General features: G+C 40.9%; 2 protein-coding genes and 1 pseudogene across 4 annotated transcripts; 2 read left to right on the forward strand and 1 right to left on the reverse strand.

Annotated features, from left to right (window-relative positions):
* Nucleotides 1-16,959: 16,959 nt before the first annotated feature.
* On the reverse strand, nucleotides 16,960-71,517 carry BLOC1S6 (biogenesis of lysosomal organelles complex 1 subunit 6). Of its 2 annotated transcripts, XM_036842566.1 has the most exons (8): nucleotides 71,433-71,517; nucleotides 69,548-69,815; nucleotides 67,840-67,998; nucleotides 59,448-59,646; nucleotides 27,188-27,329; nucleotides 22,813-22,900; nucleotides 20,468-20,554; nucleotides 16,974-19,713 (listed from the first exon to the last, which is right to left on the reverse strand). In XM_036842566.1, exons 4-8 carry the CDS (start codon nucleotides 59,521-59,523, stop codon nucleotides 19,594-19,596), a joined length of 513 nt encoding a protein of 170 aa, XP_036698461.1. In that variant the 5' UTR covers nucleotides 59,524-59,646; nucleotides 67,840-67,998; nucleotides 69,548-69,815; nucleotides 71,433-71,517; the 3' UTR covers nucleotides 16,974-19,593. The 2 variants fall into 2 exon arrangements, with proteins under 2 accessions (XP_036698460.1, XP_036698461.1); XM_036842565.1 differs by lacking the exons at nucleotides 59,448-59,646; nucleotides 67,840-67,998; nucleotides 69,548-69,815; nucleotides 71,433-71,517 and adding an exon at nucleotides 32,570-32,760 and having other exon boundaries at nucleotides 16,960-19,713.
* Nucleotides 53,701-54,699, forward strand: LOC118890163 (annotated as a pseudogene).
* SLC30A4 (solute carrier family 30 member 4) lies at nucleotides 71,419-101,861 on the forward strand. 2 transcript variants are annotated; one of them, XM_036842564.1, is made up of 8 exons: nucleotides 71,419-71,517; nucleotides 72,008-72,512; nucleotides 80,366-80,512; nucleotides 93,409-93,562; nucleotides 95,029-95,230; nucleotides 95,943-96,048; nucleotides 96,830-96,964; nucleotides 97,590-101,861. In XM_036842564.1, exons 2-8 carry the CDS (start codon nucleotides 72,122-72,124, stop codon nucleotides 97,742-97,744), a joined length of 1,290 nt encoding a protein of 429 aa, XP_036698459.1. In that variant the 5' UTR covers nucleotides 71,419-71,517; nucleotides 72,008-72,121; the 3' UTR covers nucleotides 97,745-101,861. The 2 variants fall into 2 exon arrangements, with proteins under 2 accessions (XP_036698459.1, XP_036698458.1); XM_036842563.1 differs by lacking the exon at nucleotides 71,419-71,517 and adding an exon at nucleotides 71,732-71,897.
* The last annotated feature ends 42,318 nt before the right edge of the window (nucleotides 101,862-144,179 follow it).

Below are 144,179 nucleotides of genomic sequence, written 5' to 3' on the forward strand. Positions count from 1 at the left end.
GCTCAGAGAAGCCCCAAAACTTGCCTTGGTAAGCGCCGGAGCAGCGCTCTTCCCTCAGGGTGGAGGTCAGGGTCAGCTGGCTTTCAGACACTGGTCTCCACACCACGTTGCGTCCTACTTTCGTGACTGGACGTTTTCAGCTGGCTGCTCTAAGTAGGTGCGAAGTGTAGGTGACTGGTCGTCGACCACATCAGATCTAGAGCACCTTTTTATAACATATATAGGGTGTCCAGAGTCTTACTGCAATTTTAAGCTTTTATAACTTCAGATGTGAGTTACAAACTTTCCTTTAAAGTCCCTTGAAAGTATAATTATTTACTTTTCTTTTTTTTTTTCACACACACACACTGTATTTTATTTTTACAAGAGATAAATAGACTGACACCAAGCATTGTACGTGGATGACCACAATATTTACTTTTCTTTTACATTTATTTCGTTCTGTGAATTTTGAATAATTCTTTTTGAATTTTTTGTTTCAGTCAACTTTTTTTTTTTCTTTTTTTTTTTACTTTTTAAAGAGGAACCCTAGCAAACTTAAAATTGAGGCAATCACAGAGGTAAGAGCTCGGAAAAGCAACCTAATAAAGTTGTCCCCCTGCTTTGGGCGCACAGAGTCTTAACCACTGGACTGCCAGGGAAGTCCCTATGTACTGTCTGTTTTTGTCACTTGTTATCTTTTTTGGCTTGAAGTCTATTTTGTCTGATACGAGTACGGCTACATCCACTTTTGTCTGCCATTTGCTTGGAGTATCATCTACCACCCCTTCATTTTTAGCTTATGCTTGTCCTTGGAGCTGAGGTGTGTCTCCTAGAGGCAGCATATAGTTGGGTCTTGTTTTTTAATCCATCCAGGCACTCTGTGTCTTTTGATTTGTGAATTCAATCCATTTACATTTAGGGTGATTATTAATAGATGAGGACTTAGTACTGCCATTTTACCTTTTGTTTTCTGGTTGCTCTATATCTCCATTGTTTCTTTGTCCTTGTGTTTCTGTCTGCTATTTTAGTTTGGGGGTTTTCGATATTTTTCTGTTTACTCTTTTTTCATGTTTCATGTCTCTGCTCTAGATTTTTGTTTTGTGGTCCCCATGAGATTTGTATAGAATGTCTTGTAGGTAAAATAATCCTTTTTCTGCTGATAGCATCTTATCTTCATTGACCTATATGGGTTTCTTCCTTTCCCCCCTTTTTGTTTTTGTTGTCTCAAATTATCTCTTTATGTTGTGAGCTTGTTACAAAGTTGAAGTAGCTATAGTTATTTTTTTCTGCTCCCCCCTTTAACCTTTATGCTATAATAAAGTGTTTAAAACCTATTCTGATTGAGAGTTGCAATTTTCTGGTTCTATTTATCACCTTGCTCAAAGTTTTATGTACTTTTGCCTTTTTGTTTCTGGTAAAGAGCTCTTTTCAACACTTCTTATAAGGAAGGTCTAGTGATGATGAACTCTCTCAGCTTTTGTTTGTCTGGGAAAGTGTTTATTTCTCCTTTATATACGAACTATAATTTTGCTGGATAGAGTATTCTTGGACAACAGTTTTTATCTCTCAATATTTTAAGAATGTCATTCCACTTCCTCCTGACCTGTAGGGTTTCTGCTAAGAAATCTGCTGAAAGCCTAATGGGGGTTCCTTTGTAGGTTACCATCCTTTTTTCCCCAGTTGCCTTTAAAATTCATTTTTTTGTCACTGACTTCTGACAATCTTAATATAATGTGTCTTGAAGAAGGTCTTTTTGCATTGAGGTAATTAGATGTTCTCTTAGCTTCATGGACTTCTATAACCAGTTCCTTCCCCAGGTTTGGGAAATTCTCAGATATTATTTAAATAAATTCTCTGCTCCCTTCTCACTCTCTTCCTTCTGGGATACCCATTACCCTAATGTCACCCTTCCTAAAAGAGATAACTCTCATAGAATTTCCTCACTTTTTTAAATATCTCATTTCTCTTTCCTCTTCTAGTTGTATCATTTCTAGATTTCTATCTTCAAGCTAATTCTCTCTTCCATACGGTCTGCTCTATTTTCAATGCTTTCTAATGCATTCTTCATCTCATTTATTGAGTTATTCAGCTCCAGAATTTGTTTGGTTCTTTTTTAGAGTTTCAACATCTTTGGTAAAGTATTCCTTCTGTTCACTAATTTTATTCCTGAGCTCACTGAACTGCCTTTCTGAGTTTTCTTGTAGCTCATTGAGTTTCTTCATGAGAGCTATTTTGAATTCTCTACCAGTGAGATCGCAATATTCTGTGACTTTAAGTTTGGTTCCTGGAGAATTGTCATTTTCTTTTTGTGGTATGGTGTTACTGTGGTTCTTCATAGTGCTTGATGAATTGTTCCTCTGCCGGTGCATCTGAAGTAGCCAACAACTTTCTGCATGATTCTAACAATTCAACAGTTTAGAAATTAGAGGCTTTTCTTTTGTTTTTCCAGTAGGTGGCACTATAGCACAAGTTTTGAGTTTCTCTTACCTGCACTGCCTCTGATAAATTATGTTTGAGAATCAGTACTCTCCACCCTCTACCACCTCTGTCACAGGTGTGGCCCCATGCCCTCCTTATCATTTCTGTTCCTCTGGGGTCAGTGTTGCTGATGTGGCTACTTTGTGCACCAGGATGGTGGGCTCTTCGGTTGCGTCCAAGATCCCCTGAGTCACAGGCTCCATTACCACTGGGAGGGAGGGTGGAAGCCGGCTGGGGTCATGCAGGTGCCTCTGCCATGTCCAGTGTTGTCAGGTTCGCAGGGTCCACCACTGCAGGTGGTAGACCACGGGGCTAGAGTCACAGGCACCTCAGCAGCTGGTGGGCCGGTATCCTAGGTACCACTGCTGCCCAGCTACTTGTGGCTGCAGGCACTGCCGTGGCCAGGAAGCCAGAGTCATGTGTACTGCCTCCCCTGCTACTCCTGGGTTCTCTGGGGCTGCAGGCTCAGCTGCCATGGTGGGGAAGGCCGGGATTACAGGCACCACCTCCACCGTTCCCTTGGTTCTGCCTCTTCTCTGTGTTCCAATCAACCCACCTGTTTTTCTTTTTTTTTTTTTTTTCATACTTAAATGTTGGGGCAAGAGGGGGCACCAGAAATCATGCAGGACTCAGGACAATTAATTGTGTATGGCACTATCCACAGAGTACAGGATGTTGGTATTCCCGGCTCCCACCCTCTAAGTGCCAATAGATCGTGTCCTAATCACCTTGACAAATAAAAATGCCCCTGTGTATTTCCAAAATGCCCCACCTCACCTCCCAGTTCTACCACCTGAATGAAATTACAACATTTTCTAACACCATACACAAAAATAAAATGTATTAAAGACCTAAATGTAAGGCCGGATACTATAAAACTCTTAGAGGAAAACATAGGCAGAACACTCTCTGACATAAATCGCAGCAATATCTTTTTGTATCCACCTCCTAGAGTAATGAAAATAAAAACAAACAAATGGGACCTAATGAAACTTAAAAGCTTTTGCACAGCAAAGGAAACCATAAACAAAACAAAAAGACAACCCATAAAATGGGAGAAAATATTTGCAAATGAAGTGACCAAGGGATTAATCTCCAAAATATACAAACAGCTCATGAAGCTCGATATCAAAAAAACGAACAACCCAATAAAAAACTGGGCAGAAGAGCTAAATAGACATTTCTCCAAAGAAGACATACAGATGGCCAAAAAGCACATGAAAAGATGTTCAACATCACTAATTATTAGAGAAATGCAAATCAAAACTACAATGAGGTATCACCTCACACTGGTCAGAATGGCCATCATCAAAAAATTCTATAAACAATAAATGCTGGAGAGGGTGTGGAGAAAACAGAACCCTCCCACACTGTTGGTGGGAATGTAAATTGGTACAACCACTATGCATAAGAGTATGGAGGTTCCTTAAAAAACTAAAAATAGAACTACCAAATGATCCAGCAATCCCACTCCTGGACATATATCCAGAGAAAATCCTAATTCAAAAAGATACGTGCACCCCAATGTTCATTACAGCACTATTTACAATAGCCAAGGCATGGAAGTAACCTAAATGTCCACTGACAGAGGGATGGATAAAGAAGATGTGGTACATACACACAATGGAATATTACTCAGCCGTAAGAAAGAATGGCTTATGTTGTTTGCAGCAACGTGGATGGACCTAGAGATTATTATACTAAGTGAAGTAAGTCAGACAGAGAAAGACAAATATCATATGATATCACTTATATGTAAAATCTAAAAAAAATCATACAGATGAAATTATTTATAAAACAGAAACAGACTCACAGACTTTGAAAACAAACTTATGGTTACCAAAGGGGGGGAGGGATAAATTAGGAGTTTGGGATTGGTATATACACACTACTATATATAAGATAGTCAACAAGGACCTACTGTATAGCACAGGGAACTCTACTCAATATTCTGTAATGAGCTATATGGGAAGGGAATCTGAAAAAAAAATGGATATATGTATATGTAAGACTGAATCACTTAGCTGTATACCTGAAACTAACACAACATTGTAAATCAACTGTACTCCAATATAAAAATAAAAATTAAAAAAAAAGAAAAAGCATCAGCAGTCCTGGTTTTAACAACAACAACAACAAAAGCAGCAGCAGCAGCCCTGGTTTAGATGGGAAGGGTGCAGGCAGGGAAGAATCACAAGAGATGTGCTGCTTGCTGGGTGGTTTGAGGTTGGTGGTGTGGCATCAGATTCAGAGTTAAGAAAGGTGTCCTGAGCAGATCCCACATGCTGGGGGCTTCTACTTGTATTCATCCTATTATCTCACCGAAGCCCTCTCTTTAGCCTTTGAAGAAGAGCTGGGACTGTAACATGAGACAGCCAGGAAGGGGGGCTGAGAGTTCATTCACTCGCTCGCTCACTCACACAGTCATTCTTCCATATGATGGATGATCCCTGGGTCCCTGCCTGCTACGCATCAAGCAAGCCCTGTGCCCACTGCCTGGCCATACACTGTTGAAAAACTCAGACTCGGTTCCTACCCATGTGGGGCCTGCCAAGTAGTGCAAGTGCAGCTGGGGAGATGGGAAACTAGGAGACGCACTGTTAAGGAGTGGGAAGAGGAAGTGATAGGCGGGGCGGACACGAAGAGGAACACACCCCAATTCAAGAACATCCAAGAGACGGAGTAGTAAACTGACAGGGCTCTGGGAAGACACGCAGGCTAGGGAGCAGGAAGGGCTGGCAACAGGAATGGGTGGGCGTGGGGAACGGAACAGAGGAAAGTGCTCTCTGGAGAACAGGAAAAGGAAGGCGCAGGAGGAAGCATTGTGAAGAGGCTGCTCCTGCAGGCATGCAGCTTTAAATAGTACCCCCTGCTTTAGCCAGATCAGCACGCCCGCCCCACCCTCGTCCCTTCCCCGTAGCCAATTCTCCCCTCCCTGAGCAGCTAGAGAAGCAGCCTCAGCCCCTGGCCCCAGCAAACCCTCCCTAGCTGAGAGAGCAGCGCAGCTGACAAGAAGATTCTGAGGAGCTGCAGCGAGATGTGTGTGAGCTGGGGTGAGTTCCTAGTGCAGGACCCGCCAGCACACAGGGTTCATCCTGCCAGACCATCAGGCACCCTCAGAAGCGGAAGGGGGTGGGCAGACAGAGCAGAATGATGGTGTGTATCATGCCAGGTGTTTTTTAAAGGCAGCCCCAGCACCTCCTGAATGTACTGTTTTCATCACAGTCATTCTGCATGTCAAATAAAAACTAGAATCGCTATCAGGCTACAGGGTGGCTGGAGTTTTCTCATCTGTTACATAGAAGATGAAGTTGTTTTTCAGACCAGAGGCACTAATGCATATGGAGGTGCTTCACAAACTACACAGAGCTCTAACTCAGTCAGCACTCTTGGTTGAAGGCAAGAAAGCAGCTCTGGATAACATACAGAAAAGGAATGTATTAAGGCTTTCAGGGGTTCACAGTACCATCAAAATGACAAAGTAATGATGGCAGGAAAAGTGCACAGGAATCAGCAGCTCTGCAAAATCAAAAAGCAGAAAACGCGACACCATCTTTCAGCAGAACAGCCTGGCAGCCCTCAGAATACTCCCCCTGCCTTGGCAAATGACTCCAGAGTAAGTGACACAAATATAAAGGGAACGAGAATTCAAGTCCTCATGGAAGTGTCCACTGACCAAATTGATGTCAAAGGCCAGCGCCACAGCTGTCAGAGGAAGGAGAGAGTGTACATGGCCCCTCTGACTTCCACCAGGATTCTTATGATGAGTATTTCCCCCAAATTGGGAAAGGGACTGAATACTAGGCGGCCAAGAGAAAAAAAGAAAAAAGAAAAAAGGAAGATGTCAACTATAGGCTCCGTAAACATTAGATCTTATTTATATTGTTTTCTACTTATATAAGCAAGGTGGTATGATAGTGAAAACCCTCAGCCCTAGAACAAAGACTTCTGCTAAATACACGTGCAGTAGAGGGACTTCCCTGGTGGTCCAGTGGTTAAGAATCCGCCTTCCAATGCAGGGGATGCAGGTTCGACCCCTGGTCAGGGAACTAAGATCACCCATGCTGCAGGGCAACTAAGCCCTTGCACTGCAACTACTGAGCACTCGAGCCACAACTAGAGAGCCCGTGTGCCACAACTACAGAGCCCACACGCTCTAGAGCCCGTGCACCACAACTAGAGAGAAGCCCATGCGCCTAAAGGAAGAGCCTGCGTGCCGCAACCAAGACCCGATGCAGTCAAAAATTTAAGAAAAAAAAAACAAAACATGTACATTACAGGGCTGGAGAATGACGGTGTGGCTCAGGCAGACTCAGACTCTCCATCCAAAGGGGTCTCTGAGGACATAAGACTGGAATCAAGTCTTTCTCAGAAATTTAACTTCATAAACTCAGTTTTGGGAAATTCCTTTTGCCTGAATTTCCTCATCTATATGATAGGAAAAAATATGTCCTCCTACCTCAAGGATATGCTGGAGGAATAAACACTATGACTTTTGGGCCACAAATACCTCAGAGTATGTGAGACTATGAAGACCAAAGGTTACCTTTGTGTTCATACACCACCACTCTCAGAATGAACTGACGTGCCTCGGTTAACTGTATCGGTAAAATGGGTATTTTTATGAGTACCTACCTCATAGTATCCTTATGAAAATTAAATGAGTTAATATATATAAAGTGATTGGTACCATATCTGGCATAGAATAAGTATTCAGTAAATTGTAGTTACTAAAGTAACTGTAGTATTATAGGAATTATTGTTATCCAGTGTTCAGGCAGGCGTTATACGAGGTACTGAAGAGAAAGAAGTTCTACAGGTCTGCCCTAAGGCAAATGAAACAGTATAGTATTGAGTCTAATATAAGAATATTAGACCTCATTTCTCAAAGATGGGAGTAATCGGAAATGTACAAAGCTAACTATTTACAGTACAGACAGATATACTGCACTGCAAAGTGCCCCTTAGACATAAAATTGAACCTGAGAGTGGAACTGATATTCCCAAGAGATGAAGCAAAAAGTGGGGGAGGTCTCAATGTATCCTCCAGGGCAAATAAATGCTTGTGGGTGTTCCTTTTGCCTCAAGATCAAGAGCTGGTGTGTAGGAGGGGCTCCATGGCAGCTGAGGGCTGGCTCCCTGTCAGCATCGGTTCCTTCAAGATGCTTCTTCCCAAACCTGCCTTCGTGCCAGCAGTGAGTCCCATCATTACCCGTTTCTGTTCCTTCGGTACTTTGTGTCATGGTTACTTATTACCCCCTTTAATAAAGTTATGCATAATGTGACAAACTGCGTCCCTCCATGATAAACATAAAGCCACTGAGGGCAGGAACTGTGTCTTCTACATCTTCTTGTCCCCAGGACTTAGCAGTGTCTTTTTCCCAACAAAAGTGTGTTGGGTTCCATGGAATGGTTCCCAGGTAGGAGTATAAGTGTCAAAAGAAGCTAAAACAGGCTGCCTCAAAGGGCTGTTAAAGGCCCAGTAAACTTGTGACTCGCATTTGATAAGTACCTGAAGAATAGTAGTCAACGAACAACTCAGGAGTTGCGGAGAGTATTAGGATCTAAGGCCTTCCTGACCCCTGGAGCAGGTAGCAAATCTTCTACTAGTTCATCTATCTCTTTTCTATGCACGTTTGAACACCACAGGAAAAGTCCATCTGTAAGGGAGTAGCGGGAGGCTCTCAAGTTGCGCAGCTGAGGTTCTGGGCAGCAAGCATTTCCCTGGAGGGGTTGGGAACCATGCCTCCTGTCCCCGCCGTCACCCCTTGTGTCCTATAGATCTGCTTCTCCACGCAGGTGCAGGGAGCGGCTCCTCATGGGCCTGTGGGCCTTCCCTCCTGAGGGGCAACTCAGAAGAGGGAGAAACTGGGTAAATTACTGTCCCCTGAGATCACTAGAGTTGATCCCAAGGCCACATTTTTACTCACCGTCTCCCCTTTCCCCCCCTCCCCTATCCATTCTACATCCCCTTTACCCTCAGCTCTGATGTAGGCAGGTCCTGGTGGCTTACCTGGTGGTGTGACCCAAACCTTTATTCCTGAGGGGTCTGAACACTTGATAATCAAACCCTCCTCAGGCTGGGTTGCTGCATGTGTCTATTCACAGTTATAACGGAGCAAAGGAGTCCAGGAGATGCCCACCTGAACCACCTGCGTCTCACACATACTCCTCCTTGCTCCCCTTGTGTAAAAACAGCCTTCCTCCTCCCGATGACCAGGGTCAGTTACGCCTGCTACCATGGCAACTCCTCTCTTGCCTGCTGGTCCCTGGACACAGAAAGTTCAAAGTGCCCTTTGAACTTTTTACCCCATAGCAGCAGCTTTACCATATAGTTCAATGGGCCCTTTATTGTGCCCCTGTCAAGAGTGTGTTCTCTTTGGGGGCCAGAAACTCCAACCATGCAGAGCCCAAAGTTGCAGGGAAAGGAAGCACAAAATCCCGCAGTGGGTCATTAGGAATGACAGTAAACAAGGCCATCCCTGCTTCCACCGCTTGGTTTCCAGACCCTTATAGCCTTCCTACTGAGGACACAGCACCATATACAGGTCTCCAATCTAATAAAGACACCTTGTTCTGAATGACGGCACTCCATCCTTTCAGAGTGCTTTCTCAGAGCTGGCGCTTCAGTTGTGAGTCGAGAAGGCCCTCCCAATCCATTGGGCCGGTTACCTCTGAGTGGTGCAGTACACAACACAACCAGAGGACCCCTGGTCATGACCCTCTCCCGCACCCCCTCCATTTGAAAGTATATCCTCTGGTTGGATGCTCTGCTATAGGAGATTCCATACCTGTGGATCAGGCATTCCTTAAGCCTCCAGACAGAAATGCTGGTTGAGGCTCTGTAGGCAGGAAAAACAGACAATATTCATTTACAGTTTGCCTCAGGGTTATGTTAACTCTCCCACCTCCTATCATATTATAGTCTGAGAACTCTGGACCTCTTAAATATCCAAGAGAACATCACACTGATCCATTACACTGATGACTTCCCTGATTGGACAGGACAAGCAAGAAGAGGCTAGAATGCTACAGTCAGTAAGATCCTTGTGCTTCAGAGGATGGGAAATAAACCCTATGGAGAGTCAGAAACAGGCCATTTCAATGACGTTTTTAGAAGTCTACTGGTCAAGGGTATTCTGGGATAGCCCTTTCTAAAGCAGAAGACAAATTGCTACATCTTACAACCATGTCACAAAGAAGGAAGCACATTGTCTTATAGACCTCTTTGTGTTCCCCAGGGATATTTCTCTGGCCCACATACTGAGTGACACAGCGTTGAGCGGGGCCGGAGCAGGAAAGGGTGTTGCAACAGGTCCAAGCCCAGTGCAGGTAGCCCTGCCAGCTGACGCCCACGGTGTTGGAGGGGTCAGTGGTGGGAAAAGATACAGTGTGGCCACTACATGGATCTGTGGATCCAGTGGGCCCACTGTAAGCTGGACTTTATCCAGGACCTCACTTTTCACCTGGTCCTCATAGGCCCCCAATCCAACAGGAGGGCCAGGATGCTCCTTTGGGTCTCTAGGTTATCAGTGTCAGCTCAGAACCTTTGTCCAATAGTCCTAGTGTACAGTCACCCAAGTAAATGGCCATAGGTAGATTCTTTTGAGGAAAGACTGGAGGAATCGCCACAGTATATACTTGCCACAGTGTTGCAGGGTCCCTTCTCCAGCCACTTCTTCAGTCATTGGGTTCCAGATCTGAAAACTGATTCAAGTCTGAGGACTGAGCAAGAGATCATGACTTTTTCTTAAAGTGACTGCTCTCAGCCTCTCGCTCCAATTTTGTTTTTGTTTTTTTTGTTTTGGTTTTTGGTTTTTTTGCGGGGGGCACACCACACGGCTTGTGGAATCTCAGTTCCCCAACCAGGGATTGAACCTAGGCCACAGCAGTGAAAGCACCAAATCCTAACCAGTAGACCACCAGGGAACTCCCGCGTTTTGGGGCTTTTTTTTAATAGATAAAAGATCAGCAAACGTGGCCCCATGGGCCAAATCCAGAGAACCACCTGTTCTTGTAAACAAAGTTTTATTGAAGGACAGCTACATACATTTGTTTACATATTATTTATGGCTGCTTTTGTGCTATATAACAGCTGAGTGGAGCAGCTGTGACACAGACCATGTGACCTTCAAAGCCTAAAATATTTACTCTCTGGCCCTTTACCTAAAAAGTTTGCTGACCCTGTTATAGATGCTAAGCAGCAGCCTTGTCAACTGTCTGCCTATTTTGCCCCTAGGTGCAAAATCGACACCGTGTCCCATTAGCCATCTCCACAACCCCCTGCTGGCAAAGCCCACTGACTGCCCTCCAAACTTGCCTTTTGGTGAGCGAGGTAATTATGCCCTCCTGACTTCTGGCAGGTTAAGTGCCACCTCTTGGCCTCTATGAACCCCGTAGATGCTAACAAGCTCAGTTTGTAACCGTCTGTCCTTCCATCATCCCCAGCCTCCAAAACTTCTTAAGTGATGTTGGTGCCCCTCTCATCAGTACATTTTGATGGCTTGGTGACTGGTGTTTCCTCTCATGGGATGCATCCTCCGGTGGGTCTTTTGGCTTACATAATAGAGCCCTTCCAGCATGTCCACTTTCCTCAGCCTCTTTATTCCTTCCTGGACTGTCTGAAGGAGAGAAGGAGAGGTTGGGGAGAAGCATCCTAAACTGCTAAGCAGAATTTCATCAAAGCCAATGGGGAGTCCCTGAGCCAAAGCTGACATCATAGAAGTCCCATGTCTCCCGGGGAGCAGACCATTGGCTGGAGGCAGCCTGGAGAAAGCGTGCCTCAGTACAAATGCAGGGGGGTCTCAGAGCACTGTGGCCAGAGCCCTTGGTCAGCTATGGTCCCTCTAGTTAGAGGTGTGTGAGACATAGTCTCACGGTGACGACAGGAGCACAGGATGAAGATTAGGGTGGGTGTGTCAAAGCCTGATTTACATGCCAGTCTGCATCCCTAATAACAGGTCTAACTTCTAAGGGGGCACAAGCTGCTGCTCAGAACGACACCTCTCTTGGGAAAGGAGGGTGAATCAGTAGAATAAGAGGCTCCAGGATGGACTGCAGAGAGGCAAGGTGTCTCATGTGTGCCTCTCCGCCTCTCTCCTCGCCATTATTCTTTCAATCCAGACAGGAAAGGTGCATCTGCCCTCATTCAGAAGCCATCTCTTCCCAGCTCCCTCATTGCGCGAGGGTAAATTCACGGACCTTAGGATTCTTCTGAGGCCCAGGCTGTGAGGTAGTTAAAGGCTACAAAAATCTCATCTGAGATGAGGGCTTTTGTCTAGATGCTGCCACTGCACCAAGCAGATGGGCTGGTGAAGCAACAGCCCATAAGCCAACACTCCTTGAGAGCCATGGGACACAAGGTGTCTCATACTGTTAATGCCGGAAGAGTCTTAGGGATCACCTCCTGTCTGCATGTTTACCCCTGAGGGAAACTGAACTGCTCAGGGGCCTCCAGTGAGGAAATCTGGCTTCTCCTCCTGTGTTCTTCCCCCAAAGCCATAAAAGTGCAGAAAGAGATGGAGCTGAGTGGTCAGCTGAAGACCCAGAAATGCAGGCCGAGCAAGGCAACATCCATGATAGCTTTCTCGAGGCGGTGGTGGTGGTGAAGGTCTCAAAACAGCTGTAATGGGAATGTCCTGGCCCTTCTGGAGTCGCTCACTTCTCCCAGCAGCTTTGCCCTTCTTCCGTGTACTCCAGCAGTAGGTAGCATCTCAAGGGAAGGCTCCTGAGCCGCATCTCACCCAGGTGCAGTCTCACTGTTGCTTGTTTCTATTGCAGAAATGTGGAGCTTCAGAGTCAGTCTAAAATTAAAACAGCCTTGCAGGAAAATCAAAGAAGAGTTCTGTGCATTCTTCCTACTAGGCTCTCTCCTAACAGGGAAACACATGCTTCCTCCACTTCTTCCAATATTATCAGACTGGATTAAACGAATTAGCAGATGGTTCGTCCACATAATTCCCTATCATTGGTATAGCTTTAGAGAAAGATTTAAAGTAAAACTCCCAAACCTATTTCTATCTCTGGTCCTAGGGTCTCTAGCCCAAGAAAATTCCCCAGCAACGTGGTAGTTTTGGGTTTCTCCCAGAATCAAATTCAGCTCCACCACTTGCAGCTGTGTGATCTGGGCAGTTACTCAGACTCAATGTGTCTCAGCTGTCCTCATCTGTAAAATGTCCTCATCTATAAAATGCTGATAAGGATATGGTGTTAGGGTGGTAACTCCTAAAGTTGCTGTTATGAGGTGATGTGTATAAAGCACCTGGCATATAACAGGTGCTCAACAGAGCTATAGGGCTCTGAACTTTAGGCTTGGGAATGAGCTGGAAGTAGATGTGGGATAAGAAATCCAGCCAGAGATGAGAACACTCTAAGAAAACTGGATAAAACAGGAGAAAAACCGCAGCAAGCAATGAGAGTACGTGTTTGGCTGGCTGCAGCACTGCTCCTACCCGGGTGCTGGTCAGTGTTATCTTCTTCCTTGAACTCCTGGATTAGCAGGCGTGGAAACACATAATCTCCTAAATAGCATCCTTATTATTAAATTAGATAGTGCACACTAAAACACTTTGAAAGATATAACATGCTAGGGAAACTAAAAGACAATGACAATGCTAGATGCCTAACGTTGCAATAAATAAAGAATTGTTAAGGTTATCTCATAAATAAGGGGAGTAGGGGACGGGAGGGTGGTACTGTGGAAAACGGGAATCTTAGCCCAGTAATTAAATCCCATAGGGACCTAAGAAAAGCCCAGCACCCAGGTCACACAGAGCCTTATACAGGAAAATAGCTCGGGATCCCAGATATTTTGAGGGGTCTATGACCTTGTCCCCTTTCAGAAGTAGAAGTTCATGGATTCCCTACTCCTCCCCACATAACACTCAGCTGTTCTGTCTGCTTCTGTGTGTCTTCTCATTTCTCCTTCAATTACTGAAGGGCTGATTCTCTCCGAGTATTCTAATACATATTCCCAAGACAGTAACCGACTAGGCCAATGAGATACTCTATGTCCCCATCTAGGCAGAGTTTTTCCTGCTAGGCTAATTTTTCCACCACTGAGCCCATGGGTTGGCTGCCCTTGGGCCAGGTGTTCACCCCAGATCCTATCAGCAAAGGCCCAATGGGGACAGTCAGGTGAATAAAAGCACAGAACTCCTGAGACCTTTGCCCACAGCAAGATCTTTGGCCTGGAATGTTTTTCTTAGAACAGTATTCTGAGCATGGTGGATGATGATAGATGATTGGAGAAGGGCGGGGGGAGGGAGGGGGGACCCTCAAGCCTAACATCAAACTAAAAGATTCAAAAAGTTAGAAAAATGTAGTTTTAAACCTGATGTTTCACAGATCACTTTCAAACATCTCACTGTTTAAACAAAAGTTCAGACCATACAGAAAACCCTGACTTACCAAAAACACTATAGTTGAAAACGCTTAAGCCAAACTTCATCAAACTAGTTGAGACAATACAGAATTTGTAGACTAGGGGAGCAGAGTACCACAAGATGGCAGCATTGTCCCTTCTGTGCTTCATCAGGTTTTAATCTTAAGATGTGCTCATCTGTCGAGCCTGATCTAAAACTGCCCACCTCTTCCTAGAAGCCATTTTTAAGAAAACTGAACAGCCCCTAGTTAATAGAGAAGGTATAAAGCTACAACTGATGTAGCATCTATTTTTCTACAGTCCCGTACACATATTATCTCTGAGCTCATTTTATTCCCAAGATCTTGGGACTTGCTATCATTTATTTTTTTTTTCTTTTTAGTCTAATTGAGTATGTAATCAGGGATGGAAGCAGTGGCTCAGATTATCCAAGGATTACAGACTCCCAAGACATGTTTCAATTTCAGGAACTTAATCTTTTTATTGTAATAGTCCCTATTTGGCATTTATGTAATCCAGGTTTTTATTATAGCTATTTTTAATATCTGTTTATTTCTCTTACTAGATTCAATTCAGTCTCAATCATGATGGCTAATTTTATGTGACAACTTGGCTAGACCATGGTACCTAGATATTTGGGCAAATATCAGGCAAATATCAGTCTAGATGTTGCTGTGAAGGCATTTTTTGGATGAGACTAACATTTAAATCAGCAGACTTTAAGATTACCCTCCATAATGTGAGTGGACCTCAACCAATGAGTTGAAAGTCTTAAGAGAAAAAGACTAAGAAAATTCCCCCTGAGAAAGAGCGAATTCTGCCTCCATACTGCCTTTGAACTCAAGCTGCAACATCAACTCTTCCCTGCGTCCCCAGCCTGCTCGCCTGCCCTGCAGATTTTGCAATTGCCAGCTCCCACGATCATATAAGCCATTTCCTTAAAATAAATATCTCTATCTCTACCTCTACCTCTCTCTCTCTCTCTCTCTCTCCACACACAGACACACACACACACACACACACACACACACACAGATTCATTCTGTTTCTCTGGAGAACCCTGATTAATAACTATAGGCCAGGCACTACTGCACCATGGAACAGAAATGACTAAGAAATATCCTTGATCTTGAGAGACATGTGAACACATAACAATACTGTAAATGCTAAGGCAAATATATTAAGTACTACAGAACACAAGAAAAAAAATTCTTTGGGAAGTGGTTTGAAAAACCATAAAGAAGAGACATTTGAGTTGCAAAGAACGAATAGGTGTCTAACAGGAAGACATTGAAGAACCAAGGATCCCAGTGGAAATCCTGTGAACAAAAACAAGCATGCACAAAGGGGCAAAATAAGCACCATCCCCACATGTGTATATGTGACTTCAAGATACCATGATATAACACCCAACATTTCTTCAGCTCTTCCTATTTTTTTACGGGCCTTTATATGGATATCACAAAACCTCATAACCTTATGAAGCCAGAAACACTTATCCCAACTTTACAGTTTAGGAAACTGAAAGGTACACAGGGTTTAAGCAAGTCCAAGGCCCTAAATCAAGCAGGAATATAAACCACAGCAGTCTGACTTCAGGTCCACAATCCTAACCACTATATTATGAAGGTTCTATATTCTTTAAAATTTAAAGGTTTATGATCAAAGCAGAGGCCAGGAAACTTCAGGTCTATATACATGTGTTTATTTCTTAGTATTTATTCTCTTGTACTAAGTGTTCAATATACTTTTTGACTCTCTTTTCCAAAGTCCTAATAAACGTCAAACCTGGAATAGGAGTGAGCAGCACCCACACACGCTTATCCAAATTTGAGCACGGCAGGCCTCCTGAAGCACTTTAGGAATATACATCATCTAAACCAGAACGAACTGCAGGCTACAACCTTTTCTTCAGTTTACGATGAAGTGACAGTAGGGGGCGACCTCATCTTAAAACAGGCGGATATTATTAATTTATTATTCTTCACAAGCCTATAAGCCTCCTTTATTCAAGGTACACAAAAGACACATCACCTTTCCCTTCTACCTCGGACGTGGCCTTTCCTTTTCTTTTCCTCTATTACCATCCCCAATCCACCCCAAATTTCACCGATCTTCTCTTTGACTGCCCTTCCTTCACATTGTATTTCTTTGGAATTTCTGCTTTAAGTGCTTTTTAAACTAGTCATTAGAACCATCACCCTTGACTACTCCCCTTTACTCTCTTGATGGCTTTGAAAATAAACCTAGTTTCACCCAAATGTTAACCTGAAGACTAGATGGCACCTGGCCTCATACATGCAAGCAGAGCTAAAACAGTGTGAATAAGCTATCAATAGAACAAATCTTAAATATCTGATTCATCTGTACAAGCATAATATCTGAACAAATATGTAAAATAGGAACTATCTTGATCCAAAAGGAAAGCCTAGAAACTAAGTAACTTTTAAAAATATGTGCACAGTGAGGTCTGAAGGTTTAATGATTAAGAATCATTGCTTTAGGGACTTCCCTGGTGGCGCAGTGGTTAAAAATCCGCCTGCCTATGCAGGGGACACGGGTTCAAGCCCTGGTCTGGGAAGATCCCACATGCTGCAGGGCATCTGGGCCCATGCACCACAGCTACTGAGCCTGCACTCTAGAGCCCGGGAGCCACAACTACTGAAGCCCACGTGCCTAGAGCCCGTGCTCCACAACAAGAGAAGCCACCGCAATGAGAAGCCCAAGCACCGCAACAAAGAGTAGCCCCTGCTCGCCACAACTAGAGAAAAGCCCGTGCGTAGTAACAAAGACCTAACACAGCCAAAAATAAAATAAATAAAATATAAATAAATTAAAAAAACAAAAGTAGTAGCTATATTCTTATTCTCAAATAGTGAAGAACTTTATGAAGTTGGGTTATTTCAGGCAGAATCTTTTCATAACACTTTCTATCACCTTTCCGAAAAGGATTTCATGAGCCGACCAGTCATTTTGTGACACAACCTACAGAGAACATTAAGAGGAAGATGACAGGAGAGGAAAGCAAAGGAAAGGAATGTCTGAAGTAAAGTACATAAAGGGAAGTATACCGTGCTGTGTGCACACCAGTGCTTGATAAATGATACTGGATAATTCATAGACCTTTCTTTTCTTTATTAAATGTGTAAAAAGGAGTCCTCATTTTACAAACTCAAAATCAGACAAGTATATGAGGGTATATAATTGGCATATTTATAAACTGTATCCACCCAAAAATTCACTGCGGACACAATCCATACCACATTCAACGTCTGCATATTTACATGATACCTCCTACAAAGTAAATAGAAAATTAACTCCCATCACTTTAGTTCAGTCCATATATGATATAGTTTCAAAACAAAGGCAATTTTTTTCAACCAAAACACCATAGGCAATTTTTTTCAGCTCAAGTACCAATTCATAATTTTGTGCAAAAATACAGCAAGACTAATTATAAGGGTTCTGTTCAGTTTTAGTCAGTAAGATATGCTTGTACGCTACTGAAATACAGCTAAAGTTTTAGATTTTAATTGCCAAAGTAACAGTACTTCTGATTTACAATTGACCTAAAAATAGTGGATCCTAATATATATTCTTGACATTTTAAGAAATCTTCAAAATGTAAATAATACATTTCTAAAAGTACATGTGCCTTGCCATTCACTCAATAAACATGATTTATTTAAGTACAGGTCACAAAAGTTCAATTAACCAGAATTCTATACCTATTTCCGGCCTGCTATTTATTTCAGTCTTAAATCTGACTTTATATCAAAAGCAGCAGTTTAAGAATTTATTTCATAAGATTAATCCCAAGAGTTACTGGGTAGCTTTCAAACTATTTCACTCCTTATAAATATAAATCACTAGACAGTCTAGACCAGTGGTTCCTTGCATTGGACTTATCTGGGGGGGCTCTTTAAAATGTGCATGGGCCCTACCTAAGAACTAATGAGTAAAAATCTTCAAGAGTATATTTTTTTAAAGTTTCCAGGTGCTAATATGCAGCCCAGTGTGGAAACCTCTGACCTAGATCACTAGACCAGCGGTTCTCAACTTATAAGGTACATCGGAATCACTTGAGGAAACTTTTTGAAAAGGAAAAAAAGAGAAAAACAAACAGATTTGCTTCAGTAGATTGAGAGTGGTGTCCAGGAACCAGCATTTTAAACAATCATTGCGGCTGGCCACCACAAATCACTCTAAGAAACAATGCACAGCCTCTGTCAGGTTATAAACGAGCACATTCAGCAGTTTAGGTGACACTGTCCTGCCAGTGCTAACGATCCTGCCCTAGGAGTTTTAGCCAGTGTTTGAGGGCAACACGTAGCCTTTAAAAATAAAATATATTTATACTCTTAAACATAAGGTCAAAACCAAGTGAACTGTGAGATCATAATCCATTCACTAAAGAAGGGAAAGGTTTTCAAACAAATTTTTTAAACCTTTAAACAGACCAGTTCTTAGCACTCGACGTAAATCTAATGCCTTCTCCATCATTGGTTAGCCTGATATGTGATCAGAGGTAGTGAGTGATTCCAGCTTACCAAATGTAACGTAGATTATAAAAGATACACATTCTAATCATAATCTGTAATCTAATCTGTACAGTCTCTTATGTAATAGAGATTGGACATCATGGATATTAAATACTACTAAAACAGTGAATAATACACTCTCAATTTAAAACAATGAAACTTCATAATATTTCCCTCACATAATAAATTTCTACATGTAATATTGGGGGAGGGGGGATCTAGAAAACACTAAAGGTATCATGCTGCCTCTTTTGTGAAGAAGCTATAATGGGTAGTTGGTATGTATCATTCTACTTTAAGAATTTTTTTTAAAAGCACAGAAAAAGTAACCACATGTAAGACCACACAGCAAATGAGAGGATAGCTAGAACTAGCAGTGAGACTTTCCACTTGGAAAGTTGGGTCCATTATCTTATCAGCTTGACAACTGTACCTCACAGTGTGTGATGACTGTTACTAAGAATTATAAATATTTAAACACATTTGAGTGTGTGAAAGCTACACCACCCCCGCCAAACTTTAGGAACAGATATAATCTACTTTGAACCCAGAAGCAGAATAAGGAAAAAACAGCAACAACAAAGCTAGGAAGCAGATATAGTATATGGTTAGTGGAATCTACATGGCATCTTGCTCACCTATGCTATGTCTAAGATGCTACTATTTCCTGTGTACACACTTTTCTATCATGTTCTTCACAAAGGCTTATACCACCTCTTTTCCAGTGGCATATGTGATTAAACAGCTGGCAATTCTTCTTAACCAATGAAAAGGCAACTGCCAAAACCCAGCGCTGTATTGCCAGAAAGGCAATTCATTTCATAAAATAAGAAACTGAAACTTTTAAATCCACACTTATTAAGAAGCTAAACAATTCATACTAATTTTTAACCACTTATAGTCTAGACTATTAAAACAAACCATTTTCCAGTTTATAAATGAGTTAACGCCAAAATAATGAATTTTAAAAAGCAAAACAAAGTTGAAAAATTACATATAAAATATCCAAACCACGTGATATTATGCCTTCTACTTAGGAAAAAAAGCTTCTTGAATGGCTGAAATGAAAATAGAGAGACAGCACTCGTGGGAAAAGGATTTCAAAACATAACACAATGGTATAAGGCACTACCTTAACTTCAGTCTACACTGGGTCATCTCAAATCCAGAACATGAACAGGGGAAGGAAGGACACAAACATCCAACTTCTCACGTCCTTTTAGCTGGTTTGGCAGTTAACTGCTTTTCTCTTTCAAATTCCTTCTCTCGTTGCTGCTCCCTTTCCAGCTCTTCTTTTTGCCTCTTCTGCTGCAGTTTAAGTGCTCTTTTCTAAGTCAAAAAAATTTAAAAACCAAGAGAGCAAAAGGCTTATAGGTTATGGCCTAATTTAAAAGTAGTAGTGTTTTTAGAGAACAAACTAGTGGTTTATGGGGGAGTGCAATATAGGGGTGGGGGAGTGCAATATAGGGGTGGGGGAGTGCAATATAGGGGTGGGGGAGTGGGAGGTTCAAACTACTGGGTGTAAGACAGGCTCAAGGATGTATTGTACAACATGGGGAATATAGCCAATATTTTGTAATAACTGTAACTGGAAAGTAACCTTTATATTAAATTAAAAATAAAAAATTTTAAACAATTTTAAGTAATAGTGCTTTGATTTAAGGTAATCAATACATAATAATAAATTTCACGTTTAACTTTTAAATTTCTTCAGAGTAACTTTTTTTTATTGAAGTATAGTTGCTGTATAGTATAAGTTACAGGTGTACAATATAGTGATTCACAATTTTTAAATGTTCTGGGTAATTTAAGGTCTCCTTGATAAAAAAATTCTGTTACTCAAAACTCTTATTAAATGAGAAATATAGTGACATATTCAGAGAATGTGAGCCCACCAGCCCAGCTATTAGTAGAAAAGCCCGGAGTGGGGTTAATAAGAATGTGTTTTAAAAGAAAACAATGTACCATGAATTAAGTATCCTATTATATATGAATATATAAGAAGTCAGAAAATGAATACTGAAGAAAAACAGACAATTAAACCTCTACTTCTATAAAGACTGTGAAAGAATTTTCGACTCACTTTTAACTTTGATGTCTTTTCATGAAGCATCAGCATCTCTTTTCTTATATTCACCAACTTGGCATGATAGTGTTTAGCTTCAGTGAACTTAAGATGGAAAAGTAAATTTAAAAGTCAATTTAAAACAGACTGAAATATCAAAATGGGTAAATAAATCAATACCTAAATTACAGTTCATTCTGCCTAAATTTGTCAAAATTTTTGAAGATCTAATTATCTCCATATTTTAATTCCAAGATTCAAATTTAATTTAAACCACTAGTAGGCTTTTGAGAATACTTGATTCAGTTCAGATTGATTAAAAGTTACTAAACATAAAATAGACATTTATATTCTGTAAGATAACATTTTGCCTTAAAAACATGCAATATAATTGGGAGATTGGGATTGACATATATACACTGATACGTATAAAACAGATAACTAATAAGAACCTGCTGTATAAAAAAATAAATAAAATAAAACTCAAAAACTCAAAAAAATAAAAACCATGCAATATAATTCTAAAATTTTAGTAAGACTATCCAACAATGCTATCAGTTTCATTTAAGAAAAGTAAAACACTCTCTACTGCCTTTACAAGGGAGAGACTGAGCCAGGGTACACAGGACAGTTTAAGTGAAGTGTCTGCCCATCAGGAAAAACCAAGCTGTGGCCAGAGAGCCCTGAGAAGGCTGTGGACAAGTCTGATCATATTCTTTGGGCTTCTGAAGTCAGACCAAGGAGAACAATCTCTGTAAGGACACTTTTCTTCCCAAGGAGTGATAAGTATAGACTTTCCATCTGAGCCAGAGATGGACGAGAAGGAAAAAAAAACACCTCATTCTCAGGAAGGAAGGTAACAGAAAGAGAAGATCAGGTAAAAAAAAGGAAAGAGGTGTCAGTACAGAGATTAGCAGCCTTAATGTAGCTACAAGTAAAGTCAGAGTCTGATGAGCTCTAGAGCTTACAGACCCTCTTTCTCTCTCTCTGGGCTTCTATTTTTCAGTTCCTGAATGACAATCAAAACCACTCTTGGGGGGCTTCCCTGGTGGCGCAGTGGTTAAGAATCCGCCTGCCAATGCAGGGGACACCGGTTCGAGCCCTGGTCCAGGAAGATCCCACATGCCGTGGAGCAACTAAGCCCATGCGCCACAATTACTGAGCTTGTGCTCTAGAGCCCGCAAGCCACAACTACTGAGCCTGAGTGCTGCAACTAGTGAAGCCCGCGTGCCTAGAGCCCATGCTCCGCAACAAGAGGAGCCACCACAATGAGAAGCCTGCGCACCGCAATGAAAAGTAGCCCCAGCTTGCCGCAACTAGAGAAAGCCCACGCACAGGAACAAAGACCTAATGCAGCCAAAAATAAAAAAATAAAATTAAACAAACAAACAAACAAACAAAAAAACACCACTCATGGGCTGAGAGAAGGAAGGAGAGCAAGACTTAGTTTCTGCCCTTTCAGATGGAAGCGACAGTATTACATATGCTTGGTTCATTCATTCAACAAATATGTAGTTCTGCTGCAACATGAACTCAATGGAGAAGACAAAGACCACCTCCTTCACAAATCAAGAACTACTGAGTAGAAGACTTTGTATTTACTACCACAGGCCTCTGCCTAATACTAGAGAAGGTGGACCTGGTTTTTGATTGTTATAAAAGGAAAACATTAATAAGCCACATTTTTCCAATGAAAAGTCCATTCTTTGACGTATATATATGAAAGTCCACAAAATCATGCAAATGAAGCTATTTCTAATGTTCCGGGTAAAGAGAAAGGTAACCACAAGTTCCTTATTTCTGTTAATTCTCCATCTCCTAAAATAAAGAGTATTAGTTCCTCTCATCAAAAAGCTATAAAGTTTCTGATGAAATTCAACTACTGTCACTTACATTGAAAGATATAAAGGGGACGTAAAGGACCCTCAAACAGTCTGTTTCAGCGTTAATTTGTTATGGCATTATGAAAATGCCATACAATTAAATAAATGCTAATTTTAAAAACCATGTACTTGATAAAGAGAGATGTGCTTTCCTTAAGGGGAAAAATAGTACCTCCAAAGTTCCTTACTTTTACTTCTCTTTTATTAGTCTTTAATTATGAGCAGATCTATTCCAGACTTTCATATATAAGCTCAATTTCCTATCACAAGTTCAACATTTGAAAGCTAACAATTCAAGACAATAGAAGGTCTAATAAAGTAAATCAAGGTTTCCTGTTAAACAACAAATTCTAAACTTTAAAAATTAGAGGAAAACATACGTAGGTATCTCAAACATACATAAGTACAAAGTTGGGAGGATAAACCTAGTTATTTCTAAAACAAGATGTCATTAAGCTATGTCAACTAAATCATACTTACCAAAGCATTAATATCCAACATAGAATGACATTCTTTAAATTTTGAAATCTCTTGTTCCAGTGTGTCTAATAATACAACTTGGTTCTGTCTGAAACAAAAGCACACAGCCAAAATAAACTTTACATACTTTAAGTGATGGTTCATTAAAAGCAATCACATTCATCTTGGTTAATGTTAAAAGTAGAAATTAAGTTGGAAATTTATTGACTCTCCAAGGCTTATTTAGTTTATCATAATCTTTTTCAAAATAATATTCCAATATTCTGATAATTAAATACATCTTTTATTCTTGCCTCAATTTCAGATTTGAATAACATCAAACCATTTTAAATTATTTTATTACTTATTTCTAACAACCCTCTGTATTAGCCCCAAAAAAGTTTTTTTTATACTATCTTGCCCAAGAAACTTGATGTTTTATATATATTAAAATTGTAACATTACCATAAAGGAAGAGGAGCAGTGACTTTTTAGATTAGAGTTGGAAAAAAAGCAGTATCAAGGGATAATAATCAGTTGGTGTGATCTTGGAAATTTAGTTTCTCTGGACCTAAATTTCTTCATTTACAAAGTAAGAAGGTCAGACCAAGTAATTTCTAAGACTCCTCAATAAAATCTGATTCAAAACTTTCTATTGAGGAAGAGAAGCCAACTTCTCTGATATTCTTCTCCAGATCAACCAATGCTAGGATCACAGGAATAAGTGACACTGTGGGGGGTCACTTAATTAAATATTTTAAAGAATACTATAGACAAAGAAAAATATGATATGATGTGCTTGCAGAAGTATGCTAAACAGAGAACAACAATGAAAAAAAGAAATAGCAATGAAGAGACTGAAGGGCAGTTAAAACATCTCCACCACCCAGCACTGAGTATGGCATATCCTACAGGTCATAAGTGTCCCTTCGGCTCTGACTGGAGACCACAGAAGGTGAAACCAGAATGGATGAGAGGAGAACCCAGCAAGCCAATGATCCAAGACAAGCAGGACAGCAAAAACAGGCTGTTACAACTGGAAAACAATAAAAAATAAACAAAACCAAAAGTCGGTTCTTCCAAAATATTGATAAAATTGATAAACTTCTAGCTAGACTAACAAAGAAAAAGAGAGAGGAGATACAAATTACTAACATAATTTATGGAAGAGGGGTCGTCACTACTTATCTCATGGACATTAAAAGGATAATAAAGGAATACTACAGGTAGCTCTATGCTCACCAATTTGATAACTTAGATGGAAATGACTAACTCCTTGAAAGACACAAACTACCAAAACTCACACAAGGAGAAACATAATCTAAGTAAGCCTATATCTATAAGTAGTAACCTTCCAGAAATCAAAGTACCAGGAACAGATGGCTTCATGGCGATTTCTACCAAACATTTAAGGAAGAAATTATACCAATTCTCCACAATCTCTTTCAGAAAACAGAAGTAAAGGGAGCACTTCCTAACTCATTCTATGAGGCCAGCATTACCCTAAAATCAAAACCAGATAAAGACATTATAAGAGGGACTTCCCTGGTGGCACAGTGGTTAAGAATCCACCTGCCAATGCATGGGACACGGGTTTGAGCCCTGGTCCGGGAAGATCCCACATACCACGGAGCAACTGGGCCCGTGCGCCACAACTACTGAGCCTGTGCTCTAGAGCCCATGAGCCACAACTACTGAAGCCCGTGTGCCTAGAACCCATGCTCCGCAACAAAGAAAAGCCACCGCAAGGAGAAGCCCACACACCACAACAAAGAGCAGCCCCTGCTCACTGCAAGGAGAGAAAGCCCGTGAGCATCAACGAAGACCCAACACAGCCAAAAATAAATAAATAAATAAGTTTATTTTTTTAAAAAAAGACATTACAAGAAAGGAAAACTATAGATCATTATCTTTCAAGAACATAGATGCAAAACTCCTCCACAAAATATCAACAAATCAAATCCAACAATGTATAAAAAGAATTATACACCACAACCAAGTGGGATTTATTCCAAGTACGCAAAGCTGGTTCAACATTTGAAAATCAATCAATGTAACCCACAACATCAACTGGTTAAAGAAGAAAAATCATATATGGTCTTATCAGCAGATGAAGAAAAAGCATTTGATGAAGTCCAACACCATTCATGATTAAAAACACTCTCATCAAACTAGGAGGAGAGAGGAACTTCCCCAACTTGATAAAGAATATCTTTTAAAAAATCGTACAGCTAATATTGCACTTGTGGTAAGAAACTAGATGCTTTCCTCCTAAAGATCTGGAGCAAGGAAAGGATGTCCGCTCTTACTACTCCTATTCAACATTTTACTGGAAGTCCTAGCTAATGCAATAAGACAAGAAAAGGAAATAAAAGGTATACAGATTAGAAAGGAAGAAATAAAACTGTCTTTGTTCACAGATAACATGATTGCCTATGTGGAAAATCCCAAAGAATCAACAACAACAAAAACCCAGGAACGAATATGTGAATATAGCAAAGTTTCAGGATACAAGGTTAATATACAAAAGTCAGTTGCTTTCCTATATACCAGCAATGAACAATCAGAATTTTTAAAAATACCATTTACAATAACCCCTGTCAGATGAAATAATCTGGTATAGACCTAACAAAATATGTATAGGATCTACATGCAAAAACTATTAAACTCAAATGAAAGAAATAAGAGAGATCTAAGTAATGAAGAGATATTCCAAGTACATGGAATAAAAAACTCAATAGTGCTAAGATATCAATTCTTCCCAACTTGATCTATAGGTTCAATACAATCTCAATTTAAATCCCAGAAAGTTATTTTGTAGATATCAACAAACTGATTCTAAAATTCACATGGAAAGGCAAAGACCTATAATAACCAAGACATACTGAAGAAGAACAAAGTTGGAAGATGTACATTACCAAATTTCAAGACTTACAGAAACTACAGAAATCAAGACAGCAGGATATTGGTGAAAGAACAGATACATTGATCAATGAGACAGTGTAGAAAGCTCTTAACTAGACCCATATATTTCTCTTTGTTCTTTCTCTGAAGTTTGCTTATCTTTCCTTAACACTCAAGAAGTTTAATAACTGCTTATTCATCATATTCAGCTGTTATAAACAGTAGTTGATTTTACTATCATCATCATCATCATCATCATCACTGTCTAGACGCCTAGGAAGATAAATGGGGTTATTGAAACACTAAATTTTAGCCAATGTCCTCATCAATTAAACTTTCCAATTAAACCTTGATTCCTAACTTCCTATAAATAAAGTGTTACCAGATATGTTTTGTTTGCAGAGTTTCTTACCTTCCTTCAGTCTATCATATATCATCCAAACTCACCCACAAAATCTTTGACTTTTCTGCCACAAGGATTGGCTGGTGTTAAAATACAAGACATACCACACACCGGGGAATAAAAAAAATCTTACTTGGAACTAGCAGAAAACTAAGAATGTTACCAGCTCCCTTAACTACAGTAGGGTACCACATGTAGTAGAACACAGTACCACTTTTATATTCATTTATCATCTTCAAACCCAAGGATTATAACATTAGTTACTAATATTTAAAAAATGGACATAGTTGTTGATTATTCCTCTCCTTTTGCCCTAATAAAGGCCTCTGAGATCAGTTTTCAAAGAGTAAGTCTTAGAGCAGCAGTGGTTCATAGCCAGTTTAAAGGTGACCACCACAGAAAAGAAATAATAGGCCAGCTTGGGCAATCCAGAGAGGTCCTGACCCAAAAGGAAGAAGAAGCTCAGACTGCTGTTTCTGGGTGACAGCTGATAAAATCAGAGTGTATATTTTTGCATATTGATTACACTTTATGGATTCCATTCTTCCTTATCCTGTTCCTCTCTTAGCTTATTCTCCAATCCTTTATTTAGCTAGTAGAGTTATAAACTAAGAATGAAATGGGTCATTTCCAAAAAAGATAATTAGGGATTTCTGGCAACTCATGTGAACCAGCAACTGAAAACAAATGTGACTCCTATGGAGGCAATTTTGCAGCTCTACTCAGAAACAGGTGTATACCCATTTGCAACATCCCCAAGAGGCGATTCTTTTCTAAAATAGTGGAGAGACACCAAAACTAATCAAAGAGTCTAGATAAGATTTACGGGTACTTCTCAGAAGAGACCAAACACTCTAGGAGCATTCATTTCACTTTTTACATTTAGATTACTGTGTAATCTAAATTACACGTATACTATGTAATTTAGATTACTCCACTCCCATTTGCTAACACAAAAGATACAGAAATACTCCATTGTATTAAATGTTACAAAATATTATCCCTAATACAGTATATACTTTACTTATACAGTAGATTATGACTATGCCAGAGAAGAAATGCGTGCATCTATGGTCTTTTTCAGCTCACGTGAGTTCCTGGAGAGCTTGTTTTGATCTCTGCAGATCTGGCAAGTAGTGAGAAAGCAAGCCTTCTGCCAGTTGCTCCACAGCTTTGTCTTCTATGGTCAAGTCCTCTATTAACCCTTCATCTGGAGAAGCGTCACTTAAACCTGTCCCCAAGCAAAAAATCAAACTTAGGAAGCTTTTAAATTGACACAGGGGTAAGAAAGTAGCAGGGAGGGAGGAAAGGAGGCTGGCAGTGGAGTTCAGAGCACACACACAGGATACTATAGGTATCCTTTTTTTTTTTTTTTAACTTTTACTTCCTGAGCATCCTCTAAAAATCAAGTTATGAGCACTCAAAAAATATTTTTAAGCTACTAGTACAACGTAAAGTCTAGCTGAAAAGAACATTAACACACGCAAAATTCCATATGTGTATGTATTTTTCAGGGAAGTGGATTTAGTTTTCAATGAATTATTAAAGGAGTCTGAGGCCTAAAAGGAAGGAACAGTTACTGAATGGAAGCAAGAAATTCTTCTTTCCAAAAGCTTGCAGAATTTTTTTTTAATTAATTTATTTATTTTTGGGTGTGTTAAGTCTTTGTTGCTGTGCGTGGGCTTTATTTAGTTGCGGCAAGCGGGAGCTACTCTTCGTTGCGTTGCACAGGCCTCTCACTGCGGTGGCCTCTCCCGCTGCGGAGGACGGGCTCCGGGCTCACGGGCTTCAGTCATTGTGGCTCGTAGGCTCCAGAGCGCAGGCTCAGTAGCTGTGGCGCAGGGGCCTAGTTGCTCCGCAGCATGTGGTATCTTTCCGGACCAGGGCTCAAACCCGTGTCCCCTGCATTGGCAGGCAGACTCGTAACCACTGCGCCACCAGGGAAGCCCCTAGGGATTATATATTTTTTAAATGCAGGGACTTCCCTGGCAGTCCAGTGGTTAAGACTTCGCCTTCCAATGTAGGGGGTGCAGGTTTGATCCCTGGTCAGTGAGCTAAGATCCCACATGCCTCGCGGCCAAAAAACCAAAAGGTAAAACAGAAACAATATTGTAACAAATTCAATACAGACTTTAAAAAAATGGTCCACATTAAAAAAAAAAAACTTAAAAAAAATTCTTTTTAATAAATGCAATACCTAAAAATATTTTTTTTCAATTCTATGGAAGTAATATGGGTCAACATTTATTTTGCATAGAGCTTGATATATTATTTACAGGTAAAGGGAGGGTCATTTGTTAGCAGGAAAGAAATTTTCTAAGAATTTTTCCTCTCTTGAGATTCAGAACCTTAATTTACCATAGAAAATAGTGTATAATAATTGTCTTCTGTGTAAATCTAGATTTGATGCCAGGAACTATTTTATTCCTACCTTTCCTTTGAATAATAAGTGTAAGCATTGTTCCAGGCATTCAAAAATGTCTAACATGAATACCCATCAATCACTACTCCTACCAAGAAAAGTACAAAACAATTTCTAAACAGGGTTCAATGAATGGTTTGTAAGATTTTAGAATCACTGGTTTAGAATTAAAAAAAAAACAAGTGAAATGGCCACATTACTAAAATGGTACTCCAAAAGCATTTTTAAACTAATATTAAACTCTGAAACACCTCTCTTTAATCATAATCTGGTAATACTCCATAACATCAAATTAGATCATTATACAGAATACGTTCATCACAATATATTGCTTATAGCTCATTTCCAAGTATAGTTTTTACCACAGATCTAAATTTTGGCAAGATTGAGGAAAACAACATGCTGTCATATTCAAAATTAGCTTTTAGAGATCAAAATAAATTAGTATGGTTTTTATTTGGATCCTGAGAAACATAAACAAACTTTGGAATTCTCTAGATTGCAAGGCAATATTCAAACAAGTAAGAGCTAACTAGAAACTGAAGCACTCCACAAGTGAAAGAAAAATATAACGGGAAAAGTGAAGCATTTACAGATATTACCATTGATGTTCCATCAGATGGGAAGTGAATAAAATATATCATTAATGTTATATATTATATATATTATATTTTATTATGATTAATGTCATTGCTAAAGGCTTGATTACAATAACAGTGCAAACAGCAGCAACTCTCTTTAAAAAATATAGAAGGGCTTCCCTGGTGGCGCAGTGGTTAAGAATCCACCAACGTAGGGGACACAGGTTCGAGCCCTGGTCCAAGAAGATACCACATGCCGCGGAGCAACTAAGCCCAGACACCACAACTACTGAACCTGCGCTCTGGAGTCCGCAAGCCACAACTACTGAGCCCGCGCGCCTAGGGCCCATGCTCCGCAACAAAGAAAAGCCACCGCAATGAGAAGCCCACGCACCGCAACAAACAGTAGCCCCTGCTCACCGCAACTAGAGAAAGCCCACACGCAGCAACGAAGACTTGACACAGCCAAAAATAAATTTAAAAAATAAATAAATTTTTAAAAAAAAATATATATATATACATAGAAAACATAAGTATTACAGATAAACAGAAACAACCAAATAATGATATTTCAACTTTAAGGAATAACAACCAATACACCTTCCTTAAACTATATATACATTTTAACTCACACACACAGCAACCCCCTTACCCTGCCCCAGTTTTCTGGTTAAATTATTGGAAGAGTCGAAGTTACTCATGTTTTTACACACATTTATTCACTAAGTTCAAGGTATTTTATTGTGGGAGACAAGAAACATTTGCTGCACATACATTTTATGTACTAGTCTTTGAGGTTACAACAATAAATTAGGCAAGTCCCCTTCCCTGAAAAAGCTCAATACAGAGGAATCAGAGAATGTGAGAAGTGCCATAGATTAGAGAAAGATCACTTTCACCAGGGATATCAGGGAATAATTCCTAAAGGAGGTGTGGGCATCTGAGCTGAAGCTTGAAGAATGGATAGAATTTTCATTCCTTTCTTTTTTCTTTTTAAGTGTTACTCATTGTAAAAACTTAAAATACAAAAGAAGAGGGTATAACCTGAAAAGTAAAAATACTCCTCACTACCTTACTCCACAGAGAGTCACTCTGGAGTTTCTTACATAGCCTTCAAGAAATTGTCTTTGCATACACATGGTTAAACCCTGTTTTTATCACAAATGAAATCTTGCTTATACTGTTCTACAAGTTTTCTCATAAATATATATCTCAGATATGGTCAATATGTTTGAATCTACTCCATTCTTTTTAACAGAATTCTACCACATTTTGTTTAACCAGTTCCCTATTGTTATGGACTAAATGTGTCCTTCCCCCAAAATTCATATGTTGAAGCCCTAACCTCCAATGTAATGGTATCTGGAGGTGGGGGTCTTTGGGAAATAATTAAGTTTAGATGAGGTCTGAGTGTAGGGTCCCCATGATGGGATTACTGACCTTAAAAGAAGAGGAAGAGAGACCAGAACTCTCTCCTTCCACCATGTGAGGACACAGTGGAAGGCAGCCATGTGCAAGATCAGAAGAGGGTCCTCACCAGGAACATAGTTTGCCCACACCTAGACCTTGGGCTTCACAGCCTCCAGAACTTCAAGGAATAAATGTCTGTTGTTTAAGCCACCCGCCTATGTTATTTTATTATAGCAGCCCGAGTAGACTAAGACAAAGAAAATAAGACACCTATTCCGCTTTTTGCTTTTTCAAACAATGTTGCAGTGAGCTTCCTTGCTTGTCTTTGCATATTCATGTCACTGTTTCTATAGAATAAATTCTTATAAATAGATTAATGGAACAAGGTGTTTATGCATTTTTTAACAGACATTGCAAAACTGCTTTCCTAAGAGATGTCACCAATTTACACTTCCATCAGCAACCTATGAGGGCTACTATTTCCAAATGGGTAAGAATTCTAAGGCAGGAGAGGAAGGGATGCAATATGGTAAAGGAAGCAGCATGAAGAAAGGTGGGAATATAGGATGGCTCTGGAAAGACAGGTTAGTTTGGGGTGTCTGGAGCATGAGACATATGCAGTAGTGAGCTCTAAGGCCGTGTGGCCAGCCTATGAGGACCCCTGAATGCGAAGATAATGTGTTTGGCTCTTAGTTTAGTAAGGAGCCATTTAAGGTTTTCAAGCAAGTAAATGACATGATGGGAGTTTTATCTTGGGGCAGTGATGTGACAGTGGGATAGATGGAATGAAAAATAAGAGACTGGAGGTGGACTAGCCTTACAACTGTTGTTGTAAAGGTGAAAATACAAAGAGGAGATGTAAATTGTACAGTAGAATCCCCTGGGCTAAACAGAGGTAGGAGGCAAGTGGGAGGAAAGAGTCAAAAGTAATGTCAAACACTGATGTGTATAAAATTGATGACTGATTAAAAAAAAAAATAGAAGATCGATAATTTCATCAAACTGAGAGAGTAACTGGAACAACTTTAGGATGCTGTGGTGTTTTGTTTCTTGATCTGGATAATAATATTCATCAAGTTATATACCCTTTGATTTGTGAATCTAGATTATACCTCAATAAAATAATTTATTCTTGAAAAAAAAAGAGTAATGTCAAAGTTTCAAGTGATAGTGACTTGGCACCATTAATAGGATCAGACATCTACTTTTATTTATGTACATGCTGTGTGTGAGATTAGTGCACAATAACCATGTCAGAGTACCCAGCAAGCAGAGAGAGACCCAACCTGCACTTATATACAAGGAAGTGATATTTATAGATGCAACTTAGGAAGGTGTGACGAGAGAGAGGTCACTGAGGAAAAGCACCACCAAGAAAGGGCTGAGAGCACTATTTTGGGGTAACCCCTATATTTCTGGAACAGGAAGTACAAGTAAAGGCACATCCAAAGTCCTGAAGCCTTTCTCACCTAGGGTTCCTCATCTGAACCACAGAACACAGAAACTGCTTTGAGTGACTATCTTCTCAGTTCTCCCTAGCATAGTACAAACATAGTATCATTATGGATGCAGAGCAAGTCGATTCATTACATTCAATAGATACTCTAGGCCATTAGGGTTTAAATCTCTCCTCGAACTCGGGTTGAGAAAGACTGCTGGAAGAAGGACGCAGTAAGGTCAAAAAGCAAGATAATCATTTCATGAGTGAGTGTGCAATAATACTGGATACATCAATTCTCTTAATTACAAACCAATCATCCTTCTGGTAAATTCATCCTCAACCACTAACGTGTAACAAATAGCCAACAGTGTGCTGGAGTCAATACACAAACTCAGAATGGCTTCACCATCAACCCCCACCAACAGCACCCCAAACACCGCTTCCCCCCAGATCTCGTTTCCTGCCTCCTCGTCTGGCCAGGAGGGTCGGAAAGGTTCCCTAGCTCCACGCTGGGGCCAGAGCCTCGGGTCGGCAGCTGCCGAAAGCATCTTATTCCCGCGGGGCGGCCCGGAGACCCACCCACTCGGGTCCCGCCCGCCCCGCCCCACAGCACGTACCCGGCGTCGGGCCCCCGGCCTCCAGGCCGTCGGGTGGCCCTGCCAGGACCCCGTCCAGGGACGGCGGCCCAGGGACACTCATGTCCCTCCCGCTGGGAACAGGGAAGGGGCAGTAGTACAGACTGTCAGGTACAGTGAGGAAGCACCGAACGCGTACAGAGCCCACCGGGACAGAAGCGACGGTCGCACCCGGAAGTGACGGAAGCGGAAGACGGGTCGGGGCACGTGACCGCGGGCCCGCCCTCCCGCTTTTTGCCTCCTCCATCCACCCACCCCCGGCGCTTCGGGGGTTCCGGCCGGACGTCCTAATCTGGTCGGTCGGTGTCAGTAGAGTCAGCTGGGCGGGGCTCACGTGCCTGCCTCCGATGGTGGTGGGGGGATGGAAGGGGCGGTGACGGGAAGGCGCAGCTTTTCAGTTTTGTGTCCTTGTTAAGGAAACACCTTAGGAAGAAGGACTGCGTGCTTTCCCTGAGATTTGGACCCATAAAAAATTCAGTGTTTAGCTCTCTTTAGCCTTGCTAATTGGGGGTTTGCCAGGATTCATCTCTCCTCTTGTTGATTGTAGGTGAACGATTTAAGGCCTGCGTTGTAGCATCAATCTACCTGAACAAATTCAGCCAAATAACCGGAAACTGCACTTGCTGAGATCCTGTGGGATGATGTCATGAATTTTGATGAAAAACACTTAGAAATGGGCAGATGCAACCTCAGACCAAATAAAGTGATCAGCTATGCCCTCCTTACCTTAGACCCTCTTAGACTGTAATAGTGGCCTCCTAATGTTGCACCCCAAAATTGCCTGTCCAAACAATTTTTTCTATGTTGCAGGCAAAGCTGTTTTCAAAAAAAATGAGAATTTATCTCAAACCTCAGAAACTTGCACCTGCTCCCCATTGCCCTTATCAGTGCATTCGTACCCCTTCCTCTTTTGGCCTTCTTTCCTCTCAAGATTAGCTGCTCCTTACTACCTGTGGTAAGCAGAATAATGCCCCCACCAAAGATGTCCACAGACTTCACCCCCAGAACCTGTGAATATGCTGTTTCACTGCAAAAGCGTAATTAAGGTTGCTAGTCCCATGACTGTAAAATAGATTACCCGGAGTTACTGAGTGGGACTAACATAATCACAAGGGCCTTCAAGCTGGAAAAGGGAGGCACAAGAAGAGAGTTAGGAGGGAGATGTGACTTTGAAGAATGACTAGAGCAATGCAACATTGCTGGCATCGAAAATAGAGGAAGAGGGTTACCAGTGACCTCTAGAAGCTGGAAAACACAAGGAAATGGATTCACCACTAGAACCTCTAGAATGGAACTCAGCCCTGCCAACACCTCAATTTTATCCCAGTGAGAGCTGTATTGCACTTCTGACCTACAGAACTCTAAGATAACACACAAATTTGTATTGCTTTAAGTTTGTGGTTATTTGTTACTACTTCAATAGGAAAGTAATGTACTACCCTTCAAACATCCTTTGAAAACTATGCCCTTTCATGCCTGGAATATTTTATTCTTTTCAAAGTCCTACTCATCTTTCAAGGCTCGGCCTAAATAATACCTTTACTTTGAAATCATTCACAATCCTGCCTCCCCTTTCAACTCTCAGAAAGTAATAACCTTTTCCCAACTACAAAGCATCCTCCTGCTATTTAGCACTTAATCCATTCTTGTATTCGTTACTTCTCTTCCTCTATCAAATTGCAAACTCCAAACAGAAATTCTTTTTTTTTTTAACAAAACAAAAGACATGTTTATTGCTCTCATCAAAGAAAATTCCAAGGATTTTAAAAGCTCTGTGGAGGATAAAGACCAAATATATATTTCTTATTATGAGTCACAATACTGCACATAAAACACGTGTGTGTGTGCACAGGTATATACACGTGTTCAAATGGCTCCTCAGAGTCCACCAGATGGCCACAAAGGCTCATCTCATCTCATCCTCAAAACCACCCTGTGAGATCAGCATTTTGTTGACCTCCCTTAAATCAGCTGGATCAGCTGGGAAGATAACTGATAAGGGAAATAAACTATCACAAACAGAAATTCTTATTCACAGAAAACCATAATAGGTTCTCAATGAGTATTTGCTGAATGAGGTATTGATTTTCGAGCCCCAAATTCCAAATATCTATAATCTCCAAAGTCTGAATCACACAAGATGGCACCTGATAAATGCCTGGTAACCTTAGCTGATTGTTAGTATTATCTCCTAACTAGATACTAAGACCTTCTGGAATAGACCCTTGTTCTACAGGTGGTCTGTAACCTCTTTATCTCTTAGCACAGTATTAAGCATATTACTTGGATTTTTAAATACTGGTTATTTAAATTTAATGGATGAAATTAATTGAACATTAAAATGTTAAGCAAAAAAGAACATTTAAAAGAGTGAATGTTCTTGTAAAGCATTTTAACTTTACTTAATGTGACAAAAATGAATTGGCCAAATAGACAAGGAGGACTTTCTGCCAGACCCACGTTGCTTTTCTCTTTCTCCTTTTCCTTCTTTACCCCCACAGATTTCAGCTCAGTGCATCAAGTGCTTGTTGAGGGCACTCTGTGTTCCAGCCTCCATTAATCAAATACTGTGCACCTAGCACTGCATGTGACACAAAGCTCAAAATGAAAAGGTTGGAATTTGATGCCAAGGAAGTAAACACAGTTTGTTGAGTTATATATTTCTTTTGAAATGCCTTTCATTTCCCCATTGGTAGTGGCCATTCTCTTTTATGCACCAAAGTTATAACCCACTTCAAACAGCTGAGTACCTAAGACGGGACTAGACACTGTAGGGTGTTTAAAAAAAAAAAAAAAAAGTAAAAATGCTTGTTCCTGACCACCAGGAATTTATATTCTACCAATTACACATAGTAGAATTAGAGAGGATGACAGTAAAGTACTAAATTATGTGGAACAGACCTAGAAGAATATAAAATACATAATGATGTCATACTGGTTTCCTATTGCTGCTGTAACAAATGACCGCAGACTTGTGTAACACTACACAAATGTATTACCTTACAGTTCTGGAGGTCAAATGTCCAAAATCAGTCTCTGTGGGCTAAAATCAAGGTGTTGGCAGGGTTAGTTACTTCTGGAGGCTCTGAGAAAGAATCCTCTGCCTTGCCTTTTTTAGCTTCCAGAGGGCAACCGCATTACTTGGCTCACGGCCTCACATCACATTGCCTTTTCTCCCTCTACTACCATTGTTGCATCATCTCCTCTCCTATCCTGGCCTCTTTCTCGTAAGGACCCTTGTGATTACGCTGAGCTCACCAGCATAACCCAGGATAATCGCCCCATCTCATGGTCCTTAATTTAACCACATCAGCAAAGTTCCTTTTGCCATGTAAGGTAACATTCACAGATTCTGGGGAATTGAAAGTGGACACCTTTGCAGGGGGCATTATTCAACCAGCCACAGATGTGCAGTTGTGTAGTGCATGATTGGGAAGTAACTAGAGAAATTTTAAAAACCTAATAGAGGAAATTAAGCTGTACCTTGAAGGACAGGTCAATGTAATATGCAGACAAAAACTAGTAAAGACTTCCAACAGGAAAAACAAAGACACCATAAGTAGCAAAAGTATACTTCAGACTCAAGGACCTCAAGGTGCTGTCTTTTGGGGAAGACAAGAATAACATAGATTAAATGGTTAGTAAAAGAACCTAATGGAGAAAGGTGTTGTATAATCTTTTAGAGCAAAAGAACTTACAATGACAAAAGATAACACAAAATGTAGTCATATAGCTCTGGAGAAGTTAGTCCAAAGAAATGATAGTCAGAAAGAGCTAAATGCTGTATATATTCATAGCAAAAGGAAACTAAGTCATTGGATTTCAAGAAACTTAAAATCCAAAAGAGGGAGAGCAAATCTTATGCAATAAATACACAAACCCTTTTATCCATTTTTCAGTTTTTTCTGTTTTCCTTAAATTTTCCTACATTATTTTTGCTAACAAAAGGAGAGTAGGTAGGTAGCAGATTCAAGTAAAGAAATAAACATGTTAATACATGAATATTTTCTATTCCTTTTGTTGATCAGCATGTCCTATATTTAGAATGTGCTAAGATTTGATAAAAAATCTATCCCAGTTTGACCTAATTCTCTCACAGGATTTGCTTGTACCTTCCCCTCATCTCTCTCCATCCTTTTCCAAAAACAAAAGAAAGAATGGGGGTAGGGAGACAAAAAGATTTGAGCAAGAAAGATGCAGGGACCAGGGGCTGCAGAGAAAAGGGATGGAAAAGGGGAAAATACACAGGAGAAAGATGTTACAGCCCATGACCTTACCTTATCCTTCTAGTGGATTAAAGTGTTGAAAATTTGAAAACATTCATACAGGGTGATGTGCTTGCAAAATAATAAAAAGGAAAGAAGGAAACTGAAGGTAGAAAACCAGAGAAGTGGGGGTATTAAAAAAAAACAGTTTACCATTTGTCTGTGGTTAACCAACCCGAAAAGGTGTCTCAGCAGTTTTAACCACTTTTCTTACATTTACATGAGAAATATTCTTTCACATTAGCAAAGTACTAAAATTCTTCCACCCAATGCAACTCTACTACATTTCCGTCATTCCTTTCTTGCATTATCTAAAAAACATATTCTTCCATGGATTATTTCACCAACACATTCTCCTAACCTTGCCACCAAAAAGTTTGTAAAATATATGCAGTGGTCAAAAGCAATAGCTTTTGATATTTTAAAATAGACTTTTTTTTTCTTTTTTAGGTGTGTTAGTTTCTGATTTATAACAAAGTGAATCAGCTATACATATACATATAGAGAGAGAGAGACTTTTTTAAGAGCAGTTTTAGGTTCACAGCAAAATTAAAAGGAAGGTACAAAGACACCTTGTACTGTCATGCATTATCACGTCCCCCACCAGAGTGCTACACTTGTTACAATTGATGAACCTACATTAACACATCATTATCCCCCAAAATTGATAGTTTACATCAGGGTTCACTCTTCATGTTGTATATTCTATGAAACTGGACGAGTATAATGACATGTATCCACCACCATAGTATCATGCAGAGTAGATTCACTGCCCTAAAAATCCTCTGTGCACTGCCCATTCAGCTCTCCCTCTGCTCTAATCCCTGGCAATCACTGATCTTTTTACTCTATAGTTTTGCCTTTTCCAGAATGTCATGTATTTGGAATCATATAGTATGTAGCCTTTTCAGACTGCTTTCACTTAGCAATATGCATTTAAGGTTCCTCCATGTCTTTTCGTGGATGGATGGCTCATTTTGTTTTTGGCATAGAGTAATAATCCATTGTCTGGATGTACCACAGTTTATTTATTCTTTCACTACTGAAGGACATCATTGCTGCTTCCAAGTTTTGGCAATTATGAATAAAGCTGCTGTACACATCCAGGTGCAGGTTTTTGTGCATACATAAGTTTTCAACGCCTTCAGGTAAATACCGAGGAGCAGCCTCTGCATCCAGGGGGATATAGAGAGATCTGATGGGCTAGTGTGGGTCATATGTAACAGAAAGAGGCAAAGCCCCTTGATTGACAGTCCTGCTAGGAGTTACCGAAAGGCACAGGTGTAGTTCCTTAAAGGAAAATCAGAGTCATGTTACCAAAATGAGAAAGGAAATTGGCCCAACCAAAGCAATAGATATCAACTATATCAGTTATGAGATTTTAGTCAAGTCACTTAATCTCTCTGTATTCTTTCCCATAAGTAAAAGAGACAGGGAGATGATAATACCAGACCCATTACTTGACATATTTCTTGTGAGAATTAAACACTCAATAAGACATATGAAAAGGATCTGTAAGCTGTGAAGCACTATTGCAAATAATAGCAGTCCCTAAGTACGTATTACGTGCCAGAAGAAACAGTATTATTTCTGTTATTAGTGCCTCGTTTATGTCAAATGACAAAACTAGAACAATTTAGTAACGAGTTTGATGTCCTTTATTTAAAGGAAAACAATCCATGGATTGGGGGAGTACAGAGCCTTTTGTACAGAGGGATTTAGAGCAAGAGTGAGTTTTATAGGACATTAGAAGAGGCAATGTTGCACAGCAAAGGAAACCATAAACAAAACAAAAAGACAACCCACAAAATGGGAGAAAATATTTGCAAATGATGCGACCAACAAGGGCTCAATTTCCAAAATATACAAATAGCTCATATAACTCAATAACAAAAAAAAGACAATCAAAAAATGGGCAGGGACTTCCCTGGTGGTCCAGTGGTTAAGAATTCACCTTCCAATGCAAGGGATGCAGGTTCGATCCCTGGTCGGGGAACTAAGATCCCACGTGCCGCGGGGCAACAAAGCCTATGCACCACAACTACTGAGCCTGCGTGCCGCAACTACAGAGCCAACGCGCTCTGGAGCCTGCATGCCACAACTAGAGAGAAGCCCACATGCCACAACTAGAGAGGAGCCTGTACACCGCAACAAAGAGCCCATGCACCGCAACAAAAGATCCTGCACACTGCAACTAAGACCTGACGCAGCCAAAAATAAATCAATATATTTTTTTTAAAAAGATATTTTTAAAAAATGGGCAGAAGACCTAAATAGACAGATGGATATACAGATGGCCAACAGGCACATGAAAAGCTGCTCAACATCACTAATTATTAGAGAAATGCAAATCAAAACTACAATGAGCTATCACCTCACACCAGTCAGAATGGCCATCAACAAAAAGTCTAGAAATAATAAATGCTAGAGAGGGTGTGGAGAAAAGGGAACCCTCCTACACTGTTGGTGGGAATGTAAACTGGTATAGCCACTATGGAGAACAGTAAGGAGGTTCCTTAAAAAACTAAAAATAGAGCTACCATATGATCCAGCAATCGCACTCCTGGGCATGTATCGGAAGAAAACCATAATTCGAAAAGATACATGCACCCCAGTGTTCATTGCAGCACTATTTACAAGAGCCAGGACATGGAAGCAACCTAAATGTCCATTGACAGAGGAATGGATAAAGAAGGTGTGGTACATATATACAGTGGAATATTACTAAGCCATAAAAAAGAACAAAATAATGCCATCTGCAGCAACATGGATGGACCTAGAGTTTGTCATACTGAGTGAAGTAAGTCAGACAGAGAAAGACAAATATCATATGATATCGCTTATATGTGGAATCTAAAAAAATGGCACAAATGGACTTATTTACAGAACAGAAACAGTCACAGATTGGGGGGAGGGATAAATTGGGAGATTGCAATTGACATAAACACACTACTATATATAAAATAGATAACTAATAAGGACATACTGTATAGCACAGGGAAATCTACTCAATACTCTGTAATAGCCTATATGGGAAAAGAATCTAAAAAAGAGTGGATATATGTATAATTGATTCACTTTGCCACACACCTGAAACTAATACAACATTGTAAATCAACTATACTCCAATAAAATTTTTTTTAAAAAGATACATGCACCCCAATGTTCATAGTGGCACTACTTAACATTAGACAAGACATGGAGGCAACCTAAGTGTCCATCTACAGAGGAATGGATAAAGAAGATGTGGTACATATATACAATGGAATATTACTCAACCACAAAAAAGAATGAAATAATGCCATCTCCAGCAACATGGATGGACCTAGAGACTGTCATACTGAGTGAAGTAAGTCAGACAGAGAAAGACAAATATTATATGATATCACTTATATGTGAAATCTAAAAAATAGTACAAATGAAATTATTTACAAAACAGAAAGAGACTCACAGACATAGAAAACAAACTTATGGTTACCAAAGGGGAAGGGGGAGGAGGGATAAACTGGGAGTATGGGATTAACAGATGTACAATACCATCTATAAAACAGATAAACAAGGATTTACTGTATAGCACAGGGAACTATATTTAATATCTTGTAATAAACTATAATAGAAAGAATCCAAAAAAAGAATATAGATATATATATAAAACCAAATCACTTTGCTGTACACCTGAAACTAATACAATGTTGTAAATCAACTATACTTCAAAACAAAAAAATTTACAAATAAAAAAAATAAAGAAGAGGCAATGTGGAAACAGGGCATGATTGGCTAGAAAGTTGGGACTTCCTTATAAGGCCAGCAGGTCCTATTTTCTAGGGTAAGGTAAGCTAGCTAAAGCTGAGTTGGAGGATTGTGAGTGGTATACGTTAGGATTCCCTGACAGGTGTTTCTGTAAGTGTAGGCTGACTTAGGTTTTGTTATGTGACATGGGCCAGGCCACTGGGGTGGCTTCCATTTTGTGGGTCCCCATATACAAATTAACTTTATCAGTTACATATATTCACCAACCTTAATTTGGTTTCTTAAATAGGTTTTAGGTTTCTTAAGTAACCCTTCGACTGTTATTTGGCTTCTTAAGTAGACTTCCATGGTGAGATAAGAGAGACTAAATGAATTAAGTGAATATCAGAGGGTTTGGCAATTACGTTTTATTACAAACTCACTTCTTTTGTACAAGTCAATGTCATACAATAAGGTAGCTTTTTAGGGGTAAATCTCCACTGGCTAAGCTGGCAACTGAAGTTCCAGGCTTGCAGAGTGAGATGATTGTTTCTTGAAGTATAGAGATCACTACCAACACCAACGGCTTTCTTTACCATGAATACCACTGTCAATATTCTGCCTCTACTGGGGGGGACGGGGGAACGAGGTGTCTTATTTTCTTCTTCTTTTTAGCATTATGATGTCTGACTCATGATGTTATTCATGAGTAAAGGAATATTCATAATATTGAGTGGTAATCATTTTAAATATCATCATTGCTTCTCGACTATTAGTAAAACTAGTGGTGAAAATTTTATTCATTGAAGAACTTTACATCTTTAAATTCTCTTTTAATATGCTTATATTGGTTCAAAAGACAATGATTCTTCCACTTTGGGGTTTTCACAAAATTCATTTATTATCTTAGTGTGTAGATATCAAAGTGGCCACCAACCATTTCTGCTTTATTCTCTTCCTATGTGATGCAGAAAGTGGGATTATCAGTGACTATAGGCAGCATAAATTATTCCAGTACTCAGCTTTCTTTTTAGGATAGATTTATTTAAATTAGCTAGGATATATTAATCATGCTTAATTCAAAATTGCTAAAAGTAGTACATACATTAGCTTTCCAAAATAATCCTTATTTGTTACTATAAATGTTCAAGATCTTCAAAGTATTTCTGTTGCTAAACAAGAATAATTTCCAAAGATTCTTCAGACCAGATGGTGAAATGATATATAAAAATTCAATTTCTTGTAATATGAGGTCAATAATACAGAAAGTTCAGAGTCTCCAATTCCTTTTTCAATTTAAAAATTCCAGTGGATCAACTTATTTTTAAATTATTGCTCTAGTCTTTGGGCTTCCTGTACATTTCTTGTCAACATCTTTTGAATTACTTTATGAAAGTGCTGTCTTTAAAATTAATTATTTACTTATCTTCATCCAAAGTATTCTCTTCTAAACTGCTCACTTAATTTACTAATGAAAGAGCACATTAAAAGCATTAATTTTTATTAACAGCTAAAGATTTCAAAATGTCATTTTTCCTTTTAAGATTTCATAGAAGTCTTTATTATGTGTTTCCAGGAGAAAAATACACTCATTTAATTTACTTAGAGATAAATATAATCCCTCTATATTTCATCATTAACCTAGCACAACTAATTCCTTAATGTCAGGGACTATGCAGGATTTTTCCAGCCCTGGTGGCCCTCAGACCCACTCCTCACCTTCCCCTGTTCTGCTCTGTACTGCAGGCACCCATGTTCTCTGGCCCCTGTGTCAGCTGGCTTCCAGATGGGTTTGGCCAGTGCGGGGCACTGATAGAGACTGGAGGCTGCAATATTGAGAGATTGGAAGGAGAGAGGAAAGAAGAAATCAGGGCCTTTGTCCCTCCTTCCTCTCTGCTTCAGGAGGCAACTGAAGCAGCAACTGGCTCTCCTGTCTGGTCCTAGCTCCCCACTGGAGTGTCCTACCAGTATTCCAGCTTTGTTGGGTATGCCAGTCAGGGTCCAATCAGGAGAGAAAACCCACAAGTAATGTGAATGGAGAAGGTTTAATATAAAGAATTATTCACTATAATAGACACTGGAGTAATGCAGGACTGGCCAGTAGGAAATGAAGAGAAATCTAAAGAACACAATAATAGCAAATATAAGGAGCAGTTACAACTCTGGGGCTCAGAGAGAGCAAGTATGATCCGCCCCCAGCTCACCAAGACTAAGATCCAGATCTTGCTGGAGACAGAATAGCTATGGCTCACTGGATGGTGGAGAAGTTTGCTATGGTACCACACCAGCAGAACTTGCTGAGATACTGAGGGAAGCCAGCTACAGGGAGATGCCCCACCTCGTAACTGCAAAGCCACTCTAGGGGATGCTAGAAGAAACTACCCACAGGGAGGTACTGTGTGCTATTGGCACACAGTAGCAGATACTGCAGAAATTGCGTGCACGGCAGGAGCCGGGAGCTGTAGAAGCAGCATACACTTCAGGAGCACCAGTGAGAGAAGCACATGGGAATCAAGAAGAGAGAGGAAAAAACCCTCCTCTTGCAATGTCTCTCCAGCACCTCCTACTGACAAAGCTTAATATCATGCCAATTGACAAAGGAGAAACACTTGGAGGGAGAAATATTTACAAGGCCTGTATTACTTTGCTACAGCTGCATAACGTATTACCACAAACTCAGTAATTTTAACAGCACAGATGTATTATCTCAGAGCTTCTGTGGGCTAGGGGTCTGGCACATTTTGTCTAGGTTCTCTGCTCAGGGTCTCATAAGGCTGAAATCAAAGTGTCAGCTGGCTGTATCCTCATCTCGAGGCTCAAGGAGGAAGTGATCATTTAGGTTGTTCGAATAATTCAGTCCCTTGCAGGTGTAGGACTTGGAAGTCCTTATTTTTTTGTTGGCTGTCGACTGAGGACCACTCTTAACAAACAGAGGCCGCTCTTGCCATGTCGCCCCCTCAACAGGCTCTCTTAAACAATGGTTTTTCCTTCCAGTGTTATTGAGATATAATTGACATACAGCACTGTATAAGTTTAAGATGTACAGCATGAGTTGACTTACGTGCATCATGAAATGATTATCACAATAAGTTAGTGAGTATCCATCATCTCACATAGATACAACATTAAATAAATAGAAAAAAATTTTTTCCTTCTGAGGGGAACCCCTAGGATTGCTCTCTTAACAACTTTCATACGTAACATACAGCAGTTAATTATATTTATCACATTGTAACTTACATCCCTAGTACTTATTTATCTTATAACTGGAAGTTTGTACCTTTTGACTCCCTTCCTCCAATTTCTCCCACCCCCACCTCTGGTAACCACAAACCTGATCTCTTTTGCTATGAGTTTGCTTTTTGTTTTTGAAGTATAATTAACCAACAATACTGTATTAGTTCCTGTTATACAACATAGTGATTTGATATTACTATACATTTCAAAATTATCACCACGATAAGTCTAGTTACCATCTGTCATCATACAAAGATATTACATAGTTACTGACTATATTCCACACACTATACATCTCATACCGTGACTCATTTATTTTGATCTAAACGTCTGTACCTCTTAGTTCCCCTCACCTATTTCTATCCTGCATCCACCCCCTCCCCTCTGGCAACCACCCTTTTGTTCTCTGTGTCTATAACTCTGTTGCTGTTTTTCATTTCCAATATAGAAATCCTTAATTACTGTCAACCCCTTTTGAATAGTTTTTAGGGATGAAAAACTCATTACTTCACTAAGTGGCCTGTTACTTTTGAGGATTTATAATTGTTAAGAGATTCTTCACTGTGATGAACTAAAATCTGTTTTGTAATTAATTGAGGTATAGTTGATTTAAAATATTATATCAGTTTCAGGTGTGCAACATAGTGACTCAAAATTTTTATAGATTATACTCCATTTAAAATTATTATAAAATATTGGCTGTATTCTCTGTGCTGTATAATATATCCTTGTAGCTTTTTTTTAGTATTTATTTTTTTAATTTATTTATTTTATTTTTGGCTGTGTTGGGTCTTAGTTGCGGCATACGGGATTTTTGTTGTGGCGTGTGGACTTCTCTCTAGTTGTGGCGTGCGGGTTTTCTCTCTCGAGTTGTGGCGCGCGGGCTCCAGAGCACGTGGGCTCTGTAGTTTGCGGCACGCGGGCTCTCTAGTTGAGGCGCACGGGCTTAGATGCCCTGTGGCACATGGGATCTTAGTTCCCCGACCAGGGATCGAACCCATGTCCCCTGCATTAGAAGGCAGATTGTCTACCACTGGACCACCAGGGAAGTCCCAGCTTATTTATTTTATACATAGTACGTTGTACCTCTTAATCCCCTATCCCAATCTTGTCTCTCTCCCCTTCCCTCTCCCCATTTGTAACCACTAGTTTGTTCCCATGTGATATCTTGCATCTCCAGGTGATCCAGGCCCCTTTGTTCTATATTATATCAGAGGATGGAAGGTTAACATAGCCCTAGGACAAGAACATAAATGTATATTGCTGTGTCCATCTGTGTGCAAACTGCTTCTTATTCTCCTTACCAGGACAGAAAAAAATGAATTCATCACATCAACAGTCTGTACCTGAGATCATATTAATCTTCTCTGGCAAGGATACAGCTAATAAAGCAGACTACGCCCTTTGGGCTTTGGATCTGAAAACTGACTCACAGAGACTCGGCATGGAATCACGACTTTCTTTTTTTTTTTTTTTTTAAAGGTAATGGGATAAAGGGGAATCCTGTTTAGAAGGCTTGTCCTGTTCGGAGTTTTAAAGCCTGATTTCCTTTTTTTTTTTTTTTTTTAATTAATTAATTAATTTTATTTTTGGCTGTGTTGGGTCTTCGTTCTGTGCGAGGGCTTTCTCTAGTTGTGGCAAGCGGGGGCCACTCTTCATCGCGGTGCGCGGGCCTCTCACTATCGCGGCCTCTCTTGTTGCGGAGCACAGGCTCCAGACGCGCAGGCTCAGTAGTTGTGGCTCACGGGCCTAGGTGCTCCGCGGCATGTGGGATCTTCCCAGGCCAGGGCTCGAACCCGTGTCCCCTGCATTAGCAGGCAGAGTCTCAACCACTGCGCCACCAGGGAAGCCCCCGTAATCACGACTTTTTATTTGGGTGGCGGCCCTCTGCCTCCTGATCATCCATTCTTGATTTCTTTTTATCTTACAGATTGAGCAATACTCAAAACTCTTTATTGGTTGTCCATTCATCTTGACCCTAGACACACGATCTCTTAACCTCTATAGCTCTCTGTGTCAGACTCCTCTAAGGGCCACTCTACCCTTTCTGCTTATCATTATAATTGCATCCACTTTGCTTCTGATGGGTTTGGTGCTACCTCTTGGCCTATGTTACTTTAGGATCCTACCATCTCCATGGCTATCACTTCTGAAGCCCTGCCTGACCTAGTTACCACTGAGGTAGTTACCATTAAGTTTCTCAGTGATTCTTGTGCCCCGTTTACCAGCACATTCCTTACCACTTTAGTCAATGGAATATCATCTGGATTCTTTTTCAGAACATAGGCAGCAGGAAGGTTTTTCAGACTCATATATCTACTCTAGAATGCACATATCTCTGAGCCTTTTAATCTCTGTCTTCCAAAGCAGTGTGAATTTTCTATTTCACTTTTTCAAATCTTCCTCAAAAACCATCCTTGCAGCAAGTTGACACTATTTTCCAAGGTGTTAAAGCCTGTGTTATAGAAGGATGCTCCCATATTCATAAATTCTTCCTTATCCAATGTTATACCTTATCTCACCCCCAATAAACCAGCATCCTTAGAATCCAATCTCATATATACTCATTCAGCTCCTGCCAATACATGTTGGCTACATCCGGTAGCTCCTTTAGCATATGGTCCATTTCCTCCCTTAGAAGCTAAGGAAAGTGCTAGGATATATTGTTATTTGACCCTACTAATTAGTCTGGTAGCCAGGATGGGAGATGGGGGTTGATTATGGGGAGTGGGTGCATATTATCTTACAAGGGAAGGGTTTCTACATCATCTTCAAGTACAGGAGGATCACTGGCCTTTAAAAGGAAGAAAAGGCCTACTTGTTCAGGCCCAGAGGGTCCAGGGGAATCTGAGGATTCAAGATTTTTAACTTCATCAACCCAGGTGAGATATCCCCATCTCAAGTTTCAGGCTTCCACTCCTACTCATTCGAGACCCTGATTTGTCGTGGCTCAGAATTCATTCTTCGATGGAGTTCTGCTGCTATTAAAAAGTCCTGGCCTTGATCTTAAACTTTTGCTGATGTCTGGCTGCAGGATTTGAGAGTTTGCTTGTATGCTGCCAAGGAGGGCTTTTGGCTTTCACATTTCATCATGAATTGGAGGATAATCGCCCTCAGTATTTCACTATTTTTTCTCCAATGTTTCAATAGCATACAGCAAGAGCCATTTAATTCTGTAGCCCTTATATTTACTACTTCTTTCAAACATCTCAAAGACCTAAGTTATTATACCTTGCAGTACATCCCTTCCACTAGAGTTCTATCCCAGCTCTCCACCAGTGAAAGTTTTAACAACTGCACAGATGCAGCATGCCATGCACCATCAACATTCCATCTACTACCACTGATGGAATCCACATTGCTAGCCAGCCAATGGGCTGTCATTGCTAAGACAGCACAGGCACCAACTTTCCTAGATGGAATTCCTTCAGAAACAGATTCTGAAGCATAGATTTCCATGCAGGAGGCTTACTGGAGGGTACTTTCAGGAACAATACCTGTAAGACAGTGAAGGAAGTAGGATGGGGTGGAAGGGGATGAGTTGAACTGCTTAGGAGTTGCATCAGAGGCTTCAGGTGATCTTGTGGGGAGCTCTGGAACTACAAATGACGCTTTGAGTTGTCTCAAATAGAGGCAAGGGGCTGAACCTTTGTACCCCTGCATCAACTAATCACTGGATGCAGGCATACCCTGAGAACAGGTGTGAATTCGGGCAAATTAGCACCCTTCAGCAAGGAACTCAGATGTGTGAGCCATCAGCAGTCAACATGCCCAACAGCTAGGAGAATTAGCACCTCTGTCCTGAAGGAGGGATCTGGGCAGCACACCATAGCATCCACTATGGTTAGTTTCTGCTCATTCCCTACAGATTCACAAGCCAAGAGAAAAGCAGGATGTATTGAAGCAGTCCAAAAGAATTTAGATAACTACTGTATTCTTGAAGAGATCTGCTTCTAAGTTGGGAATGCTGAGGAAACGATGGGTTAATAATGAAAGTATGATTTTGACACTACAAGGGAGTAAACTGAGGTCATTTACGACTTCCTTGATGTACATGACCATACCTTTCCTTAAGCCTGATCACCTTCCTATCTGATCACCCTCTGGTTTCCTTCACTGACTCCTTTTCTGCCACCTTCCCCTTCCCCACACCTCAAAAGATGTGGCCTATGTTTCCTCCTCACCCTCTTCTCACTCTGCACTTTCTTCCTTGTCTATTTCACTTTGTCCCTTAGATATGGATGACACCCAGATCTACATCTCCAGTTCTCATCTCACTTCTGAGCTCCTCATTTCTGAGTTTCAGAATCTAATTTCCTGCTACCTACTGGACATTCCTTCCATTCCCACCTCAAGTTCAACACATCCAAAACTAGATTCCTTAATATAACATTCAGGGGCCATCACAATCTGGTCCCTATCTAATTGGGCTATTCCTCCTCTGCATTCACTGACATTCTGCCTTTTCTGCTGGTTATTTTCTATACACGTGTGCATTTTTTGTCTTTTTGCCTTTACACATACTATTCTTTCTGCCTGAGATGCCATATTTATCCTCTTCCATTTATCAGAATTCAACTCACTGTCCAAATCCCAGGTTGCATGTCACCTTATTTAAGAAGTCCTTCCTAATACCACAACCAGAATTAATCTCTTCTACCAGGTTTTATTTATATCTCCATCAGACAGTTACCATAGTCTACTCTTTATTATAGTTATTGAGACTTTATTTGTCTCTCTCACTAGGTTGTTAACTTTCTCAAGACTTGCACTGTCGGGCTTCCCTGGTGGCACAGTGGTTAAGAATCCGCCTGCCAATGCAGGGGACACGGGTTCAAGCCCTGGTCGGGGAAGATCGCACATGCCGTGGAACAACTAAGCCCGTGTGCCACAACTACTGAGCCTGCGTTCTAGAGCCCACGAGCCACAACTACTGAGCCTGCGTGCCACAACTACTGAAGCCTGCGTGCCTAGAGCCCATGCTCCACAACAAGAGAAGCCACCACAATGAGAAGCCCGTGCACCGCAATGAAGAGTAGCCCCCGCTCGCCACAACTAGAGAAAGCCCGTGCGCAGCAACGAAGACCCAACGCAGCCGAAAATAAATAAATTAAATAAATAAATAAAGACTTGCACTGTCAAGTTGTTTTACTCATCTTTAGACATTCATTGCCTAGTTCAGTATTTTGCCTATGGTAGGATTTATATTAGTTAGGGTACATATTCAGCTGCTATAACAAAGACCAAGGTAACAGTGGCTCAAACAAGATAGAAGTCTATCTCTCACACACAGGGACACAGACTCCTTGCAGCTTGTTAACTCTGTCATCACTTGAGTGTTGGCCTCATCTGTATGACCCAGAGAACCCCACCATGTCCACATGTCAGGCAGCAGAATGGAAAGGAAGGGTTGGAGAGAGAGGACACACCCTCTCCACGCCATGACCTGAAATTAGGTATATACTTCCACACAAATCCCATTGAACGAACTTTGCCACATGCCACACTTAGTTGTTGAGAGGCCGCAAGTGGTAGTCTTTCCAGAACAACCATGTACACAGATAAACATTGGGAAGAAGGGGAAAGTGGATGTTGGAAAGCAACTAGCAGTCTTGCCACAGAATCAATGGATGCCTGCTTTAAAAATAACATTAAAAAGCATTCGGGGGGGGCTTCCCTGGTGGCGCAGTGGTTGGGAGTCCGCCTGTCAATGCAGGGGACGCGGGTTCGAGCCCTGGTCTGGGAGGATCCCACATGCCGCGGAGCAACTAGGCCCGTGAGCCACAACTACTGAGCCTGCGCGTCTGGAGCCTGTGCTCTGCAACGGGAGAGGCTGAGACAGTGAGAGGCCCGCGCACCGCGATGAAGAGTGGCCCCCACTTGCTGCACCTAGAGAAAGCCCTCGTACAGAAACGAAGACCCAACACAGCCAAAAATAAATAAATAATAATTAAAAAAAAAAAAAAAAAAAAAAGGATTCGGGGACTTCCCTGGTGGTACAGTGGTTAAGAATCCACCTGCCGGGGCTTCCCTGGTGGCGCAGTGGTTGAGACTCTGCCTGCTAATGCAGGGGACACGGGTTCGAGCCCTGGTCTGGGAAGATCCCACATGCCACGGAGCAACTGGGCCCGTGAGCCACAACTACTGAGCCTGCACGTCTGGAGCCTGTGCTCCGCAACAAGAGAGGCCGCGATAATGAGAGGCCCGCGCACCGCGATGAAGAGTGGACCCCACTTGCCGCAACTGGAGAAAGCCCTCGCACAGAAACGAAGACCCAACACAGCCAAAAATAAATAAATAAATAATAAAAAAAAAAAAAAAAAAAAGAATCCACCTGCCAAAAAATAAAAAATAAATAAATAAATAAATAAAAAGAATCCACCTGCCAATGCAGGGGACACAGTTTCGATCCCTGGTCTGGGAAGATCCCAAGTGCCAGAGAGCAACTAAGCCCATGAACCACAACTACTGAGTCTGGGCTCTAGAGCCTGCGAGCCACAACTACTGAGCCCCTGCACTGCAAATACTGAAGCCCACGCACCTAGAGCCCGTGCTCCGCAACAAGAGAAGCCACCGCAATGAGAAGCCCGCGCACCACAATGAAGAGTAGCCCCCGCTCGCCGCAACTAGGGAAAGCCCACGCGCAGCAATGAAGACCCAATACAGCCAAAAATAAATAAAAAATTTAAACATTTAAAAAGCTTTCGTTTCACTCACAGGAGTATGCTAGCAGACTGGGAAAAAGGGAAAAGAAAAAAGTAGGCATGACTGCAACAAGATAGCTGCTGGGTGAGGAAGAGAAGAGAGAATCAGTGTACCCTCCTCCTCAGCCACCATTAACACTAGATACCTTCTGCTGGCTGGGGTCCAGTCCTCTCTCAGTAAGATGGCCTTTCCCCCTTCAGCAAGGACTCCTTTAACATCACTTGGGTCTTGCAATGGGATTCACACAGACATAAGAAACAACTCAGGGTTGTCACAGTCAATAATGATTCCAAGTAACTAGATATTTCATCTACTAAGAGTTCTCTCTCTTTAAATACTATTTGCCCCAAATCTTCTAGAGTAGCAGTGTTTTCCCTTCTACCTGTGGGCAGTCCTGGTCTTTTGAATAGGCAGTGGTTTTCATTCCCATCCCTACTCCACCCCAAATCACACATACCTTAGCTTTTTTTATTATTATTATTGTTTCATTCCTTTGGTTCATAAAGATTTCTTCATAAAATGAAAATATCCCTGAGAGGTATTCAGCTTCCGTCAATTAACATTCTAGTTACCAATTAAGCCAGTATGTAAAAGCCAAATCTTAAAGGAAATGAGGTGTGGTGGTCAGTTCTATACACCAACTTGGCTAGACATAGTCCCCAGTTATTTAATCAAACACTAACTTAGGTGTTACAGTGAAGGTGTTTTGTAGATGTGAATTAAATCCGTCATCAGTTGACTTTAAGGAAGATTCTTTAAGGAAGATAATCTGGTGGGCCTGTTTCAATCAGTTAAAAGGTTTTAAGAGCAGAACTGAGGTTTCTCTGAAGAAGAAATTCCTCTGTGGATAACAGCTTCAGCTGATGCCCAGGAGTCCCAGTCTGCCCTTCCTGATGGTCTACCCTACCAGTGTGCCTTGCCAGCCACCACAATCATGTAAGCCAATTCCAGGCGTAAATTTCTAAATATACCTCCTACTGGTTCTGTTTCTCTGGTTGAACCCTGACTGAGGATTGGGGGCTGTGCAAGAAGAGGGGAGAGGCCTGCACAGAGGAGTAAAGGAAGAGGAGTAGGCAGCCAAGGGAATGCTGACAGGGGAGTTCATTTGACAATTCTGCCCAAGGAAGGCTTTGTTTGAGAAAACAAAAGAAAGGACAGGAAACTCTCAGAGGACACTGAGAGTTCAAAGTAAAGAAAGGTAGAAAAGGTGGGGAGACACACCACAAACTCACTCTTCTTCAGCAGCTTTAGTTATTGGCAGCAGTGGGGTAGAGAGGGGATACTGACTTTCTAATGGAACCTAGTATCTGCAGATTGCATGAAAGCTCTTCCTCAGAACAGCACAAGCTTACTTGAGCTTCTTTGTACATTTCTATTCTCTCATGTAACCAGAGAGGCAAATGCATACCTTTGCAACTAATGCTTCCAGACTCATCTACAAAATCAAATGCACCTGAAAAAAAAAAAAAAAAGAGCAGAGAAGGAATTGGTTTCCTTCTATATCTAGAGGGTTTCCCCAAATATCATGAATAATTCTGGCAAATTTTCCAGAAACTAGTAGGTATTCTAAACTTAGTATGTATTTGAATAACTCAAGAGCAAGAATATAATCTAAGCTGGAAAAAATAAAATGCTTGGATAAATACACACTTAAATAAGCAAGTTAGTAAAAAGACGCCAATATACATGAGCATTGAAAGGAAGAAAAATATGGTGCAACCTTCAAAGGACTCTAAGAAGAAAACTACATGGGCATGATAAAAAACCAGGAATAAGCGAAAAGTTAGAGATCCAAAACTAGACAGAGTTAAAACTGTACCAAAAATTAAAGGAATCAGCAATTGGATGTTGCTACCAAGAATGGTTAGTAAACCTTTTAGAAAAGACAAACTGATATTTATTGAGCACTTAGTATACAACAGGCACTGTGTTACATGGTTAATCTCATTTAGGCTCCACCAGAACCCTAGAAGGAATATAACAGTAATATCGTCTTTATTTTACAAATGGAGTAACTAAAGCTCACAGAGGTTAGCAGCTTGCCCATGGTCACCCAGGTAAATACGTGATTGTACATGCCATGGTTAAAAGAAGTAAGTCTGTCTCTTTTATCTTTGGGTTTCCAATGTCTAAGCACATATTGACTATATAAATTATTATAATGATCATATCAATTGCAGTGAATGGTGTAAGACTTGGCTGTCTGACCTTAGAGAACACACTATCTCTATTCTACACTAACACTAACAGCCCTATTTTCTTAGTTATCACTTTTTTTTTTTTTTTTTTTGGCTGCTTTGGGTCTTTGTTGCTGTGTGTGGGCTTTCTCTAGTTGCGGTGAGCGGGGGCTACTCTTTGTTGCAGTGCGCGGGCTTCTTTACCTTACTTAGTTAGACTGAGTAAGGTAAAAAGAAAAGATTCGAATAAATAAAATCATAAATGGAAGAAAAGACATACAACTGATGCCATGGAAATTAAAAGGATCATAAAAGACTACTATGAACAATTATACACCAACTGGATAAACTAAGAAGAAATTAGAACTCTGGCACACTGTTGTTAGGAATGCACAATTGTACAACTGCTATAGAAAACGGTATGAAGGTTCCTCAAAAAATTCAAAACAGAACTACCATATGATCCAGCAATCCTACTTCTGGGTATTTATCTAAGAGAATTGAAATCAGGATCTCAAAGATATTAGCACTTCTATGTTCATTGCAGCACTATTCACAAGAGCAAAGATGTGGAAACAAATGTCCAATGACAGATAAATGGATAAAGAAAATGTGATATACACATTCAACAGAATACTGTTCCACCTTTAAAAAGAAAGAAATCCTGCAATATGCAATAAGATACATGAATCTGGAGGACATTGTGCTAAGTGAAATAAGCCAGTCATAGAAAGACAAATACTGCATGATTCCACTGATATCAGGTATCTAAAATAGTCAAATTCATATAATCAAAGAGTGGAGTGGTGAGGGGTTGGGGGTGAGGGAAATGGGGAGTTACAACAGGCAGAAAGTTTCAGTTAAGCAAGAGGTGTAAGTTCTAATTCACAGATTGTTGGGTGAATGGCTCCCGGATATCTGACTCACAGCAGGGAAGCCCTGAAAACAGAGTGGTAGGGCGCCCAGAAGTGTCTCAGGAGGACCCCTTCCCAGCCACAGAATGCCTGGCTGGAGACTGCTGACACAAACCAATGCCCAGGTACTGGCCTGAGGCACAGGCAGCCTGGCTGCTTGCTCAGGGCTTGGGGAGGAGAAGAAACATCCGGCTTCCGCTTAGAAGTCTCCACAGCAAGAGCTGTACTTGCTAGGACAGGCACCTTTGCAAAGAAAATGTCCCATTCGTTAAGCAGTTGATCTCCGGTAAAAATAAAGCCCAATTAGTAAGTAAACTGCGTCCTCTGAAAGATGAACCATGGCCTTTATATCCTTGGGAACCAGGTTTCTCTAAAGTTGGCCTTATCACACTGAAGCTGGGCATGATGCCTTTATGGACCAAGGATGTTCAAAAGCATATGCTCACATTACTTCAGATACAAGACTGTCACATCCTAAAATATACTCCAAAGGAAAACCATAATGGGAAAATGGCAGCCCTAACTGTAGGAGGAAAAACTGTAACACATGGCTATAACTCCGCATCTCTATTGGAAATGTACTGAGAACTTGGACTGCTGCCAGTATGGAAAGTTAAAACCTTTCATGCAACAGACAGCGCTGTCATTAAACCAGGCACTCCTCAATATGCTGCTCATTTTCTCCCAGACAGTATATGAATGTCACAACAAAAACGATATTGGTAAAGGTTTTCAAGGCATCATGACAACATGGGGATTTAAAGGCCAGCCTCCTACTCATGGTCAAGCAAAAATCCACAGGAGACCTAGAACAATTTCAACCCGTGATGTTGCCAGAGTCTGGCCTGGAACTAAAATGCCTGGACAAATGGGAAGCACAGATAGGACGGCATATGGACCGCAAGTGTGGACACAAAGCACAATATAAGCTATGTAAATGGCTCTGTACTTGGACATAAAAATTGCTCAGAGATTCTAAACTGCCTGCATATAAGGATTCCTATTAAAATTTATTATTGCCTATATATTGTCCTAATGGAGAAGAAGAGGAACAACCAGACCATTTATATGATAAAAACATATAACAACACAGTATGTAACCCTATTACATTTGCCTAACCTCACTGGACATGACAGAACCTCACGTGTTCTTTGAGTTTTGATGAGCCAGAACAATAAGATAGCCAGGATTTATATTCTCTTTTCTCAACCACAGCAATACCATACTTGTTATCTTTGTCGAAGGCATAAATATATCACTGGTTCTCCAACTGAATTTTGTTAGGAAAATTACTACTTAAACAAATTACTACTTAAACAAAAATTACTACGTAAGTAGATTGGATATGCCAAATTTAGATGGATTGGCAGTTTGCATATTACCAAAATCTTTGTAATTTGAAGGATTTATTCTCTTTTACTGCATATTTCCCAAGTTGTCTTAAAGTGTTCATAAATATAACCTCTTTTATTTAAAAGAAAAATGTGGGAGTGTGGCCAGGATGGTAGAGTAGGAAAACCCTGAGCCAACCTCCTCTCATGGGCACACCAAAATTACAACTACTTACAGAGAAACTATTGATGAGAAAGACCTGGAGGCTAGCAGAAATAATCTCCTACAACTAAAGATATAAAGAAGGAATCACAATGAGAGGGTAGGAGGGGCAGAGACGTGGTGTAGCCAGGACTCATACCCCGGGGGTGGGTGACCCACAAATAATTACAATTGCAGAGGCTCTCCCCAAGGAACACGAGGTCTGAGTCCCATATCAGGCTCCCCAGCCCAGGGGTTCTACACCAGGAAGATGAGTCGCCAAAACGTTTGACTTTGAAGGGCAGTGGGGCTTACTTTCGGGAGACCCAGAGGGCTGTGGGAAACAGAGTCCACTCTTAACAGGCGCACACAAAATCTCACACACACTGGGTCTCAGGACAGAAGGAGTAATTTAAAAGGAGCCTGGGTCAGACCCACCTACTGATCTGGGAGAGCCTCCTGGAGAAGCAGGAGGCAACTGGAGCTCACCCTGGGGACACAGACACTGGCAGCATCCATTTTGGGGAATCATCTACCAGAAGGACATTGGTGCTAGCAAGTGCCACTCTGGAGTCCTCCCTCTAGCTTGTTAGCACCAGGACTGGACCCACCCACCAGCCTGTTGGCACCAGTACTGGGATGCCTCAGGCCAAGCAGCTAGCCAGGCAGGGATTCAGCTCCAACCATGCAGTGGAATACTACTCAGCCATAAAAAAGAATGAAATCTTGCCATTTGCAACAATGTGGATGGACCTAGAGGGTATTATGCTAAGTGAAATAAGTCAGACAGGAGAAAGACAAATACTGTATGATTTCACTTATATGTGGAATCTAAAAAACAAAACAAATGAACAAACATGGTAAAACAGAAACAGAGTTATAGATACAGAGAACAAAAGGGTGGTTGCCAGAGGGGAGGGGGTGGGTGGAGGATAGAAATAGGTGAGGAAGATTAAGAGGTACAAACTTCTAGATGCAAAACAAATGAATCACAGTATGAAATGTACAGTGTGGGGAATACGGTCAATATTTATGTAATATCTTTGTATGGTGACAGATGGTAACTAGACTTATTGTAGTGATAATTTTGAAATGTATAGCAATATACAATCATTACGTTGTATAACAGGAACTAACATAACGTTGTAGGTCAACTATACTTCAAAAACAAACTCATGAAAAAAGAGAACAGATTTGTGGTTCCCAGAGGTGGGGGTGGGAGGAGGGGGAACTGGATGAAGGCAGTCAGAAGGTACAAACTTCCAGTTATAAGATAAATAAGTACTAGGGATGAAATGTACAACATGATAAATATAATTAACACTGCTATATGTTATATATGAAAGTTGTTAAGACAGTAAATCCTAAGAGTTCTCATCACAAGGAAAAACTTATTTTTCTATTTCTTTAAACTATATGAGATGATAAATATTCACTAAACTTATTGTGGTAATCATTTCATGATGTATGTGAGTCAAATCATTATGCCGTATACCTTAAATTTATACAATGTTTATGTCAATTTTACCTCAATAAAACTGGAAGGAAAAAATAAAATTTAAAAGATGAATAAGTTCTAGAGATAGGCTATACAACTATCGTACCTATATTCAACAATGATATACTGAATACTTAAAAATTTGTTAAGAGGGTAAATCTCATGTTAAGTGTTCTTTCCACATAAAATAAAATACAAAAATAACTGAATTGCCAAAGGATTCTAACAAGTATTGAGGTTACTCAAGACCCCCAAGTCCAGAACTCCAAAGTGTGAGACAGATACCTTGCCACGATCATCAGATACTAGACTTGGAGATTTAAATCCCACACACTCTTGGTGACATTTGCTCAAAACCGAGCAGAGGAAGGAAATAGAACTATATAAAAAGAAACACGAATCAGACTTTTGGTTACCTCTGTGGTGACGTTAAGGCATGACAGTGGAGTGATTCAATTCACAAACTTCCCTTTGGCAACAATACTAAGGAGCAGAGAACCAGTGAATTTCCTCCCTAAAGGTCAGTGTAATATCCTGACCCTCATACCTAACACAGTACCGTGATGCTTGGCTCTTCCATAGCAAAAAAGAAAAGGGACACACTCAGAATCACTTTAGCTTTGAACCTGCAGAACGTTCCATACATTCATATTCAATGCATGCTCCTTGAAAAAACAAAGAGTATAACAACATTGTAAATCAACTATACTCCAATATAAAATAAAAATTTTTTAAAAACGGTATACAAAAGTGTAGAATATTTAAAACGTCTTTTCTCTCCTCCCCACTTTGCCATGTATCCCCATACTTGGCTATCACTTTGATATACATCCTCCCAGCTTGGTGTGCAGGTACACTCACATGCATATGCACACACACAATATTCAAAATAAATGATATTATCCTAACCACACCATTCTGCAGTTTGTTTTTCTTACTTAAAATTTGTATAGATGGACCTCGGTTTTTCTACTGGCTGCCTAGTATTACGTATGACTAAACAATCCCTCACTGATGGGATACTTTTTATTTTATTTCATTTTTTTCCTATTTTTAAATTCTTTATTTAAAAGTAATACTCACCGTTAAGTCTTTAATCCATTTGGAGTATTAAGTATTAATAAAGTCTTTATTATTTTAAAGTCTTTATACTTAATACTTAAAGTATTAAGTCTTTAATCTATTTGTGTATGGTGTTAGGGAGTGTTCTAATTTCATTCTTTTACATGTAGCTGTCCAGTTTTCCCAGCACCACTTATTGAAGAGGCTGTCTTTTCTCCATTGTATGTTCTTGCCTGCTTTGTCGTAAATTAGGCGCCCATATGTGCGTGGGTTTATCTCTGGGCATTCTATCCTGTACCATTGATCTATATTTCTGTTTTTGTGCCAGTACCATACTGTATTGATTACTGTAGCTTTGTGGTATAGTTTGAAGTCAGGAAGCCTGATTCCTCCAGCTCCATTTTTCTTTCTCAAGATTGCTTTGGCTATTCGGGGTCTTTTGTGTTTCCATACGAATCGTAAAATTTTTTGTTCTAAGTCTGTGAAGAATGCCATTGGTAGTTTGATAGGGATTGCATTGAATCTGTAGATTGCTTTGGGTAGTATAGTCATTTTCACAATATTGATTCTTCCAATCCAACAGGGAGGGGATATGGGGACATATGTATGCATATGGCTGATTCACTTTGTTGTACAACAGAAACTACACACAGTATTGTGAAACACTTATACTCCAATAAAGATCTATTTAAAAAAAAAAGTAATACTCGCACATGTTCTAAAAACTCAGACTGTACAGAAGTTCCTAAAATGAGAAACAAAAATCTCCCACCACCCATCCCCACCAACCGCACCACTCCCACGCCCATTACTCAAAGGTTTTATTAGTAGTTTCTGACTTAAGTTCTACTGTTGATTACCACTGAAACTGTATGTAATATATTTATACCTCTTTTTCTTGATTTATCAACTATATATATTATCTATTGACTCCTCGTGATGAAAAATTAGGAAAAAATAGTACATTCACCACATGGATGAAAATGAAATATGGCATTTGGCAATTGGAACAATCTCAGCCTGCTACTGATAATGAGTCATCTTCTATGATAATACAACTTGGTTGCTACAAATAATATTTTAATTATAGAAATATAGTGGTTTAGTAATAAATTGGATTTAGATACAGATAAGCTCCCCCAGGAGACAGAATACCTCACTTCACATCATGGTCTTGCTGCCAATTAACTCTGTAACTGTAAACACATTACTTAACTTCATGTTGCCCTAACTTCTTATCTCTTTAAATAGGAATAACTATCTCACAGATCTGAAAGAGGATCAAATTAAATCATGCCTTTGAAAATGCACTGTAAACCATGGGGGTAGCATTAGCGTCTCTTTAGCCACCTCTGTCATTCCTGGAGCTGGTGAAGGGCAAACAAGGCAGAGAGTTGGGCAGACAGGTCAGGCTGCAAGGCCAGGAATCCTCACCTTGCCCTTCGCTTCTCAGGTTTCAGCCCCTAAGACATCTGATGGAAGGGAGCTGCCAGCAGGAACAGGAGCTGAACCAGCAGTTGAGTTAGCGGGGTCTGTCACGTATCCCAAGAATATGAGGTCTTAGAGCAAAACCAGAAGCTGGAAGCAGGAGAAATAGATCCCTGCTGCCACTGGTGGCAGCAATAGAGGCACCCACCCCCTCAGCCTGGAACAGGATTTAAGTGCCTGACATGGGGATGGGGAGTGGGATGGATGTAGACATCAGATGTCTAAGTCTTGAGACAATCCCTGGAACTTACCTTGGGACAGAAGAACAGAAGGGGAGACAGGAGCTCCTGGCCACAGACGGGTCAATGTCATTGCCTGAGTGACCATCACAGTCCCAGGGTACAGGGGTCACACGGGAGAGCTCAGACCCAGAGGCCTCTGGAGCCCTCACCCTATGCTCTTGAAGCGAACTGTCACTCTGTAAAAATGATCTCTCTGGTGCTAATTCATCTGTAGACATGTGAGGAAAGTTCATTCTGTAATTAATCTAAACATCCCATAAGAATATAGCTGCTAACTCACAGATATAGAGAACAAACTAGTGGTTACCAATAGGGAGAGGGAAGGGGGGGGAGGGACAACATAAGGGTAGGGGATAGGAAAAAGAGATTATTATGGGGTTCTATGAAATCACGTGTGAAACTTTTGAAAATTGTAAAGCACTATAGAATTTAAAGAATCTTTCATTCAATTAAAAAAGAAAAGAAAAAGAATGTTACAGTGAAAAAAAAAACAGAATACAGCTGCTAGAGGTCCTTTGTGGAGGGCAGCACGTCACAGCTCTGTAGTGCACCCCCTTGCCGTGAGGCTGATTTTGTCAGACTACAGGCTTGTTCCTGCTGGTCTTGAGCTGATTAGGCTTTAACTGTGATGGATAATGGACAGCTCCATCGGAGACATGGCTGGGATGGGAGGGAACAACCATGAGGTGCCCCTCAAGACTTGAAATGAGAGACTAAGCCATCCTCTAAAAAGTTAAACACAAAGGAGAGGATCAGTTGTCTGTTGGAGTAAAGTAGGAAGCTGTGAATGAGTAAGCAGAGAGTTCGGGGGCACTCAAAGATGCTCTGGTTGTATTCTTAGGGAGATGGGACCATACTGGAGTTGTAATTTACTAAACAGAATTGTTTTTGGAGGAAGATGTGGAAAACAGAAAGGATGGTTCAGTAATCTTATATGGTTAACAGGACAATCGTCTTTTGTGGTACACATTGTCATGTTACAAAAATAACAGAAATTATAGCAATATAGTAGTGAGGTGATGTTCTGGATTTAGACACAGATAGAATCCTACAAGCCAGAAGACTGAGCTTCTATCTGGACTAGGGCAGCTCAGAGAAAGCCAATATCTTTTCAAGCAAGTCTGAGGGATGGGAGTCCTGCCAGGCTCCCCCAGTGGGTGACTCTCCTTGGTGGAAATGACCCCAGAGCATGGAACCATTAGCTTGGATCCTCCAGCTAACGCCCCTTGCTAGGACTGCAGGTGTACCCAGCAGTCTTAAATCAAATTAGCTTTCCATGTTGTATTCCTGGTGAAGGTAACTTGAACATCCAGGTAACTTATTTTACTTCTCTCTGTAAATTATTGTCATTTTCTTTATATTTTTAATTTTTATATTAAGAAAATTTCCAACACAAAGAAGCAGAAAAAGTTGTATAATGAATATGTATAACATTATATAATGTATAATGAATAATGTAGAATACTCATTAACCAAGTTAAATCATTATCGAATCCCATACTTGCTTCACTTTCCTGCACTTTTAAAAACTAAAATATTTTTTTTTTAAAGAGAAAAAAAAAAAAAAGGGACTTCCCTGGCGGTCCAGTGGTTAACACTTCACCTTCCAATGCAGGGGGTGCGGGTTCAATCCCTCGTCAGGGAGCTAAGATCCCACATGACTTGCGGCCAAAATATCAAAACATAAAACAGAAGCAATATTGTAATAAATTCAATAAAGACTTTAAAAATGGTCCACATCAAAAAAAAATCTTAAAAAAAATAAGAAAATATTTTACAGCAAATGCTAGACCAAAGTCATTTCATCCCCACTTACTTCAGTATGGATCTCATAAAGGATTAGTGTTCTTATAAAGGAGAGCCCACTGAGCTCCCTAGCCCCTTCTACTATGTGAGGACACAGCCAGGAAGGGCCAGCCATGAACCAGGAAGAGGGTCCTCACCAGAACACAACCCATGCTGGTACCTTGATCTTGGACTTCTAAGCCTCCAGAAATGTGAGAAATAAATTTCTGTTGTTTATATGCCATTTGATTTGTGGTATTTTGTTATAATAGTCCAAACAGACTAAGCTAACCTGTTAAGAAATATAGGTTGGAGAGACGGATGATGAGTGGTTTAAATCAAAGGGTAATACTTCAAGACCTACGTGAGTTTTGATGGAACTCTAATGTGACACTGAAGGACCATTCGCCAAAATGGGTAACCAGTCATAACAAGGGGCTGCTCCCCCCAAAGATTATATAAGTGAGAATGTTACATACACACCTTCCCACCACCATCACCAACCACCAAGCATAAGAAGGGAGGAAAATGTCAGATTGGAAAGATGATGGACACTTGGCTGGGACAAATCTTGACTCCACCACTTCCTAGTTGTGAGGCTAATAAATTTCATTTATTCCATTATTTCATTTTTTACGTGGAATAAATTTCATTCCACGTACAAAAATGGGGATAATAGTGTCTACTATGTACAGTTGGTATAAGGATTAAATTAAATGATGTATGTAAGGGCCCTAGCACAGTGGTGGACATGTAGTGGGCTCAAGATATTGTAATTTTTTTTTGAATTGTATTTTTTTTTATATTTTTATACAGCAGGTAAAATATTGTAATTTTTATTACATGATAATATTCACTATCATTGGGACTTCCCTGGTGGTCCAGTGGTTAAGACTCCATGATTCCAATGCAGGGGGAGTGAATTTGACCTCTGGTCGGGGCAACTAAGATCCCGCATGCCACGCGGCACGACCAAAAAAAAAAAAAATCATTATCATTAAGAAATCTTGGAGGGAACCTGGGAAGTTATGGTTTCCTTGTGAAATAGGCAGGCTAAACACTTAAAATTAACTTCAGAGAAGAATGGCAAGAAGGGTAAAACTTGACAAATGTAGTTAATTTTTGAGGAGTAAATAGCCTGTGATAAAAGGGAATTGCATAATATCATCCACTTTGAGACCTTAAGAAAACCTTTGACAGGTTTCCAAAGGAGAGGCTGAAATAAAAGTCGCATGAGATTGGAATGTTTTGTGAGGCAATAAGGAACTAGCTCAGCAGCAAAAACAATGGGGGGGGGGAGCCTGTTGATTCCAGTAGGGGGAGGGAACTCGAGGGTCCAAGTGACAGCTCCTGGAAAGGCAGTAGATGTGTGAAGGGTGTGGTAGCCACATTTCTAATTCTGGACTTCTCAGAGGAAACGCCTCCTCAGGAAGGTGGAGTCCTGTGCGCTTGAGGAATCTGGGCAAGAGGTAGTTAGGCGTCAGGCAACCATGGAGTTGACATCCATGAGAGGAAGCGGGGAAGGGGACTAACATTAATCTCACCATGACTGGGGCAAGCCACGTGCCAGGCACATTATCTCTTTAAGTCACCACAACCCGATGATAATAGTTATTACCTCCATTTTACAGAGGAGGAAACAGGCTCAAAGAGATCTTGTAATTCATGCCAATTCGCTCTGCTGGTGGGGGGGGGGCGGGGGCTGTCATAGACAACAATGCCCCAGCCAATAGGCTGAGGTCTACTGGGGTTCTGGCGCCTCTGTTCAACAAATGCTTGTTGAACACCTACTATGTGCCAGGCAGAGGGCCAGGTGCAGGAGATACAGTGGTGAGCAAAGACAGACAGCCCCCCTCTCATAGAGCAGAGCCTAACAAGGGAGTCAGAGGCAGCTCTTAGTCGAATAACACCACTAATGAAAATAAAAGTACAAAATGAGGCATTAGCTCATGTAACAGATGGACTCCTCTAGACCTGGGGTGCCACGTGTGCCATGGGGGAGAGTGGTCCCAGAGTTCACCTAGAATTGATTAGGAAAAGGAGTGGCGCAGCATTCCAAATTAGGCACCTGCACTTACAAGGGCTGTGGTCAAAGCCTCAAACAACACAAGTTCAGTGCGGCTTCCATTTATAGAGTGACTCAGCTGGGGGTGAGACGACGGTGGAGACACAGTCAGATTTCCATTCTGAAAAGTTCAATGCATTTTCACAGGAGTCACTGGGAGGCTTGGGCAGCCACAAGCAGAGCACTCTGGTGGGTTCTGGGACCCCAGCTGCACCCCACCTATATGAGGACAGTTAGGCTGCCTTAATAGAATGTTGGGAAGCAGGGACTGATGGACACAAGTAAACAGCCTGAATCCTCCAGCACATGTGTTAGGAAGGGGCTCACTGATATGTGTATGTGATCAGGTGGAGGGAGTATGCCGTAAAACCCCTAACAACACTTCTAACTAGCGATGGGTCTAGATCAGGGTCAGCAAACTACAGTCCAAGAGCCAAATCCAGCCAGCATCTATTTCTGTGCAGCCCACAAGCTAAGAATGGTTTTTAAATGGTTGGGAAAAATCAAAAGAAGACTAATACTTTGTGACACATAAAAATTATATGAAATTCACATTTCGGTGTCCATAAATAAAGTTTTATGGGAACACAGCCCTGCTCATTCGTTTACTATCCTCCATGGCTGCTTTCACGACACAGCGGCAGAGCTGTGCCACCGACACTGGGGTATTGCTGCAAAGCTAAAATTATTTATTATCTGGCCCTTTACAGAATAAGTTTGCCAGTCCTTGGTCTAGTCAGAAAAGCCTATAAATCTGAGCATGTGTTCAGACAACTGACAAATGATCTTTAGCAGGAACAAGTGCAAAGTAATGTACTTTGGGATAAAAATACCCAAACTATTTATAAAATGAAGACAGGGCTCTGAGCTGTGAGGTCACAACTCAGAACTAAGCACAATGGCAAGGACTGAAGGCAGCTAGAGTAATATTGTGTGAATTTCCTGCCCCAGACTATAAGAATCAGTATACAGTGTATGGAGTTGGTTATCTGACGACTTCCCTGGATGGGGGCCCAGGGAGTGATTTCAGTAAAACTAAACTAAAATTCAACTGAGAAGAAAGGCTATATTATTTTGCACTTTCACTTAACTGTTATATATAGATATCAACAGTCTGCATGTAATCTCGGGAAAAATTAGTGATAAAGATTTAGAATGTGTGGTGTGTATACAGGACTATTGCGGGATGGGTTATCAGCTAGACTTTGTCTTGTTCAACTTTATAGTTTAATTACTGGCATATGATAAGCATTCAAATAGTATTTATTGAATAAGAGGAAAGAAGAAAAGGAAGAAGAGAAGGAGGGAGGGAGGGAGGGAGAGGAGGGAGAGAGAGGAGAAAGGAGGGAAAGAAGTAGGAAACTGGGCAGAACCTACAGGGTTGGAAGGCTGAACAGGAGTTAGCCAGCCGCCGAGGATGAGGAAGAACACCCCAGCGGGAAAACAGGAGCATTTAAGAGGCCAGGAGAGCCCAAGAGGCCTGGAAATAGTATCACATAAAATCCCTGTCACCTTTGCTCTAGCTCTAAGGTAACTTGATTTCTCATATCACTGGTCCTGTGAAGGGGGCATCAGGAGAGGTGTATCCTTCAGGATAATTAAGTTATCAGCCACACAGGAATTTCCTCAGTCTCTCTGGGCAGTAGGGCGTACACCGATTTCTTCAGCCTAATCCTCAGGGGTAGTTTCCACAGCTGCAAAGCTTACCGAACTGACCTGGGACGTTGGAGGCTCTAACAGGGTCACTGGGGGCGCTACCTGGTGTGGCTGGCCTCCCTCTTGGACACCTCTGATCTCCTCCATTTCAGGGTAACAGGAGTCACATCCACAGAGTTCCCTGAGAACACCCAGCCCAGTGTGCTGCGGGCCCAAAAGGAATAAGGTGTCTTTCTCAAGTAAGATACTCTCCCGGCCCAGCAAAGACACAGCCAGCATTCAGGAATCTAAATATTCAGGGTTCCGGAATCTGTTCTCGCTGCGAGGTAAACTCATCCCAGTAAACTGAAAGTCCCATGCCCTGGGAATCCCCTCTGTCCCAAGCAAACCAGGACAGTTGGGCACCTGCCAGACGGGTTCCCCATTTACAATGGGTCTATTGGGGAGGGGGAAATTTCCCTCTCTATCCCTCTTGAATTCGTGTGGTTGGATTAATAATAAAATTAACGGAGAAAAAGAAACAAATTTTAATTCATGCCCATGGAGGACCCATAGAAATGAGACCTAAGAAGTAGCCAAAGCAGGCAGCTTTTATACTTTTTAGACAAACAAATTTGTAAGGAATTGACAGGACAAAGAAACTTAGGTTCTGGGTGCCCAATTAGTGAAGAATCAAAACAGAGTTTGGGCTTAGGGTAGTAAGCTAAAGAAGTAGTAAGATTTGTTTATATAGTCTTCTCAGCCCAAATTCCCTATCTTTGGCGATCAAGGTGTCCTATCTCCAGACGCAGGGAGTGCACCTTTCACATGAGAGATTTATTTTCTGCTTTCAGGAAGACAGAAGATTCAGAGTGTCCCTTCTTCTGTTGGCCATAAATTTAATTCAAAATAAATAATATGCCATTGAGGCGCATTTTGGGGTGGTCTACCCAACAGGTCTTTTTTTTTTTTTTTTGGCCACGCCATGTGGCACGTGGGATCTTAGTTCCCCGACCAGGGATGGAACACGTGCCCCCTGCATTGGGAGCTCGGAGTTTTAACCACTGGACTGCCAGGGAAGTCCCCCAACAGGCCTCTTGTCCTACTGTACCCCAGACCTCATGTGGGCCTGCTCCAGAGAGTCTGCTGCCTCAAGCCCGTCAACCAGAATGTGCAGAGTGGCTCCTTCTGGGTCAGGGGAAGGGACTGCATGGGCCGGCTGGGTCACTAGGGACAAAGGAGACCAAGAAACTGAGGAAAAGGGGTTCCCAAGGAACCTCAACTGTTGGAGAATTGGATCTAGGACTCCTGTCTTTTATCTGGTGTCTGTATGTGTGTCTGTGTAAATAATGAGGATTGAACAGTACCTGGTATCAGGGAAAATTTTCAACATTTGCAATGTTTGAAGATAGGGAGGAACTACTAAAGGGAAGGCTGCCTGAAACCCTATTTGTAAATGAGCAGAATGTGAGTTATTAAAATATAAATAACAAAGAGGAGAGTAAAACTTTGTTGCTCAGTATAAAACAGCTGTAATAATTGCAGTAACTTATATCTAATGACCATGTAGCATAGTGATTACAAGACATTATTGTGTCATGTAAATCATACACCAAGGATCTTTGTGATTAGGGTACTAAATTCTGCTCAGTCATGTGTGCACTGGTAGCCCGCTTAAAACCATTAAAGGTAATTTAGGTTGGCTTAGTCTGGCTTTTTGCTTCAGGGAATACAGAGGGTTAAACAGTAGGTGAACTTGTTTCATTTGATTCTAGGAGGACCAATATAAAGATACTTTTAAAAAAATTAAAGCCATCTTTATTTATAAAAGAATTCTGGGAAAAAGTCAAAGCATTTTGTAGATTTTAATCTAATTAATCCTCACAATAACCCCGGGAGGGAGTTCTTATACAATGGCCTTCATTGTTTAAAGCCACCAGTTGTCAGAGGCCACAAAAGAGTCACTTTGTCTGCAGTTGCTTCTCTGTCCCAGCTTAATTCATAAACGTTAGAATGTTCTTTGAAATAAGTCTAGTATAAACACAAACTGACTACTAGTGTATCAATAATCTCTAATCATTATGAGACACATTGACCTCACCAGTAAGAATTTCTTACAAATGACTTTACACACCAGCTTAAAGAAACAGAAATGTTTGTTAGAGGGGAATTTAAAGTCATGGATGAGCTCTCTATAACCAGAATATTTTCATCTATTAATCCACGTGTATTTACAGGGTTCCTGCTCTGAGCACGACGTTAGGTGCTATGGACACAAACAGAGCCTAGGATAGAAATAAAGGAATTTTAACAGTGAAACGTATGTGGTGGTGACCTAGAGGTCTAAGTGAGTCAAAACATGTTATTAATAAACCAAGGATGGAGTGTAGCAGTCCTCAGAAGGGACAGGCACAAGTGGAAGATATTTGAGGACCAGCATTTGTCTGTACCCCTGCTTTGCAGTTTGGTTCAGATGGCATGGTCTTTAACAGTTCTCACTAGTGAAGTAGGTAAGGGGACGCTTTCACATACAAAATCTCATTGGATTCTTACAGTGTCCCTATGAAATAGGTAGGACAAATATTATTTTCCACTGTTAACACACAAGAAAATAAGCTCAGCAATAGTACACTGCTAGAGATCATAGTGAATGAATGACCAAATTATAAGCTGAACCAGGCTCTACAAGTTCCACCCTCACCTTCAAGCTCCCTCAGCCCAGCCGCCACCTCCAGATTCCAAGACTGGTGTGCTTAGTTCTCAAATTACCGTCCCAGCTGGGACCTCATTATTCCCTCTCATTTCAGCCAGACGTGGTTAGAGAAACCCATGGGAATGTTTAATTTAAACACTAAGCAAAGACAAAAACAAAGATATGAAAACAATGAACTTGACTAAGTGTAGGTTTTGGCTCACAGGTTGGTGACAGGGTAGATGGTCTCCAGGGCCAGAGATCTTCTCCTTTATCTCCTCCCCGTCCAAGAAGGCAACTGCCTGTCCTCAGGCAATCTATTTCTGGTATTTCTTCTTCTTCCCTGGAGGAGGGGTTAAACTGAATCTCCAGCCTCTCTGTTACTAGAGTAACCCACAGAAAGAAGAAATGATTACGTTCACCATTCACCGCAGTGGTGTATCACATCACTAACCCTCGTTCATGCCCACCCAACAGCTTTCATCCCCTCCTGAAAAAGATAAGGGAACACATTCCAAAATCATCCTATGGGAACCTCCTATCGCCACATATTCCAATGGAGAAAGGAGTTCTCATGATGCGGAATATACAGCATTTGAACCTGTCAACTAAGTAGATGAAGCACCTTTTCCACGTTTCAGTTTTAAAAAAATTTTTCCACTTTTTTTCCCTCCATTCCCAAGAGGGATTTCACCGGACAATGCAGAGGTCTCCAGGTGCTGGCAAATCTTTCATATATGAAACAGGGATCTCTCCTGATATACCGCAAGAAGTCTAGATGCTTTTTTGCAGATCATTCCATTTTTATGCAGAAAGAAACCGAGAGGGACAGTGTAGAGTGATGGTTAAGAGCTTGAGCTCTGAAACCAAACTGATCGGGAACTGAGTTCCTGCTCTGTTTGCTAGCTTCACGACTGTGGCCAAGTTACTTAATCTCCCTGAGGTTCCATGTCTCCACCTACTTAAAAAAATAGTAATAGCTGACATTGATTGAGCACTTACTATGTGCTAGGAACTAGGTATGCTAAGTTTTACATGCTTTACATCCATTAACCCTCATCATGGCCCTGTGAAGCAGGTACCATTATCATCCCCACTTCATAGGTATGAAAATTGAAGCACGAAGAGGTTAAATAGTTTGCCAGAAATTATACGACTCTCAGATGTAAAGCCAGGATTCTAACACAAGCAGTCTGACTCCAAGACCCATGCTTTGAATCAATACCTTCTTCATAGTGATGTTGTAAGGATTAAATGAGCTCAGATAAATCAGGTCCCCTGCATAGTGCCTGGCACATAAACAAGCCTTAAGTAAATGTTAGCTGTAGTATTATTTTTAGCACTGTCATTTGTTCTAAGAGATATCTGGGCCAGAAAACAGGTTTTGACATAGGGTATTTTGTATCTATTCCAGTTAACTGCCCCAAGATATGCGTCCTGCAGTTAAAATGACAGGCCTCTGTTATTACCTAAACAATCTGTGTATTATGGGTTACCTGGTTAAGAGATAGCCTAAATCGTTGACAACTTTTTCCATTTGCCCATGCAGAAAAGCTCTTCATACTAAAAAGAAGTATTAAGTCTCTTATAAAAGAATGGCATACTGAACAAGAGCTAGCAGAATTGCAGGCAGTACTCAGCTTATAAATCGGTTGTGTTTCAAAAGTTGGTTTGTCTACTGTTATAAACTCTGAATACATAGACATAAGGTTGAAAATGGTGGTTACATTCCAAGACTATTCATAGAAGTCTATTTATTTAGCCCATTTTAAAGTTCAATGATAGAAACCATGCCACTAGCCCAAGGCAGGCCTAGGAACAAGAGCCCATGTGATAAAAGACTAAGAAAGGTATCTTTCCTGGTACAGAGGAAAGTTGACATAGACTATATTAGCCATCTATTGTTGTGTAACGAAGTACTCCAAAACTTACCATATTAAAACAATAAACATTTATCATCTCAGAGTCTCTGTGGGTCATCTGAGAGTGGATTATCTGGGTGATTCTGCTCAGGACCTCTCATGAGGTTTCAGTCAGCATCACCCAAGCTACAGTCACCTGAAGGCTTTACTGGGGCTGCAGGATTCACTTCCAATATGGCTCACTCATATGGCTGTTGGCAGGAGGCCTCAGTCCCTCATCATGTGAGCCTTTCCACAGGGCTGCTTGAGTTCCTCATGACATGATAGCTCTGGCTTCCCTAGGTACCAGTGATCCAAGAGTGAGAACAAGAAGGTAGCTGCAATGCCTTTTATAACCTAGTCTTGTAAGTCACACACTGTCACTTCACCCATATTCTGTTCATAATGAGCCACAAGTTATACATTAAGAGCAGCCCACACTCAATGGGAAGGGGAATTAAGCTCTACCTATTGATGGGAAGCATATCACAGAATTTGTGGACATAACCTTAAAATACCCTATAGTTTTTGTTGTCCTCCCATTACTCTCTCTAGGTACTCAGTAGACAAAATAGTAAAAATAACCCGGGGTGCAGAGCTGCAGAGTTGACTGTAAATACCCCTCAAAATCCATGCTCTTGCCTCATCTTGCTTTAAAAACATCTATCCCCATTCCTTAAATGGAATGTCATTTGCAAAATGTATACTAAAGAGTGATCACATTCCTGAAATACTTGCTCTATTCATTTGTATCTCTCATTAGTAGAATTTCAGGCAATATAACAAACTAAAAGTAAAAACAACAAATAAACTACTCCCAATCTGGGTGGATTAAGATATTTGGAATTAAGAAAGCAACATTCAGGAAACTTTCTCCCTTCTGTCGAAAATGACCTGGGTCCCCTGGTTATTGATCTCTGACCCCCAGTTCCCTAGACCTGACCCCCATGGCTGCAGCTCTCCAGGAATATTGTGGGCATTCAAAAGTGATGGATTGCCCTGGATTCCAAAAACAGTTGCTGCTCTTGCACCAAAGACATGCAAGATTCTAAAGTATCATCCGGATCTTCAGAGGAAAATGATGTTTCATATGACTTTCTATTGTACTTTTTGTAACTTGAAATTTGGTAATTCATGTAGACTGTTGTCAAAATACATTTATAATCATTGGATAAATGAGAGTTTGCACTGTAATTCAACTCCAAGTAGAAGCTAGAGGCTTGATCTATGAGTTCTTCTAACAGTGTTGTTGTTGTTTTAAATCTTGAGTGCCCATTTGAGAATATGATGAAAGCTAAGGGACTTACTCAAGGAAATACATATACCCACAAAATTTTGCACATAATTTTAAGGCCTCCGAATCCCCTAAGACCCATCCAGGGAATCGCCGGAGAAGCGGGAGGGGGGGCTTACGGTCACTTCATTTTGTCCTTAAAATGTAGATCTAAATTAGAAGCTACTACTAAAAACTTAATTCTTTTTAAATCTTGTTGTTAAACAAAACCAACGGCCAGTACAGATACCTCTACTAGATTTTCTGTGCTGGGGTTTAGTCCATACTGTAAATACCTTGGAGGCAAAAGGAACCTGGAGGTGAGCACACAGAGGACAACACACATTTGCTGAAAAAAACAGTAATATAACGCAGGACATAGAACTGCTGACGACCACAAGCCTTGCCCTCTCCAAGCTGACCTGACTGTGCAGCAAATTCTGCCAATTTGCCAGAGAGGCAGCGATTCGAGGAGACAAAAGCGGCTCAGCAACCCACTTAAAAGAAAACGCTAAATTCGTTTTCTGCCGAGCATCCGAAACCTAAATCCCAGCCCAGGATTCTCTAGGCCCTCCTTCGGTGGAGCGAACTCCCGGCAGCAACGCCCAGCCCCGGGTGGGCGGGACCACTCGAATCTACCCACTTAGCCCGCGGACTCCAGCTCCATCCGCTCATGCCTCGCAGCCTCGGGAAGTGGAAGGGCCGCGCGGGAGACAGGGGCTTCGCCTGTGAGTGTCCCCCTGGCAGAGGCGCGCCCGCGGGATCCGCATCCAGGAGCGGGACGAGGGGCGCCCCTGTCCCGTCCCTCGCAGGCGCCCCAGCCCAGCGCGCAGGGCCTGCGTGTCCTCGTGCCGACCCCTCCCTCGCGCGCCTCGCCCGCGGCTGCTCCGGCGCACGCGCGCGGCCTCGCGCAGGGCGGGGAGGGGCGGCGGCCGCGGGCTCCCGACACCGAACCTGTCAGACCCGGGGAGCCGGCCTGGAGCTGTGGGCGCCGCAGGCGCGAGGACGGCCCCGCTGCCCCGCAGCCCCGGGCAGGGCTGTGCGTGCCTGCCCCGCCGAGCCGGCCGGGGGCAGGGAGATGACCGGCGGCACCGCGGCGGCGCCCCAGGTAGAGCGCTCCCCCCTTTCGGAGCCCCGGCTCCCCCGCCGCCCCGGGCTTCGGAACTTGTGGGCTTTGTTGGGGCGCCTTTAATTTATACTGAGTTTCGTTTTCTACAGGATGGGGAGGGACGCGCGGCAGTGCCATCGGGAACTGGCACTCGGGTGAAGTAGGAGCCGCCGGCTGTCCGCCTGCACCGAGCCGTTCGGCGCCGCGGCCGCTCAGCCTCTGCCATGGCCGGATCCGGCGTGTGGAAGCGCCTCAAATCTCTGCTGAGGAAGGATGATGCGCCGCTGTTTTTAAATGACACCAGCGCCTTTGACTTCTCGGACGAGGTGGGGGATGAGGGGCTTTCTCGGTTTAACAAACTTCGAGTTGTGGTGGCCGACGATGGTTCTGAAACCCCGGAAAGGCCTGTTAACGGGGCGCACCCGGCCCTCCAGGCCGACGATGATTCCTTGCTGGACCAGGACTTACCTTTGACCAACAGTCAGCTGAGTTTGAAGGTGGACCCCTGTGACAGCTGCAGCAAACAGAGAGAGTTGCTGAAGCAGAGAAAGGTGAAAACCAGATTGACCATTGCTGCCGTTCTTTACTTGCTTTTCATGATTGGAGAACTTGTAGGTGAGTTGTGTTGCCAACTCACTTTCCATTTACCTTGCCTGGAGAGTCTTTGTCAAGCTGTAGTTACACATAACTTGGCGTTTAAACTTTCTTTTTAGGAAGCTTGTTATTTATCAATATACTGATCTGGTGATGTGAAAAGGTCCTCACGGTTCCAAAGTGCAGATCAACCTAGGTACAACAAACTTCCAAAGATAACTCTGACCTTTTCTTCTAATTCTCCAAACACTGTGTCATCTACTGTAAAGTTAAGGACATTATCTTCATTATATATCATGTAACTTACTCTTTAAAAAAAAAAACCTGATAAAACACCAGGTTAATTTTTGCAATGTTTAAAATAGTAAATGATTCTAAAATTATTTAGAATCATAAGATTTTACAGTATGAAGGGACCTTACTGAACCACCTTTTTCTTTTTTAAGAGATCGGAGGGCCCAGAGGTTAAATATTAATAAATTATGAGGACACTTAAGTGGGTAATTGAAGAGCTACATGTACAGTCCCATAGTCTTGATTTTTTTCCCTCTACATTTGAATTAAGTGGTCTCTTACTATTTCCTTTTGTATTTATATTCAAGAAATTTGCAAAGCTAAATAATGCTAACTAACCTCACCATTTTTCATTATAAGGAGGCTCTGAAGGCCAGAAGGCTCCCCTGGGTTTTATAGAACTTGGTTTTATTTTTCATTTTTTAATTATTCAAGTAATGCAATCTGATTATAAAATACATGCTCAGTTTAGATATTAATTTCAGAGTCACATTAGTGTAACTGCTAACTTCTTTTAGTGACAGTTGATAAAGTGACATTAAAGCAGGGAGATTATTCTCCTGTGTTTTCTTTTTTTTTTTTTTTTTTTGGCCACACCACGTGGCTTCTGGGATCCTAGTTCCCGGATCAGTGACTGAACCCGGCCCCTCGGCAGTGAAAATGCAGAGTCCTAACCACTGGACCACCAGGGAATTCCCTCCTCTGTTCTCTTAATGATGAACCATGACAAGAACAAAGGTGGCAGTCCAGATTTAAGATGCTAGCTGGAGGTTATGTGCAGGAAAATTATATACATTTCCTACCTCTTTTCATACCACTTCTCGCCAGTGCTCACTTCAGCCATGCTGGCTTTCTTTCTCCCTGTGACTCACAAAGCTCTTTTCCTGCCCATAAGACCTTCAGACTGAGTGGTTTCTCTGCCTCTGGCTTTCAAACTTTTTTGACTTCGCTATAGTAAGAAATACACTTAACATTGTGACCCGTGTAGGCATGCATGCATATGTATGTAGGTATGTACACACACATATACATTTGTATAAATATATGAATAACTAAAACAAAAATTTTACTTCATGTGATGTGTTCTACTGTTTTTTCAATTATGGTCCCAGCCCACTTAATTGATTTCATGGTCTACAAATGGGTCACGGCCTGCAATTTGAAAAGCACTGCTTTGTATGGACTGCCTTTTCCCAAATCTTCTCTTGGCTGCCTTCTTGTCATTCATGTTCATCTCAAAAGATACCTCTTAGAGACCTTTCCAACTGCCTAAAGTCAGCCTCTTTTCTCCCCTGTTCCTTCCCCAACTTTAAAAGCCCTCAGCACCTGAGATTATCTTGTTTGTATATTCACTTGTTTAATATCAGTGTCCACTGAAATATAAGCTGAATTACCAGCACCTAGCACAATGACTAGCACAGAGTAAACACTCAATAAAATTTTGTTTAATTAATTAATAATTGCTGTTAGAGAATTATAAATGTTTAAGCTATGAAGAAATTAAAGACAGAAGTGAAGCTGAGATCAGATAAGGCATGGTCAGCAGATTAAGAGTCAATGACTTGGGGCTTCCCTGGTGGCTCAGTGGTTGGGAATCCGCCTGCCAATGCAGGGAACATGGCTTCAAGCCCCAGTCCGGGAAGATCTCACATGCTGCAGAGCAGCTAAGCCCGTGCGCCACAACTACTGAGCCTGCGCTCTAGAGCCCGTGAACCACAACTACTGAAGCCCATGCGCCTAAAGGCCGTGCGCCTAGAGCCCGTGCTCGCAACAAGAGAAGCCACCGCAATGAGAAGCCCGCTCGCCACAACTAGAGAAAGCCCGCGTGCAGCAACGAAGACCCAATGCAGCCATAAATAAATAAATAAATAAATTTATTTAAAAAAAGAGTCAATGACTTGCCCAAATTCACAGTTAGAATATTGAGTCATTCAGACTTAGTGATTCTTGAAGTTAATATTTAATATTTGAAGTTAAAATCACATTAATCACAATTTCCCCCTTAAAATTAGAGTTTACACCTATAAAAATTACTAAGATATAATTGTCCTGACTTACCATTATTTAAATCTCTTACTTGGTAAATGATGTTTTGTGAAAGCTACAATAAGTATTCCCTTTCAAATACTAACTTTATTTTCAAATATGAAAATCTTTTGTTAAATACTGTAGAGATGCTAGTACTTAGAATAGACATTAACAATATTATTCAGAATGTTACATAGAATTAAATTGTATACAGTAGAGCATTTATTAAAGTGTGTCAAAAGCACTTAGAAATAAAGCATCTTATGTAGGAAGTATGGAGTAATTTTTAAAATGAAGTATTTTAAAGATCTGAAAGGGGAAACTTGATTTTGAATCTTGGATTTGCTCTGAGACCTTAGGCAAAGTCAATTCTTTCCATTCAGCAAGTACTTTTTGAGTACTTACTATATACAATGGAGAACAAAAGTTATGCTCCCTACTATCTAAAACAATCTAATGTTTGGAGGACATCATATCTTCCTGTAGTAGTGGAGGACACAGGTATTAAACACACAAGTAAATTTAAAATTCAAATGGTCTTAAGTACTATGAAAAAAAAGAACAAGATACTATAAGACATAGTAACCAGCAGGACATGGTTTATGTATAAGCCACATACAGTTAAACCAAAAAAAGAATATTAGGAGTTACTTGAGCAAAGGGAATGGAGGAAGATTTTTTCGACCAAAGAGAACAGCAAGTTCAAAACTCCTAAAACCTTCAATTCTTTAAGAGGATCTAAAAAGACCAGATTAGCCAGAATGTAGTAAGAGGGAAAGAGACAGGGGGACCAGACCAGGGAGGTCATGATAGACCATATTAAATGAGTTCAGTCTTTAATTCTAAGTACAATGGGGAGCCAGTGACTGCTTTGGAGTGGAGATTGACATGATGGGATTTATCTTTTTAAAAGATTACTCTGACTCTTATATGGAGAGTGGATTGGAGGGTACAAGAGTGGAAGCAAGTATACTTTTGCAGAGGTCCAGACAAAAAATGATTATGGCTTGAACTAGAGTGGATGGAGAAAAATGTACTGATTGAGAAACATTCTAGAGGTAACAATGGCAAAATGGCTAATGGTTTGAATGTGAGAGTTGATGGGAGAGCAGTAACAGGAATGATTCTGAAATTTCTTACCTAAGCAGCTGAGCGTATGGAAATGTATGTCAGTTATGAACCAGGGAGAAAATACAGAGCAGGATTTAAGCATGGGCTCAAGGGTTGTTTTAGGCATGTTAAGTATCATATGTATGTGAAATAGACAAGTAAAGATGTCTAGTGAGCTGTTATATATAAGTCTGTCATTCAGAAGGGAGGTCAAGGCAGAGAGAGAAACAGTATGTAATGCCATAGCAATAGAAAAAATTATCTAGAGAGCCCCAGTTTTGAGGAACTACAACGTTATAAGTCAGGCAGAAGGCAAATGGGTATCCCAGAACTGAAGAAAAGAGTATTTCAAAATGGAAATAAGTAAGTTAAAGCTGCTGAGAGGCCTGATAAGATGAGAACTAAAATATCCTTTGGATTTAGTAACAGTTATTGATTGCTTTAACAGCTGCATTTTATTGGGAATGAAAAAGCTTAAAGAATGAATGCAAATAGACTTCCAGGTAAAGATGGCAAATGAACTCATGCATCTAGTTGTACTCTCTTAAACTACAATAAAAGGATTTAAAAAATACACACACACACATATATGTATACACACACACATATATATACATATACATGTAAATATATATCCACATATATATATGGAATATATATATATATATATCTCCACACAGATGGGGAAAACTGGAGAGGAGACTCTAGCAACACAAACTAGAAAGGAATCAGGTAAAAGAGGTACTGACTTGACCCAAGAAAGCCAACTCCTAAACAAGCAGTGGGGAAAGCCAAGAACCAATCTAGTTTACACTAATGCATCAGAAACACCTAGATAACTTATTAAAACACAAATTGCTGGAACAGAGTTTCTAATTAAGTAGGTCTGGGGTAGGGTAGGGCCTGAGAATTTTCTAACAAGTTCCCAGGAGATGCTGATACTTTTGACCCAAAGGACTACAATTGAGAAGTACACTAGAGAATCCTAAGCAGGCCCAGAATTGGTTGTACCAGGTACCCCTATAAGTGTGGGTAAAGAGGAAGGCTAAAATAAGGAAAGTTCATTAAAACCTATTTAAGAGCCAGTCAGATATAATAGTATAATAACACAATAAGTATCCACAGAGATAAAATAAGATCATGAATCTGTGAAACAAGAATAGGCTACTTTTTAAAAGAAATTCAGAGTAGAAAAAAGTGCTTTTGAATAATACAAACATTTAAAAAAAATTTTAACTCCAAACAAATTAGAAGGTGAATTAAGGTCATCTCTCACAGAATATAGCAAAAAGAGAAGATAATAGGAGAAAAAAAGGCAAGAAAATTAGTATATTAGTTCAAATTACAAATAATAAGAGTCTGGGGAATAGAGAAAGCAGAAGGAAAGAAGTTATCAACAACATAGTTTAAGAAATTTCCGGGGGCTTCCCTGGTGGCGCAGTGGTTGAGAATCTGCCTGCCAATGCAGGGGACACGGGTTCGAGCCGTGGTCTGGGAAGATCCCACATGCCGCGGAGCAACTAAGCCCGTGCGCCACAATTACTGAGCCTGCGCGTCTGGAGCCTGTGCTCTGCAACAAGAGAGGCCGCGATAGTGAGAGGCCTGCGCACCGCGATGAAGAGCGGCCCCCACTCGCCGCAACTAGAGAAAGCCCTCGCACAGAAACGAAGACCCAACACAGCCAAAAATAAAAATAAATAAATAAATAAATAAATAAAAGAAATTTCCCCAGGGACTTCGCTGGTGGCACAGTGGTTAAGACTCCACGCTCCCAATGCAGGGGCCCAGGTTTGATCCCTGGTCAGCGAAATAGATCCCACATGCATGCCGCAACTAAGAGTTTGCATGCCACAACTAAGAAGCCCACATGCCGCAACTAAGGAGTCCGCCTGCTGCAACTAAGACCTGGCACAACCAAATAAATAAATAAAATTTTTTTTTAAAAAAAGAGAATCCTTTCTAAAAAAAAAAAAAGGAAAAGAAATTTCCCCAGAACTGAAGGGTATACAATCCAGATAGAAAGAGTCAGTAGGGCTTCCCTGGTGGTGCAGTGGTTAAGAATCTACCTGCCAATGCCAGGGACACAGGTTCGAGCCCTAGTCTGGGAAGATCCCACATGCCGCAGAGCAACTAAGCCCAGGCGCCACAACTGTTGAGCCTGTGCTCTAGAGCCCACAAGCCACAACTACTAAGCCCGTGCACCACAACAACTGAAGCCCGCACACCTAGAGCCTGTGCTCTGCATCAAGAGAAGCCACCGCAATGAGAAGCCTGTGCACTGCAACGAAGCGTAGCCCCCACTCTCTGCAACTAGAGAAAGCCCGTGCACAGCAACGAAGACCCAACACAGCCAAAAAATAAATAAAATAAATTTTAAAAAAGAGTCAATAAAAGCCCAAATTGGATGAAAATAATCCCACACCAGGTACATCATTGTAAAATTTCAGAACACAGGATACACACTTATTATTGCTTCAGGCAGCTGCTGTGTTATTAAACAATTGCCTCTGATTGTTTTTGACAAACACTGACCAGGGTTTGCACCAAGGCCAAGCTCCAAGTCAAGTCAAATAAAAAGAGCCTTGCAAGTATAGTCTCCCAGGGAACCACCAGACAGGTCAAATAATGACAATTTCCTGGCAATGGAGCTTTTAAGGAGCTCTAACGCCATCCTATTCCTTGCAGTGGCTGCCAGACTGAGGTTTTCACTGTGGTTGCTGCTTGTTAGTTTTCAAGGCTACCATAGAACTGAAGAGGGGGAGATTGGGTATAAGGCAAGTTAAAATGCCACAGAGCTAGTGAGCTTCTTACCAAGATTCAGCCTTTTTCCTTGAATAAATGCTACCTGTATCAGTCTTTGTTTAATTTCCATAGTTTTCAGAATGCTGATTTGGACAATTTTTGCCCATGTCCTTTCGGCTTTTATGGAGGAGATGATTTTCATAGGTCCTTACTCTGCTGTTTTTGCTGGTGATCATCACATGTGGCTCTTCAGGTTAACAAAAATTAAGTAAATTCAATTCCTTAGTTGCACTAGCCGTATTTCAAATTCTCAAAAGCCACCTGTGACTAGTGGCTGCTCCATTGGCCAGCACAGATAGAACATTTCCATCATCTCAGTTTTATTGCACAGTGTGGCTTTAGGGTATTATCCTTATTTTATAGATGAGTAAACTGAAGCTCAAAAATGGTAAGTAACTTTCTCAGTCTCTGAGATTTCAAAGCCCCATGTTATTAACCGCCAAGCTGTATTTTCTGTCAGTGATTCCAGCTTTTTCACGTAAGGGAATACATAAAAAATGATATTTCAATAGAGCACACTGGAGTAAATGGATGTGACTACAAGATCACCAGCCCCAGTTCTCCTGCTGCTCTTGGCTCTGCATACCCATCCCAGGAATAGTGGAATCAACAGCTCAGCACACTTATGTGTCACAACATCCTGATCATGAAGTTCTGCTATACATTATAACAGTAATTCTCAGTGTGGTTCCAAGACCAGAAGCATCAACATCACCTGGGAACATGTTAGAAATGTAAACTGTCAGGCCCCATCTAGACCTACTGAATTAGAAGTTCTGGGAGTGGGGTCAAGAAGTCTATAGTTTAACAAAACTTCCAGGTGATTCTGATATACATAAAAGTTTGAATACCCTGTATTATATTATAAAAACTTATTCTATGGTGCTAGGAAAATTGGTTGACCATAATGGTCATAAATAAATACATATATATGTATATATGTACACGTATTCTATATATATTATGTATATATATATACACACATATATAAAATACATAAATATACATATACACACATACCCACATATATGAAATATACACATTATTATTATGTATAATAATACATAACACTGGAAAACTAATACAAAAAATTGTATTCTAAATACCATCTTTTATCCCTCTATTAGGAGACATTGCTGTTTATATCTAAGAGAATCAGTTAATTCTTATCTTTTGTTTTGAACTAATGAACATTTTGTGAATTTCTTCAGTTTATGTTCAAACCCGCCCAAATAAGTGAATACCTACCTTTTATTCAGCTTTATTGTAATATTTAGATATGGCAGTTATTAATTTCACTAATAGTAGAATTAGTAGGTTGAGTAAAAGCTGCATTGCTAAAACACAAAACTTCTCTTTGTGTCAGCCCCCATTTAGTGGCTCTTAACTTTTTTAAGGTCATTTACTCCTCAGAGAATCTGTTCCTGGAAATGGACATCTTCACCAGAAAACAATATATGCATAGTTAATGTTTTGTATAAAATTTCAGGATACCTTGACTTAATTGCAATAGGATAAGTATTTAGTTAACTTTAGTTAGAAGTTCATGTTTTGTAGGATGCTGCATATTTTTGGTTTGATTACTTATGTTTATTATTTTAATTAATTTATTCCTTCTTTCCTGTCACCCTTACTCTAAGGTGGATACATTGCAAATAGCCTAGCAATCATGACAGATGCACTTCATATGTTAACTGACCTAAGTGCCATCATACTGACCCTGCTTGCTTTGTGGCTATCTTCAAAATCACCAACCAAAAGATTCACCTTTGGATTTCATCGCTTAGGTAGGTAATTGGGCGTTTCTTTGGTTTATAAAATTTTATAGTAAAACCACAATGAACTATAACCTTTGATTAACTGAAATCTTTCTGGTGATAGTCTGTTTGAACAAAGCAAATGAAAATAGACAAATAAGATTCATTCAGATATATATCTTCCAGGGTACATTCAGTTCAGTCAGCTAAATAGTTTATACATATAAAATTATATGGTAATCAGGGACTTACCTGGCGATCCAGCAGTTAACACTCCACACTTCCATTGCAGGGGTCATGGGTTCGATCCCTGGTCGGGGAACTAAGATCTCACATCCCACATGCCGCATAGCGTGGCCAAAAAAAAAAATTATATGGTAATCATTAATCTTCAAATGTTGTTCCCTGTGTCCTGAAGGTGTTAACAGAAAAAAAGTTTACCTTCAGTTTATCGAACCAAGCAAAACTACATGGATTTAATTCATCAATGAGCATTAGCTTTTCTTTCACTTAAGGTATTCCAACCAAAGCGACTTATAGCCCAGGTTTTAGGCACTACTATAATATGTATAACATACTGTATGGCTGACCTTCATTGTGGCCATTAACTGTAAATGCTAACAAAGATTCTTTGCTTGACCAAACCTTTGTCAGTCTCCTGAGCTGTCTCCCAAGCCCATCTCTGTACTTCCTTGTAAAATCTAGTTTTAGGAAGAACCTTGCCAAACCAATTTAACAGAACCTCCATTCTCAATATTTGATGGGTTATTCCCCGGTGATGTCTCATCACCCTGGCCTGTTTTCAACAAGGCTTCCCTATACCAATCTTGACAGCTTCCCCCACCTTTATTAAAGTCTTCTTGACCATGTTTTAATAAGTGTCATTGAATTTTTTTTCTTTAACAGTGCACACATATTTATATTTTCCTATTTTGAACAAATATTAATATTTAATTAAGAGAGGTTAAAATCATACATTGTTATCCACACAACTCTTCTTGCCATGTTAGTGGGTTTTTTTATTTTTACTTATTGTTAAAATACATATAAAACAATTACCTGAATTAGTATATGAAGTGCCATATGACCAATTTTTGGGTTTGCTTAGAACCCAAAACTTGATTTAGGCAGCTTCAGCAAAACCTGTCTTAAAGAACCAGAATTAACATCTTGTAGTTTTATTTTGTGGAGACACTGACACTCTTGGCTAATATTTCAATCAGTTCCTCCCCTTCTTTGTTACTTTTTAGCCTAATCTTAACTCAACATCTAGGTCTCCTATAATTTAGTAGCTGGGTCTTCTAGTGTAAAACTTGACATTTTACCTGAATGGCTGTATTCCAAGTAGCTATCCAGGTCATAAGTTTGGGAAATTATCTGGCATCCCCATTTCTTAGCACCCTCAGCTGCTGTACAAGAGCAGTAAAGCCCTGAGTGAGGTCTTTCTGTTATTTGTTAAGCAGCTGAATAACACATAATGCATTTGGATGTGTTCATAAAAAAACTCCCACTTCTAGCTGACACATTATACATCCATTTTGTTTACTGATTGCCTTGGGGTTTTTAAAAAACTTCAAAATTATTCTTAAGCTTTAATTTTTTTGTGTGATTTAAACACCTGCAATTTAAGATCAAAACTCAAACATAGCATCGTGGAATGGGGATTTTTACCCTCTAACACTGTTTGAGAGAGTGCATTCATTTTAGGTTATAGACCCCTTGGAATTCTAATGAAAACAGTGGAATTCTCCCCCAGAAACAAGCAATACCAGAACATAGAAAGTTCTACAAATGATAAGTTAAGAACCCATAATCATGAAAATTCTATTAAATATCAGAGAAGTACTTAGTGTTTATCTAGATAGTTGTAGATAACAAGCACTATGAAAAGATGAAAGAAAATAGAACTGACTGGTCCTATTGTATTTCTGTACATTTCTATAGAAAGTCAAATTTTTCCCTTTCCTTAAAAGTACTACTTCAAGATGGTGGACTAGAGGTCAGCATTTGAGAGTCCATTGAAATAAAAAGTACCAAATCAACACAGAGAAGCAAATGGTTGAGTCACCAATAAACAAGACATTTCCAGAAATTTCTGGAAGTTGGAAAGTAGATGGGAGTGGGTTGAAGAAAGAAACAAGCCAAGAAGCGGCAGCCTGGAGAACACTGGGGTAGAAACTGGACCAGCCCAACAGAACTCCAAAGAAGACTCAGGGACAGAGATGGCAGAAGTGAGAAGTGCTGAAAACAAGACTAATTGAATGACTGCAAATGAGAGACTGCTCCCACTGGTCCACTGTGTCCCTACCTTCCTCCCACCGCCACCTCCACTCAGGCGGTCCGCATTTTCCCCCATGTAAACACCACAGAGTTCTTCCAGAAGGAAATTGAACCAAATGTTTGGAGAAAGCTGAGGCGTTTAGTGTGAATGTTGATGCTCCAAAATAATTCTTTTTCATACTAGAATTCAGGGTTCTGCAGCCTTATAGTTTGGTTCCCCCATACTCACACTAAAGTAATACACTTGTCTTAGTCTTCCCTGCTCTACACCCCTTATTAGTAACCATTTTAAATAGTTATGAATTATCCTTCTAGCATTTCCCTTTTGCAAAGGACAGTTTCCCTATCCTACTACCCTAAATGAACGGACAACCAAGGATCTTTCAGAAAATGGGAAAAACCAGCAGCATGAAAGAAATTAAAAAAAAAAAAAAACTAACAAAAATTTGTCCTACAGGAAAGAGAGGTGACTTAAGAAACAGAAGAAAATGTTTTCAATTATCTTATTAATATACCCAGAATAATAAAACAGTAAAATGTTTTGAAAAAGAAAGATACAGAAAAATCTCTTTGAAATTGAAACATTACTAAAATTTTTTTAAAGTTGTTTTCAATAAAAGGACTAGAAAATATAATCAAGAAAGTCTCGGACTTCCCTGATGGCACAGTGGTTAAGAATTCACCTGCCAATGCAGGGGACCCGGGTTCGAGACCTGGTCCAGGAAGATCCCACAGTCCGTGGAGCAACTAAGCCCTTGCGCCACAACTACTGAGCCTGCGCTCTAGAGCCCGCAAGCCACAACTACTGAGCCCATGAGCCACAACTACTGAAGCCCGTGCACCTAGAGCCCATGCTCCACAACAAGAGAAGCCACCACAATAAGAAGCCCGCACACCGCAATGAAGAGTAGCCCCTGCTCAATGCAATTAGAGAAAGCCCGCCTGCAGCAACAAAGACCCAACGCAGCCATAAATAAATAAATAAATAAATTTATTTTAAAAAAAAGAAAGTCTCCCAGAAAGACAAATACCATATGATATCACTTATATGTGGAATCTAAAATACGATACAAATCAACATATCTATGAAACAAAAACACACCTACAGATATAGAGAACAGAGTTGTGGTTGCCAAGGGGGAGGAGGGGTAGGGGAGGGACGGAATGGGAGTTTGGGATTAGCAGAGGCAAACTATTATATATAGGATGGATAAACAAGGTCCTACTCTATAGCACAGGGAACTATGTTCAATATCCTGACAAACCATAACGGAAAAGAATATGAAAAAGAACATATATATATATGTATAACTGAGTCACTTTGCTCTACAGAAGAAATTAACACAACATCGTAAATCAACTATACTTCAATAAAGTTTTTTTAAATAGTTAAAAAAAAAAAGGTCTCCCAGAATACAGAGCAAAAAAATAAAAACAGGAAGAAAAAGTTTAAAACTATAAAAGAATAATCGGAGGTCCAAAGTTGTATTATTAAGAACCTCAGGAAAAGAGACTTACAAAATAAAAGGGAGTGACTGCTTAAGGGGTACAGAGCTTCTTTTTGGGGGTGATGAATGTGTTCTGGAATTAGATAGTGGTAATTGTTGCACAGCCTGTGCGTATACTAAAAGCCACTGAATGTGTCCACTTCAAAATTGTTAAAGTGGTGAATTTTGTTATTTGAATTTTATCTAAAATTTTTTAGGTCATCTAAAAAAATAAAAGGGAGAGAATTGTTAAGATATAGACAGGTATTTTCCAGAGCTAGGGAGGGAATCACATCCTCACATTAGCAGGGCCTTTTGGGATCTTCTTTTTCTTCTTTGTATTACAAAAGCTTATAAGGATATATCTAGATAAGACTTATTTCACTTATCCTGCTCTTTGAAGTAATGGAAGAAAAACTTATGATTTGGGGAGGATTAAAAAGACAACAAAGATATGTAGAATTGAATAAAGCTATAAACCAAAGCGGTGGCTGTCCTTGTGTGCTGTAAAATTCCACCACTTCACGAGTAATCTCTCTTAAGTTCTGTAGGGAAAGGTTTGTTTACACTGGACACATTTAGATAGTGTGCCTCTTATGACCTCTACTACCAAGACTTGGGAATTCAGGTCTTAAAGAACACTGCAGAAGGAATCCCCCCTAAGAAACTTCTGGTTTGTTACTGTGTTGTTGAATTTGGTTTGTTTTAATGGCATGGGTGGAAGGACAGGAGTTGGTTTTTTCTTTGTTGATTTATTTTGTAAATATGTAAAACATGTCACAAAAGTCAAAAATTATTTTTTAAAAGAAAAGATTTACTCAGAGAAGACTCGCTTTCATTCTGTCCCCTCCAACCCATCCTCCCGCCCCACTCCTAATTAGCAATCATTTTAATTAGTTTCTGGCCTGTCCTTCCAGCATTTCCTTTTGAAAGTATAAGAAAATACATATTTATGTTCATATCCCGCTCCCTGCTACCCCTTCTTATGCAAAGCCAGCATACTGGAGGTGTGTGTCTGTGAATGAGAGTCAGATATTAGTAGTACCATACCCTAAATTTTCTTTTTGTTTTCTCATAACACTTTATACATGCCTAATAGCATTTATCACATTTTTATAGATATTTTTATGAAACAATGTCTCCTTCTAGACTGTGAATTAAGTAGGGACAGGAACAGAAAATATTAAACTCCATGGGTCTGGCACTAATAAGTGCTATATAAGATATCATTAATCAAATAGTTGCATATTCAAGCTGAGTAAATATGGTTATGAAAACTGAAACAGATAATCTGGTATAGCTCATGATCCACAAATCATTTGTGTTTGGGTTAAATTAAACCAATTTCTAAACTGAGAGTAGGAGTATTTTTGAAATTTTGGGACAAAAATATTTGGAACTTGAAAACATTTATCTGTAATTCTGAATCTGTTTATGCTCACAAACTATAAAAATTTATTTGATCTGTAACATAGCTGGGATATATAGTCTGACTTATAGGTCCTTTGGACCAATTAAGAAACTAGTCAGAAGGGAATTTTTTCTTCCTTATCTCAGTCAGGGGCTGGTCCTATTTGTTTTGGTACTTAACCTCTTTTAGAGTTTTGTGGTTAAACTGTCTTTGGTTCACATCTGAGATCTGCACTTTTACTAGCTGTATGACCTTTGGAAGAATGATTTAATCTAAGTATGGGTTTCTACTGTAAAATACGGATGATAATGCATAAGTTCCTAACATGGTACCTGGCACAGAGTAAATTCTCAGTAAAAGTTAGTTCCAGTCTTCTTTTCCTTCCCTCTTCTACCTGCCAGTTTATCATCTTACCCAGACTTTTCATATCTCTCAAAATGCTCCATGCTCCAAAACTACCTGCCTTTCCCCCTCCCCCTAATCGGAATTCTTATTCTCTTAGCAAAACTGTCTCAGCTAGGTAGTAGGAGAAAAGTAAGATGATTCACCCTGATGATTAAATAACAATTTTTAAAGATGTGCTTTTTAACTCAGGTCTTTGGTAACATTTGGGACAATATAACAAAATTTATTTTAGCAAAAATCATTCAGTCAAGGTGAGAGAAAGGTAGTTTTAGATTTGAGGGGTAAGCCAAACTCGCTGTCTCAGGAGTCAGGTCCATTCTTCTGGTACTTTCTTTCCTTCATGTGAACTCAGAGATTGTGTAAAATCATTCAAGGTTTTTCTTTTTCTTTTTCTTCTTTCTTTATTATATTACACTGAGCTACAATGGCAGCTCTTTTGTGGGAAGAGAGAGAGCAGGGTAGGAACTATATGTGAGTTATTTTTAAACGCCTGGATTTATTTGACTTTGGGTATGTCTTATTCTGGAAGTTACTAAAACTTAGAACTTCATGAAGCCACACTGTAGGAGAAATCCCACAAATCCTTAGGAAGAATAGCCTATGTCTCAGGGGACATGCTATTCTAAAGAGAACAGCCCAATCCCTTGCTTGCTTTCTACTTTTATCTTTCTCTGTGGATTATGAGTGTAATTGACTTTATTTATATGACTATTCCAGTTCTTGGGCTGAAGAGTCTGCATGGATTAGATAAAAGATAGTGACCATGTGAAAGGACCGTAGTAAGCAGAGTTGTCTGTATTTGAAATAAAAAGCAAGATTTACTTTGGTAATAAAATCATCAGCCTAGGTTAATGATGAAGTGACACTGCAGGAATCTTTTGTAGCAGTGTATCATTCTACTGAACAAAGACCTTGGCAGATCTGACTAGATGATGGTTGTCCTGAGGTAGGTATATGGTTATAATGCTAGTTCTACGTAGTTTGTTATTTTTCTCCTGATACTTACTAAAGGAACAGAAAGTATTCAGCTAAAAAATCTCTTCCCCCATACGTGCAGCAAAAAAAACCCCACAACTCTTCTCCCTAGTGATTCATTTTAACAACTTCCTCCCACCCCTGACAAGAGTTATGCCTATTAGTTATATTCACGTCTTAGAGTTATTTAATATCACATGAACATCTATAGGAAAAGAATAGGTACATGCTAGAAATGGGAATTTTTACTGAGGCAGGAGTAAGACATGAGTGAGGTGGTCAACACTGGATAGCCAAAAGTCAACTTGAGCACACTGGGCACCTTGGGTGTGGGCTATAGGGGATGGTATGAAGGCAGGAAACAGGAGGTGATTTAGAGTGGGAGGTGAGAGGATCCAAAGACAAACTTTGCAGTTTAGCTTAGCATTCTGGTGGCAACAGTGGGCCCCTGAAATCCTATATGATGTCTTTATCCTGAGTGCATCCTCATCTGTGGATGAGGTGAAATTAAAATACTATCAATAGTTTGGAGGTCCTAGGCAAATCCAGTACAGCCCACTGATTTCCTTCTTTTCTCCTTCCTATCTGCTTTTAGAAGAATGTAGAAAAGAGAAATAGCAAAAAGGAAGTAGAAGAGAGAATATATCTCCACTTTCCTTCCCTATTCATTTTTATAGACCTCTGAAACCTGAACTTTAGATGTTTACTATGAGTCAATAGAAAGACAAGTGTTATATAATTTAAGGGAAATATACATTATTGGCATCATAGCATTAGCAAAGATAACAGTTATGATAGGCCAGTACATCTAGGCAGCACTCATAAAAAAGCAAATATGCTTGAGTTGAGTGTGGTTTACATAGTTGAAGCAGATTGTTACTCATTCACTGAGTAGGTGCTCAGAAGTTACCTGTTGAATGAATGAGTAATGTTATAGGGTGGGGAAACAGGCAGTAAATATGTACATAAGCACAACATAATCATAAATTGTATTAAATGCTATGAAGAGAAAGAATAAGGTACTATGACAGAGAATAACAGGATGTCAGAGAAAGACTCAATATTCTTCATATGAACCTTGAAAACCTCTAGTTTTGGCAATTTATAGATGTGTTAAAATGTGCAATAACCATTTTTCATATTTTATCCTACCAAACCTTGATAATCATCTGTGTTTTCTCCCATTTAATTTTTGCTCTTACTATTTATTAGCCATTCAAATCAAAACTGTTTATTCTCTGTATGCGAAATTCACGGTATATTTTGGTCTTTATTAGATCATTGACTATAAACATTTGTTTATATTTCAGCTGAATAAAAAGACCCAAGTGATGTTATAACAAAAAACACATATTCATTCATCTTACTCCATCCTCCAATGCTACAGTTCAGCCAGGTGGAGTGATATAATTGTTTGTGTGTAGAATAAAATAGCAAAATATGTTAGAACTACTATAATAATAGGTTTCTAGAATTTCCATAAAAATCTATTTCAAGAGTTTTTCATTTATGCTAAATTTCCATTTAGTCAAGTTTGTCTAAAATGAATAGGGTAGTAACTTTCACAGAAATCCAGCGTTTTATTTATGAAAGTTCCTGGGTCTCCTTTAGAAAATGAAAAATCCACCTGTCGTGCACTCCTTTCATCTTGAAAAATTTTACTGTATGTTATGTGACCAGATACCAACCCAGGGCAACAGGGCAAGAATGAGAAGATTGGAGCAAGTCATAATTTGGTTGTTGATTGAAAGCTTCCTTCTCTCTTAAACGTTGTGGGAGAAAAAAAATCCTGCCTATATTTATCTGCATTCCATCATATTTAAAATACTACGAAAAAAATTCAAACACTAGTTAGTTCTACTCATGATATTTCACCAAAGTTTAATTTATTCACAGTGAAAGAGCTTTTTGTTCGTTTTATCAGAATGATCATACAACTACTATTAGGAATTTTAGCTATATGGTATTACTGTGCCTTATACTTCTCAATTATAAATCTCAGCCCTAAAAATCTACTTAAAATTTTGGGTTTTTTTGCTTTTGCATTTATCAGTATTCTGTTTAGAAGACATTTTGACAGGTCATTAGAATAAAAAAATAACATGAATGTCTTTGCTTTTCACCAGGGAAACTAGATATGAGGCATATTCCTATTAATTGCTGAATAAGGCATATCTTTGATAACAATATCCTAATATGTCATTTTGGGAATTTCTAGGAATCAGTTGAATTCCATTACTCTTAACTATGGGCAGGCATTAGGATCCTTTGTGCTACTCACATGGGTGAAAACTGTGTGGTGGAAAACTGAGTTTTCAGCTGCAGGGGCCTAGGGCCTTCTAAGGGTGGGAATCCTCCTTGTCAAGAACTTTGTTTATGCTTTAGTTTGACTTTCATTTTACTTTGTTTTGAATGTGGTTTTGCCTTATCTGAGAGTTCACAAAAAGATCATTTTCAGTGTTTAGGAAAACTATCACTGGGATGTGGGTGTTGCCAGATTTAGCTCGCTCTCTCTCTCCCTCTCTCTCTCTCAGGATGACAGTATGTCTGAAATATTGCATGGGACATACTTATATGGAAAAAATTAGTTGTTTATCTGAAATGAAGATTGGGCATCCGCTATTTTATCTGGCAGACCTACTAGGGTAACAATATATCTTATCATCCAAACTAGGACACTTTTGAGAGTTAAATGGGACACTTGTAACAATTATGCCAAGATAACAGGCATAAATTGGAACTATCTGGGAAAACTGGAAAGTATGGCCAACCTAATTACAAGGGGTTTTCAAATTTTTAATTATTGGTTTTAGATTTTCATAAGCAATCACATCTCTCTGTCATTAACTTGTATAGCTGTCAATCTTTATAAAGTATATTGCTTTATAATTTCATATTAAAAATTTGATTAAGGTACCTTTAAAACTATGGTGTCCTAATTGCTAGCTAGCTTCAAGCTTGACACAGGGTTAGAGTTCTTTTTTTTTTTCAGAAGAGTTTGAGAAGGATTGATATTTTTTACATACCAATATTAAAGAGAATTAAAGTTCTCTTTCTTCACAAGTAAAATGAGGAGCCTACCATTAGTACATGAGATTTCACAGTTCAAAATTTTTTAATTATTTCTTCTTTCTTTATATTATTTATATATGTATATGTTGCCATCAGCAGTTATAACTTAAGACAAGAAATTCCGTGTGTTTTCAGTCTTATATTTGGCTGCTTTTTTTTTAAAATAAATTTATTTATTTATTTATTTATTTATTTTTTGGCTGCGTTGTGTCTTCGTTGCTGCACACGGGCTTTCTCTATTTGCCGCGAGCAGGGGCTACTCTTTGTTGCGGTGCGCAGGCTTCTCGTTGCTGTGGTTTCTCTTTGTTGCGGAGCACAGGCTCTAGGCGCGTGGGCTGAGTAGTTGTGGCACGTGGGATCAGTAGTTGTGGTTCATGGGCTCTAGAGCACAGGCTCAATAGTTGTGGCGCACGGGCTTAGTTGCTCCGCGGCATGTGGGATCTTCCCCGACCAGGGCTCGAACCCGTGTCTCCTGCATTGGCAGGCAGATTCTCAACCACTGCGCCACCAGGGAAGTCCCTATTTGGCTTAATTCTTTTCTTTTAACCTATTCTTGTTTTGGGGGATTTAGTAAATAATTATTGTTCATATTTAGCTTAACCTTCTTAATTGTATATATACCCTTTTCTCTTCCCTTGCTCAGCCTAACTTCAGTCTACAGATCCATCCATAAATATATGAGTGCATGCTACACGCCAGCCTTTCTGCTGAGTGCTACCGTAAATGTGATGTGGAATGTAACTTGGTCATATCCTTAGGGGCTTAGAGTCTAGACTTGATATGGTAGTCTCTCCACAGCTTTGTATATTTCAGTTGGGTTTTTTTCTCTATATTCTTCAAGCCTGTGTCTCCTATGAAGTATGATAATTAGTATGTCAGGAATACATGAATCATGGTTTTGAATAGGAGTTGTATGTTTTTTTTCTTATTCCAGTATCTGTTGATGCACAGAATTTTATTAGGGTTTTGGCTACATTAATGAAATGTCTTTGGGAAAAAACTTTTTACTGCTAGATAGTTTTTCTGTGTTGTAATTTATGAGGTGGAATAAAAATGTATCATAGTCCAATATACTTGAACTGCCTTTAACCTTTGAGCAATGAGTTGACCCAGATAACAATTTTCCAGATTGTTTTAACTTTTAACACTTAAAAGTTTAATATCTGGTTTCTTTAAAGAAAAAAAAATTTGTGTATTTTCTTGCTATTATTGTTTTGAGTGTCAACACTAGTTTTATATAATATTTTAAAATGTACATTGCCCTATTTTTATTATTTTGAAAAGATATAAAATTATTTCTACTTCATACTCACATGGTAGAAAACTCACATGGTAGAAAAGCATATATAGGGGCTTCCCTGGTGGCGCAGTGGTTGAGAGTCTGCCTGCCAATGCGGGGGACACGGGTTCGAGCCCTGGTCTGGGAGGATCCCACATGCCGCGGAGCGGCTGGGCCCGTGAGCCACAGTTGCTGAGCCTGCGCGTCTGGAGCCTGTGCTCCGCAACAGGAGAGGCCGCGATGGTGAGAGGCCCGCGCGCCGCGATGAAGAGTGGCCCCCGCTTGCCGCAACTAGAGAAAGCCCTAGCACAGAAACGAAGACCCAACATAACAATCAATCAATCAATAAATAAATAAATCTTTAAAAAAAAAAAAAAAAGCATATATAGTGCAAAGTCATCCCTGTCTCCTAGCCACCCATTTTCCTCATAATCAGTTTTTATCAGTATTTTGTATATTCTTCCAGAGTTTGCATGTACAGATCATTATTTATATATTCTTTCTTCTTTTTGCACAAATGCTAACATACCATATATACTGTTGTATACTTTTCTTTTTTCACATAACACTGTATTTTGAAGATGACTCCTTATCAGAACATAAAGAGCCTAATGTTTTTTTCCAAGCTGCATAGCATTCCATGTTACAAGGCCCCTACTAATCACTTTTTTTAAATTGTTTTCATCTGTTTGCTATTATATACAATGTTTGATAAATAGCTTCATAACATACCTCATTTTGCACATGTGCAGCTCAGTTGGCAAGAGTGTGTATATCATTCCTGGAAAAGGAATTCCTGAGTCAAAGTGCATACATGAATACTTACATGCCTTAAAAAATGGGTTTGTTTTTCTTTAGTCTAAAGGTAAATGTGTTTATAGTAAAAACTTAAAACTTTTCAAGCGTTACCAAAAAGAATAAAGTGAAAAATAAATTCCCCAAGCTCTTAGTCTCACTTCCCAGGTATAACATTTTCTCGTCTATCTTTCTTGTGATTATCAGTTTGCCTGATTTTTTTTCTTTTTTTAAATATAAATGAACCAACAAGGACCTACTGTATAGCACAGGGAACTATATTCAATATTTTGTAATAACCTATAAGGGAAGAGAATCTGAAGAAGAATATATATATATCACTGTACTGTATACCTGAAACTAACATGATATTGTAAATCAACTATACTTCAATTTTTAAAAAATACATATTTATATATATGACTCTATGGTATCCCATTATATGTATATACCGTAATTTATCCATTAAGTTCCTCATTGGTGGGCATTTAAGATGTCTCCAGATCTTTTTTTATACTACAGACAAAGCTACAGTAAAAAACCCTGTAGATATCTTTGCATACATACGGATGTGTTTCTACTGGATAGATTTTTAGAATATAAGGAATATATGCATTTTAAAATTTTATTAGTTTTACTAACTGCTCTCTAAAAAGATAGTTCTATTTTATACTTCCACCAGTATATCCTTGCTAACTATTGCTGTTATCAAACTTTTTAATCTTTGCCAATTTAGTAAGGGGCAAAAAGGAATTCTTATTTGAATTTCTTGTATTATGATTGATTTTGATATATTGGCCATTTCTGTTTATTTTCTATGTATTACTATTTGTGTCCTTTACCCATTTTTCTTATGGGTTCACTTTTTTATTGATTTGTAAGTATACTCGTCTATGGGGAAATTAGCCTGTGGTCAAGTATGTTACAAATTTTTTTCTCAGTTTTTTCATTTTTTTATCATGCGTATAGTCTGTTAATATACATAATTTGACCCTAAAGAGATGAGGAGAAGGCGGGGAGTTGTGGGAGTGAATTAGTGGAGGATCCAAAGCAAACTACTAATCACTTTTTAAGTAGGAAGAATAATATGACAAAAATAATGTACTGCTTTTATCTCCTTAGAGGAAAGAAGATATAAATAAGAGATTGTACAGTATTGAGTATATATGAAGTATAATAACCATTCTGCAAATATATTTATTTTTTATATTTTTCCCTCCAGAGGTATTGTCAGCTATGATTAGTGTGCTGTTGGTGTATATACTTATGGGATTCCTCCTATATGAAGCTGTCCAAAGAACTATCCATATGAAATATGAAATAAATGGAGATATAATGCTCATTACCGCAGCTGTTGGAGTTGCAGTTAATATGATGTAAGCTCTATTTTAAAAAAAATTTTAATAGGCTTTATTTTTTAAAGCAGTTTTAGATTCACAGCAAACTTGTGTGGAAAGCACAGAGCTTTCCCATATATACCCTGCCTCCCCACATGCATAGCCTCCCCGGTTATCATATCCCCCACCAGAGTGGTACAGTTGTTACAAACCATGAGCCTACACTGACACATCATTACAGCACAGAGTCCATAGTTCACTTGAAGGTTCTCTCTTGGTGTTAAACTCATTCTATGAGTTTGGACAAATTTATAATGACATGTATCCACCATTATAGTATCATGTACTCTATATTGTTTTCACATTAATATTTTCAAGTACTGTGAACTTAGAGACTATTATGTATGCATTCAGTAGCGTGCAGTGATATTTTAATATATTTTAAAGTTATGTAGTACATTAATTTTTCTTCTAAATGTTAATAAAACACTATTGGAATTATAAATTTCTCATGGGTTTGCTCAGGTATACTGAAGTTTGCCTAACAATCAGGAATTTAAGTAGGACAAAGTTTTTTTTACCTTTTATAATATTTTTATTTTAATAAGATTTTTTGTAACTGCCAACTTTTTTCCTAAAAACTACAAAATCTTTAAGTTACATACCTAATCATTTGGACCAGGGGTCAGTAAACATTTTCTGTAAAGGGTCAGATAATAAATATTTTAGGCTTTGAGAGCCATACAGCCTCTTTGGCAGCTACTTAACTTTGCGGCTACAGAACAAAAGCACCCACATTCAGTATGTAAACAAATGAGCATGCCTGTGTTCCAATAATACTTTATTTACAAAAAAAAAACACTTTACTTATATAAACAGGCAGTGAGCCAACTATGGTCTACAGACCATGGTTTGCCAATCCCTGCGCTAGGGGCCTCCATTCATACTTAGAATAAAATCAAAAGTTTTTACCATAGCCACCCCTCCAACTCATCTCCCAACACTCTTGCTCACTTTATTCTAGCCACCATGGCTGTCTTGCTTTTTTAAGCACATACACATACAGCACATTTTCATCTTAGGGCCTTCACCCTGGTGTTCCTTCTGCCTAGAACACTCTTCCACCACCATTTGCTTCCTGACTTCATTCAAGTCTCTACTCAGAATCTTAGTGAGGCCTTTTCTGATCACTCCCCATCACTCTCCACCTCCTTGCAATGCTTTACTTTTCTTCAAAGCATTCTCATTGCCCACCAGTACATTATGTATTTATTTGTTAATTCTCTGCCCTCTCTACTAGAACATAAGTTCCATAGGGATAGGGATGTGTCTGTCTTATCACTGTTTTGACCCCGACACCTAGAACAGTGCCTGATACATAACAGGTGCTCAAATATTTATTAAATGAACGAGTTCCATGTTGCCTCATTAGTGTCTGATTAGTAACAAATATTTCTGTCAATAATATTAGGAAGAAGAATAATCTTTTCTTTCCTTTTTAACAGAATGGGGTTGCTGTTGAACCAATCTGGTCACCATCATGCCCATTCCCACTCCCTGCCTTCAAATTCTCCTACCACAGGTTCTAGATGTGGACACAACCATGGGCAGGATAGCTTGGCAGTGAGAGCTGCATTTATACATGCCTTGGGGGATCTGGTACAGAGTGTTGGTGTGCTAATAGCTGCATACATCATACGATTCAAGGTAACATGATTGCTAGTTTTTTTATTTTAAAATATATATTTAATTTCAACATTAAAACTAAAGGTGACTGTCTTTTATCAGTATACTAGACACCAGTGCCAGTCCTATTCATTTTGCATTATGCAAGCATACTTGAACTATCAGTATATCTCTTTTACTAGCACCAAACACAATAGTATCAACCTCACGGGGTAACTTATCTGTTGGCTTTGGTGGTGCCTTCACTGAAGAACTCAATTCTAAGCCTTGTCACTCAACTGCTAGGTACTGGAATGTGCACTGGAGTGGAAATCCAGAGATCTGAGTTCTAGTCTTGGCTCTGCCTTTAATGCTTTGACCTTGAGCAGGTCCCTCAACTCTAAACTTGAGTTCCCTCCTCTTTAATATGAGGGGCTTAGACCAGATGGATGGCTGCTAAAACTCCTTCCAGCTCTGATAGTCTGTGGTTCTGGGTGGAAGATTTAGAGAGAGCACAGAGGAAAACAGTGGAACAAATGACTAAACTTCTGGAAATACAATAGGTTTCACAAAGAAAGGCATTTAAATAGTCTAGGATAGAGTGAAGACGTTTCTTAATTGGCAATATCCAAGTTTTAAAGATGTGCTCCAGTCCTGCTAAAGAACAGGGGACAGAGTATGCCTTGCTTTGCTTTATAGACTGTTTTATGACTGTCTGTATTTAATCACACAATTTTGATCTGTCGTCTTTCAGCCAGAATACAAGATTGCTGATCCCATCTGTACATATGTGTTTTCATTACTTGTGGCTTTTACAACCTTTCGAATCATATGGGACACAGTAGTTATAATACTAGAAGGTAAGATCTCTAGTATCCCCACTGTGGGTTTATTATTTCCCTAAATCAGATTGGGGCTGTTGGTGGGGGGCAGGAATACTCCAGGGTAGGAGCCATGTCTTTCTTTTTACTGATACTTATTAGTCTATAATACCACCTCACATGTAAAAAACATGTGAGAGTCAATGCACTCTCCCATCTATTACCCATTTGATCCTTATAATAGCCAAGAAAAGTAGGCAAGGCAGACATTATTATTTCCATTTACCAACAAGAAAATTGAGGCTCAGCGGGGTAACATAACTTCATTAAGGTCATGCTGCTAATAAACTGTGGACCTAGGACAAGAATGCAGCTCATGATTCTTAATGCAGTTATGTTTAGTAATTTATTTATTAAGTCTATAATTCCCATTTAACTTGCTATTCTATTTCCAACATCCCTGCCTTACTGATATTAAGTATAAGCATTTAACTATAAGTTCTCAGAAGTAGGTTTATCTTTATTATATGTTCCTTTTTCTTTTTTGTCTATCCTAGCTTGTTTATTAGATGAAGTCGTCTGGTTTGAGTGACATTTCTTTTTAGTGAGAATGAACGTTTTTTAAGTATTTATTAACCTCTTGTATATATCCTGCTATATGTGTGCATAGTTTATCTTAAAGTTTTAATATATTTTAAAGTGTTCATTTAAACTGAATTTGGTAAAGCCATTTGGTTTCTTTTTTTTTAAATGTCCTATTAGTAATATATACATTTTTTCTCAAAATAATCTTTACTTATAAATGATACATTCTGAATAGGTGTACCAAGCCATTTGAATGTAGACTATATCAAAGAAGCTTTGATGAAAATAGAAGATGTATATTCAGTGGAAGATTTAAATATCTGGTCTCTCACTTCAGGAAAACCTACTGCCATAGTACACATACAGCTAAGTATGTTGCTGACGGTGAATGCTGGGGTTGGTGGACTTCTATCTTTGGAATTAAACATCTGTGCTTATGATTAAATAGGAAGACTTTTCTGCTGGAAAGATATGTTTTAAGGGAAGGGTGAGGCTCTTCAAAATGTGAGTTGCAGGTCAATTTATTGTTGGCAGAGCAATAATTTTCGATCTCTTTGATGAGATATTACAAATTGATTTTTTTGCCTTCAGATAAAAGGTACAAAGTATATTTACCATGTTTTTTCTATATAAGAAAAGCTAAAGTATGTTTTTATGTCTTTAAATCATTTCACAGATTGATGCTTTTTATTTTTTTATCAAAATAATACATGCATATGGTTTATTTTAAAAACTACAAAAGATGAAAGACTTGTAATTGATGTCTAGTAGTATTCTTTCTCTACCCAAGAGTGGAATGGAGAGATTGGAATAATGAGAAGTCATTCTGGCTTTGTAAACTGAAATACTTCTCTAACAGAATAGCTTCAAGAGGGTAGAAATCAAACTAATAAAAATCTGTTCACAGTATAGTAAGATTGTTTTTGCCCTTTGTCTTGTTCACTAATGTGTAACTGTATACAATGAATAGTAATGATATTTTCTTGACCTTGCAGTTCCTGGAAGTTCATCTAAATGGGAGGAAGTACAGTCCAAAGCAAAGCATTTATTATTGAACACGTTTGGCATGTATAAATGTACTATTCAGCTTCAGAGTTATAGGCAAGAAGTGGACAGAACTTGTGCAAACTGTCAGAGTTCCAGTCCGTAATTGTATACATTTTGGGGACTACCGCCTTATTTATCCTGCAGTCACAGATGTAAGAGCAATAAATGCACACCTAAATGAGAAATGGAATCCCTGACAGCTGTGTCAGTATCAAGCACCGGTCTCTCAAAACAGTCACTCCAGCCTGACAGTGATAGTTTCTGTTTAATGGCAAAATGAGACTTCACCATGACTTTCAGATGAAGATGTTTCTAAAACACTGTTTACAGAATGAGACATGACTCTACGGATACCTCACAGAAGACAATCCAAGACTGTACTTCATTAATTATGACAGTACACGTCTTAAAGGAAGCATCAAGAATTCAGTATTTGCATTTAAAAATCCTTTTTAAAGACCATTTTATATCAAGCCAGTGCTGGAAAACTGAATTTTTTTATTATGTAATCTTGAACCCAGCTTCTGGAATTTGACTCCCAGCTCTCTTTTTACCAAAATTATTTCTCAGCAGATTTCAGAAAGTACTACTAATTATCCAGAGAGTGGAATAAGCATGTATTCCTAGAGTTTCAGAAATGTTTGATTTCACAAATAAGTCTTAATCTTACTGGTAACAATTTGTAATCAACTTTTTCCAGACGTTACAGGGTTTTGAATCTCAAAGTTAGCATTTTTGGTTATTTGTAACCTTATCAGAACCAAATCTTTACATATTGTGGTCACTGTCCTTAAATTGTTTAGGAAATATTTTCAGTATTATTCTGAATAGCAGAAGTTAATCATAAACTCAAATTACTATATGATAACCTAAAACAAAATATAGGAGTGAGGATGGGGTGTGGAGTTTCAGATTTAAGTCTTCCCGAAATCACTTGTTGTTCATGGAATTATTTTAAGAACAGCAAGAGACTGCAAAAGGTAAACAATGATCCTCTGTCCTTTTAAGAACTGCCTTACCTTTTGTACAGAAAGTTTGCTTGGTACCTTGCTTCCTTCCTGCTTCCATACCAGTTAACCTGTGTGAGCCCTTTCAGGGTAAAACTCTGGGAAGCTAAGGTTCAGTGTGCCCTTCACCTCTCATGTGTAGATTAACCACATTCCTCCAGAGAATTTTGGCTGGATGATATGGGTTAGGGATTCTCCATGGACTCCAGAAACCCTAGGATGTAATTTTGAAGTTTTTCCAATAACAATACCATAACAGAAATTCCCAGAGGGACTGGGGCAAAATATTACTCTAAGAAAACAAAATTTTCAAGGGTTTTTGACCTTGTGTGTGTGTTTTTTAAAGCAGGGGAATGGGGATGGACGTGACATCTGTGTTGTGGGGAAGCTAAGCATAAAAGTTTTCAGAGCGAATGCAACTAATTGGTAACAATTGTGTTAAAGAGGCAGCTGTGAATATTCATGTTTCATTTTGCAACTGTTGGTTTTGAGATTATCTTTATGCACATTAGAAATCCATTTTCAAGAGGAACAGTTTCTTATCCCAAGAATGGATATGGTTCTTTGACTCCTCAGAATCAGAGTAGAGTGTACCAGACAAGTTGTGAACTGAAATCCCAGGTGGGCATGCAGTTGACTTCTGATATAAATGAAGAATAGGAAACAGATTTCATCTTCCTACCAAGAAACTCACTATGTAATAAACCTAAGATAAAACCTAGATTTACCCAAAAATTCATTGAGTTGATGGTATCCAATAAAAAGGTTGATGAGGATTAATGGCTCCTAATAAAACCCAGTGTCTGTTGAATTGATTTGAAAATTCACTTTATGGGATTCTTATTGTGAATCTATTTAAAATAATACTTTGAATTTTTCAAAAATTTCAGTAGCATATAAACTGTTTAAATCAAAATAAATATAAAATTAAAATACAGAGGGCAAGTAAGAATAAATGAGAGGCATTTCAGTGGACATCTGGGTATTTATGGACTTTGAGTACCTAGCAAGAGAAACGAAAAGAATATGCGTTTTATATGCTAATTATGCTAATGGATTTTCCCATATTTGCAAATTGTTCCTCATATCTATGGAGCTTGTTTCTTGTAAACTTTCCTTTATCTTAAATAGCTATATATGACTTTTCATAATGACCCATTCCTTGGAAAGTTATTTGATGAAACAGTCTAAAATCCATTTGAGGATTGAAAGGATCCTCTTGTAAAATGCAGAAACACTGAAAACTTTTGTAAATCTTAATTAAAGTGTTCTCCTTAAAGTGAGGTACACATGAAGTTTCCTGTGCTTTGCTTTTTGTAGCAAAGACTATAGACTTTGTACTTGTACTCCACTGGGTCTGTAAGATTGGAGGATTGATAGATTTAACTTTTTGTAACTTCACAAGACCCACAGAGAGGGATGTGAACTTAGCAGATACGACCAGGAACTGCACAGCTGGTCTGTCCTTCACCCGCTTAGTTACAGCCCTAAGTTACACTCCTCAGCCAGCACTCAGAAAGGGCTTTCCATTGTCCTGGGAAAGGCAGTGGCTGTTTGTATAAATACCTAGCATTGTTAATTTTGCACAAGGAAAACATCACAACATAAAAACTGGGCAGTTCTTCATTGCAATATGTTTCAGTTAACATTTGCAAATAATCAGTTACTTGTGTATAGAACCTGTGTTTCACAGCTCTGGCCAGATGCAGCATTTTGATTTATTTTAGGAAAAAGACCTATTGTTTCATTAATGACCATGCTGCTTTAGAAATATAATGTGGGGAATGCAGTTGAATAAGGCATATTTCAGAAGGCTTTGAAATGCAGAACCAGTAGTGCTTGTAATTCCTCCATACATTTTCCATTAGCTATTTCTTGTGTAATGTGAGCCCGGATTTTCACAACTTGCAGCTCCTATCAGTATTATTTGCCAAATCACTGGATTTCTTATTTTACTGTTTTCAAGTTTGGGTGCTTTGTTCCCATTTTCTAAAACTAGTTTTCTGCTCTTAGGAGTCTCAGTGTTCTGGTTCTGTCTCTTGAACCCAGGTGTCCTCACCGACACTGTTCGTCTTTAGTAGAATTTTCCCAGAATAGACTCAGGCAGGATCAGATCCTTGAGCTTCCCTTTCATTTTAATGTGAGGAAAAACCATCTTTCAGAGACAAAGCACCACTTATAAATGTGTTTCTGGGTAGGGAAGAACCTTTTTTTAAACAGCCGGTTGTTCCTGATCCAGATTTCTCTGCATGCTGAGCTCTTTAGAGTAAGTGTGGTAGAAGTGGATGCCCTGTACAACAAACAGCAAGCCAAGATCACAGCTGATAAGACTCGGGGCTGTGTTTCTCAAACCTCCACTCTTACTACTTTAGAAGAGAGAAGAATTCACTTCTGAAACAAGCACAATTAGCTAAATTTATTTTCTTCTTACGTGTTTATATTCATTGGTTCACCGTAATGAATAAGGCGTTCTTACAGAATTTGAGCCCCTTTGGAATAAGGTTTTAGGCACTTTTGCTGTTGCCTCTACCTTACATACAGTAAATTTAAAGTTACAGAATGTGTTCATAGATACAAGATTAGTTCATTGGGTTCAGTTTGTCTTTGAACCAAGCTTCACTTTTGAGCCTGTTGGGTATTAGTCACAAATGAATAGTGACACCTCGCTATATGCTGTGTTGAGGGGAGGCCAGCCTGATCCCCAAATTGATGATTAAGCTTAATGTCTCTCTAACCAAAATACCATTTGCAAACCCTGGCTACAGATCTATCCTGTGAATCCCACCAGACAGGGCTTCAGATTTATGTTAACAGATCGCTAGCCAGGGATATTTCTTGTGATGTTGATAGGAGCACGCAAATTGGAGAGAAGAATTGTTGTGAGAGTTCCTCGGTGTTGAATTGTGTGTGTGCAGCTGGGTTACACATTCGGGCCAGCCTGTCATTGAATTCTTGCTTACAAAAGGTTTAACACGTTCTTCCAGTCATGTGGTGAGGACCAACAAACATTTTCTGATTTTTGGTAAGATTGGAAAACATTTATGGAGACTTTCCCAGTTAAACCTGTGACAATGTCAATTTAAATATTGCAATTAAGTATATTATGAAATAACTGCAACACAAAATTGAAATGTGCCAGTATCTCAGCTGTGCACCTGAAGATAATGTATATTTGGAAAGCTTATGCTTCTCTAAATAAATGTATGTTAATAAGTAAGCCATATCACAGTTTAAGAAATTGTATATACTTTTCCATATACACCTTCAGAAACCAGGTATTTTGCATAATGATTGATTTTAGAAAGATTTTGAAGCTGGAGTTTGTCCATGTAATTTAAGATCAAAGTACAGTATATGTACTGTATTTGCAATTTTCAAATTGTAATTTCCTATACATTTATTAAATAAAGTATTGTTTTGCCATGTGGTTTATTAAAAAACGAAAGTGTACATTGCCTTAAATTAAATTTCTAGGTTTTTAAAATTGAATAAATAATCATAATAGGCCTTAAAAGATAATCTTCTTAGAAAGAAAAGCATTGGAAAATAGATTTTAAGCTATCTAGTTTTATTTATTTATTTTTAATTAATTAATTTAATTTATTTATTTTTTGGCTGCATTGGGTCTTCATTGCTGCGTGTGGGCTTTCTCTAGTTGCGGCGAGTGGGGGCTACTCTTTGTTGCGGTGCGCGGGCTTCTCACTGCGGTGGCTTCTCTTGTTGCAGAGTATGGGCTCTAGGCACGCGGGCTTTAGTAGTTGTGGCATACGGGCTCAGTAGTTGTGGTTTACGGGCTCTAGAGTGCAGGCTCAGCAGTTGTGGCACACGAGCTTAGTTGCTCCATGGCATGTGGGATCTTCCCGGACCAGGGCTCGAACCCGTGTCCCCTGCCTTGGCAGGTGGATTCTTAACCACTGCGCCACCAGGGAAGTCCCCCTATCTAGTTGCAGAATCTCTGATTGTAATGCCTTTTAGATGTTTAAGAAATAAACCTGAAAAAAAATCTTCCAGATAGGATAAAAGAGAGATTAAAAGAACCTTTACTTTTTATATCAGTCACTTTTAATGTCCCTGCAGCCCCAGCAACAGTGGCAGACAGGAAAGAAAGAGGCCCTAGCGGGAGTGAGTTTGGTGAGGACCATCGGGAAGTGTGAGCGTAGTGACCTGAGGAGCCTCCAACAGTGCAAACCAGGGGTCGTCGGCACGCCTCACGGGCCCGTCTGCCACAGCCTGTTTGTATGGCCCAAAGAGCTGAGGGCGGTTTTCTCATTTTTTTTTTTTTCATTTTTTTAATGGTTAAAAAATCAGAATAATAATATTTCATGAGGTGAAAATTATGTAAACTTTAAATTTCAGTGTCTGTAAATAAACTTACTAAACACATCCACACGCATTCAACCATGGCTGCTCTCTCATGCTGCAGTGGCAAAATTGAGTAGTTGTGACAAATATAAGATATTTACTATCTGTCCCTTTATGGAAAAAGTTTACTGGCCTCTGGTGTACCCTCTTGTACCATTTTAGGGACATAACAGCATAAATGGATGCAGCAAGCTCTTGTAGAGCCCCCTTGGAAGTTTCTGTGACTGGTTGATCTGACGGCTACCCGAGTCACCAAAAGGTCTTCTCCTCCCTTTACCTTTCTTCTTTTCTTTATCCACCTTAGAGTTTGGGGCCGAAATATAAGGAAAGAGTAGTAAGATTTCAAATATTATCTACGTACCATATGTTCCATGTCACGTTCAGCAGCAAAGCCATTTTCTACCCAGAGCACCATGATCACCAGCATCATTTAAGAATATTCTTTGGGACTTCCCTGGTGGTCCAGTGGGTAAGACTCCGAGCTCCCAATGCACGGGGCCTAGGTTCGATCCCTGGTCGGGAAACTAGATCGCACACGCATGCCGCAACTAAGACCCCATGCAGCCTAAATAAATAAGTAAAATATTTCTTAAAAAACTATTTTTGGGGGGCTTCCCTGGTGGCACAGTGGTTGAGAATCTGCCTGCTAATGCAGGGAACACAGGTTCGAGCCCTGGTCTGGGAAGATCCCACATGCCGCGGAGCAACCAGGCCCGTGAGCCACAACTACTGAGCCTACACGTCTGGAGTCTGTGCTCCGCAACAAGAGAGGCCGCGATAGTGAGAGGCCTGCGCACCGCGATGAAGAGTGGCCCCCGCTTGCCGCAACTGGAGAAAGCCCTCGCACAGAAACGAAGACCCAACACAGCCAAAAATAAATTAATTTTTTTTAAAGAAAACTATTTTTCAACATAAAGCTTATTCACCTGAATTTTTTAATTTTTCACTTGTTATGACAAAAAAATGAAGGAAATAAAAATGTATATATGTTGAATACCTTATGTAGTTGGTGCCAGTTGGGAGTTCACAAACAAAAAATAACATTTTATCTGCTAAGTAAATTGAAAATTGGCTGTAAGTCTTTTAAAAGAGTATGTTCTTTAGAGTTTTCCAGTTACCTAGCTAGTAAAAGACAACTATTTTTGAAAACAGTAATAAATACAGTTTTAGATAAGTTATACTAGTAAATACTGATATGTTACGTATTCTTTGTGATTATATATCTAGCTCTATTTCTGTTTTTGATGTGTTATATTTTGGGGTCCATGTCAGATGCTAAAACAAATCCTAATCTAGGCTACCAGCCATACAAACTCTTATTTATGCTAAACTTTCAGCTTTATTTAATATATTAGAATAATATTTTTTGATTATAATTCAGTTCCAACTACGATCTATTATAATTGCTATAAGCTGTGAAATAAACTAAGCATAAATAGGAATTACGAAGCCTTACGACATCTCTATGTGAATCGTGTTTAAGATTAAGATGTTCTCCTAAGATTAAAAGGTTCAGTGAAATATCACCAAAGATGTCATTTTTAAGCAGCACTCTGGTTTAAGGCTCTCATGTGACTTTTACAGAACGTAAACTGTAAAGTTTGGCCTGTGGGTATTACCCAATAAACATGAAGATGATACTTTGTAAGTTACCAAATAGCTTCGATGTCTCCTGTCCTGGACTTTTCAAAGACTTATTCTGGTTTGACTTTTAAATTCCTATTGTCTGTGTTCACTTGCCCGTTTCTGCACATTGGTTTGTGGGTTGTTGTTGTGGGTTGTTTTGTTTTTTCTTTTTTAATTTTATTATTATTTTTTAACATCTTTATTAGAGTATAATTGCTTTACATTGTTGCTGCTGTATAACAAAGTGAATCAGCTATACGTATACACATATCCCTATATCCCCTCCCTCTTGTGTCTTCCTCCCTCCCTCCCTATCCCACCTTTCTAGGTGGTCACAAAGCACCGAGCTGATCTCCCTGTGCTATGTGACTGCTTCCCACTAGCTAGCTATTTCACATTTGGTAGTGTATATATGTCCATGCCACTCTCTTACTTCGTCTCAGCTTACCCTACCCCTCCCCATGTCCTCAAGTCCACTCTCTACGTCTACGTCTTTATTCCTGTCCCACCCCTAGGTTCTTCAGAACCTTTTTTTTTTAGATTCCATATATATGGAATACATTATTTGTTTTTCTCTTACTGACTTACTTCACTCTGTATGACAGTCTCTAGGTCCATCCACCTCACTACAAATAACTCAATTTCATTTATTTTTATGGCTGAGTAATATTCCATTGTATATATGTGCCACATCTTTATCCATTCATCTGTCAATGGACACTTAGGTTGCTTCCATGTCCTGGCTGTTGTAAATAGTGCTGCAGTGAACATTGTGGTACAAGACTCTTTTTGAATTATGGTTTTCTCAGGGTATATGCCCAGTAGTGGGATTGCTGGGTCATATGGTAGTTCTATTTTTAGTTTTTTAAGGAACCTCCATACTGTTCTCCATAGTGGCTGTATCAATTTACATTCCCAACAATAGTTCAAGAGGGTTCCCTTTTCTCCACACCCTCTCCAGCATTTACTATTTGTAGATTTTTGATGATGGCCATTGTGACCGGTGTGAGGTGATACCTCATTGTAGTTTTGATTTGCATTTCTCTAATGATTAGTGATGTTGAGCATCCTTTCATGTGTTTGTTGGCAATCTGTATACCTTCTTTGGAGAAATGTCTATTTAGGTCTTCTGCCCATTTTTGGATTGGGTTGTTTGTTTTTTTGATATTGAGCTGCATGCGATGCTTGTATATTTTGGAGATTAATCCTTTGTCAGTTGCTTCATTTGCAAATATTTTCTCCTATTCTGAGGGTTGTCTTCCTGTCTTGTTTATTGTTTCCTTTGCTGTGCAAAAGCTTTTAAGTTTCATTAGGTCCCATTTGTTTTTTTTTTTAATTTCCATTTCTCTAGGAGGTGGGTCAAAAAGGATCTTGCTGTGATTTATGTCATAGAGTGTTCTGCCTATGTTTTTCTCTAAGAGTGTTATAGTGTCTGGCCTTACATTTAGGTCTTTATTCCACTTTGAGTTTATTTTTGTGTATGGGGTTAGGGAGTGTTCTAATTTCATTCTTTTTACATGTAGCTGTCTAGTTTTCCCAGCACCACTTATTGAAGAGGCTGTCGTTTCTCCATTGTATATTCTTGCCTCCTTTATCAAAGATAAGGTGACCATATGTGCATGAGTTTATCTCTGATTCCACCAGCTCCATTTTTCTTTCTCAAGATTGCTTTGGCTATTCGGGGTCTTTTGTGTTTCCATACAAATTGTAAAATTTTTTGTTCTAGTTCTGTGAAAAATGCCATTGGTAGTTTGATAGGGATTGTATTGAATCTGTAGATTGCTTTGGGTAATATAGTCATTTTCACAATGTTGATTCTTCCAATCCAAGAACATGGTATATCTCTCCATCTGTTTGTATCATCTTTAATTTCTTTCATCAGTGTCTTATAGTTTTCTCATACAGGTCTTTTGTCTCCTTAGGTAGGTTTATTCCTAGGTATTTTATTCTTTTTGTTGCAATGGTAAATGGGAGTGTTTCCTTAATTTCTCTTCCAGATTTTTCATCATTAGTGTATAGGAATGCAAGAGATTACTGTGCATTTAATTTGTATCCTGCTACTTTACCAAATTCATTGATTAGCTCCAGTAGTTTTCTGGTAGCATCTTTAGGATTCTCTACGTATAGTATCATGTCATCTGCAAACAGGGACAGTTTTACTTCTTCTTTTCCATTGGATTCCTTTATTTCTTTTTCGTCTCTGATTGCTATGGCTAAAACTTCCAAAACTGTGTTGAATAATAGTGGTGAGAGTGGGCAACCTTGTCTTGTTCCTGATCTTAGTGGAAATGGTTTCAATTTTTCACCATGGAGAACGATGTTGGCTGTGGGTTTGTCATATATGGCCTTTACTATGTTGAGGTAAGTTCCCTCTATGCCTACTCTCTGGAGAGTTTTTATCATAAATGGGTGTTGAATTTTGTCAAAAGCTTTTTCTGCATCTACTGAGATTATCATATGGTTTTTATCCTTCAGTTTGTTAATATGGTATATCACATTCATTGATTTGCATATATTGAAGAATCCTTGCATTCCTGGGATAAACCCCACTTGATCATGGTGTATGATCCTTTTAATGTGCTGCTGGGTTCTGTTTGCTAGTATTTTGTTGAGGATTCTTGCATCTATGTTCATCAGTGATATTGGCCTATAGTTTTCTTTTTTTGTAACATCATTTTCTGGTTTTGGTATCAGGGTGATGGTGGCCTCATAGAATGAGTTTGGGAGTGTTCCTCCCTCTGCTATATTTTGGAAGAGTTTGAGAAGGATAGGTGTTGGCTCTTCTCTAAATGTTTGATAGAATTCGCCTGTGAAGCCATCTGGTCCTGGGCTTTTGTTTATTGGAAGATTTTTAATCACAGTATCAATTTCAGTGCTTGTGATTGGTCTGTTCATATTTTCTATTTCTTCCTGCTTCAGTTTCGGAGGTTGTGCTTTTCTAAGATTTGTCCGTTTTTTCCAGGTTGTCCATTTTATTGGCATATGGTTGCTTGTAGTAATCCTCATGATCCTTCGTATTTCTGCAGTGTCAGTTGTTACTTCTTTTTCATTTATAATTCTGTTGATTTGAGTTTTCTGCCTTTTTTCTTGATGAGTCTGGCTAATGGTTTATCAATTTTGTTTATCTTCTCAAAGAACCAGCTTTTGTTTTATTGATCTTCACTATCATTTCCTTCATTTCTTTTTCATTTCTTTCTGATCTGATCTTTATGATTTCTTTCCTTCTGCTAACTTTGGGGGTTTTTGTTCTTTCTCTAATTGCTTTAGGTGTAAGGTTAGGTTGTTTATTTGAGATGTTTCTTGTTTCTTGAGGTAGGATTGTATTGCTATAAACTTCCCTCTTAGAGCTGCTTTTGCTGCATCCCATAGGTTTGGGGTCATCGTATTTTCATTGTCATTTGTTTCTATGAATTTTTTGATTTTTGTCTTTGATTTCTTCAATGATCTCTGGGTTATTTAGTAGTGTATTGTTTAGCCTCCATGTGTTTGTATTTTTTACAGATTTTTTCCTGTAATTGATATCTAGTCTCATAGCATGTGGTTGGAAAAGATACTTGATACAATTTCAATTTTCTTAAATTTACCAAGGCTTGATTTGTGACCCAAGATATGATCTATCCAGGAGAAGGTTCCATGAGCACTTGAGAAGAAAGTGTATTCTGTTGTTTTTGGATGGAATGTCCTATAAATATCAATTAAGTCCATCTTGTTTCATGTGTCATTTAAAGCTGGTGTTTCCTTATTTATTTTCATTTTGGATGATCTGTCCATTGGTGAAAGTGCGGTGTTAAAGTCCCCTACTATGATTGTGTTACTGTCGACTTCCCCTTTTATGGCTGTTTGCACTTGCCTTATGTATTGAGGTGCTCCTATGTTGGGTGCATAAATATTTACAACTGTAATATCTTCTTCTTGGATTGATCTCTTGATCATTATGTAGTGTCCTTCTTTGTCTCTTGTAATAGTCTTTATTTTAAAGTCTATTTTGTCTGATATGAGAATTGCTACTCCAGCTTTCTTTTGATTTCCATTTGCATGGAATATCTTTTTCTATCCTCTCACTTTCAGTCTGTATGTTTCCTTAGGTCTGAAATGGGTCTCTTGCAGACAGCATATATATGGGTCTTGCTTTTGTATCCATTCAGCCAGTCTATATCTTTTGGGTGGAGCATTTAATCCATTTACATTTAAGGTAATTATCGATATGTATGTTCCTATTATCATTTTCTTCATTGTTTTGGGTTTGTTTTTGTAGGTCTTTTCCTTCTCTTGTGTTTCCTGCCTAGAGAAGTTCCTTTAGCCTTTGTTGTAAAGCTGGTTTGGTGGTGCTGAATTCTCTTAACTTTTGCTTGTCTGTAAAGGTTTTAATTTCTCCGTCGAATCTGAATGAGATCCTTGCTTGGTAGAGTAATCTTGGTTGTAGGTTTTTCCCTTTCATCGCTTTAAATATGTCCCACCACTCCCTTCTGGCTTGCAGTATTTTTGCTGAAAGATCAGCTGTTAATCTTTATGGGATTCCCTTGTATGTTATTTGTTGATTTTCCCTTGCTGCTTTCAATATTTTTTCTTTGTATTTAATTTTTTATACTTTGATTAATATGTGTCTGGCGTGTTTCTCCTTGGATTTACCCTGTATGGGACTCTCTGTGCTTCCTGGACTTGATTGACTATTTCCTTTCCCATATTAGGGAAGTTTTCAACTATAATCTCTTCAAATATTTTCTCAGTCCCTTTCTTTTTCTCTTCTTTTTCTGGGACCCCTGTAATTTGAATGTTTGTGCATTTAATGTTGTCCCAGAGGTCTCTGAGACTTTCCTCAATTCTTTTCATTCTTTTTTCTTTATTCTTCTCTGCAGTAGTTATTTCCACTATTTTATCTTCCAGGTCACTTATCCGTTCTTCTGCCTCAGTTATTCTGCTATTGATTCCTTCTAGAGAATTTTTAATTTCATTTATTGTGTTGTTCATCATTGTTTGTTTGCTCTTTAATTCTTCTAGGTCCTTGTTAAACGTTTCTTGTATTTTCTCCATTCTATTTCCAAGATTTTGGATCATCTTTACTATCATCACTCTGAATTCTTTTTCATTTGTTTGGTCTGGTGGGGTTTTACCTTGTTCCTTCATCTGCTGCGTATTTCTCTGTCTTCTCATTTTGCTTAACTTACTGTGTTTGGAGTCTCCTTTTCACAGGTTGCAGGTTCATAGTTCCCGTTGTTTTTGGTGTCTACCCCCAGTGGGTAAGGTTAATTCAGTGGGTTGTGTAGGCTTCCTGGTGGAGGGGACTGATGCCTATGTTCTGGTGGATGAGGCTGGATCTTGTCTTTCTAGTGGGCAGGACCGCGTCTGGTGGTGTGTTTTGGGGTGTCTGTGAACTTAGTATGGTTTTAGGCAGCCTCTCCGCTAATGGGTGGGGTTGTGTTCCTGTCTTGCTAGTTGTTTGGCATGGGGTGTCCAGCACTGTAGCTTGCTGGTTGTGGAGTGGAGCTGGGTCTTAGCGTTGAGACAGAGGTCTCTGGGAGAGCTTTTGCCAATTGATATTATGTGGGGCTGGGAGGTCTCTGTTGGTCCAGTGTCCTGAACTTGGCTCTCCCACCTCAGAGGCTCCGGCCTGACACCCGGCCGGAGCACCAAGACCCTGTCAGCCACACAGCAGTGAATGTGGTGTTCTCCATTATGAAGTCAGATTACGAGGGTCTACAATAGCTGTTCAGCTAGAACAGGCTGACTTGGTAGCACTTTGTCTACAAGGCTGTCTCCAGCAGCTGGTGGCTAAAAGCGTAGGTCTCCGCATGTGCGGCCAGAATCTTAAACGTTTATATAGAGGTCTTCACTGGGTTCAGTCACAGATTTGGTACAGATGGTGTCAAGAACACCTTACTCTCTCAAGGTTGTGTGCTTGAAACAGCTCCTAAGCCTGAGGGTCTACAAGCTGCAGGAAGACGAGACCCGGGGCGGCCTGCAAGCCGTGATTCTTGCCACGAACCCTGCTGCTGCCGTCGTGGAATCCGGCTTCCCCCGCCGCTCTGCAATGAGTTTTCAGTGAAGCTTTCTCTCTGTGCTGATGAGATTCATGCTACCTGAGTTGCCCAAAGCCACAGAGCACTTAAATGTTGGGGCGGGGGTACAAACCCAGCAAATCTGGCTCCAAGGTCGGTGTCACCTCACCCTGTCTGAAGCAAGGTCCTGGAGCAACACCCCACTGTGTGTGGCAGACAGCGGGCAGGACTGTTTTTCTTTTTTAACACTTTTGTTCACTTTAACAAAATGCTGACAGTATGGGTAGGTTTTTCTCCAAAATATATTGAGGTATTTCTTGTTAAGAGAGTAGGATTTTTTTAAATAGGAAACTTTTAGAGACCTCATGAAGCAAGGCTAGCCCTAGAGCAAGACAGACCACCTCTGTTCCCTTGACTTTCCTAGGATTGAAGCTCTGTCCCCACCTTCTTCTATCATCTGTCCCCTACTTCCTTTCCAGAAGAAACTTGCTAACAGCATAAAGGTAACAGCGATATTTACCTCTGAACAGTGATTACATTGAATGTTTGGCCTCAAACTTCAGAACTGGGGTGAAGATAAGAGTTTCCTGGACTTCCATTTACTAATTATCATATTCAACTGTGAAGGCTACAAGGCAAATCCTAGTTCCAATAGGAACATTCAACCTTACATAAGTTCATGCATGATTGGCAAAAAAAGGAGCCAAAAGTTTACTCTGTTTCTTGAGTTCTTGTTTTTTGAGGTACCAGAATGGCACTTAATCGGGTCCCAGCATGTTCCCTTCATTGGCCCTTCCTGTCCTTATTCTTCAGCCCTCACAGCCATGACTGGGAAGGGTTGGGATCCAAGCCACCACAGGGCTTGGACTCCTCCTGGGCTTCCCTCTGTAGCCAGCCACTCCTCTAAGGCCAGGACACTGCACTTCCCAGTCCACACCTGGTCTTGTTTGTGAGGGGGGTGGGGGCAATCCATGTTACAGTCAACATACCATGGCACCCACTGGTCACAGCAGCCCCCCAAATCTTAAGTCAATTCATGCATAGTTTGGGGGGAGGGAAGGAAGGCCAAATTAAGAAGGGGCTGGGCTTCCCTGGTGGCGCAGTGGTTGAGAGTCTGCCTGCCAATGCAGGGGACACAGGTTCGAGCCCTGGTCTGGGAAGATCCCACATGCCGCGGAGCAGCTGGGCCCGTGAGCTACAACTACTGAGCCTGCGCGTCTGGAGCCTGTGCTCCGCAACAAGAGAGGCCGCGATAGTGAGAGGCCTGCGCACCGCGATGAAGAGTGGCCCCCCGCTTGCCGCAACTAGAGAAAGCCCTCGCACAGAAACGAAGACCCAACACAGCCAAAAATAAATAAATAAATTTAAAAAAAAAAAAGAAGGGGCTGTGCCCACCCAGTCAGCCATCACCAAGACAGGACAGAGACAAACAGCTCAGAAATGCTGCATAGAGAATGTGAACCCACAGGAAACAAAACAAATGAAAACACAAGCCTCTGGTAAATTTCATAGAAATTTCCAGGAAGACAATGAACTTCCCACAAGTCATGGAATTATGGGTTAAAGTTGAACTCATCTTGGTTGGGAGTGCATAAAATCTAGTTGATATCTGGGTTAGTTACTAGGTAGCTCCAAACCAAATAGATGCTTTCATTGTGAGCTCACACAGAGGCAGGGACTCTAGCAGGTGGCCTAGGTTTCCATCCTCACTCACCCTAAGAATTGGGGAACTTTACTAATCTTCTCCATGTCTCAGTTTCTCCATTTGCAAAATGGGGATAATAATTGTCTCTACCTAATGTGACTTTTACAAGGATTAAATGAACCACGTAAAGTATTAAGAATACACAAAGCTCAAATGTCAACTATCGTCTACAAGTTAATTTCTTCACAAATGCACTTTTATTTATTTATTTTTTTAAAAACACTAATTGAGCACTGCCAGTCTTGCAGCTCCCAGAACAAGACAAACTTTCTTATCCTCTGCTCCCTTGCCCCCTTCTTTATCTGAAAGATCTTTTCCCCAACTTCTTTACCTCACAGAAACCAACTCATCCTTAAAGACTCTCCTCAGGCATCACCTCCTCCAAGAAGCCTTCCTTGCCCTCCCTAAGTGAATTAGGAGCCCCTCCTCTGTGCTCACTTCCCTAATTCTGTCTCCGTCACCCTGGAGAGCCACCACTGTCTGATTACCCACAAGCCCCCTGAAACCTAGGTCTGCTCTTTGAATTTCCAATGTTAGAGACACAGGAGGGCTGGGCGAATGTTCCCATGGTTGGAAACAATACAGTCATTAAATATCTATTTATACACAGAAAAATTTTAAGGAGCCCTAAGAACCCCCACTGTCAATGCTCTAACCTCTTCCCTGTAATGTAACAGAAACCCTATCGTAAAATTACTCTTCTGGAAAAATGTTCCAGATTGGCCATCTCCCAATGACAAATTGGTTTTTTCTACTTAGGATATATGTAATTATACTGCAGCTATGCAAGTATTTATGGTTTTCTTTATCATTTTAAGATTGCAACAGAAATTAGACACTTTTCTGAAACACCCAAGACAAGTATGCAATTAACTGCAACTAAATTGGTGTTAACAGCCAGCAGTTTTTTATCACTTATAGGGCCTGATGATCTCTCTTGGAGTCCAGTGGTAGGACTGAGCTGGTTCCTATCAGTTCTAGTCTTCTTGATGACAGCTTCTTTGTTCTTATAAAAGACCCTTTCTTTTTGAAAGATGAATTAATAAAGTGATTATTTTCAGCATGGGGGAACAGCTCAGGCTACTTTCAAAGTATCGATGGATTTTAAATCAATAATCTTAGTGTTAAAGCGTGTAGCCAAGTATACACAAGTGCTCTGGATTAAGAGGCAGGAGAACGGGTTCTGATCCCAGCTTTTCTATGTGTGTCTCATCAGACAAGTTACTCTGTTTTGCTGGGCTACAGTCTGGCTGTCTGAATAATAATAATAATAATAATAATAATAGGGACTTCCCTGGTGATCCAGTGGTTGGGACTCCCCGCTTCCACTGCAGGGGACGGGGGTTTGATCCCTGGCTGGGGAACTAAGATCCCACATGCCACGTGGCATAGCCAGTAATAATAATAACAATACTTATTATTATTAATACTTAATAATACTTATTATTAATAATAATTATTAATACTTATTATTATATTATACTTAATAATAATACTTATTATTTTTAAAACATTGAGTGCTTAGCGCTGTACACACCAGGCATTGTTCTAAAAGATTTTTCATTTGGAGTAATTAACTGTTCTAAAAGCTTTTCAGGTTTTTGAGAATCCTACCAAATAGCCCTATGAGTTATCATAACCCCAGTTTTACAGGTGAGGAAGCTGAGGCAGAGAGAGGTTAAGAAACTCACCTAAGGTTGACTAGTAACCTTGAGCTGGGATTCAAATCCAGGTGGTCAGGCTCCAGTGTCCATGCTGTTACCCTTTATGATGTGATTAGAGCTGTGACTGGCCTCATGGGTTATCTAGTGCAGCATTGTGCTATGCTCTCTGAGGGCCCAGGGTAGCTGCCCTGGGCCACAGCAAGAACCTGCCTCTGTGGGCGGCTGTGTGGGTGGGATGGATGTGGGTGAAGAGGAGCACAGCAGGAACGTGCCTGCTTCATCAGTGATTGTCCATCTGGATGGGCAGGTTACCTTAACTCTGCCCCCATGTCTCCCAGGACTGCCTGAGGTTTTCTAACACGTTTTGCAAATAAAGAGCCCGAGGGGCTATGCTCTTACTGCCTCTTCTCTTGTATACTTTGTTGGTGAGACACTAAGGAGAGACAGCATGGTGCAGTGGAAAGGAGAGGGTTTGGATCCAGCCTGCAGTCAGTTCAAATTCAGCTCTGTGAACTTAATAGCTATGTGATCTTAGCAAGGGCCTAAAACTTTCAGCTGTGCAAGAGGATAACACCCTGGGCCTCACAGGCTTGCTTTAGGGATGAACTAAAGCACTGTACATAAAATGTCTACATGGTGCTTGATGCTCAGTAAAATGCCATCTCTTTCTTCCACTCCCCACTCCGGGGTTGAGAAGTTGCAAGTGTCCCTGCTGGACACATATAATCAACTTAGTCTAACTCAGGCAGATTCTCTCATCAAGGGATCAATCTAAAGATGGAAAGAAACTAACTGTTATCAGAGGTTTTATGTCAGGTCATATCACACATACCAACTTCTCCTAACTGGGGCAAAACTGACCCTGACTTTATATCCAGGTTCACTCAGTGTGACCTTAGGTAAATTATTTGACCTCTTCAGGCTCAGTTTTTTCATTGGTAAATTGGTGGTCATAATATTACCTGACCTCATAGGACTGTTGTGAGAATTAAATGAGATGATGCATGCAAATGCTTCGTGCTTACTCAGTGGAGGCTGCAGCTGTCATTATTCCTATTTTGGTTTCCCGAGCTTCCTTGGCCCCACAGAGGCTTTCCTGACACCCTAAAAACAGGTTCAAAGTCACAGACTTAAATATACAATTAAGGTGCAGGATCTGCTTCACCAGGAAGTCACTCATAACCATCCCAGCACAGATCACACCATCAGGTCAAGGATGACATATCCCAGCCCCTTCCTCTTCCTTCCACCAAAATCCTGTGCTTAGGGCTGCTTCTGGGGGAAGTATCCACAGCAGACTCTGATGAGCCATGAGCACAAGGACCTGAAAGTTTTTAGGAAGCCTCTTGGTTCAATAAACACACACCCTCTAACTCATGGACCAAAGATAGTTTTTCTCTAGAGGGAGACCCAAGCAGAGATGTGTGTATATCATGTCATAGTGACAGAATGAGAGCTCAGATTATGGGTTGTCCCCGTACTGTGCCCCACCATGTCCCTCGGACAAGCGCAATTAGTACTAGGACAGCATGTGTCCTCATCTCTCCCCTCAACAACACGTCCCCCTACCTGAAACATCAAGTTTGCCAACTACACCCCCATCCTCCAAACATACCATCTGTCCCTGTCCCTCGTTCTTATTTTCATAGTAGGACAGTAGGACTTATTTCATCAGTAAGACAGGCAGGGCCTCCATCCCTCACCCTAACCCCACACCCTTCCTGGGGCCAAGTTAAGAGCATCTAAACAGACCTGAACTGCTCTACTTGATCATCACATTGGATTCTTCCTCCCCTTCCTCAGTGGACTTCAATGTTGAATACACCATAGCCCAACCAAACTGAGTCCACTAGACTGTGAGTGCCTTGAGGACAGGGTCCACATCTATCTTGCCCCATCCCATCCTTAGTGTCCAGCACGATGAGTGGCACAAAGTGGACCTCAAAAGATCTTTGCTGAATAAATGATGAATGAATAAATTCAGATTTTAGAGAAGGAGCGGAAGTCTTGAAACCAAGCAGGACCCACTGGGGCCCTCCTGGGTACAGGTCCTTTCTGTGTCTCCTGTTTCTTGTTTATAGGAAATAGGCTTCATTCAGCCTCCTTGATCTTCCCTGAGTTCCAAAGGGAAAATTCAAACAGTTGCTAAACAGGGAAGGGAGGAGATGCAGAAACAAAAGGAGGAGCAGACAAGAAGTGTATCAACTATTGATACACACAACTACGTGGATGAGTCTCAAAATAATTATGCTGAGCAAAAGAAGTAGACAAAAATAAATATTGTATAATTCCATTTATATAAAATTTGAACTAATCTATACTGACTGAAAGTAGGTCAGTGGTTGCCTGGGGATGGGTGGGGACAGGGAAGCGTGAAGGGGAAGGATTACAAAGGCACACAAGGAAACTTTTAGGGGTTATGGATATGTTTACTGTCTTGATGGTGGTGATTGTTTCACAGGTATATACATATACAAATATTATAAAATTATACCCTTTAAATATGTGCAGGGTATTGTATGTCAATTGTATCTCAATAAAAAACAAGAGTAAAGGCCCTGAACCAAGATGGCGGAGTAGAAGGACGTGCTCTCACTCCCTCTTGTGAGAACACCAGAATCACAACCAGCTTCTGGACAATCATCGACAGGAAGACCCTGGAACTCACCAAAAAAATACCCCACATCCAAAGACAAAGGAGAAGCCACAATGAGACGGTAGGAGGGGCGCAATCACAGTAAAATCAAATCCCATAACTGCTGCGTGGGTGACTCACAGGCTGGAGAACACTTATACCACAGAAGTCCACCCACTGGAGTGAAGGTTCTGAGCCCCATATCAGGCTTCCCAACCTGGGGGTCCGGCAACAGGAGGAGGAATTCCTAGAGAATCAGACTTTGAAGCCTAGTGGGATTTGATTGCAGGACTTCAACAGGACTGGGGGAAACAGAGACTCCACACTTGGAGGGCACACACAAAGTAGTGTGTGCATCGGGACCCAGGGGAAGGAGCAGTGACCCCAGGGGAGACTGAACCAGACCTACCTGCTAGTGTTGGAGGGTCTCCTTCAGAAGCAGAGGGTGGCTGTGGCTCACCGCGGGGACAAGGACACTGGCAGCAGAAGTTCTGGGAAGTACTCCTTAGAGTCAGCCCTCCCAGAGTCTGCCATTAGCCCCACCAAAGAGCCCAGGTAGGCTCCAGTGTTGGGTTGCCTCAGGCCAAAAAACCACCAGGGAAGGAACCCAGCCCCACCCATCAACACTCAAGCGGATTAAAGTTTTACTGAGCTCTGCCCACCAGAGCAACAGTCAGCTCTACCCACCACCAGTCCCTCTCATCAGGAAACTTGCAAAAGCCTCTTAGATAGCCTCATCCACCAGAGGGCAGACAGGAGAAGCAAGAAGAACTACAATCCTGCAGCCTGTGGAACAAAAACCACATTCACAGAAAGATAGACAAGATGAAAAGGCAGAGGGCTATGTACCAGATGAAGGAACAAGATAAAACCCCAGAAAAACAACTAAATGAAGTGGAGATAGGCAATCTTCCAGAAAAAGAATTCAGAATAATGATAGTGAAGATGATCCAGGACCTCAGAAAAAGAATGGAGGCAAAGATCGAGAAGATGCAAGAAATGTTTAACGAAGACTTAGTAGAATTAAAGAATGAACAAACAGAGATGAACAATACAATAACTGAAATGAAAACTACACTAGAAGGAATCAATAGCAGAATAACTGAGGCAGAAGAACGGATAAGTGACCTGGAAGACAGAATGGTGGAATTCACTGCTGCGGAACAGACTAAAGAAAAAAGAATGAAAAGAAATGAAGACAGCCTAAGAGACCTCTGGGACAACATTAAACACAACAACATTCACATTATAGGGGTCCCAGAAGGAGAAGAGAGAGAGAAAGGACCCGAGAAAATATGTGAAGAGATTATAGTCAAAAAATTCCCTAACATGGGAAAGGAAATAGCCACCCAAGTCCAGGAAGCGCAGAGAGTCCCATACAGGATAAACCCAAGGAGAAACATGCTGACACACATAGTAATCAAATTGGAAAAATCAAAGACAAAGAAAAATTATTGAAAGCAACAAGGGAAAAACGACAAATAGCATACAAGGGAACTCCCATAAGGTTAACAGCTGATTTCTCAGCAGAAACTCTAAAGCCAGAAGGGAGTGGCATGATATACTTAAAGTGATGAAAGGGAAGAACCTATAACCAAGATTACTCTATGCGGCAAGGATCTCAATTCAGATTCGATGGAGAAATCAAAAGCTTTACAGACAAGCAAAAGCGAAGAGAATTCAGCACCACAAAACCAGCTCTACAACAAATGCTAAAGGAACTTCTCTAAGTGGGAGACACAAGAGAAAAAAAGAACCTACAAAAACAAACCCAAAACAATTAAGAAAATGGTCATAGGAACATACATATCGTACCTTAAACGTGAATGGATTAAATGCTCCAATCAAAAGACACAGGCTTGCTGAATGGATACAAAAACAAGACCCATATATATTCTGTCTACAGGAGACCCACTTCAGACCTAGGGACACATACAGACTGAAAGTGAGGGGATGGAAAAAGATAGTCCATGCAAATGGAAATCAAACGAAAGCTGGAGGAGCAATACTCATATCAGATAAAATAGACTTTAAAATAAAGAATGTTGCAAATGAAGCAACTGACAAAGGATTAATCTCCAAAATTTACAAGCAGCTCATGCAGTTCAATATCTAAAAAACAAACAACCCAATCCAAAAATGGGCAGAAGACCTAAATAGACATTTCGCCAAAGAAGATATACAGATTGCCAACAAACAAATGAAAGAATGCTCAACATCATTAATCATTAGAGAAATGAAAATCAAAACTACAATGATATAACATCTCACACCAGTCAGAATGGCCATCATCAAAAAATCTAGAAACAATAAATGCTGGAGAGGGTGTGGAGAAAAGGGAACACTCTTGCACTGTTGGTGGGAATGTAAATTGATACAGCCACTATGGAGAACAGTATGGAGGTTCCTTAAAAAACTAAAAATAGAACTACCATATGACCCAGCAATCCCACTACTGGGCATATACCCTGAGAAAACTATAATTCAAAAAGAGTCATGTACCAAAATGTTCATTGCAGCTCTATTTACAATAGCCAGGACATGGAAGCAACCTAAGTGTCCATCAACAGATGAATGGATAAAGAAGATGTGGCATATATATACAATGGAATATTACTCAGCCATAAAAAGAAACGAAATTGAGTTATTTGTAGTGAGGTGGATGGACCTAGAGTCTGTCATAGAGAGTGAAGTAAGTCAGAAGGAGAAAAACAAATACCGTATGCTAACACATATATATGGAATCTAAGAAAAAAAAAAAAAGGTCATGAAGAACCTAGGGGCAAGACGGGAATAAAGACACAGACCTACTAGAGAATGGACTTGAGGATATGGGGAGGGGGAAGGATAAGCTGTGACAAAATGAGAGAGTGGCATGGACATATATACACTACCAAACGTAAAATAGATAGCTAGTGGGAAGCAGCCACATAGCACAGGGAGATCAGCTCTGTGCTTTGTGACCACCTAGAGGGGTGGGATAGGGAGGGTGGGAGGGAGACAGACACAAGAGGGAAGAGATTTGGGAACATATGTATATGTATACCTGATTCACTTTGTTATAAAGCAGAAACTAACACACCATTGTAAAGCAATTATACTCCAATAAAGATGTTAAAAAAAATAAAATAAAGAATGTTACAAGAGACAAGGAAGGACACTACATAATGATCAAGGGATCAATCCAAGAAGAAGATATAACAATTATAAACATATATGCACCCAACATAGGAGCACCTCAATACATAAGGCAAATGCTAACAGCCATAAAAGGGGAAATCGACAGTAACACAGTAATAGTGGGGGACTTTTACACCTCACTTACACCAATAGACACATCATCCAAAATGAAAATAAATGAGGAAACAGAAGCTTTAAATGACACAATAGACCAGATAGATTTAATTGATATTTATAGGACATTCCACCCAAAAACAGCAGATTATACTTTCTTCTGAAGTGCACACGGAACATTCTCCAGGATAGATCACATTTTGGGTCACAAATCAAGCCTCAGTAAATTTAAGAAAACTGAAATCATATCAAGCATCTTTTCTGACCACAACGCTATGAGATTAGAAATGAATTACAGGAAAAAAAACGTAAAAAACACAAACACATGGAGGCTAAACAATACGTTACTAAATAACCAAGAGATCAATGAAGAAATCAAAGAGGAAATCAAAAAATACCTAGAGACAAATGACAATGAAAACACGACGATCCAAAACCTATAGGATGCAGCAAAAGCAGTTCTAAGAGGGAAGTTTATAGCTATAAGCCTACCTCAAGAAACAAGAAAAATCTCAAATAAACAATCTAACCTTACACCTAAAGGAACTAGAGAAAGAAGAACAAACAAAACCCAAAGTTAGCAGAAGGAAAGAAATCACAAAGATCAGAGCAGAAATAAATGCCATAGAAACAAAGAAAACAATAGCAAAGATCAATAAAACTAAAAGCTGTTTCTCTGAGAAGATAAACAAAATTGATAAACCACTAGCCAGACTCATCAAGAAAAAGAGGGAGAGGACTCAAATCTATAAAATTAGAAATGAAAAAGCAGAAGTTACAACAGACACCGCAGAAATACAAAGCATCCTAAGAGACTACTACATGCAACTTTATGCCAACAAAATGGACAACCTGGAAGAAATGGACAAATTCTTAGAAAGGTATAACCTTCCAAGACTGAACCAGGAAGAAACAGAAAATATGAACAGACCAATCACAAGTAATGAAATTGAAACTGTGATTAAAAATCTTCCAACAAACAAAAGTCCAGGACCAGATGGCTTCACAGGTGAATTCTATCAAACATTTAGAGAAGAGCTAACACCCATCCTTCTCAAACTCTTCCAAAAAATTGCGGAGGAAGGAACATTCCCAAACTCATTCTATGAGGCCACCATCACTCTGATACCAAAACCAGACAAAGATACTACAAAAAAAGAAAATTACAGACCAATATCACTGATGAATATAGATGCAAAAATCCTCAACAAAATACTAGCAAACAGAATCCAACAACACATTAAAAGGATCATACACCATGATCAAGTGGGATTTATCCCAGGGATGCAAGGATTCTTCAATATACGCAAAACAATCAATGTGATACCCCATATTAACAAATTGAAGAATAAAAACCATATGATCATCCCAATAGATGCAGAAAAAGCTTTTGACCAAATTCAACACCCATTTATGATAAAAACTCTCCAGAAAGTGGGCATAGAGGGAACCTCCCTCAACATAATAAAGGCCATATATGACAAACCTACAGCAAACATCATTCTCAATGGTGAAAAACTGAAAGCATTTCCTCTAAGATCAGGAACAAGGCAAGGATGTCCACTCTCACCACTATTATTCAACATAGTTTTGGAAGTCCTAGCCACGGCAATCAGAGAAGAAAAAGAAATAAAAGGAATACAAATTGGAAAAGAAGAAGTAAAACTGTCACTGTTTGCAGATGACATGATACTATACATAGAGAATCCTAAAGATGCCACCAGAAAACTAGTAGAGCTAATCAATGAATTTGGTAAAGTTGCAGGATACAAAATTAGTGCACAGAAATCTCTTGCCTTCCTATACACTAATGATGAAAAATCTGAAAGAGAAATTAAGGAAACACTCCCATTTACCATTGCAACAAAAAGAGTAAAATACCTAGGAATAAACCTGCCTAGGGAGACAAAAGACCTGTATGCAGAAAACTATAAGATACTGATGAAAGCAATTAAAGATGATACCAACAGATGGAGAGATATACCATGTTCTTGCATTGGAAGAATCAATATTGTGAAAATGACTATATTACCCAAAGCAATCTACAGATTCCATGCAATCCCTATCAAATTACCAATGGCATTTTTTACGGAACTAGAACAAAAATTTTAAAATTTGTATGAAGACACAAAAGACCCCAAATAGCCAAAGCAATCTTGAGGGAAAAAAACGGAGCTGGAGGAATCAGACTCCCTGACTTCAGACTATACTACAAAGCTACAGTAATCAAGACAATATGGTACTGGCACAAAAACAGAAACATAGATCAATGGAACAGGATAGAAAGCCCAGAGATAAACTCACGCACATATGGTCACCTTATCTTTGACAAAGGAGACAAGAATATACAGTGGAGAAAAGACAGCCTCTTCAATAAGTGGTGCTGGGAAAACTGGACAGCTACATGTAAAAGAATGAAATTAGAACACTCCCTGACACCATACACAAAAATAAACTCAAAATGGATTCGAGACCTAAATGTAAGATCAGACACTATAAAACTCTTAGAGGAAAACATGGGAAGAACACTCTTTGACATAAGTCACAGCAAGATCTTTTTTGATCCACCTCCTAGGGTAATGGAAATAAAAACAAAAATAAACAAATGGGACCTAATGAAACTTCAAAGCTTTTGCACAGCAAAGGGAACCATAAACAAGACGAAAAGACAACCCTCAGAATGGGAGAAAATATTTGCAAATGAACCAACGGACAAAGGATTAATCTCCAAAATATATAAACAGCTCATGCAGCTCAATATGAAAAAAACAATCAATCCAAAAATGGGCAGAAGATCTAAATAGACATTTCTCCAAAGAAGACATACAGATGGCCAAGAAGCATGTGAAAAGCTGTTCAACTAATTAATTAGAGAAATGCAAATCAAAACTACAATGAGGTATCTCCTCATGCCAGTTAGAATGGGCATCATCAGAAAATCTACAAACAACAAATGCTGGAGAGGGTGTGGAGAAAAGGGAACCCTCTTGCACTGTTGGTGGGAATGTAAACTGATATAGCCACTATGGAGAACAGTATGGAGGTTCCTTAAAAAACTAAAAATAGAATTACCATATGATCCAGCAATCCCACTACTGGGCAGATACCCAGAGAAAACCATAATTCAGAAAGACACATGCACCCCAATGTTCATTGCAGAACCATTTACAATAGCCAGGTCATGGAAGCAACCTAAATGCCCAGCAACAGACGAATGGATAAAGAAGGTGTGGTACATATATACAATGGAATATTACTCAGCCATAAAAAGGAACGAAATTGGGTAAATTGTGGAGACGTGGATGGATTTAGAGACAGTCATACAGAGTGAAGTAAGTCAGAAAGAGAAAAACAAATATTGTATATTAATGCATATATGTGGAACCTAGAAAAATGGTACAGGTGAACTGGTTTGCAGGGCAGAAGTTGAGACACAGATGTAGAGAGAAAACGTATGGACACCAAGGGGGGAAAGCGGTGGGGGATGGTGGTGGTGGGATGAATTGGGAGATTGGGATTGACATGTATACACTGATGTGTATAAAATGGATGACTAATAAGAACCTGCTGTATAAAAAAAAAATAAAATTCAAAAATTAAAAAAAAAAAGAACAAGAGTAAAAAAATTCAATGAAATTTAAAATTCATTTCCTAAGTCATTCTGACCACATTGCAAGCACTCAGTAGCTTCATGAGGCTGCTGGCTGTCATACTGGACAGCAAAGATACAGAACTTTTCCATCATGGTAGAAAGGTTATCGCACAGTGCTGCTCTAGAATAAGAAAAACCAGATTTTCAAGGGCCTCAGAAGGCATCTGCACAACTCTCCACCAAAGCATAAATTTGCTCCAAAAATCCTGGACTGCCCCTGTGGCCTCACATGCACACCAGCCTCATGCTGCACCATCCTTAGCCCCTGGGCAGGGTGTGAAACAAAGTAACTGAGTTCCCTGGCTGAGTTTATGATTAACCTCTTTTTTTTTTTTTTTTTTTTTTTGGCCTTGCCAGGAAAGTCCCTATAATTAACTTCTCTGTCCAAAACTTTATTCCCTTTCTTGTCCCACCCTCTGCTGCCCTCAGGATTGAGGAGAATCAAAGAAAAGGGGGATTGTGGGAATTCCCTGATGGTCCAGTAGTTAGGACTCTGCGCTTCCACTGCAGGGGCTGCAGGTTCGATCCCTGGTCAGAGAACTAAGATCCCGCAAGCCAAGCGGCACAGGAAAAAAAAAAAAAGAAAAAAAAGAAAAGAAAAGGGGGGATTGTAACTGAGCAAGGTCCTGAGGGGGCCCTCCCGGCTACAAAAAAACCTCCATGTCCCCCTTTCCTTGTTTGTAGAAAAAAGGCTTTAGCCTCCTAGACCTTCCCTGAGTCCCAAAGAGCAGATTCAAGCAGTTACTAATTAGGGGAGTGTGGGAATGCAGAAACAAAATGAAAGCAGTCAAGAAACAACAGTGCAGCAATTAAACAGAGTCCTAGTTCCTCCTCAAGGGATACACATGACAATCTGATACATAGGTTTAAGTTGTTCTGCGGGAACTAAGGCCCCCACTCAGGTGCAGGGTGGTAACTACCAGCAGACCACAAGCACATAGACCCCAGACTGGCTGGAACCAGAAGGTTGATGACTGAAATTCCTGAAACACCTCCCTGTTACCTCACCACCAACCAATCAAAAGAAATCCACATACCCTCCAGCCCTCACCCCGAATTGTGGCTATTAACACTTCTTCCTGAAAACCAGGGTTTTTGAGCAGGAGCCATCCATTCTCCTCGCTTGGCCCTGAAATAAAACTTTCTCTGCTCCAAACTCCAAAGTTTTGGTTTGTTTGGCCTCACTGTGCACTGAGCACACAAACTTCTTTTAGGTAACACCAGGATGACTGACAGTGAAATTTAGACATTTGGGGCAGAAAATCCACCGCATATTACATGCAGGGTTTGCACATGTGACCCATGACAAGGCATGAAGGGCAGTCCAGCCTATGCAGAGAACTCTTGAAATTACACTTACTGAAACTTACACCTACATTCCACCAATCATCTCCAAGGCCTCTCTCCCTCTTGCCCCCTACTTCCAAGAGAAATACCCCACTCAAAAGCCAATTGGGAAGACAGATCTGAGCATTGCCTCCTGTCTCCTTGCTTGGCTGCCCTACAATAAATGCTTTTACCCTCTGCAAAAACCATTGCCATGGTATTTGGTCTTCTCTGTTGTGCAGCAGGCAAACAGAGCCCACTTGCTCTGTTATACCATAAAACATCCTCTTTTGTCTTTAGCTGAGGATGGTATTTAAGGTGAAGGTTTCATCCACTTTGGCAAGTTATTCAGTTTTTCTGGGTCTCTTGCATATATACATGTAATTAAAGTTTTGTGTGATTTCCTCCTGTTAATCTGTCTCATGTCAATTTAATTCTTAGACCTGCCAGAAGAACTTAAAAGTATAGAGGAAAATTTCTTCTTCCCCCTGAGGCAGGAGACAGATGGGCCCCAGGCTGAGCAGTTGGAGTTTGTCCCCTGTGGACAGATACTCCAAGAGGAAGGTAATAGCAGGAGGATAATAGGAGAGGCTGAGCCCTGCCCAGATAAAAGATAGAGACCACATATTTCTCATTCTCGAGGTCAAGGAGACCTTCCCTACTATACATGTTCAGAAAGGCTCCTTGGAGGTCAAAAAGGGAGTGATGTCAACCTACCCATAGGGCTCTTCACTGGAATCCATCTTGGCTAAGAGATGTGCATGTGTGCACACATGGGAGGACCCTGAGATAAACCAAATATGGACTCAGAACCAGGCAAAGCAAGATGATTGGCCAAAGGAAACCTGGAAGAAATGTCCCATATAAGTGATTCAAACTACCATGAGGGCACAACTCTGAGTCCACCCATATACCTATCCACACATACTTTTTAAAAAAATATTTATTTATTTATTTTGGTTACGCCGGGTCTTAGTGTGACATGCAGGATATTTAGTTGCAGCGTGTGGACGTCTTAGTTGTGGCACGCAGACTTCTTAGCTGCGGCATGTGGATTTTTTTTTTTTATTTGGCTGCACCTTACGACATGTGGAACTTCCCCCACCAGGGATCAAACCTGCGCCCCCTGCAGTGGAAACATGGAATCTCAACCACTGGACCACCAGGGAAGTCTGCATGCGGACTTCTTAGTTGCAGCATGTGGACTACTTCTTAGTTGTGGCATGCAGACTCTCTTAGTTGCAGCATGCAGACTTCTTAGCTGCGGCATGCAGACTCTTAGTTGCGGCATGCCAACTCTTAGTTACAGCCCGCATGCGGGATCTAGTTCCCCAACCAGGGATCGAACCCGGGCCCCCTGCACTGGCAGCACAGAGTCTTATCCACTGGACCACCAGGGAAGTCCCTATCCACATGTACTCTTTTTTCTCCTAATAAACATTTTACTTGTTTCACTACTTTCCATCTCTTTGTGGGAATTCATTTCTAGAAAGCTGACAGGCCACAGGCCTTGTCACTGGCCACTGGTTTAGTGGCCAGGATTCAGCGTTCTCACTGCCGTGGCCTGACTCCAATCTCCAGCCGGGGAATTGAAATCCTGCTTCAAGCTGCTGCAGGAGAGATCACCACCCCTCTCCATTTCTTTCCCTCCCCCTGTGTTATACGCACTGTGTGCTAGGCCAATTTGCTCTGCTTGTTATCAAACCAAGTCTGTGTGCCCACGCACAGTGAGGCCAAACAAGCTGAAACATGAGTTTGGAGCAGAGAAAGGTTTATTGCAAGGTCAAGCAAGGAGAATGGGTGGCTCATGCTCAAAAGCCCAGAACTCCTTGATGACTTTCAGGGAAGGGTTTTTAAAGGCAACATTTAGGGTGAGGGCTGAAGGGTGCATGACTTTCTTCTGATTGGTTGGTGGTGAGGTAACAGGGTGGTATTCCAGGAATCTTAATTATCAACCTTCTGGTTCCCACCAGTCTAAGGTCTCAACATGTAGTTACCACCCTCCACCTAGGTGGGGCCTTAGTTCCAGCAGAACAACTCAGACCTATGTATCAGATTGTTGTGTGTATCCCTTGAGGGGGAACTAGGACTCTGTTTAATTGCTGCACTATTGTTTCTTGACTGCTTTTCCTTTGTTTCTGCATTCCCTCACTTCTCTAATTATTAAGTCCTTGAATCTGCCTTTTGGAACTCAGGGAAGGTCTAGGAGGCTGAAGCCTTTATCTACAAACAGGAAGGGGGTTGGGGATGTGGCATCTAGGGGACTTTGTATCTGGGAGGGCACCGCAGGGTCCTGCTTGGTTTCAAAGCCCCCTTTTCTTTGATACTCCTCAATCCTCAGGGGACAGGTGTGAGACAAGAAAAGGAATAAAGTTTTGGATGGAGAGGTTAACCGTAACTTGGCTGGAGTATTTGGTTTTAGGGGGACTCAGTTTCATACTCATCTAGGAATGTTATCTTAGTGATCTTTCATGCCAGTACTTGGAACTCTTGTTTAGCTGAGTTCTCCCTGGATCTGCAAGGTTGGGGTTTTTTTAAGGTTTAATTTTTTTAGAGAAGTTTTAGTTTTGCAGCAAAATTGAGAGGAAGCTACAGAGATTTCCCATCTACCTCTTGCCCCTACACATGCAGGGTCTCCCCCACTATCAGCATCCCCTCATCCCAGAAAACAGCCTCTTAGTAGCTCTGAGGGGACTGCTTCAAAGAGGTAAGGGAAGAGCCAGTACATATGTGAATTTTTTGGCTGGGAAATACATGTCTCTAGCATACATTTTGGTAAAACATTACCGCTAATCGCAGAGAACAGACATCTCAAGTTAACGATTTTAGTGCTTTTCTATGTATGAGAGGATGCAAGAATCTGGGGTCACTGAAATTCTTCCTTCGCTATGCATCTTAACTATCTAGGGGCTGGTGTATCCAAAGCACAGAATGTGTTTTTCCCATCCTGAATTTCCCTCAGGGTGCATTGTCAGTGGAATTAACCCGCATAACTGGATTATTAGTGACATTCTTTGTTCTTTTTTTTTTTACAGCTTGATGAACCTACATCGACATATCATTATCACCCAAAGTCCATAGTTTAGGGTTCACTCTTGATATTGTACATTCCATGGGTTTTGACAAATTTATAGTGACATGTATTCATCATTATAGTACCATACAGAGTATTTTCACTGCCCTAAAAATCTGTGCTCCACCTATTCATCCCTCCTCTGACCCAAACCTAGGCAAACACTGATTTTTTTTACTGTCTCCATTGTTTTTCCTTTTCCAGAACGTCATATGGTTGGAATCATACAATATGTAGCCTTTTCAGGTTGGCATCTTTCACTTAGTAATATGCATTTCAGTTTCCTCCAGGTTTTTTCCTGACTTAATAGCTCCTTTCTTTTTAGCTCTGAATAATACGCCATTGTCTGGATGTACCACCGTTTATTTATCCATTCACCTACTCAAGGACATCTTGATTGCTTCCAAGTTTTGACAATTATGAATAAAACTGCTATAAACATCCAAGGGCAGGTTTTTGTTTGGCCATAGTTTTCAGCTCCTTTGGGTAGATTCCAAGGAGTGTGATTTGCTGGATTATATGATAAGAGTAGACCATAAGTTTTGTTTTTGTTTTGTTTTTTAATTTTTATTTATTTATTTATTTATTATTTATGGCTGTGTTGGGTCTTCGTTTCTGTGCGAGGGCTTTCTCCAGTTGCGGCAAGCGGGGGCCACTCTTCATCGCGATGCGCGGGCCTCTCACTATCGCGGCCTCTCCCGTTGCGGAGCACAGGCTCCAGACGCGCAGGCTCAGTAGTTGTGGCTCACGGGCCCAGTTGCTCCGCGGCATGTGGGATCTTCCCAGACCAGGGCTCGAACCCGTGTCCCCTGCATTGGCAGGCAGATTCTCAACCACTGCGCCACCAGGGAAGCCCGATCGTAAGTTTTTACCCTGTTGACCAACTCACCTCCTTCGGTCTGTGCCTGCATTCTCTCCTGGTTCTCCTTTCACCTCTCTGATGCTTCCTCTGGCTTCCTCACCTTCTCCTTAAATATTCCTTAAATGCAATGTGACTGGCACACAGGAAGCACTCAATAACTAACAATTTCTCCTCCACTCCTCACCCCCTCCAACCCCCAAATACTCCTCCAACCAAGGCCAGCCGTCCTGGTGGCCAGATGGGCTGGGGAGGCTCCAGGGACTTTATAACCCTCTGCTCTCATGCTTCTGCTGAGAGATGCCAGGCTCTTGCTGGCAGATGCCTAGGGAAACTGAGGCTCAAGGGCACCACTTCATCTTAGCAACAATTAAAGGTGGGAAAAGTGACAGTTCTCCTTTTTGGGATACAGTTAGTTCCTTCATCATAAATACACAGTTCAGAAATATGAACCAATGAAACAAAATAATTATGCCACAATCCCCAAATTATGGGAAACTTATAATCAACGAGTGGACAATAAAACCACACAAAGAAGAACCGCATTTAACAAATTCTGCGAAGTCATGTGGATGAATCTCTTAGGAAAAATGAAAGTTGATTCATGTCTTTCATTTCATGCCACAAAAATTCTAGATCAGGATATTCCGTGGAATCATGTAAAAGATTAATAGGCGATTTAAGAAAGAGTGTTGCTCAAATGCATTGGAGAAAATCTGTCTACTGTGTCCTTCTCCTGGAAATACACAGCATACATTTGTCTCTTTGTTCACTGCTGTATTCCCAGCCTCTAGAGTGCCTCATAATAGGTGCTCAACAAATATTTTGCTCAATGAATAAAGTACCATATTTATGATCTGATAAGTACTATAATAACGGAGCTGTTTAGTTTTTGTCTAATTCATTATTTTCCAGTTTTATTTGACTATAGAACCCCTTGAGAAAATGCATTAACACCCAAAGAGATAAGAGGAAACTGGCGTGGGAAACACTGCTTAGAAGAAATTTATCTTAATTTAGGAAGAAATATATATATGTTAGGTAGTCAGACAGGAGCAGGTCCACACCCCATCCTGGAAGGGGTCATCTTTCCCTCCCCCACCTGGACACTGGTATCAGAACACACCCAGAGATCCTCCCTCTTGTCGCCAAGGACCACTGCTAGGTTTCCAGTTATATCAGGACCAAACAAGATAAAAACTGCCAGCACAGGTTGATGCAGGTGCACCAAGACCTAAAAGGTGGCTCAAGGTAACCCAGGGTTCATTATGCCGTATTTGTAATAAATTAGCATTTCGGTTTTTGCCCCTCCACCCACCATGGGTTTCGAGTGGGTGCTTATGGGTAAGCACCTGCACACCGGGAGAAAAGTTATATAACCTAAAGCTGTCAATCAACTTGTCAGTCAAATGATGCAGGACACAGGGAGGAACCACCACTCTAAAAAACCCAACTCTACCCCATTGCAGTGCTGCTTCTGGTTTCCAGACAGCACGCTATCATCGTTTCTCAAGAGCATACTTCCACTTTTGCTAAATAAAACTCTTAAAACTCCTTAAAGCTCCTCTGTGTCTCTCAACTGAATTCTTTCCCTTGAGAGGGCAAGAACCGAGGAAATCGCCCTTCCACTGGTGACATATTTATTACTTACTATTGAGGTAATAAAAAAAAAATTGAGGAAAAAATGGAAAGGTGTAACCACAGGAGCATTCAAGTAAATTTTTATTATTTTCTTTTGTTTAAGAGTAACCATTAGAATTGGAGAAATTGTGACAACTATGACAGATAAAAATTTGCTAATAAAACATAAAAAAGATTAAAAATAGACCCATAAAGAATACAAACTCCTAAATAGGCAGAGAACACATTGACCAGGCAGTGTGTATAAGAGGGAATTATTGTCAGCATTTTAAAGGAAAATGTTTAGTTTCGCTAATAATTAAGGAAATGTAAATTAGTCCACTTCCGTACCATTTTTTAAAAAAATAAATTTATTTATTTGTTTATTTCCGGCTGTGTTGGGTCTTCATTGCTGAGTGCGGGCTTTCTCTAGTTGTGGCGAGTGGCGGCTACTCTTGGTTTCGGTGCAGGGGCTTCTCATCGTGGAGGCTTCTCTTTGTTTCGGAGCACAGGCTCTAGGACCGCGGGCTTTAGTAGTTGTGGCACGTGGGCTTCAGTAGTTATGGTGCAGGGGCTTCAGTAGTTGTGGCTCATGGGCTCTAGAGTGCCGGCTCAGTAGTTGTGGTGCACGGGCTTAGTTGCTGCGTGGCATGTGGGATCTTCCCGGACCAGGGCTTGAACCCGTGTCCCCTGCATAGGCAGGCGGATTCTTAATCACTGCGCCACCAGGGAAGCCCCCATACCATTTTGCAAATGTTAAATCAATAAGCTCTTAAAACCCTGTTTTAGACAACACACACTTTGAAGCATTCTTGAGTTGCTATGGGTTGGTACAGTCTTTCTGGAGGACAATCTGGCAAAGTTTATAAAACAAGGCATTAAAATAGCTGTACCCTTTGACCAAATTATTCTACTCGTGGTAATTTTCCCTCTGGAAATAATTCAAGAGAAAAAAAAAAGCCCAAACAAAATGTTTGCATAGGGCAAGAATTCTCAGGGAGGAAGACAGAGAGGCAGACCCCCTAGTGGGAAGAATCTGAATTACCTGGAGATTTTTTGTAGTCAGCACCTGCTTTTCCCCTTTCCTGAGTTTCTTATACCTTCCTTCCACACTCTTGCCTATATTCTCCTGGTTAGGAATCCCACTCTATCCTTCCACCTTTCACTTTTTAAATTTATTTTTATAACTGAAGTGTTAAGTGCATTTTTTAAGTGCTCAAATCAAAGATAAATGATCACAATGTGAACACACCCATATAACCACCAGGTCAAGAAATATACTATCATCAGCCCCGGCTCAGTCCCAATCTCTGCCTGCGTCCTCCACACCATCATCCTGACACCTAACACTATAAAATGATTTGCCTGTTTGACTTTTATATAATCATTATCACATAGTAGGCATTGTTTTATGTCTAACTTCTTTTACTCAACATAATGTTTGTAAAATTCATCTATGTTGTTACTGTGTGTAGCTGCATTTTTTGTTTGCTTTTGTTTGTTTTGCTGTTAGATATTCCATTGCATGAATATACTACGATTTATTTATCCAGCCTATTTTCATGGACATTTGCACTGTTTCCAGTTCTTGGCTATTACCAATTATGCTGTTAACAATCCTGTATACCTCTTAGTGTACATGCACACACATTTTTTGTGGTGTATACCAAGGAGTCAGGTTGCTAGGTTACAGAGTAAGCCATTGTTCAACATTTTTTAGATAATGCAGAACAATTTTTCAAAATTGTATCGGTTTGCACTCCCCATAGCAGTGTATGAGAATACCCATTGCCCCACATTTTTGCCAGCTTGGGGTTGTTAGTCTTTTAATTTTAGCCATTCTGGAGGGTAAATGGTGATGATACCTCATTGCGGTTTCAATTTGCATTTCCCTGATACAAATTAAGTGAAAGTACTCCCCCTAGTGGTTGAAATCTGAATTACCTGGGAAGTTGGGGGGTGTTTTGTCTGTTTTAAGTATTCAGGCTTCCCCTATATCTAGGCCCTCCTTCACCTCTCTTCCTCTTCCAAGAGTCTCCAAGAATGAAAAGTCGACCATCTTTCATAAATTCATCATGCACTGGATATCCTCTTTTATGAAGTGCCCCTTTAAGTCTTATGCTCATTTTTCTTTTCTTTTTTTTTTTTAAATTTTTTATTTATTTATTTTTGGCTGTGTTGGGTCCTTGCCGCTGCCCGTGGGCTTTCTCTAGTTGTGGAGAGCGGGGGCCACTCCTCATAGCGGTGCATGGGCCTCTCACTGCAGCGGCCTCTCCCGCTGCAGAGCACGAGCTCCACGTGCGCGGGCTTCAGTAATTGTGGCTCACGGGCTCTAGAGCACAGGCTCGGTAGTTGTGGCGCACGGGCTTAACTGCTCCGCGGCACGCGGGATCTTCGCGGACCAGGGACCGAACACGTGTCCCCTGCACTGGCAGGCGGATTCCCAACCACTGCGCCACCAGGGAAGTCCCTCATTTTTCTATTGAGGTTTTTTATATTAACTTGTAAGAGTTCTTTACAGATTCTGGCACAAACTCTTTCTTATTTGCATGTGTTGTTGCACACATCTTTTCCATTTTAAACCTTTAAATCAACTCATTTCCAACACAACATTGTAAATCAACTATACTTCAATTTAAAAAATAAAATAAAAAATAACATTTTCACCTGTGCAAGAGGCTCAATGCAAGTTCCATTTTGTCATACTTAGAAGTTACCAGTAGATGGCGCCCTAGTCTTGCTCCTGAGCCTTCCACCGGCTGTGCCTGACTTTCAACTAAATTTCCCAAAATTTAGCAAGTATTAAAGAATGAGAAATCAAACTTTAAACCATCATACAGCTAGATGGAATACAGCTGGAACTGGGTCTTTTGGTGGGAACAACACATTAATGTTTTTTGCTCCGAATAAAGGAATAAAAAGGTCTTTACCACAAGACAGGAAAGACTGGCGAGGCTGTCCTGTGATGGGCGGGGCACCAAGTGGAATCCATGGAAACACCTTCTGAGAGTAACCTGCAGGTGGAAGAAAACGAATAACTGCCACGCCTAGCATTTAGACACTGTTTTACTGTTTACAAAAGGCAGGTACCCACAAGCACAAGGTCTGAGAAGAGAGGGGAACAGGGGTTTGGTCTCAGTTACTACCTCCCTCTGCCCCTCCTTCCGCCTCCACTCAGGGTGCAGGCTTCCCTGAGCTGCGCCCCACTCAGAGGTGGACAGACCTTCCATCCTCCTCCCTCCTCCCTATCCCCGCTCCCCACTGAATGAAGGAATGAACGAGTGAGCGAATGACAAGGTCCTGGCTTTCCTGAGCTTAGAAATCAGAGCACATAAACCTACACTCAAAGGAAGACCCCAAGGGAGAATGTGGAAACGCTACAAATAGAGGTGCAACTCCAAGAGCTGGAGGGGGTGGGTGCGATGGGTTGGCTTGTGATGGGCTGTGAGTATGAGCAAGGGGAAGGCATCTTTAGTTACGGGAAGACATAAACCGAGGACCGAGGCATATTTGGGGTGTGGTGAGAAGGTGACCCCTTTTCTCCAACTCTCACAATGGTGATTGGCAAGAACACAGGAACATCAAACCAGAGATTCAGCTTACTTCCTGGAGTAGCCAAGACAAGGTTTCCACCACAGTGGGTCACCATGTCTGATGTCCCCACAAAGGGGGACAAAGACTGGCCCATTTAGAACATGTCTCTGGTGGTTTTCATTCTCACTGTTCAGAAATGCCCGAAGGTTGAGTTGCACCCCCGAAGCTCTCTCTGTCCCACATCTGTTCAGACCCAGCATGACCTGCCTTGCAGCCCATAGATATAAAGAGAGGCTCAGAAAGAGAGGCTTTGTCTTCTTTTGTTTTCTTCATTGCAGGTGATCGGGCAAGCTTGCTTTCTGAGAAATATGGAAGTGCCAATCCCCACAGGATTTCACACTTTTGAGAGTGAAGGAAATTGCGACACTCGAACTTCCTGGCTCTGAGGGCTGCCAGGGTGGGTGTCCAGAGGCTGGGGCCTGGGTGGGCGCAGAAAGCACACATCTGTGGGTGGGAGAAGTGTCCAGGGCCCAGCTCTGCTCCTCCTGGGTCTGACTCTAAATGGGGATTCAGAGGCTTGCTACCTGTCACATGCCACCCACACTGACACCCACACGGCCTGGGCAGGGAGAGGATGCCAGGAGAGAGCGCACTGAAGTTTGGGGCTTGGACTTGCCCCCTTTTCTCCTGGCCCAGGTGGCACTCAGTGGTTTGCCGGAGCTGGTTTGTACTGCTTGCAAGAGCCAATTGTTAAGTTTTCAGGAATTTTGCAAAGCAGTTGTTAAAACAGCCATTATTTTAACAATTAAATTACAAAATCTTACAAGAGAATAAGTTATATTTTTAAGAAGCAGCAAATACTCAAAACTTCCTATTTTACTGCATTTTGTAATTATATTTGCTTTTGAGGCTGTCTATGCCTATTGTGTTTGCTTGCTGGAAATATTATGTGACAGTGTACTACTGCCTATCTCTTTCCAATTCTGCATTCAATGACATCCTGTTGGTAGCTTGAAATCGGTCACGGTGGGAATATTTACACTGTGGAAATCAGGAAATGTGACCCATCAGGGCTTTCCACCCCCAGTGCCTGTTATAAGTTGGCCAGAGCACCGCTGCAGCTGGGGGACCTGGATGTGCAGTGGCTGGGAGGGCAGCTGGCCCTGGGCTTTCCATCCCCTGCTGCCAGTGCGGGACCTTTTCTCAGGCAGATGAGGGAGGAGGGAAGGGGAGGAAGTGGATAGAAACTGGGAAACGCCCTTGGTTCCCCCAGGACACAGCAGGGGAGAGCCTGGCTCCCTGGGGGGTGGGCAGGACTATCCGGAGGAACTCAGGGGAGAAGAGCCAGGAGCACGAGGAGGGTGACAAGCAGAAATGAAATAAGCGACTGAGTGGAGGCAAGTGTAAAGTCCAGGAGGCGGGCCTTGTGAAGACAAAGGGGAAACACAGAATGTGGCATTCTTGTGACCACAAAAGGGAAGTGAGCGCAGAACACACAGAAGTTGAGCCCCATGGAGTTGGGTTTCACCGAAGGCTCTGCAGTGCTGGTGCCTGTCCGGGGCTGTTATAATGGGATCGTAATGGGGAGGCTGGAGGGAACAGAGAAGTCACAGGCTCACAGTCCTGAGGTAGGAGCTCCTGGTGCTTCTCCATCCCCCCTGACTCCCTCAGCCCTCCGCCCCCTACTTAAAAGTTCTTCTCTCCAGGGCATCCCAGCCCTCCTCCCCATATCCTGCCATATACTCACCCCTAAGGCTTCCAGAATCTTCTATTGCTGGAGACAACCCAATCTGGAGCTGGATGTCCCACAGGCACCCAACTTTTCACCTAGTCCTCCAAACCTGCTGCTCCCCACAGGCACCCATCTCAGGGAGATGCCAAACCTAGAAGGCCTCATAGGTCAAACTACTGTCACTGCTCAGAGGAGCCCCTCCATCACCCCATACCCCTCCTCCTCCCTGACCCTGCCTCCCAGACCTCTGACCACTGCTTCCCAAACTTAAATGACTTTTTCTTTTATGTTCCCCATGTTTTGAAAGTTGCCTATGACATTGCATGTATTAAACAACATCACCTACCCTTAAAGTTGCATAAGCAACTTCCAATCAGAATTTCACCCATTAAACACCCACTGAACAGTTACCACATGCCGTGCTGGCCAGTGTACTGGGCACGGGGATGCAGAGGTGAACAGGGCCTGGCCCCGGCCCTCCAGGGCTCACGGCTTACTTAGGGGAGAGTCACATAAAGAAGTAATAAAATCATAACAATGCCCTGAGGTAAGGACAATGTCTCTGCCACCTGGACTCTGCCTCCAGCCATTCTCCAGACCAAAGCCAAAAAGGGATTCCTGGGACACAAAGCTGACCAAGTCATTCCCTTATGTAAAACTTTTAATGGATCCCTATTGCCCTTAGGATAACATCCAAACTCTAGTTAGCTTGGCTTCTCAGCCCTTACTGACCCAACCCACATTAACATGAGAATTCTCATTTACTCGTTCACCTAACACCAATTTAATTGAACACTTACTATGTGTCAGGCATTGTGCTGGGCACCAGAATCCTGAGAAAATATAATGTACACCATTTCCTCTCCTGGAGCTTGTAACCTAGCAGGGGATACAGATCTCAAGCAGATACTTATACAAATAATTGATTATAATTGTGATGAGGGCAGGAAAAGGAACATTTCCTCCTCAGCTCCCTGCTTTGACCACGACTCCTCGCGGTGCCTGCCTGCCGGCCTTGCCTACTCCATTCCCTCTTCTGAGATGCCCTCTCTCCTTCAATTGGCCAGATCTCTGTAAACCCCCAGGTCTCGGGTCAAGGTTCCCTCCTCTTGGGAGTCTTCCCTGAACCCCCTTGTGGTTCCGTGGCGGGTCTCACCCCTGTGAGGACGCTGAGTACAGGCCTGTGTCCCTCAGGCCCAGCACAGGGCTCGTGCGACTGACCGCTAGGTCCCTCTTGATCCACGTGTGAATGTTTGCATTTAAAATTTTTTTCATTATAAAATTATTTACATCGATTTCGCACATTTATGAAGGCTGGAGCTGAGTGCAAATGAAGAAAACAGAAATGTTTTTTTAAAACAAGGATGCTTGTGAAGATGAGAGCTTTCAGGTGGCTGTGAGTTAGAGAGTGAGAGGGGTGGGCTGTGGAGGAGGCGGGGCGGCGTGGTGAGGGCGGCTGTAGGGCGAGGGGCGCCCTCGGTCAGGCTGGCTTTTCTGGGGTGGGGGGAGGGGGCGTCACCATCTTTCCCGCGGGCTCTTGGCCCCGAAGCCCCTGCTGACTTCCTGCTATCACCCACCATCCTGCCCCGGAGCCCGGTGTCTGCCCCTGGGCTTAGCTCCTGTGGGCTACTCATTGCCCCGGGGAGAGAGGGGCACTGGGAAAGGAGGGGAACCCCAAGGGGGCTGGAGCAGCTGGACCCTCTTGCATCCTAGCGCTCTTGCACCCCGGGGCAGCCTGGCCGAGCCCGCTGGACTCCCATCTGCCGGGTCTTGGGGAGGAACTCCACCCCCACCGCCGAAGTCCCGCCGAAGTCCCGTGGTGGCAGCCGGTCCAGGAGCAGCCGAGGTAGGGTAGGGAGGCGAGCCCTGTCACTCACCCGCTTGCAAAAGCCGCCTGTCCCTCTAGAAGAGGCTTTGTTCTGCCTGGGAGTCGCCCACCTCCAGCAGCTCATGCGCAGAGTCCCACGCTGCTCCCGCAGCTTCCTCCTCCCTCGGAATCACAGAGCTGGAAGATCACCTGGTCGGCCCCTTTCCCCTTCGCTTAACAGCTGAGGAAGCTGAGCTCCTGAGAGGGAATTAGTGACCAAGGTACCACAGCCGGTAAGGGCAGTCGTGCTTTAAAACAAACAAATAAGAAAGTCAGTCTCCTGGCCCTCACTCAGCCTGGGGCCCCTTTGCTAAGCCCCGCTGCCCACCTGTTTGGGATAGGCTGTCCCAGCTTCTCCAGCTGGTTTGAACCTGACAGTTATGCCTCCGGTGAATGAAACTCACAAGCCTCATGGCCACCGCCCCCTGCACCTTCCTCCACACACACCTGTTCATCTGCCCCTCTGACCGGGAGGTGGGGCAGAGCTGGACCCAACCTGACAGGCTCTCCCAGGCAGGGACCGAGAGCAGGGGCTACACAGTGACTCTGAGGCAGGACTCACCTGGACGGGGAGTAGCTGCCTTACCGCCTTAAGGAAGGAAACCAAGCACAGGTGTGCCCTGTTTGCTTTCCTGGCTCACAAACGTGATGGGTCTCTACCTGCCTGACAGGATAAAGCTCCAACGTCTTAGCCCAGCCCTCAAGCCCTTCCCAGTCGGGCTACAACCTGCCTGTCCAGCCTCATCTCCCACCACCGTGGACCCCACGCTCCTTCCTGTGTTGTCACACCGTCCTCAGATGGCACCACACCCTCCAGCCCTCTTTGGCTTTATAGGTGCTGTTCCCTCTGCCTTGAACACCCTTCCCTGCTTCTCCACATAACCAGCTCCTTATTGTTAAGACCTGCCTCAGAGGTCATCTCCCATCCTCTGTGCAGATGCTTTCCTCCTCTTCCTCTTCCCCCTCCTCCCTCCTCCCCTCCTCCCCCCTTCCCTCCTCCTCCTCACTCCTCCCTCCCCCTCCTCCTCCTCCCCCTCCTCCCCCTCCCTCCTCCCCATCCTTCCTCCTCCTCGTGCCTGGAGTGCTTCTGTGCTAACTTTATAGATAATAAAGAAAATACAAGGTCATGAATCTGTGTCCCCACCAGACTCTCAACTCCTCAATGTCAGCAATTATGTTTTTATCTTCAAATTCGCAGAGCCCTGCACATAGTAGACACTCAAAAAAGCCATAAATTGCTAAACAAAATCAGTAAATGGACTCTGGATTTACTCCAGAGCTAAATTAGGAAACAAGTCTTAACGTTGCCCAAGGATCCCCTTCCAACTCCTTTATTTAACAAATATTTATTGAGTATGGCTATGTGCAAAGCATTGGTTTGTGTCTGGGGGTCCAGGGTGAGCAGACCTGTGGGCCATCTCTGAAGTCTCTCCCAGTGCCCAACTTCCTGCCTCTCTAATCCTAGATCTAGATGATTCATGGACTGTCTGACCATGCAAGACCCTCACTTAGGATGGCCACATCTGTTCCTCTAATTTGGGGGGCTAGGATGTGCTCTGTGACTACCCCCCCCCACCGTGACCAGGTGGGAAAGAGCTTCCTCCGCAAGGAGAACAACAGGGTAAGACACCAGAGCAGCCACAGTGGAGGGTGGGCCTTACCCCCAGCCTGTGCTTATTTTTAAGGGCAGAGCCCCTGTTTTCTTAACCTTTGTATAAGCCCTCTCCCCGTATCACCTAGCATGGTACCTGGCATGTGACGGATGCTCCTTAAATGTTTTCTGGATGATTCAACCCAGTGATGAATCCTTTCACAAAGACTCATGCCGTTACTGAACTCTGGCATACCTTTACCAACAAATAGATATGATGAGTGCCTACTACACGCCAGGCACACACCAGCGGTTAGTGATCCAATGATGAGTGAAAAATCCGGATGGCGCTCCAGATTTGTGTGGGAAGAAATTAATTTCCCAAATGCGCATAGAATGACATCGTGAAAAAGTTATTAAAGGAGAGGGTCACAGGACTATGGAAGTGCAGGCAAGAGGGCCTGTCCGGGGGTCCGGGAAGGCTCCTTTGAGGAAGAGGTTTGCACATCAATTCACCCACCCACCCACCCATACATTATGGACCATGTTCCAGGGTTTGCTTACCAAGGTGCCAGCACATACTGACTGCTCGCAGATCATTTCCCCAAGGTCCTTCAGAGCAAGAGGAAACCCACATCTCCTGGCTGCATAGGCCTCACCCAACAACATGCTCAAGTTTTTAAGTGTAAGTTTTCTGATCAAGAGGAAAAAGAATTTTTTTTGTGTGCGTGTGTGCGAAGCAGCTTAAACTGAAGCTGACCTCACCATGGGTGTCTCAGGTTGTTTTTGGGGAAGGTAATGAGCCAACTTTCCAGGAACCTCGGGACACACCCAGATTGCCCAACACTGCAGGGCAGTGCAGCCCAGATACCTCCCAGCCCCTTCCCCTCCTTAGTGCCAGCTCCGCTGTAGCCAGAGGTCCACAGGGGACCACCCCAAATGAACCTTCTCCAGGGTCTGCTCGGGACCCCAAATGAACCTTCTCCAGGGTCTGCTCGGGGCAGGGTCAAGGGCAGGCTTGAAGGAGGGACCCTCAGACCAGTTGGATGAGGCACAGACCAAACTGTCCGCCCACGATCAGGAGATGGCTTGATGACTGTGCCCTCTGATGCTTTGCCTCTGAGCTGCCCCCACCCCTTCCCAGGGCTCTGAGCTCATAAGAGTAATCCTGCTGGCTCTGGACACCAGCTGTCGCCCACACCTCGGCTTCTTCCTGGCTTTCTGCTCAGGTCCCCTTTCTCTCTCCCGACTAACTAACTTCTTTCCATCTCTACTCCCTCAGTAACTTGGGGTGCAAGTGGCCCTATGACGGCCCTGACTTTTCTCCTGGCTGTCACCCTTGTCTCTTACTTTAAGCTTCTGAGAGAGTCTGACCGACATAATAAGCCTTTTCAAGCTGGGGTCTCGTGGGGTCACTCAGAAGAGGACTGAAAACCCTGTAGATCCTTTAAGATCTAATCTCAGCCCTTTCTCATCCTCTCTCCTTCCTGCTGATCAAACTGGTTTTCCTTTTGGATGTAAAGAGGGCTACTACGCCATCATGAAATCTTCCAGATACCATGGCTTAGAACATAACTTCTGGGCTCAGTTTCCCAAGCTTTGTCCTCCAAACAAAACCCTTTCTCTCCCAACTTGCCACACATATATGCATATTGGCTTTTGGGAAGGCTGTGGTCTCAGCTATGGATTTTGAAGCCTCTACATTAATATTTATTTGCTCTAGACCAGAGCTTCTCAAACTTTAGCCATGCAATCACCTGAAAAGTCTGTGTATTGAAACTCAGAATCCTGGGCCTCCCTGCCAGAGATTCAGATTCAGCAGGTCTGGGGTGCAGACCCAGGTGATGCGGATTCTGCCAGCCCACCCAGCTGCACTTGGAGGAGGACTGTCCAGTCCTCACCCTGAAGCAAAAGTCACTCCGGCTAAACACTGGAGGGAAGAAGAGCAATGAGGAAATAGTGCAAGGTTGAGATATCTCAGTGAAGACATTTCTAAATATTGACCTACCTCACTGGTTTACCCCTGAGATGAATCCCCCTTTGCCAAGCAAGGTTTTGAGAAGTTAGGAAACCCACCCAGGTCACCCAGCTCTTGACTTGCAGAGCCTAGAGTCAGGTGCTGACCTGTCTGCTTGCTCCCTGCCCACTGTGCCCACCATGAAGCTGAATTAATGTCAGATTTGATTGTTACCGGCAGAACCACTGCCATCTGTCCCGACGTGGGTGGTCAGTAGTGTCATCTCTGCAGAGAAATGAAGACGTTCACAAATGCATCCGCATCTACTCCCACTGGTACCTGTTAGACCCACCACTCCTCAGGTTAGGGTGCCGGGATCAATGCGACTGAACAGGCAGCCGGGGCAGCCTGGCCAGGAGAGGCACTCCCACCCTTCGAGTGTTCCATGCCTGGCCTGACCCTGCTCTCCTGATAGCAAGAGTTCAACTGACATCTCAAGGCTGGTCTAGGGTATTATTACCAACTGGGTGAAATTCCCCACTAATTACCAAATGTTGTAGGAGCGGTTTCAGCACAGTACTTCTCAAAGTGTGGTCCCCGGACCAGAAGCATCAGATTCACCTGGAAACTCATTAGAAACCCAAATACTTAGATCCCACCCCAGAACTACTGAAGCAGAATCTTTGCGTTTGGGGTCCAGCAATCCACGTCTTAACATGCCTTTCAGGAGAGTCTGATGCACAGCTAAAGTTTGCGAACAGCCATTTTTTACTGAAAGAATGAGCCAGATTCCTAGTGCGGTTGGGAGGATTTGGTTTGGTGACATAGAGGGTTCCCTGCTCTCTGGGCAAGCTCTGACACACACGGTGATAGAAGAGTTGGTGAAGCATATACTAATCCAGTTGTGAAGTCAACTGTAACTTCTCTTGCTTAGCTTGGTTACAGCCTCGCCCTGGAGAGGATTTATTGCCGGGACAGTCTTTTTTTTTTTTTTTTTAACATCTTTATTGGAGTATAATTGCTTTACAATGGTGTGCCAGTTTCTGCTGTACAACAAAGTGAATCAGCTATACATATACATATATCCCCATATCTCCTCCCTCTTGCGTCTCCCTCCCACCCTCCCTATCCCACCCCTCTAGGTGGACACAAAGCACCGAGCTGATCTCCCTGTGCTATGCGGCTGCTTCCCATTAGCTATCTATTTTACATTTGGTAGTGTATATACGTCAATGCCACTCTCTCACTTCGTCCCAGCTTACCCTTCCCCCTCCCCGTGTCCTCAAGTCTATTCTCTACGTCTTTATTCCGCTACAGTAACTCTTGTACTCTGCCTGGGCCCTTACTCTGTGGGTGGTAATATTTACAAATTGAGACACAAGGTAAACCCAGTGTCCGAACTCTGCTTCCGGGTCTCTCCACACCAGAGCCCAGGGAAGCCTATTTGTTGTCACTGCAGGGACAGCCTAAACTACAAGCCCTGGCCCAGCTGGTTTTGTTGATGTGCTTCTTACAATCTTCAGTAACCTCCAATTTCCTGTTTTCGAAAAAGAAAGCAAATAAAATGTAATATATGGGGGCGGGGGCTGGGACGGATTACTACATATGGCGGAAACCTCTTTTAGTTCTTGAGGTGAGATAGCAAGTAAATGTGGAGCAGATTTTTTTTGATAATGTAATTCACATACCATAAAAGTCACCCTTTTAAAGTGTACAATTTAGTGGGTTTTAATTTAAAAAGTAAATTGTGCCACAAGAACTTTCTCGGGTGATAGGAATGTTCAATAGCATGTTTTGCATGATGCTTTCATGGGTGCATATAATTTTCAAAACTCCTCTAACTGAACCATTAAGACCTGTTCATTTTATTCTGTCTAAACTATACCTCAATTTAAAAAATAATTTAAAAAGTATAATAAATGGTGCAGTTTCCCAGTAAGCAGCCCAAGGTGGCCTCTGAAAATGGTTCGCTATTCTCTTGACCAGAAAACCCACAAAAATCATGCAAATCAAGAGGTTCAAATCTTCATGCCATTAAGGATATGCAGATCCAAAAATCCACCAAGTATCTGAAGGATATCACTTTACAGAAGTAACGTGTGCCATTCTGTCATTACAATGGTGGAGTTTGTAGGTGTGCCCAGGCCAAACAGTGGGGCTGGACGCAGGGTCAATAGCCCCAAAAGAGTGCTGAATTTTTACTGCTCATGCTCAAAAATGCAGAGAGTAATGCTGAACTGAAGGGCTTAGGTGTAGATCCTCTGGTCATTGAACACATCCAGGTGAACACAGCCCCCAAGATGCAGTGCAGGACTTAGAGAGCTCATGGTGGGATCAACCCGTACATGAGCTCTCCCTGCCACATTGAGATGATCCTTACTGAAAAAGAGCAGATTGTTCCGAAACCAGAAGAGGAGTTTGCATAGAAGAAAAAGATATCCCAGAAGAAACTGAAGAAGCAAAAACTATGGCCTGGGAATAAATTCAGTAAAAAAAAAAAAAAAAAGTCAAATAAAAGTAAAATAAATAAATAAATGGTGCTACTTCAAAAAATAATCTGAAACAAAATTTGAGAAGTGTCCAGAGGTTTACTCAATGAACTTGTCTAGAAAATAACAAGCAAACAATAGGTCACATTTGCCTTGCAATATGAATCCATTTCTCATCAATGTTGATAAGGAGAATTCAGATAAGCAAAGGAATTATAAAATAAAATAATCAGGTTAACTTGCCCGAGGCAACATAACCTGAACAACATAACCTTTAGAACATGAACAGTATCGACTTCATGATTCCACACAACCAAGTAAAGGAAAAATCACATATATTACTTGATGTAAATACAAAAAAGTGGAGTTTAATTTTTTACATAGTATGCCCACTCTCCAAATAAGCAATATTTTATTATATATGTATCATAAGTCATACCAAGTGAATGAGCAAGTTGCTTTTAGCATGTCATCAAGAGTTATCAAATTTAGTGTTTTCCTTAATTTTATTCTAGTTTTCATTTTAAAACTAAGTAGTATGCACACAAG

Source organism: Balaenoptera musculus, chromosome 2 (genome assembly GCF_009873245.2).
Source record: "Balaenoptera musculus isolate JJ_BM4_2016_0621 chromosome 2, mBalMus1.pri.v3, whole genome shotgun sequence".
NCBI lineage: Eukaryota > Metazoa > Chordata > Mammalia > Artiodactyla > Balaenopteridae > Balaenoptera > Balaenoptera musculus.

Coding starts and splice junctions, on each gene's coding strand:
- BLOC1S6 (XM_036842565.1), bottom strand. CDS start 32,651: ATGAGTGTCCCTGGGCCGCCGTCCCTGGACGGGGTCCTGGCAGGGCCA. Junction 27,330..32,569: donor GGCCGGGGGCCCGACGCCGG/GTACGTGCTGTG, acceptor GCTTGGGGACAG/GTTTAAGTGACGCTTCTCCA. Junction 20,555..22,812: donor TGTTGGATATTAATGCTTTG/GTAAGTATGATT, acceptor TTCCATCTTAAG/TTCACTGAAGCTAAACACTA.
- SLC30A4 (XM_036842564.1), top strand. CDS start 72,122: ATGGCCGGATCCGGCGTGTGGAAGCGCCTCAAATCTCTGCTGAGGAAG. Junction 80,513..93,408: donor CTTTGGATTTCATCGCTTAG/GTAGGTAATTGG, acceptor TTTTCCCTCCAG/AGGTATTGTCAGCTATGATT. Junction 96,965..97,589: donor CATAGTACACATACAGCTAA/GTATGTTGCTGA, acceptor TTGACCTTGCAG/TTCCTGGAAGTTCATCTAAA.